Source organism: Ursus americanus, chromosome 22 (assembly GCF_024610735.1).
Source record: "Ursus americanus isolate L20-20 chromosome 22, mUrsAme1.1.p, whole genome shotgun sequence".
In the NCBI taxonomy this organism is placed as follows: Eukaryota; Metazoa; Chordata; class Mammalia; order Carnivora; family Ursidae; genus Ursus; species Ursus americanus.
Window position 1 is genome coordinate 8,426,362 of NC_142148.1, and position 144,179 is coordinate 8,570,540.

Below are 144,179 nucleotides of genomic sequence, written 5' to 3' on the forward strand. Positions count from 1 at the left end.
ATACATGTGTGTATGTGTATATATACACATATATGTATATTTTGTGATCCTCTATACATGGAACTGTATCTAGTTTGCAGCTGCTGCAAGTGCGTGTCCCCAAATCAAAATCATTCAGTTCTGTTCAAATGCATCGGGACTAAGAGTTCCATACTTAAGAATCAGCACAACCCTCTTCAAGCAGAACATGGTTTTCTAGCATTCAGCACATCCAGGTCAGTTTCTGTGGCTGCAATAAGTCCCAGAGCGTGTCTAATGGATCCATTAAAAAGGGTTTTTTTCCCTTTGGCTTTAATAATCATACTTTGTTGATCTTGAAAAGCTTTATTATTCTCTTTTTGTGCTGCTTCCTCTAACCATTCACAGACCTGCTCCCGTCGGTATAAATGGACAGATTTGAGGGTATTTCATGTAATATGTATTCATAATCACACTCCGCATATTCAAGACAGAGGCAGCAAAAACACTCGGGGCTGATGTCCTTCTAGAGTCTTTCTTTTCCCACAGGGCCTTCACCCTACAGCCAATCAGCTACTAAAGCCTATTGATTTTTTTTTCTACGATGCCCTGGGGATCTTTCTGCCAGTCCTACTGTCACTGCCTTGGCGTCTTCATGACCTCTTACCTAGATAATTGAATATCTTCCCTTCTTCCCACCTCTCCTGTGTTAAAAACATTATGAGTCAGTCTTGACAACTTCTTCCTCCTCACCCTCCCTTGTCCAAACCATCAAGTCCTACCAATTTTGCTGCCCAGAAATATCTCAAGACTGTCCATCCGTCTTCCTTTCCCTGCTGGCCTGCATTCAATCTAGTTTCTTAGAGTGGACAAATGCAGGAGCCCCCAAACTGGTCTTCTGCTTCCACCCTGGCCCTTGTCCAATCCACTCTCCCTACTCCACTGCCTGAGTCAACTTCTAAAATTGAAAATCTGAGCATGCTGCTTCTCTGCTAGAACCCTTCTCCTTGGCCTGAGAATAAAGCCCAGTCTCCTTAACTTGACCTATGAGATGCTGTGGGATCTAGCCCCTTCTTCCGGACTGTAGCTTCAAGTATCTTTTCAGCCCTCTGCATCCTTCAGGCTTCCTCCTTTCATGAGACATTTGCGTTTGCTTCATTCTGCTGCCAGAACTTTTCTTCCCCTGCCAGCAGTGCCAAGTGGATGCGAGGTCCTCTTCAAATCCCAGCTTCACCATCATTTCCCAGCAGAGCCATCACTGGCCCCTCAGACACAACATCAGGGCTTCTCCATGGTGTAGCCTTGTAAGTCCATGCAGCTCTCTCCCACCACACCTGGCACAGCGGCAAGGCCACAGCAATTGGTGTGATATGTAATGGACATCTTTTGCCCCCACTAGGCTGTCAGTTCCCTGAGGACAGTGACTGTATTAGTTACCCATTGCTGAATAACAAGTTATCCCCAAACACAGTAGCTTCAAAAATGGTTATGATTGCGGTCGGTATTGCAGTGAGTCAGAAATCTGGATGTGGTTTAAGTGGACGCATCTAACTCAAGGTGCAAAATGTCGGCTTGGATGCAGCCTTGTGTGAAGGCTCGACTGGGGAAGGACCCATTTCCAGCCCATTTATACGGTTGTTCACAGGACTCATTCCTCATAGGCTATTGAACTGAGGGACACAGTTCTTCTCTGGCTGTTGGCTGGAGACCTTGCTCAGGTGCTGCCAAGTGTGGGCCTCTCCATAGAGCAACTCCCAATATGGCAGCTGGATTCCCTCAGAGCAAGCACGCACATGAGAAGGAGCAACAGAGGGCAAGCAAGATGGAAGTCACAGTCTTTGTGTGACCCAACCTTTGGAATGACATCCCCTCACCTTGTCATATTCTATTTATTTAAACTGAGTCACTGGGTTCAGCCCACACCCAAGGGTGCAAATACCAGGAGTTGGGGGTCACTGGAGTCATCTTAGAGGCTGCCTACCAAAGACAACAGTCTGTCTTGACTCATCATTATTTTCCCAAATTATTTTACTATGTGGCTGGCACACAGTAAATATGTAAACAGTCAACAGCAAATCCCTAAGTGATTCTCCCTAAAACACCAGTTGAATCATGCTACCTTCAGTGGATTCCTGCTTCCCAAACCTTGTTTCTATTTAAGACCTTTTGTAACCTATTTATAAACTACTTCTTAATTTCAGAAACCGCCTGCCATTAACTAAAGACACTCACACAAGCTCACTTGAATGACTTTCCTCAACACTTTTTTCTTCCTTATCTCATTCTGAATTTCATCTTCCAATTACTTCTTGAAAGTTCATTTCTTTTTTCAATTTCAACAAGGATAAAATTTTAGAAGCCAGAAATCTAGGACTTCAAAAAAAAAAATCTTTTATGTAAAAAAATAATAATCATAAAAGAAAATAAAGGCAAACACCAGACGTGGTGTGGAGGGAGAGGAGGCAGAGCACAGAGGATTTGCAGGGCAGTGAAAATAGCCCGCACGATACTATAATGGTGAATGCATATCATTACACGTCTGTGCAAACCCAGAGCATGTACAGCACCAAGAGCGAGCCCCAGTGTAAACTATGGACATTGGATGACAATGGTGTGTCCACGTAGGTTTGTCAGTTGTAACAAATGTAACCAATCTGGTGTGGGATATTGACCGTGGGCAAGACTGCACAGTCCAGAGGTATCCGGGAGATCTCCCAACCTTCCACTCAATTTTGCTGCGAACCTAAAACTGCTCTAAAAAAATAAAGTCTTGGGGCGCCTGGGTGGCGCAGTCGTTAAGCGTCTGCCTTCGGTTCAGGGCGTGATCCCGGGTGTTCCGGGATCAAGTCCCACATCAGGCTCCTCCACTGGGAGCCTGCTTCTTCCTCTCCCACTCCCCCTGCTTGTGTTCCCTCTCTCACTGGCTGTCTCTCTCTGTCAAATAAATAAATAAAATCTTTAAAAATAAAAAAATAAAATAAAAAAATTAAGTCTTTTAAAAAATAAAAATTAAAAGTTAAATTGATTTTCTAATTATTAAATTTGTCAACTTTTAAAAAGAATTGTAATCATCAAGCCGAGCACATGAGCTTAATAAGGCAGCCACCCGTGGGATTGATCTGGCTTTATAACCAGCACCCCCACTTAATAGCTGTGTGACCTCAGACAAGGTATTTAACCTCTCTGGGTTTTTCTCATGGATAATACAAGGATGATACTATCATCCCCTTGGGTGGTGGGGAGGATTAAATAAAATAATCCATTTATTAAAGTTCTTAAACAGGGATCGCCTGGCTCACTCAGTCCCCAGAGCATTCGACTCTTGATCTCTGGGTCGTGAGTTGAAACCCCATTTTGGGGGGCGCCTGGGTGGCACAGCGGTTAAGCATCTGCCTTCGGCTCAGGGCGTGATCCCGGCGATCTGGGATCAAGCCCCACATCAGGCTCTTCTGATATGAGCCTGCTTCTTTCTCTCCTACTCCCCCTGCTTGTGTTCCCTCTCTCGCTGGCTGTCTCTATCTCTGTCGAATAAATAAATAAAATCTTTAAAAAAAAAAAAAAAAAGAAACCCCATTTTGGGCATAGAGTTGTTGTTTTTTTTTAATTTTTTTTAAATAATAAAATTTTTAGCACAGGACCTCAATAAATGTTAAGAATGAAGGAATCATTTTATCAACCCGAGTTTTCATTGGCTCAATGTTCACAGTGCCAGTCACAGAACCTAGCACTTGGGTGTTTAAAAACACACTTGGGAATTCATTTCAATTTCCAGTCTGCAAGTTATATTTAATGCAATCAAACTCAATTGTAATATATATATATATATACACATTTTTTTAAGTAAGCTCTGGGCCCAACACGAAGCTTAAACACACGACCCCTGATATCAAGAGTCACACGCTCTAATAGCCTGAGCCAGCCAGGCGCCCCTAAGAGATATATTTTTAAATGCAGTGTATTATTATTATTAATGAGTTACTCATGAGAGGAAGCCAGCTCCTGCCCAAAATTATGGAGTACACTCATAACACACAAAAATGAGAAGCTAGTTGCATTTATTTTAAAAGAGAGAAAGAGAGAGGGAGGGAGAGAGGGAGAAAAGAAGGAAGAAGCAAGGGCAGGCCGCAGGGTTTTCCCACGGAAAGGAAAAAAACCTCACCAACCAGTAAAATGAGAAAGGTCAAAAGCACCATTGGCCATATAGCAGGGAATGACAAGTTTCATTTTAATTCTAATAATACAATAATATAGTTTCACAAAACTTCTTTCCTTCTTAATCAAATAGCTATGGGAACAGTCTGCCATTTGGCACAGAGAAAGGTAAGAAGGATTTTATTAGAGAAGACTAATTAGAAAATGAGGTATTTTCGCATTTAACGGCACCAGATTTTTTTTTTTTTTTTAGTACAAAAATAGAAAACTTTCGGTTCTCTTTTGAGTTCGCAATCCATTTTGTTTTTAAATCCTCGCAATTCTGCAACGCACAGATACCCGGCAGTGAACTGGCTTGGGTCGAATAGCTTTGAAGGTGAAATCTGAATTTCTGACTTGGGGCCTGCTGGGCCAGCTTCCTCACAGAACTTGCCATGAGTAAGAAGCACTCCCCAAGCACAGCTCGCTGCCCCAATGACAGCGTCCTCACCCACAGGCCACCTGCTTCCAGCTGTGAGAAACCACAGGCCACCCCCTCCTCCCTGCCCCCACCAGGCACACCACAGCCATCTTGAGGAGGGCTGGAGAACTCCCTGCAGACCCAGGCGAGCTCCATCTGGGGGATTCGAGTCACATCCATTACTACTGGGAGCTGGATTCTGACGCGATCAGTAGCAGAACCAAGATCAAAACGCCTCCTGAATGAGCACTAGAACATTCGAGACAACAGCTCTGTGTTTTCAGAAAGAAAATATCTGTACAGCTGGGCCAGGTCCCCAGAGAGTCAACTTTTTTGTGTGTTTAAAATAGATGGGGAATTTATACAAATAGGCAAAATTCTAGACTCATTACTCACTAATGAGGCTCCCTAATCACTCAACGCTGGCCATTTCAAGGACTGAGTGCATTTGCAAAATGCTTCCTTACCTATGAAGTGGCGGTAAAACTAGAACTTATCACACTTGCGTCCCTGTGACAGTGAAATGAACTAGAATCTGCCCAGTAATCATTTATTTTCAAATGTTTGGGCCTCTGGACGGGTCTCTTGTGGGTGCCACAATGTCTAATAAGGGCCAGCTGCATCATTCACAGGGACTGGTGTGAAATGAAAATGTGAGGCCCCTTGTTCAGAAATTATTAAGAATCTCAACAGCAGAGCATCGGATGTGGGGCCCTTCCAAGGACTCGGGCCCGGGCACCTGCCCAGGACACACGCCCTTGACGCCAGCCCTGTGTCTAATCCCTCCATACACTAGAGAGAGAATGCAGAGCGGCAATGTTCACTCGGATAGTAAAAGACACTAAACCACACCTCAGCTAAGTCTCATGCATGAATCACAGCACTCTGGGAGCCCACAGGGGCAAAACTTGGGCATTATTTTACAAGATCCAGGGTCCCGCACTTGGAAGGCTAGGAGACTCGTAAGTAAATTTGGGGGATAGCTGTGAAAGCCCTGAAATTGTGCCCCGAATGGCGTATGTGTGCATGTGTGTCTTTCCCTGGGGAAACAGTCCATAGGGAAAATCCCTGACCACAAGAACAGGGAGCTGGGACTCCGCCGGGGTTTACATCCCTGAGAGCTTTGCGCTCGCCAGCGCTCAGCACGGTGTCCGGCATCTAATGAACAATCAGTCAATGCCAGCTAGAACAGGTAAGCAGAGGCATGGGTGGTGGGTAGGGGAACGTGTAGCTTGATTACAAAGGTTGCTCTGTTCAAATCCCACCTCGACTGTCACTAGAGGTATGACCTTGCACAAGTAATTTGCCTTGCTAAGCCTTGCACACCGAGCTGCTGTGGCAAATAAATTGAGATCTTCGCAGACTGTCGCTGTGCACGGCAGCCGGTACGGCGTGAGTCTCAGTCCACGCCAGGGTTCGTTTTCTCTTTCCCAGGCCTTCACATATTGCTTCTGCTTCATTGGTTATAACTTCAAGGCAATCTAGAAAAGAAGCATAAAGGGACGCCTGGGTGGCTCAGTCAGCGAAGTGTCTACCTTTGGCTCAGGTCATGATCCCAGGGTCTTGGGATGGAGCCCCCAGTTGCTCAGGGGGGAGCCTGCTTCTCCCTCTTCCTGCCACTCCCCCTGCCTGTGCTCTCTCTCTCTCTCTCTCTTTCTCTGCCAAATGAATAAAATCGAAAAAGAAAACTTCACAGCTCTTAAACTGTATGGTATGGCCTTTATCCCATCGGTTTATAAAGAAATAGCAACTTTTAAAAAATTAACTTCTTTCCTGAATTCTCCTCGAAGGGTAGAAATGAACTACTGACCGTGACTACCTAGTAGGAAACTATAGATGGCCACTTTCTACTCTATACCTTCCGCGGTGTATGCTTTTTATTTTAAAGCAAGCAAATACTGTTGTGGCCAAGAAAGCAAAGTAAAGATACACATTTTATAGGTCTTGGATCTCCAAGCGTGGATCCCAGACCGGCACTACCAGCATCACCCCAGAACTTGAGAGAGATGCAAAATCTCAGTCCCACCCCAGACTTACTGATTCTGAAACTCTGGGGGTGGGGACCAGCGACCTGCACTTTAATGAGCCCTCCAGGGGATTCTGATACATAACTGCAGTTTGAAAAACTCTGTTCCTTGTCCTGCTAAAGAATCCTCAGCACCCCCTAAAATGTGTTCCTAGTGATGCCGAAAATTCTACCACTGATACCCTCTGCGGGTTTTTTTTTTTTTTTAAGTTTTTTTTTTTTTTTAATCCCAGTTAGTTAACATACAGTGTTATATTAGTTTCAGGTGTACAATATAATGATTCAACACTTCCCTACCTCAACCTGTGCTCCCGACAAGTGCCCTCCTTCGTCCCCAGCACCTGTTTCCCCCATCCCCCCACCCACCTCCCCTCTGATGACCATCAGTGTGCTTTCAATAGTTAAAGGTCTGTTTCTTGGTTTGCCTCTCTTCCCCCCGCCCTTTGCTCATTTGTTTTGTTTCCTAAATTCCACAGATGAGTGAAATCATATGGTACTTGTCTTTCGCGGACTGACTTATTTCACTTCACATGATTCTCTCTAGCTCCATCCATGTCGTTGCAAGTGGCAAGATTGCATTCTTTCTGATGGTTGAATCATACAGTTTCATCTGAGTTAACATCAATCACCTTCAATGCAAGTGTTATAGAGAGAAGTTCATTCAAGAGTCTGAAACTCAAACGCCAAAAGAATTGAGAAAGATCCTGAGGGATACTGGATCTTAGCAAAGATCATGCCGACCAAAAAGTCAAGTCTTCGTTACTCCGCGATCATTGCCAGGTGGGGGAATGTGAACCCAAAGTTGCCTGCTTTTTCTAGTTTTCCAGCGAATGTCTGAATGTGTATGTGAACCCGCCTCGTTCCAAAAACGTTTAAAAACTCATCGAAGCAAACACAGGTCTGCAAATGCAGTAAGGCCTCCTGAGTCACCATTTGCAGCCTTGAATTCTACCGGGAATGGTGACATCCTGCCTTCTCCACCCAATGCATTCTCCAAAACTATTAAATAACCCATAAGAAGAGAAATAGTGGCGGTCCTTTCTCGAGCGTGTTGTGCATTCATTTTCTTATTTAATTCTTCTGTCATCTTCCCGGCAGATGCCATTATCACCCCATTTTACAGATCAGAAAACTAAGGCTTCCCAACCCTAACTAGCTGGCTCAAGGTCCCTGGGCTTGTAAACGATGGTCATTGGGACTCTTTTCGTAGGGCGGGTGGATCTAAAGGTCACGCTCCTAACAGCGACACTGCTGATAATATCATTAGTTAGTTCTCCTGACACTTTTGACCTTTTCAGTCTTTCGCAATCAGCCCTATGCCTGCTGAACAGCCCCTCCGAGGCCTTATCTGTCGCTCTCAGAGCCTGCCTTTCCATATCATCTGATACTCCAATTGCTTCAAGTATAGTTGACGGCTCCCACAGAGATGTGCACAGTGCAGAAAGGGACATGGTGATACTCCTGTCCTCAAATGACACCAAAGTGCATTAGCAAGTAGATAAGTAGATGTTCAGGAAACGTGTCCGCTGCTTCCGACCAACAGCCAAAAACCTTGACACTTCTGGGCTGAGGGCTGTGGAGACCTGTCCCTGCCCTACTTTATGCTGGTGGTCGTAGACCCTTCCTGGTTTTCTTCTCTGAACAGCTAACCCCTTTCTAGTCAAAAGAAAGAAGACAAAAGGTAACAGCTAAAATTATATTTGTAATGCTCGTTTCCCCCTTCTCGGTGCCCCCAGAATCTAGATTGTGAAAAATTAGCTGAAGCTATGAGACTTACAGAAGAACCTGGAGGACTCACGCCTCACGGCGGAAGGTTCCGGAAGCTGGGCTCCACGACACCCACACGGGCTGCTGTTACTGCATTACTATTAAGTGTCTATTTGTGGACATCTTCCTCCCCCCCCAACTTTTTTTTGTCAGTAAGCTCTGCACCCATGGTGGGTCTTGAACTCACGACCCCAAGATCAAGAGTCACAGGCTTAAACGACTGAGCCAGCCAGGAGCCTCCTCCCCCTTCTTCTTACATGCAAACCAATAGTTGCTCACTATTACCAATAGAGCTTTATTCCTCCAAGCCCAAGTTAATTATGCTTTTCATAAAATCTTTTCCCACCAGGAAAGAACATAACCTCCATGTAATTACAAAGGTAATTCTCTTGGTGAGAATTAAGTCCAACTTCCAAACACTGTATTTTCTAAAGCATACGAACATTTTCCAGGTACATGGATTTACATGCAAGCCATGCTATTTTAAGTTATTACCAAACACACAAAAGCCAACTCATCAAAATGGAAGCTCTAGAAATAATGTTAAGCATAATCGTGACCATCTACCAGACAACTTCTGGTACCTGCCTTGAGCCAGGGGCCAGATGAATGCTCTGTGCACATTTCTCCTTGAATCCTTGCAGCCACCGCAGCTAACCCTTGAATAACATAGGTTTGAACTGTGTGGGTCCACTTATACACGGATTTATATATATATATAATATATAATATATATATATATTATATATATAATATATATAATATATATAATATATATAATATATATATTATATATATAAAATATATATTATATATAATATATAATATATATACACAGATTTATATATATTATATATAATATAAATATATATAATATATATTATATATAACATACATAATATATTATATATATTATATATAACATATATTATATATGATTATATAATATATAATATATTATATTATATATATATACAGTCTAATAAATGTATTTTCTCTTCCTTACGATTTTCTTAATAACGTTTTTTCTCTAGCTTACTTTACTGTAAAAATATAGTAAATAATCCATATAGCATACAAAACATGTGTTACCAGTTAGGCTTCTGGTCAACAGGAGCCTGTTAGTGGTTAAGTTGTATGGAAGTCAAAGGTTATGCATGGGGAGCCTAGTTCGCTCAGTCCGGAGAGCACACGACCCTTGATCTCAGGGTTGTGAGTTCGAGCCCCACATTGAACAGTGTAGAGCTTACTTAAGGGGGAAAAAAAAGGTATTCATGGACTTTTCGCTGTGGGGGGCATCAGCACCCACACACTGTTGTTCACGGGTCAACTGTAGATGGGATGAGTTACTATGAAACCAGTCTTATGGCTGAGGGAATGGAGGGGCAAAGCAAGTGCTTAATTAATTTGCCCAGGGTCTTAACCAGGAGAGCAGGTCAGCCCACCAATTGAAGAGTTCACTTTCTCTTCCAAAATCATTATCTTGTGTGAAACCACAGGAGCTCCAGAGTCGGGGACAATTCCTGGATATGTGGTGACAAGCAAAAGTTAGCTCTCTGCCCACATTCCCAAAACTTTTTTGTCCCTTCTTTAGTGTATTTTTGTTTGTGTGTTTAAGAATAACATTCTCTTACATAATCACGGGATAATCGTCCAAATCCTGAAATCAGCATCGATACAGTACCCTTATTGAATTTGAAAGTCTTACTCAAATGTTGCCTATTGTCCAGTTAATGTCCCTTATAGGAAACATTTTTTTTAAGATTATATTTATTTATCTGACAGAGAGAGCACAAGCAGAGGGAGAGGGAGCAGCAGGCTCCCCGGTGAGCAGGGGCGGGGGGGGGGGGGGGGGGGGGGGCTCAATCCCCGGACTCCGGGATCATGACCTGAGCTGAAGGCAGATGCTTAACTGACTGAGCCACCCAGGCGTCCTTAGGAAACATTTTAAAATCTGATCCAGGACCCTATTCGTGGTTTACACCTGATTTTTTTTTTTTAAGCATAATCTATTCTCTGTTTTTGACACATGAAACAAGAAAGCGGTCCTTGGCCTGTGTGTTGATTCTCATGCCTTTTCTTTCCTCCCTCAAGAGGAGCTGTTTTTGTCTATTCACCTCATCCAGTCGCCCAGACCCTGAGTGATAGGTGATCTATGCAGAAAAATTCCCCACACATTCCCTAAATAATCTCTTCCGTTTTTTAGCACTTTGGAGTCAGCTCGGCGATAGTTATTTCTTTTTATGATTAAGTCCTTTATGATTATGATTAAATCGATCCTCCATCTCTTTTTCTTATTCTGCATTATCACCTGCTAAATAGATTCCAGGGCGTTATTTGTTTTCGTTTCTGGTGCCACGAGCTTCATCTATCACTTGGCTCCCACCTCAGGAATTTCCCAAATAAATCACAAAATGGAGGGCAAATGGCGCCAAGAGCCAAGCTAGCATCCAGAAAGAAGTGAGGCAGCCTAGGTAAACCTTTGCTTGTATGTCCCCTCATTGCCCTTCCCATCCTAATCCCAGAATTTCTCCTTATAAAAAACACACAGCCCCAAACAGAAGCACTTCAGAAAGCCCTGATTTCTTTTTGTCTCTGGAAGAGTTAGTTATCAGATGTTTTCTGGATGGTGTGTCTTTGGCCCTCCAATCCAGCTCCACCTGTCCTTCCCTCAAAGATCCTTCTTCCACCTCTTTGAAACCCAAATTTTATTTTGGGAAGCCTTCAGTCCAAAAGACCCGGAGTCAAACCCTCCCCTCCCCAGGATTACTTCGGATCCCGTACCCAGGCTGCGTGTTTAAGAATTTCAAGGTAAACGATTCTTTGAAAACCAGTCTTTAAATTGGCCTTCGGGGAGCAAGTTAGACTGACGACACATTTTTGAGCTCGCAGATGAGTTTTCCCTCTTCCAAATGAACGCTGACATCTGCCATTGTGTTGTAAGCACTGTAATTAGCATTATTTGAACAATGTAGCTATAACTAAACTAGATTATCTATCTGGACTTAATCTAGTCCGAACAAAGAAATCCATTCAGTTTGCCCTGAAATCCGATTGAATACATAAAACATGAATGGGGAAAGTCAACGTTCTGCGTAACTTTAACGCAATCATATGATTTTTAAAGCACGGTATGCCAGAGAAAGGCAAACGTCTAAGAAAAGAAAAAGGCCGCAAACTCACACCTGCCCTTACTATTTCTCACTGGAGGGTCTTCCTAAATCAGGAGGAAGCTGTTCCAGCCCTTTGGAGCTGCGACGATGAAAGGTATTCAGCGAAAATTGTCCTGTGTATCACAGCTGTCTGCGTGTTCCAACCCCCGCCCACCTCCCAGCAGCGAAGCTCTCTACACTGGTTTCTCTCTAATCAACATATAAACATAAATCGGTGTGCAATAAAAAAAAAAAACAGGCCAGCACTCGAAATGCCAAACTTCTAATAGCAGATCATGTTAGAAGCAAAATCAGAGCTCGTGATGAGAACATGCGTGTTCCCAGCTCGTAAGGCTATCAGCAACAGGACTCACGAAAAGCGAGTCTGTGAAAGAGACACGGACTTCTGTCTTTTCCCTCCCCTTTATGTCATTTTACTTTGATAAGGCCAGGCGCGTATCTTTCTTTCTGGATGTTGTTGTGTGTTTTTTTTTTTAACATGGCAATCCAAGGTTTAGATTTATTATTTTTTTTAAATATCCAATATGTTCGAGCTTTCTTATGCAACCTTTGCTTTCTGCTTGATGCTATTAATTATATTCTTGTTCAGTCGGCTATAAGCTCCCCTATCGGCAGAGATTCAAGGGAGATTTGAAAGAGCAAGCATATTTATCAAAGGAGAGAAAAATGAAGAAAATAAAGACAGCACTAGAGCGTATTGGATATATAAACTGTTCCTTCTGAAAAGATAAATGATTTGGTAATGAATAGATCCTTTAGGCCATAAAAAATCCATTTATTTTCTTTTGAATTTGAATAGAAGAGATTTGCATTTTTTCTGAGCAGTTACACTTAAATTAAAATGCAGAGCATGAGGCTAGCATACAATCAAACTAAATAATAACCGGGGCATACTGTATTATTCATAAAAACAAAATTAATAGTTTGGGGACAGGAAGCATTTTGGGAGAAAAAATATACATTGACACCAAACACCTCCTGTTGGAGGAAAAAATAAAGTCGATTTAGACTATCTACAAATTGGTAATAGAAGTTGGGCATTTTTTCTTGGGCTATTTAGGGGAGGTGGGGGATGGGCAATGTGTTTATCTTGTATGTCATCTGCGATGTCTAAAATGTCTGCTTTTCTGATAGCAAAATATTAAGAACGTGTCTCTGGATTTTGAGGTCTAATTATATAATAGAGAGTCAACAGTTTTGTTTTGTTTTTTTTTCTGCTCAAAGCAGAGTAGAATCAAGATTTCCACCTCCCCCCCACCCCCAAAATAAATATTTCAAGTAAATGTCTTGCTGGGGTTAGTCTGACAACCAGGATTGGCCGAGAGCAGGAACATTGAGCAGTAACCCTCCCTAATCTTGTGTCTTTTCGGTGCTCAGACTCTCCCCTCCCCCACTCCACGTGCCCGGGAGAAAGTATTCCAATGTCTTTGATTGTCACCAACCTACAGTAGAGAGTTTGCTAAGAGACGGTCTCTCCGGAGAGTTGTCCCCCTAGTCTGGTGAAGACAAAGACAAAATACAAGCCATCGAAGAAAGCTCAGAAGCAGCACGATCTTTTAAAAATCAGGGGGAGAGAAAGCAAGTAAATTTCTTTGAATGGGGGTAATAATCTAAGATAAGAAGATCTCCAAGGAACACATTCCAACTTAAAGAAAAAAAAAAGGTGTGGCAAAATCAAGCTGCATCTAGAAACCAGGCTGGTAGAGAGGTGAGCCGGGCAGCCGGGTGGGGACTGCGGCAGTCTGGAGGAGGGGCCGCCGTCCCTCACCCCTGGCCCCCTATCGCCGTGGGGCTGCGTGTTCAGACTTGGTGTGGCCTGCGCTCGCGTTTTGTTGAGAAAACCCAGAAACCCAGACTTTTATGTAAAGGTGACTTGAGAAATGTTGGCAACTATTTCGAAATGTTTAAATGCCACCCGAACGGAAAACACACACACACACACACACACACACACACACACACACACGCCCCACAAAAAAACAATAAAACCTTGGCCACCGGTTTGCTGTCGCTACTTCTGGAAAACAGGAGAATCCAGGAAGGATTGCTCAGAGCTTCGGTTACCTATTAATAGCTCCTGAATAACTCTGACTGATTAGATAGATTCTGACTGATAGGGCGGATACTTGATTTCTTAACTTTGCCATATGCCCTGTACCCATTCAACTAGTTTTATTGAATATTTACTAGATGTCAGGAACGAGGCATTGTATGGAGTGTTCTTGTCCGAAGGGAAACCCAGCCTCAGAAACCCGTTCTTTTGGACATACCCAGTCGATAATTCCAGAAAGGTTATGTAAAGCAGGCTTAGAAGATGGTATCCACTCTTGCATTAGAAAGTTGCTCATTGTCGGTGAAATAAATCAATCTTTGACTTAATAGATTCGTACCTATTTAAAGACACTCATTTAGGATTTCCCAAGCCTTGGAAATCTTGGAGAAGAGGCAACTTTGCCTCATTTGTGTTTGTGGTACAGTACTGAGTGCAGATTTGATCTCTGTGCTACTTGAAACACTAGTAATTCCCTGAAAGGGACGTTCACGCTTATCTTTTGGCATTAGATGGACAAAATGGAAAATTAACTGGTTTCTGTGTCGTAGGCATTTTTTTCCCCCTTGGAAGTGATCCACTTTACAACAGAACTAATCTTTTTCCCTAGAGATAGTCATACATTAAAGCGGAGATCGAGAGTGATCTTATAAATGGTTTAAAAATTGCAGGTATCAAAAGAAGCAATTTCTTGCACATTTGGAATGGGGGTCATTTGGTGAAACCTTTCTGGAAGGCAATTTGGCAATATGGAGGCAAATATAAGATACAGGTATGCTTCCATACAGATATCTTGCCTTTAGAGGTTTACCTTAAGGAAAACATCTCTCAAGTGTGCAAAGCTTGTGTTTGAACAAGGCTCAATTTGGAATAATTACAAGTTGCAAACAACCAGAAGGTCCCTCAAAAGCAGCCAGAGGGTAACATAAACTACAACAAAGCCACACAGTGGAATATTTTGGGCCACTAACAAAAGTAATGTCTACCTATGTTTATTATTGCAAAAAAAAAAAAAAAAAGGGTCTAGGACATACAGCACAGAATTCATGTAAAATTACTGTGCGTGCCAGAAAAGTCAAGAATGATGTTCCTAAGATGTTGAGAGTGCCCTTTTCTGTGTGGTGGAATCTTCATGATTTTTACTCTGGTTGTACTTTTCTTTAAAGCAGCACACGCGTTGTAGGGGCTCCTGGGGGGCTCAGTCAGTTAAGCGCCTGCCTTTGGCTGAGGTCAGGATCCCAGGGTGCTGGGATCAAGCCCCAGACCTGATGGATCAGGCTCCCTGCTCAGTAGGGAGGCTGCTTCTCCCTCTCCCTCTGCCTGCTGCTCCCCCTGCTTGTGTGGTCTCTCTCTCTCTCTGACAAAGAAATAAAATCTTAAAAAAAAAAAAAAAGCTGTGCACAGGTGGTTTAAACAACAATAGAAATCTTTTTTCCAAAGAATTTGGCATGCATTAAGTGGAGAGACAACTTAGTACAGAGTGAGAATGAGAAAAAGCAAAGTATAAATATGAAAGCTGAATAAACAACTTTCTCAATTAAATAATAGTGTTGACCCCAAATTGAGTGATCACCCTGGTTGCGATTTCCTGAGGTTAGAACAGTTCACACTTACTATACAAACAGGCACCACAGGGTCCCACAGACAGTCACCACCGGCACCTCCCCCTGGTGCAACACAGCGTTACCCTGGGGGGGGGGGCACTACAAGGACGAGAGCCTTTGGGGCTTCTTGTCATCCTGCAAACAGCACCTTTTTTTTCCCCTAGCAATAGTTGCTATTCACCAGGTCCTCTGCCGTTCTGTCAGCCTTTAAAGCCAACTCTGCACCCAACCACAAGAATCGGTTGAAAATTAGTGAGACGGTCATTCGCCAGCCTTGCCTCCCTCCTGGCATGCAACCCCCAACTTGCAGGAAGGTATCTTCGGGTTCCGATGCCCATAGTTCGCGTGAATGCCTGCAGGCGGGGCAGTACGCTAGATTTCCAGACCATGTTCCACAATGTTCGTGAGGATAGAAGACACGACAACACCACCAATTTCTGTGGTCAAACTGGCGTAGGAAATGCGCTGTGGATTTTCCGAGGAAGGAGATTGGGTCTCCTGAATGCCTTGACCATGGAACTAGTCCCTCTCCAAAGAACAAGTAAGTTCTTCAAAAGGATAATCATGTGTGAGTCACGGGTGCCTGGGTGCCTCAGTTGGTTAAGCGTCTACCTTGGGCTCAAGTCATGATCCCAGGGTTTTGGGATCAAATCCCACGCCAGGCTCTCTGCTCAGTGGAGAGCATGCTTCTCCCTCTCCCTCTGCCGGCCTCTCTCTCTCTCTGTCAAACAAATGAATAAAATCTTTAAAAAAAAAAAAAAAAAAGCGTGAGTCATCCTTGCTTAAAAAAAAACATCCTTACTTTGTATATTCTACCACTATTTCCTACTGGTCCACCACCATTTTATTTCTCCATCCCACTATACCCCAGACCAGGGACGTACACAGACTTTTGCATAAGGGTCAATCCAGAAAAAGGGAAAATGTTTGTAAAAGTATATACATACACACATACATCATTAAAACTGAAATTGCTTTATTGCATTGGGTGGGATATATTTTTATGACGTAATTTACCTACCTCGATGGATTTTGGGGGCGATGGTGAGGGACGAGATTGTGCCCGACATTTGACAAATACCAATAAATATTATGCAAACACGAGCATTCTTATAATTCTTATAATTACAGTAACTCAGGGAGATGGGCCCTGTTGGCTCCCTCAAGTTACAGATGAGAAGACAAAGGTCCGGAACAGTTAAACCAAGTCACACAAACTGACTCAGGAGTCAAGAGTGAGGGAAACATTAGAACCCAGATCAGCGGATCCAAGACGTAACCAGAAAAATTGGAATGAACAGAGCCCTGAGCCCCGCGGAGGAGCTCCAGCTCACCGGCTAGCTGTCGTGATGCTTGTGTTTTGTGCTAGAGGCTTTATTGAAGGGAGTGGTTCTCCCGGCTCGATGGGACTTCAGTCTCACAGACGAAGGACACGGAGGAAACAACTCCGAATGGAGCTCAGGTTTATAACGACCTGTCATAGTGAAGTAAGCCCCCAAACATAGACAGGATCTTCTCCAACATAACGCAGCCATGAATTCATTAATTCACTCATTCATTCATTTTATCCTTTGATCAACAACTGTATCTTTTTTTTTAAGTGCTCTCTCTGCCCAGTGGGGGGCTCGAACGCACAACCTGAGATCAAGAGTCCATGCTCCACCGACAGAGCCCAGAAGTGCCCCTATATCTTGAGTATCTCTTAGAACCTAGGTGCTGTGTCCCAGATCGTTAGTACTATCTTCGGCCCACAAAGGCAAGGTTCCACGATCCTCACTCAAACACGGCGACTGTCCTCAAAACATCGTGTTTAAAAGAGCCTGGAATTTAAAATTAAGGAAGGTGTTTGATTTTCGACCATAAATATGAAAATAATTTTAATGTATCCTTTTTAAGTCTGAAAATGGATTTACAGTCTCCAGCCGCAAAGAAGCAAGTGCTTCCTAGGCATAACTGGTAATGTGTGAGTAGCATATTGGAATTTAAAATAATGTGTTTGGGCGCCTGGGTGGCACAGCGGTTAAGCATCTTCCTTCGGCTCAGGGCGTGATCCCAGCGTTATGGGATCGAGCCCCACATCAGGCTCCTCCGCTATGAGCCTGCTTCTTCCTCTCCCACTCCCCCTGCTTGTGTTCCCTCTCTCGCTGGCTGTCTCTATCTCTGTCGAATAAATAAATAAAATCTTTAAAAATAATAATAATAAAATAAAATAATGTGTTTGCTCACACAGTATTCGTGTAGCTCGTAAGTCGTAGAGGAAGGTAGGATGTGAAAACCAAGGCTCCAGGGGCCTAAGTGACAGGCACCAGGTCACACAGTCAGTGACCTCCACTCAGGTATCAGTATGACGTTATTGCTATTATTATTGTCATGCCAATCCCCAACACCTCCAGGGAGCTGGGACATACCCCTTTATACAAATTTAAAACGTCTAATATATTTTCCCAAGACTGGGGTGTGTATGCAGAATTGTATATGCATGAAAATGCTCCAGGATCTCCATTTTATTTTATTTTACTTTTTTTTTTTAAGATTTTGTTTTTAAGTAATCTCCACACCCAACGTGGGGCTTGAACTCACAATCAAGATTCACAGCCTCTACTGTCCCGAGCCAGCCAGGCACCCCGAGGATCTCCACTGTAATGCTAAACTGAAGGGCAGGTGAAGTCCTACAGTTTTGAGAACACCAATTTCGGGCACTTTTGGCAGCATGAGATATTAAAAAAAAAAAAAAGTGCGCGTGTGTGTGTGTGTGGAGTTTGAAAATAATTTTAAGATTCCTTTTTTAAAAAACTGTTTAGTAAAACAGAGGATCATAGGGGAAGAGAGGAAAAAATAAAATGAGACGAAATCAGAGAGGGAGACAAACCATAAGAGACTCTTAATCATAGGAAACAAAGTGAAGATTGCTGGGGGTGGGGGATGGGGTAACTAGGTGATGGGCATTAAGGAGGGCACGTGATATAATGAGCACTGGGTGTTATATAAGACTGATGAATCGCTGACCTCTACCACTGAAATCAATAATACATTATATGTTAAGTAACTGAATTTAAATTTTAAAAAACGGAAAAAAATAAAATAAAAAAAACTGTTTAGTTATAACAGTTTTTTCGTAGTAGGATTTGACCAACTATGATTGCCAATAACAATGAGATCAATAATAATAATAAATAAATAACATGTACCTAGAGCCCACCACATGTCTGACACTCCAAGCGTCTTGCATGTCCTCTACTTGTGACCCTCACATGGCTTGTGAGGTGGGTACTATCATTGGCCTTATTTCACAGATGAGGAAACTGAGAAACAGAACATTTACTCACGGTCCTATGGTCTATAAGAAGCTCACAATTAACCCTGGGGACACAAAACCTAGTAAGAAGTGATTCTTACCCCTATAAGCTCAGAGTATGGGGTGTCTCCAAAATGGAGAGGGTGGTCGGTGCCAGGTGAGCCACTGGGTGGCAAAGGAAAATACTCAAACTTCCATTTCTATTTGCTTCTTATATGAAAATAATAAGACCTTGCGCTTTCATCTAAATTTGCCTTGCAGATAAAGAACAAATCATGTTTTAGTGTAAGTATGGTCCAACAATTGTATGCTGATCAACAAATTATGTTTTAGTGTAAGTATGGCCCAACTATTGTATGCTGATCAACAAATCATGTTTTGGTGTAAGTATGGCCCAACTATTGTATGCTAATTGCGCTTGGCTAGATCTCTTGATCCTATCCTCTCTCCTGTGTTTACCTTCGGTGACTGATGTCTGCCAGATTCGGTTGATTTACTGATTCTGTTATTTTAGTTTTGCCTAAACCAGTTTTCCCCGGTGGCAAAGCTTTGTTAGCAGTATCTCCAAGCCCTGCTGATAGGCACAGGCCCTGAGTCCAGGCCTCAGGGCACTTTGCACATTGCACTCTTACTGCCCTTTGGGACTTTGAGATCATCAGGTGAGGAACTTTGGGCTACAGTACTGGAGGGACCATGTGGAACAGAGACAAGCCATCCCCGATGAGGACTGCTAGACTATCCATCTGGACAGCCAGCAGTCACGTGAGGAAGGCCATCCTTCATCATCCAGCGGCTGGCGCAGATACACGAGAGAGTCCAACAGCGATTAGCCTGTCTGGCTTAATCTAGAAAATATGATCTAGAGAATAAATGGTTGGGGAAAGGCTGTGTATAGGTTGGGGGAACATATACAGGGTGTAAGCAGGCAATACACAGAATAGCTCTAGACCTTCCTTTCAATTTTGCTCTGAACTCAAAACTGCCCTAAAAAAAATTTTTTTTTAATCATTAAAAATTAAAATAAATTTTTTTGAACAGTTGGTTGCTTTAAGTTACCACATCTTGGTGCAGTTCATTACACAGAAAAAGCTAACCAATATATTGAGTAAAGATATTTAGATGGCCAGACCTTGCATTGGCCTATGGGCCTTAATTTTTTTTTTTTTTTTGCCAAGGCCTAGATACTCTCTCAGAGGCTTTGTGCTCTAAGGGGGGGAAATTATCTAATTGCACGAATTTTTGCATTAATTTTTTTCTGTTGTTAAAAAAAATTTTTTTTTCTGTTGTTTTTCACTCCTGGGATTTTTTTTTTTTTTTTTAATGTTCACCTCTCTCCCATAGGTATATGTATTTCCTTGTTGTTTCTTCTATTACAGAAAACCCAGTGTATTTTACACACATGCTAATTACAGGGGTAATATGTACACAAGCAAAACTGTGGTTGGAAACTTTTAATTGGGCATACAAGTGGCCACCTAGACGTTCAAATTAAATGGTTAGCCATTCAACCACTACTTTGCAAAGGCAGGGGAAATTTCTTCTACTGCTGTTCCTGATCTCACATGGTGCCTGGAGTTCAACCTATACAACAGTCGCTGAGATAGACTGTTCCTTTAGTCACTTATGCATTCATTCATCAACACAGCTGTTGTTGTTGTTGTTGTTGTTAAGACTTTATTTTTTTTTTTAAGATTGGGTTAAATTATTTGAGACTCCCCACTAAGCAGAGAGCCCGATGCAGGGCTTGATCCCAGGACCCTGAGATCATGATCTGAGCTGAAGGCAGACGCTTAACCTACTGAGCCACCCAGGTGCCCCTTTAAGATTTTATTTTTAGGTAATCGTTACGTCCAGTGCGGGGCTCAAACTCACAATCCCACAAGATCAAGAGTCTCGGGCTTCAGCGACTGAGCCAGCCCGGCGCCCCCATCAATCCAGGTCTTGATGGCCTACTGTGTGCCGGGCACTCTGCCAGGGCGTGTGGGATGCAGCAGAGAAAACAACCTACCTGGCTCTTGGCCTTGTGGAGCATGAGTTGTACACACTGAAGGCTCTGACTTTTTGACCTTTCTTGGCTAAGGTTAAGTCTAGAAAATTCTAAGCATCAACACTTTGAAGACTGTGGGACAAAACGAGAGCAAAAGAAGATTTTTTTTTTTAAAGATTTTATTTATTTATTTATTTGACAGAGATAGAGACAGCCAGCGAGAGAGGGAACACAAGCAGGGGGAGTGGGAGAGGAAGAAGCAGGCTCATAGCGGAGGAGCCTGATGTGGGGCTCGATCCCATAACGCTGGGATCACGCCCTGAGCTGAAGGCAGACGCCTAACTGCTCTGCCACCCAGGTGCCCCCAAAAGAAGAATTTTTAAATGTGGTCTTGGCGATACTTTAGGATACCAAATAACTCATTTTCCTGATAGTTTTTTTTTTTTCTTCAGGCAATTACCTGGGTTTTGGGGGTTTTTTTTAAGATTTTTTTAAGTAATCTCTCCACTCAACGTGGGGCTCGAACCCACAACTTCGAGATCAAGAGTCGTACACTTGATGGACTGAGCCAGCCAGGCGCCCCTAATTTTTTGAATAAACAAAGAATATATTGTTTTGAGCACTGAAGAGGCATCAGCCCCGTGAAGTACTACGGGGTACCCTGAAGCCAAACTCACACTCAGTGCCACTGGCGACTTGTAACCGCCACCCACATACCTGCGGCCCCTTGAAAGCGAACTCAAAAGAAAGTAAGCTTTTTAAAAAAGAATTGCGATATAATTGGCCTATTACATGATATTAACTTCAGATATACAATATCATGATTCGGTATTTGTACATATTGTGAACCGATCACAATTAAGTCTAGTTAACATCTGTCACCACACAGGGTTATAAATTTTTCTTTCTTGTGTCGCAGACTTCTTGAATCTACTTGGACCTACTACTCTTAGCAACTTTCAAATATGCACTATGGTATTATTAGCTCGAGTCACCGCATCCCCAGGACTGACTTAGTAATCTCTGGTTTGAATTACTTGATGACTATCTCCGTTCCCCCATCATCATTCCCGGAAGTGGGCAAAATGATGTCGACATTGCTTCCTTCGTTCATCAAATAATTTTGGAGCGACGGCCACGTCTCAGGTGTTGTTCCAAATGCTGGGGATAGAGCAGTGAAGAAGACGAAACAAAAACTCCTGCCCTCATGGAGCAGACATTTTAAGCTAAAAAGGTGGATTAATACAGTAAATGAGAAAAATACTTATCATTGGATCATAGTAAGTGCTGTCGAGGGGCGTCTGTGTATTATATTTGTGGTATCTGACACGTGGTATTTACTGTGTGACTGCCAAATACTCCCGATATAATCCTAATCATCTTTTCCTTACTAGCAAAGTGAATGCTGACCCCAATTCTATCTTTGTCCCTTTCAGATCGATAGGTATGTGTTGAGTTCCAATAAGCACAGGGAGGAGAGAAAAACAAAAGACAAGGACCCTGGCACTTGGGTGGCTCAGTTGTTGAGTGTCCAACTCTTGATTTTGGCTCAGATCATGATCTCGGGGTCATAGGATCAAGTCCCGCGTTGGGCTCAGCACTCAGCATGGGGTCTGCTTGTCCCTCTCCCTCTCCTCCTCCTCCTCCCCCCCCAAATAAATAAATTAATAAAATATTTTTTTTTAAAAAAGGTGAAGAGCATGTATCCTGCCCCTAAGGAGTAGCAGGTCCACAAGTAAACACGTAATTTCAACATAACATGGTCGGTCCTTGGTAGAGGGAGCTAAAATACAGATGTTTTCTGGAAACTGCCGGGTTTTCTCTTGAGGTATAGGAAGGAGTATCCAGCAGAGACAGGGAAAGGACATTCCAGGTGGCTGGAACAGCATGAGCAAAGGCCAGCAGGCCAGCATCGGCTCCATAGCAAAGACAGGAGTGGAGATGGGTGGGTAGTTTCCTGATATTCCCAGATCACAAAATGTGAAGGGGGTATTTTCCATAATATGTCTACCAGCTAAGATTGCAAAAGCCTTTCTATAGTAAATCCAAAGTTCAGCATGCCATAGTATTTACTTTTTCTTTAAAAAAATTTTTTTTTAATGTAATCTCTACCCCCACTGTGGGGCTCGAACTCACCACCCTGAGATCAAGAGTCACATGCTCTGACTGAGCCGGCCAGGAGCTCCTAGTATTTACTTTCATCCAACTCTCTGACAGATAAATATAATGCAGCCATAAAACCATCTTTTCTTCCCTCCCGTGGAAATCTTTTCCCTTTTCAAACATCTTTTAAATAAAATTCCTCTTTACCATGGAATCCATTCTATTGATTTAAAAAAAGATCTCTCCTGAAGAAAGGAAAGCCATCTTTGATCTCACTTGACAAAAAGAACTAATCAAACAATAAAATCTATGAGGGGAAGGGGAAAAAAAAGCAGCGAGCTTCTTTGAGCCACATCAAATATATGACAGAGAAAATGCTTTATTTAAATGCCGAAAACTAACACAAAACAGCTTGAAATGTAATCACCTCTGCTCAATAAGTGAAACCACATGTTGATCTGACATGAGTTTCTAAGACACAATTAAAGGTCACTTTGTGTGCACACATCTCATTCCGCACTGAGAGGCTTGACTTGGTTGTCAGCGTGTTGGGCCACTGTGGGGCAGGTGCTCGCCAGCCCCGTCCACGGAGCTGCTCCAACCCCGGCTGAAGGTAGTAAAACTCGCAGCCCCGGAGCCTGAAATCGAACCATCCCAGGAAACAGACAAGCCCGGATTTCAGCGTCCCTGCCCTCGAGTCTTGGGAGACAAGAACTAAATGCATTTGGCAATCCTTGCTAATTCAGAGCCAAGAGCCCTCCCACGGAAGTGGCTTTGCTCAAAAATGAAAACACAGCTTCCTTTCGGCTCTGCACACCTTTACCTTCACCAGGCTCCTGGGTCCAAAGAGACAAGTTTGGATGCTCCCCTCGGGGGCAGGGGTGTTCCAGCCCCTGGGGGGGGGTGCATTTGGCATTGTCTCCTTGGCAGCTAGCAGGTTTCAGTTCAGGAGTCTTTAATGGAAAGACAGGGTATTCGGAAAGTGACTTCTTTAAAACAAGCTCCCCTCAGGCCCGTCTTCTCTTTCCATATCCCTTTAAGAAAGGATGTGCCCGAGGAAGACTTCAAAGTCGCTCTTTCAAAAGGGAAATCACATCTAGAAAGCTTTTCTCAGAATGAGAAACAAATTATTTGATTTGAAAGGGGAGTAAATCTTCAGAGCAAGGAGGGAGGATCAAAGAATAAGTTCGTGTGAACCGAAGAAGTGACCCTTTCCAGTGGAACGTGACTTTACTCTTTCCGAGCACCCAACGCATTTTGGAGACAGTGAGTTTGCTAGAGAATCAAAATAAAGAAGCTACTCTGCGTTCCAGAAAATCACGTGATTATCTCTCTCTCTCTCTCTCTCTCTCTCTCCCTTCCCCCCCAACTTCTCCCTCCCTCCCTATCTCTTTCTCTCCTCCCTCCCTCCTGCCAGGCTGTGCACCCCAACCTTTACACCGTCATCGCAGCCCCTGCAGCGTGTTGCGAGGTGCAAGTCCTTGCACACCTGGGTGAAATTCGTGCGTGGCGGAGACAAAACGGCAGAGAACCAGGCGACCGGAGACAGAGCCGCAGAGTCGCCCTGGTCCCGCCCACCGCCCTCTCTGCACTCCCGCTCAGCCCCCTCCCTGCTTCCTGTCCTCTGGACCCGGCAGGTGAGCCCACGCCACCGCGGATGCTTAGGGAATCTTGGAGTGTTTTCTTTGTATTTTTCATTCTTCAAGCTATACCTGAATACATTCTTCTTGTAAAAAAAAGTAAAATCTTAAAGCCAAACAACCCGCTCCCCCCCCCCACCAAAAAAAACCCCTCATTTCTGTTAAGGGGTGAAATCATCTGAGAAGTGTATTTTTCTTTCTTAAGTTTTAGCTCCCTGGTTTCCACCTCACACCAAGTGGGATTCTCAGTATACCTTCCAGCGATATAAATGTGGCTATTATCTACCAATATAAATGGAAGAAGGAATTTAGCAAACTGAAAAGCAGAAAATTTTGACATAAATCAAAAACAACCAAAAACAACTCTATCAAATCCTTGTTCTTTGCAAAGTCCAATAAAATTAAGACAAATCTTTGGCTAGAATGGGTGAGAAAAACAGAGGGAACCCACAAACAAGTGCAGAAACTAATGTAATTACATGTAGAGAGCAGACTTTTTACATTTGTAGACACTATTATGTACCATTTGGCTTGAAAATCTACCTTTGTCTGGGGGAAAAAATGAACTACCCAAATTAGCCCAGTCAGGCGTTCCGTTTACACCTGAAATTAGTACTTGTCCTTACCTGGTTGTTTGATATACTGTATGTTGAACGCTCACTGTGGGAGATGGGGGAGGGGGCAGGGGAAACACTTGTTACTTTTCTCATGGAATACTAAGGATATTCTGAGGAGACAAGATGGGTCCAAGAGTTTCGAATTTCATATGTAAAAATAACATCAAGCTTTTAGAAGTTCCTGTAGTGGGTAAGTCATGATATTGGTGAGATAAATTTTCCGAAGAATCACTGATTTTTCATATATTTCTAGACACATATTAAGTAATCCAGTTCCAGGCTGAAGCACTATTGGCAGTTTCTTAACAGATAACCTGAAAACGAGCACAAAAACAATGGCCAGCCTTTATTTATTATACGTATTGTATCTGGTTCTCACAATGACGCTTAGGGCTGGATATCCTCATTACACCCATTTCATAGATGGTGAAACTGAGGTGTGGAGGGTTGCCCAAGGTCACACAGCTGTGAGTGGCTGAATGGGGATCCCGGTTAAGGAAGGCTATGACTGTTGAGGGTACGAAAGCCCGTGTATTATACCATAGAGGGATCCAGAGCTTTCTTCCCTAACCCTGTTTTAACTGGGGACCTTGCAATCTCACCCTGGGTGCTGTACCTGTCTGACACAGATGGCCCTTAGCAGGAGTGGGTGTTTAAGGTAGGAAAAACATCCAATGCCCTCGGGAGACATGACTAAAGGATTTTAGGAAACTGAGGGAGTGTCAGCTAAGGGAGGCTTACCTAACCGGAAGTTTAGGGAATAAGAATAGAAAGCCCTTACTTCGCCCGGACCTGGCACTTCAGAAACATCCCTACGAGTCATCATGTCCATTATGGTTATGATTACTCTATCTCTCCCTCCTCTTAACTCAAAGAAGATTCCTTTTCCTCTTTCTCTTCCTTTTCTCTTCCCCCAACCAAAAAAAATGACCTTCTAAACGTTAATCAACTCAGAAGACCTGATTGGCTGTGAATGCTACATTTGCATTCCAAAAGAGAGGAATTCTTCTTGCCCCAGCTATTCGGGGAAGGTGTGGAGCAATGTTCCTGAGGCTCTGTGTCCTTCTGCACTCATCCCCTCCCCGTCGCTCTTCACTCTCCCACCTCATGAAGCTGTTTGCACTCTCTCACCCCTGTCGTCCTATCCCTATCCAGAGACACCAGGCAGAAGAAGTCTGTGGGGTCCTGGGCCCAGGATCACTGAGGTCTACTTCAGTGAATATCCTGGAAGGGCAGGATTATAGTTCTCCAAGCCTTCTGTGTGGTTGTGAACCCCTCCAAGGCTGGAATCCAGGCCTTTTTCTTTTTTGTAAAGACATTCATTGAATACCTATTCCTCCATGAGAAATTTTTCAATATCCTAGTAACAGAAAACAGAAAAGACCCTGAGAATGTCAGTTGAGGTTTAATTTATGGGGTGATTAAATTAACTATTTCTTTTCTCTCTCTCTCTCTCTCTCCTGAAAGGTCCTAGGTGTGTGTATTAACCTGGTTCAGAACCAACTGCCATTAGCTACAGGGAGCCTCTCTCTGTCTTTGAACAACTCCTAATTGCTTTCTGTTAAAGGGCGTGTACGTCCCCTTTGATGTGATAAGAAAAACACGAACCATTTTCCTTTCTTGAAACTCTGACTCCAGTGCCTTTTTAAATAAACTTTTCTGTGAGCAGGAAAAATAAGAATAATTCACCTGCTTTTATTTCAGAAGTTCTGTTGAGTTTGAGAGCCAGACATGTTATAATAACTCAGAAAAAGTTGTCTCTTTATTTTGTTGTGTTTAGTTAATTTGGTGCTTTCAGCTCCTTCAGAAATCCTTCTACGGGTGGCAAGATGCTTCCAGCTGACCTTTCCAAATCCTTTATAATAATGTGAGCCTTGTTGTAAATGTGAAATCAAGAAGCAGCAATACATTAGCGGACTGCCTGTGTTTTATAGTTTCCCCTTCTCAGGCTTGTTATTTTCAGCGGACACACATTGAGCAACTTGTTTCTGAATTAAAGTATTGCTCAATCTGCTTGCTTTCTTAAGAATTACATTAAACCACGAAACTAGGTACGGATGGGATCCTGGTTTTGAACAAGGCAGTAGTGAACTTTTGAAGTGTAGTCTGCCAAGATGAGTCAAGATGATTGATTTATTAATTAGTAAAAGCCATCCTCTGAAATTACCTAGCATTAATCACAATTCATGAAAAATATATTCAATTAGTTTGAAGATAGAGCTTTGACAAACTATCCCTTCTTCGGAGACCACAGTCAGTTTTATTAACTCTTGCTGGCTAAATCATTCATGTTGAGCCTGAAAAGATGAGTGGTTGAGGGAATTCCCAAAAGTACAACAGGCCCGTTCTGGCAAAGCAGAGAGCAGGCAAGACAGAGACAGGGAGGCTGGGTGAAGCAGGAAACAGGATTCTGACAATTCTGGATATTCCAGTATCTGCTGCCACTTGCACTAAAAGAATCGACTTGAATTGGATTTTTCTGAGTCAAAGGCTGGCGAAAATACACAAACCCAAACAGGCAGGAAACTCCAGCTGCCAGAACCTGACCTTTTAGGGGGGCTAATGCCTGTCCAGGGCCAAAATTAGCTGATCCACTGGTGAAAAGGTGGACTGACTCGTCACGGGGAGTCCTGGATGACCTCTTCTGTGTGATCCAAATCCTAGGCTTGCAGAATCATACACATTATATAGCTTAAGATCATGTTTCCCAATGCACCCATTTTACAGATGAGGAAAACAAAAGTCCGTGGGGGATCAGTGCGAAATGAAATTCAGGACCAGAATCTGAAGACCCTAAGGCAGGTGAAATAGCTTTCCTCAGCCTAAATTTCCCTTTGTGCAACTAAAGAGCTGGGATAAACAAAATCGTATGATTTCCAGTTCTCAAGTACTGTGGTTTTATTATTATTTTTTTAAGATTTTATTTATTCATTTGACACAGAGAAAGAGAGTACAAGCAGGGTGATGGTAGGCAGAGGCAGAGGGAGAAGCAGGCAGAGGGAGAGGGAGAAGCAGGCTCCCTCCTCAGGGAGCCTGATGTGGGGCTCAATCCCAGGCCTCTGGGATCATGACCTGAGCTGACGGCAGACGCTTCACTGGCTGAGCCACCCAGGCGCCCAAGTGCTCTGGTTTTAGTATTTTGATTTCGGGTCAGCTTTCTCAATAACTTCCTCGAGCCCAGGTATTTATATGTGTATGAACATATATAAATATACATTATATATACATGAAAAAAATGACAGTTCAATGAAAAGTTCTACAGGAACAAAGTTGAAATGATTTGCATATGACAGAATTGTTAAAATGTATTTCTAATGTATCCACTTCCTATTACTCCACGTGGGGTTTCTGACCTACTGACTATATAAGAAGAAAAGGGAAGCCAGATGTTTCTGGAGAGTTTTAATTCTCCATTTTTGAGATAAAATGAAAACAATTAGAGAAATAGGGGAAAATAGTGAGTCTTTTAAAAACCCACCTCAGGACACCTGGGTGGCTCAGTGGGTTAAGCATCTGCCTTCAGGTCAGGTCATGATCCCAGGGTCCTCGGATCGAGTCCCGCGTGGGGCTCCTTGCTCAGTGGGGAGCCTGCTTCTCCCTCTGCCTGCCTCTCCCCTGCTTGTGTACTTGCTCCCTCTCTCTCTCTCTCTGGCAAATAAATAAATAAAATCTTTAAAAATAAAAAAATTAAAACCCACCTCATTCCTATAGTGCAAAGATGGAAACATCTAGCTTTTTATTAGAAGAGAAAATGCTGCGGTGGGGGCCAACCCGGGTAGCCAAACAGTGAATTTTAGTGAATTCATCTCCTAAAGATAGTTCACTGCCAGGGGAGTGTGGTTCCCGAGTAAACTTGTGAGCCCAGAGATTAATCAGACATGTAGTCAGGAGTAGTTCAGGGAGGTTTTTAAAAAGAGGCAGAAAATGTCCATAGATAATGTTATTGGAGGAACTCTTTCCCTTCTTGACATGCTAGACATTTTATAAAGTACAAAACCCTCTTGAGTATTAATGGGCTCTCAAGTACTCGGGATTATTTAGAGACGGGAAGAGAGAGAGAGGGAGCAGGCTGTCACAGACTGGGAAAATGGTGTGTGCACAAGCACCGCGAAACAAAGGAAGCTTCTATATTTAGAAGCACGAGTCCTTTGGGAAGACGACCCTTGGAAACGAATTGACTGTTTTCCTTAATTTTGGCACTCTGAGCTCTGGATCTCTCTGGATCGCCTGGAGCGGCCTTCAGTTCTGCACCTGAGGAAGTTAAGCCGGCGGTGGAAAGTTCCCTGGGCCCAGCTTGCTCACCAACCGCCCGAACCTCCCTCACCCGCATCCGAAGGGAAAGTGTGTTTGCTGCCCTGTGAACCAAGTATGCAGCGAGGAATGCTACCTTTTTTTTTTTTTTTTAAAGATTTATTTATTTATTTATTTATTTATTTATTTATATTTATTCGACAGAGATAGAGACAGCCAGCGAGAGAAGGAACACAAGCAGGGGGAGTGGGAGAGGAAGAAGCAGGCTCATAGCGGAGGAGCCTGACGTGGGGCTCGATCCCGTAACGCCGGGATCACGCCCTGAGCCGAAGGCAGACGCCCAGCCGCTGTGCCACCCAGGCGCCCGGAGGAATGCTACCTTTTAGGATGAATTCACAGAGCAACTGAACTGAGCTGAACTTTTTTTTTTTTTCTTTCGTTCTGAAGGCCTCTGGGGAAGTTGATAAAGTTATGATTTATCGTTTTGCAAGGGACATTCCAAAACAGCAGTTTGTTTAATTTTAATTTTTTTTTTTTTTAAAGACAAGTAAAGGTCACAGAGACCAACTCAACTTTTAATCTCATTTCAGGAGGGTTGTTTTGAAAAGAGGGGTATTTAGGGGCTCCTGGCTGGCTCCCTCGGTAGCGCCTGTGACTCTTGATTTTGGGGGTGCTGAGTTCAAGCCCCACCTTGGGCACAGAGGTTATTAAAAAAAAAACGATATTTAAAGAAATTGGGAGCCTTTTATTTGTCAAGAATAGTTTCAAAAAATAACTGAAACTATATAATAATATCTCAATACATTCTGAGTGTTAAAAAAATCACTATGTAGTAAAAGGTTTATGGAAAAAAATGGATTTCAGAAGGGACATCCAAAATAATCAGTGGGCATCGTCATCAAACATAATTAAAGGCCGGTTAAGGAAACAGGGTGATAAGTTTTAGAAACATCAGAATCCTAAAACCAAATTCTCAGTTCTGGTCCACAGCTTCCTATATGCCTGAGCTCGTTTTTGTTTTTTTTTTTTTTTTAATTGAATTTTTAGCAACCAGCTGAGGCCTCTGCTTCCTTCAAGTATGGGACAATCCTAGTTACTTCCTCCTACTCCTTCCCTCCCGTGGGCCCAGAGGGCAAAAAATTTCCCCCTTTTAAACGCTGATACCGTGTGAGAGCCACTGCTTTTTCCCCAAGCTGGGGGTAGGCCTTTTCTCAATTTTCATATGTATCAGTTCCCCCTATCCCCCACGGCTGCAAAAGCAAGTCTTCGTTCCTAACCATGGCTTTGCAAACCTTCGCTTGGTTAGAAAGGTCTACCTTCTGCAAAACAGAAATGGCATTTTAAGAATTTTAGTTGGTAGATAAACACATCTAAAGGTTGTGATAGCTCTTGAGATCCTCATTCCCAACTTCATCTTTAATTGAGAGGTCCAATCTTAACTAGAACTTAAATGAAAACTCGAAATAAAAAATTAAAAAAAAGAAGAAAGTTCCAGAAGTACGGTAAAGCTGAAATGCTCTTAAAAAAAAAATTAAAAGGTTTAAGGATCCGTGTCCAAATTACCCTATAAACAATCCTTTAAAAGTAAAACAAACAAAACACCACATTCAGAGATTCATTACAGGGGACCTACTGAGGACTATATAAGGTTGGCATGCGTGATCACGACAACAAAAGTGAATTTGCCTCAGTTTGAGATCTCAGAGTTAAAGGAACAAACGGAAAAAAAAAAATCTATGTGAAAAGTGTTTAAACATCGGCTGCTCTGAAAAGAGGTATAAAAATAAAACCGAAGAGATAGAAGAACTGTTTTCTGTGTGCAGTGGGAAAGTTTACCCAAATGACAAGCTGTCATGTGGGACGTCCCAACAGCATTCTAAAAAGTCTATTTCCTTAGATCAAAAAGGACAGACAGAAGCCCAACACTTATATCTGTGCTGGCTGGTCATGCTCCCTTTCCCTAGAGTAATTATATGCTCCATCCATGAAGCAATGCGGCTAATACCTTAACGCTCTGAGTACAAAGACGAGTGGGGTCATATGACACTGCTAAATTTAGAAAAGGGCTCTGTTTTCTGTTTTGCTCAACGCTTACAATTTTCTGCTCTGAAGGAAGAGGAGTTTCAAATGCACATTGATCTTTCTCATATCGTGAATGAACCAAACGAGCACCTGTGTTCAACTGCCAAAATACAGTTTTTTAAAAAGGGAAAGAGAAGCCTGTGTACTCTTAATTCAACATAGGAGGGATAATTTTTTCCCCCTGCTTTCTTCAAAAGAACATAACCAGAAAGGTACAGTAATAGTATTTACAAAAGGTTATAAGTGCAAAGGCGTGTATTTAACTAAACAAAACAACAGAGTGGAATGGTGATAATATTCCAAGGCAATTCAGATGAAAATCTTCCCCCAAAAAACACACAAAAAACTGGTAAATCTTGGGAAAAACTAGCTCGTGGAACTAAGCAAAGTGACTGTAAAAAAATTAACTGTAAGTGGGAAAATAATTTATTAGTTACAGAAATGTGTGTGATTCCTTTTTCAGAAAATGTCTGGAAATACTAGACTTCAAAATGGACAGTTTTTCTTTTAAATTAAATGTCAAAAACCTCCATGTAGTACAATAAAGCCCAATTTCTTTGAAAGGATGCTTGTCGACTATGAATATTCTCTCTGTGGGTGTAATCCAAATATTCTCCTGGAGTTGAAAATTGGACTGATGACATTTGTGGACTGTATCACGTTTGGTGTGAGAATTAGGTTCAGGCTCCCATATGCACAGAATTCATGCATTTATTTATTCGATACTTATTAGGCCCCGCCTCCTAAAAATGGTGACGACCAATTTACATATCCAAGATAGAGACAGAACAGGTGCTTGCGTGTAAGTGGATTTTAACATAGAGTCATTGTGTCAAAATGATGTAGAACTCTAAAAACAGTCCAGGTTAAAAAAAAAATAAGAAGAAGAATAAGACTCCTGGTTAACCACGGCAGTTTTATTACATCAACATGGCTATTTTAATTAAGAAAATGTCTATGCAAGGCTCCCTTATTTTTGTATCATTATAATTTTCTCTCTAGCTCTCTTAGGGCATTTGTTGTTGTTTTATAGAATTTCTTTTTTATTTTATTTTATTTATTTATTTGACAGAGATAGAGACAGCCAGTGAGAGAGGGAACACAAGCAGGGGGAGTGGGAGAGGAAGAAGCAGGCTCATAGCGGAGGAGCCTGATGTGGGGCTCCATCCCATAACGCCGGGATCACGCCCTGAGCTGAAGGCAGACGCTTAACCGCTGTGCCACCCAGGCGCCCCTGTTTTATAGAATTTCTACTGCTGTTGAGCAGAGACTCTTTTTAATTGTAGCTCTAATTCTTTCGTCTTCCATTCATTCATTTCTTACTCAACAATCATTACTCAACAAGACTGGTCTAGATGCTCAGGGACCCTAGAATTTCGATTATATGAACTGGCCAAAATTTCCCAAAAAAAAAATATCTCAAGGTTTTGGAAATAGATCATCTTTAAGGCACATGTTTCTGCTTCCCTCAATTCACTGGAATTGGGGTGCCCAGTGCCGTAGTTGATCAATTCTAAAGATCACTTTAGTTTTTACATTTTTAACGTAACTGAAATGAGTGTGCGTTTTGCAGCTGATGGCATCGTGCAATTATAATTGGAAGCATTTCTTTCTTTCTTAATAGTTCACAAAATAATGGAGCATCTTACAAGGTGATGTTTTAGGTTTGACAAAATACAGTAACTAGCCCCTGGGGTGTTCTGAAGTATTTTGACGTATTGCTTAAGTACTTCTTCCACGATGCACTTCCACAGGACCAACAGCATTGATGGGAATAGTCTGGCTTAGACCCTGGAGCTATGATGGGACACCTAGTTGCCTTTGCCCCATGTATTACAATTAGCAGAAATGAACTAGTTAGCTCTCTTGATCACTGTCAGCCTCTCCCTGGTAAATAAGCGCCAGCAGCGCAGGGAAAGCATCTCTCTTGCTCACCACTGTATCACCATGGGTTCAAACGACACCAGTTATACTCTTTCTTAGCAGAGAGCCCCGAATGCTGACTACCTGTCAGGTGTTCTCTTAGATGCTGGCAATACAGCTGTGAGCCGGGTTCTGTCTTCATGGGTTACAGTCTTTGCATAAACAACTAAAAAATTAAATAAAGCAAGGCCATCTTGGTTGAATGAGCACTGTTGAACAGTTTCTTGCCCTAATTGAAGAAAAAGTGGCTAAGGCAACACGGGCTAGTTCCCAAGCTACTTTTATGTTTGGCTCTAAAAGTACTTTGTTTGGGCTAAGAGTCTTGGTTTTCTTTGATTCTTTTTGTCTTCTATCAATAGCAAAAATAAGTAGAAAGACCCACTGACTGGCAGCAAGACAGGGCAGCCCACAACTCTTGTGTAGCCTGCCATCCCAAATGGATTAGTCGAGAAGCCACACAGCTGATAATTCTCCAGGGAATCCTGGAGTGTGGCCTCTGGTTAAGTTCTGCTTAGCAGTTAACATTCCTCCCTTAAAAACAAAATGCCCTGGCGCCTGGGTGGCTCAGTTGGTTAAGCGTCGTCCGCCTTCGGCTCAGGTTGTGATCTTGGGGTCCTGGGATCGCGTCCTGCGTCAGGCTCCCAGCCAGGCGGGGAGTCTGCTTCTCTCTCTGCCCCTCACCATGCTCGTGCTCTCGCTTTTTCTCTCAAATAAATATATAAAATATCTTTTAAAAAATGCCCACTGAGTATATTTAGATGTGCCCCTACTGGGTAGTTATGGGTAGTGGTGGGGGACTGAGTCCTACTGATTGGCAGCTGGAGTGGTAACCTAAGGACACCTGCTCCCATTCTTCCTACTCTCTCTCCACCCTGTCATCGCTGCATCGACCAGGATCCAGTACCCTATTCTGCTTCGTGTCTGCTCTAAAAGCTAGCTTTAGTAGAGGTTGAAGCCATTAAAACACACTATTCAAAGTTAGCAGAATATATTTACATTTCATCTTAGCAGCATTATAGCTCAAAAAATAATAAAAATGGCAAAATTGGTCTCCTACATCAACCAACCCTCGAAAAATAATAAAAATGGCAAAATTGGTCTCCTACATCAACCAACCTCCTCCATGTAAGTGTCAGCCAGCTGAGTGACATCCCAAAGTGATATGGGTTACTCGAGAAAAAGTAAATTGCAGTCATTTTAAGTTAGAAATGTGCCTGAAGTCTGAACGCTGCGTCGTAACTATTACGTTTTATTATCACTAATAATGCTAATTATATTTTATAATGCACCTAATATATGTAAAGCCTTTGCTGGACCCAGGGAAAGAATGATAAAGAGGACCTGATGTCTGCTCTTGACTTTACATTAAATAGAAGTATCAGGTAATTCCCGGGAGCAAAAGACTGCAGCTCAAGAGTCAGAAAACCTATTCTTTTTTTTAAATATATATATATGTATATATTTTAAGATTTATTCATTTATTTGAGAGAGAGAGGGGAAGAGTGAGCCCATGCAATTGTGAGCAGGGGAGGGGCAGAGGGAGAGGGAAAGGGAGAGAAATCTTCAAGCGGACTCTCCACTGAGCCCAGGGCCAGAGGCCAAGGTGGGGCTCAATTTCAGGACCCTGAAATCATGCCCTGAGCCAAAATCAGGAGTCCAAGACTTAACAAGCTGAGCCACCCAGGCGCCCCAGCAAACCTATTCTTAAAGGTCGGATGGCACATGTTTTAGTCTTTTTTTTTTTTTTAAGATTTTGTTTATTTACTTGAGAGAGAGAGAGAGAGAACAAGCAGGAAGAGCAGCAGAGGGAGAGGGAGAAGCCTGACGTGGGCCTTGATCCTGGGACCCTGAGATCAGACCCCAGCCAAAGGCAGATGTTTAACGGACTGAGCCACCCAGGCGCCCCCACGTTTTAGTCTTTGAGAGCCATATAGTCTGTCTCAACCACCGACAGCAAGTCCATAAATGAATTGGGCACAACTGTGTTCCAATAAAACTTTATTTATAAAAACAGGCACCTGCCCGTATCCGCCTCTGGCGGGAGATTGCTGAGACCCGCTCTAGGTGTATTAAGCCCCTCAGCGGTCACAGCCTCCCCCGGAGGCCAGCACGAGTGTCGTTAGCATCGTCCCCTTATAGAAGGGGAAACGAGCTGGAGGGACGGTAAGTACGGAGCCACTGACCACCGGAAACCAGCTCGCGAACGCCCCTTTTCCCTGTTACGGAAACAAGCATAACCTGTGAACTCGCACATCAGTGGTGCAGACTCCGGACTTCAGATCTGACGCCTTCAGTTACAACCTGTGAGAGCTGAGCTGCGGCCCTAAACCCCCCTGCCTCACCTCTTCGTCTGCACGACGGGGTCACAATTGTGTCTAACCCTAGTGAGGCATCAGGGAGCCCCTGGAGAGGAGCCCCGGACAAAGTCATGGAGCAACAAATGGTCCCTATTGTGATGACAGGGCACAGATGGAGGCGTTATGGAATGTGGGTGTGCGTAAGGGAAGGGTCCACAGAGAAGCATCCTGTGCAGAGGCAAGTCAGAAGAGAACTGAGAAACATCAGCGGGGAGGAGAACATCAGCCAGAGGCGGGAGATGCTTCCTCATCCCAGATGTTTCCTTCCACGCAGGAGGAGTGCCACCAGCGTGACACCCTGGCCTCTTGGTCTCTTACGTCTCCTCCCCAGGCGGGTCGGTGATTTGATCTGACACTGAGTCTGGATGGAGAACTGGGTTGGGTTAGCTCGGCCCCCTCTGCTCACTTGCTCTCTTGGGAGCCAGCAAAGAGCATGTGCTGTCAAAGCCTTTGACCCACAAGCTTCGCATCAATGACCTGCCCTTGCGTTGACTTCCTCTGGTGGTCTTGGGTTGCCTGTCTCCGTGGGATGAGCCTGGTCCGCCTGGGGTTCAGGGCCAAGAACCTCACCTCTTCACTGGTGCTAGCTTCCTTGGTCTCCACTTGTATCACCTTTTTTCCCCCTCTTGTCTGGCATTTGGGTCAACACATAGGCAAAGGGTACTGTCAAGTTCTTTCGCACTTTGGGGCTCTCTTGGATCCAAACAGACACCACATCCCCTGCCTCTGTGACCCCCCCATCCCCTTGGCTTGACATCTCATCTACCTACTAAAGATTCACGCAATTACCCCTCAAGCCCAGTTCTTGAGCCCAAACTTTGGTCTTGTTTATCCATCTGCCTACTTAGGGAAAACCAGCCCCTCACCAGGCTATTTCTGCAGAGCGGTATTCCCACCTGAAGCGTGTGGAAAGTAGTCATTTGATTGTTATTTGCTCGCCTTCATGAGAACCTAAGTTACGCGAAGGAGAGACTTATTTCTATTCGCTGTGTCCTGAACAGTGCCTGGAACAGGTAAAGCCCTAAAAAAATACTGTTGAATGAATGAATGAATGAGTGAATGAATGAATGAATGAAGGAAGGAATGAAAAGAAGAGAGCAAGCAGGTCAGATGGGGTGGTTCTGAACTAAAGAGTCCACACTCCATCCAAAGGGCACCTCGTACTATGCTCCCCTGACTAAGCCCAAAGGCAATCTAGGAGCGTCTCGTAATTTTTCAAGATAAGCCCCAAATCTGGATGTCATGAAGTCTCCAGGTTATATTATTTTTTTTAATAAAAATAACTTTTTGTTACTCCAAGTATAGTCCACATGCATTTTGTAGAAAGTTAGAAAATAGAGCTAAACAATAATGTTAACATAAAAACCATAGACTCCAACCTCTGTGGACGCTTTATGCTTCCAGATCTTTCTCTGTACACATACATAAACATCCATGTATTTTTGACCACAGGAGCTCATCCCTGATTTATTGAGTTAATCGCCTCCACCTTTCCATTTCAATACATTTTTTTTCTTATCTGGTATCGCTCCAGGTTCAGATTTCCCTACTGACCCAAAAAAAATGTCTTTTGCAGCTGGTTTACCCAAACCAAGATACACTCCAGTCCAGGCCCAGAACTGGGTTATTATGTCATTGCCCATCTTTTCCAATCAAGCTCAGTCCCTTCTTCCATCCTCTGTGCCTTTTTAAATAGGCCGGGCTAGTCGTCCTGTAGAATGTCTTTTTGGGGGGATTTGTGTGTCCTCCTTCTTCACGATTTTATTTATTTATTTTTTATTTATTTATTTATTTTAGAGAGACAGAGTGAGTGAGAGAGAGAATGAAGGAGCAGGAGGAGGGACAGACGGAGAGGGCGAAGCCGACTCCCTGCTAAGCAGGAAGCCTGACGTGGGGCTCGATCCTGGGATCCCGGGAACTTGATCTGAGCCGAAGGCAGACGCTTAACCAACTGAGCCACCCAGGCAGCCAAAAAATAGTAATATATTTAAAGTGTACAAAGTGGTGTTTTCCTGTTGTCTACACTGTCATGTGATTACCATCATCAAGTGGAAACATTCATTGCTTCACAGTTACCTTTTACGCGTGTGTAAGAGCCCTTAAGATCTACTCTCTTAGCAAACTCCAAGTGCGTACAAGAATACCGTCTCATTAACTACAGTCACCGTGCCGGACGTTCGATCCTCAGAACTTCTCCATCTTCTAACTGAAAGTTTGCACCCTTTGACCTGCCTCCCCTCATTCTGCTCCCACCCTCAAAGACCACACCCCCAGCCCCTGGAAACCGACATTCTACTCTCTGTTTCTATGAATTCAACTTAAAAAAAAAATTCTCCATCTAAGTGATACCGTACAGTATTTGTCTTTCTCTGGCTTATTTGGCTTCGCGTGATGCCTTCTACCTTCCCCCATGTTGCTGCACATGGCAGGGTCTCCTTCTTCTTTATGACTGAATAGTATTTCAGAGCATGAAGATCCCAGAATATCCTATTATAATATATAATAGAAATACATGTATTCCGTTATATATATCCCAATATAGTACTTCTGGTATATATTGTATACTTTCTCTTTACCCTGATGGTCCCTCAGGTCGTTTGCGTGTCTTGTCTTCTTGAGAATAATGCTGCAACGAGCATGGGGGTGCAGATATCTCTTCGAGATAGCGATTCCGTTTCCCTTGGGTGCTGTTGTTATTGTGACAGATGAACGACTTTCTCAGGTTCGGATGCCTTACAAACTGTTCTGGAAGCCAGATTTTTCTGACTCCCATCAGGGCTATCTACGGAAACTAAGATCACCCAAAGCAAAAAAAAATAAAGAACCTAAATAGCTGTATCAGCTTAACTCAGTTTCAGCTGTAATCTGGGAAGATTTTGTCAGATGTATTCAGGTTTCATAGACCCAGTCACTCGTTTTTAAATTTCATCTATCAACTTTAGAAAACAACGGCATCGTAGAAAAATTAAAAAAAAAAAAAAAGACATCTCACAAACTATGTTGTTGCCAGATTTATGCCTAAATTTAACTGAAATATTTTTGGTTTTTTTCTGATAATAAAAGTAAGACATGATCATTACAGATAATGTTTAAAATATGAAACAATGCAAAAACAGAAAACAAACATCACTCACAACTCTACTCTTCCCCAGCTAAGGACTTGAACAATTGGGTGCAAACCCTTCCAGTACTTTACATACATATGAAAATGGTCTTTGTTTTATATTGTTCTCTATTTTGTGTTTGTGGCAGACGTTGCTGGCTGCTTACACAACGCAGCAAGTATTCTGTTCTATTCTTTCTTGTTCACAGAACCCTGACTCTTTTCAGGTATTTTACCTCATGTGAAGGCAGGACCCAGCCTTGTCCCAGAAGGGAAAATTTGATTTATCTAACACACAAATCTGGATGTTCCATTATCCTTCCCGGTGATCAGTTTAGAACAACATTTCTCAACCTCAGAACTTTGGACATTTGGGCTGGATCATTCTGTTGTGGGGCTGTCCTGCTGTTGTAGGATGTCTGACAGTGTCCCTGGCCTCTCCTCTCTAGATGTCAGTGGCACACCCTCGCTTCCACCCCAGTTGTGACAACCAAACCAGAATGTCTCCAGACATTGTCAAATGTCCCCTGGAGAGCAAAAATGCACCTGACTGAGAACCACTAACTTCGGAATAAGCAGGTTCTAGAATCCTGGCCAATGAGCCATGTAGGACATACCTATGTTCCTCCTCTTAATGACTATACAGTATTCCAGGTAAAAATAGACCATCATTTATATAACCGGTCCACTAATGACGGGTACTAATTTCGTTTTCGGTTCTCCGCTGTCCTGGTTAGTCATATATATGACTTTATGTATTTGCACACTTGTGGAAATGGATTTATAGAATAAATGCCTAAAAGTGGAATTTGTGAATTGAAGTTTACATTTCAATAGGTATCACCAATACACCTTCCAAAATGTTCCAAAAAGTCAATGCTGGTTTACCTACTAAATGAATGAGTGTTTATTTCCATAGACCTTCACTAACTTCAGCGAGAAAATCCATTTAATTTGTTGTTGTTGTTGTTGTTGTTGTTGTTTTTGCATTTCAAGTACATTAGAAAATGATTGTCTATTGAAAACTGATTTTCTTAGTGATGGAATAATGTTCCGTTGCAGTACCATGATTTATTTATATTCCCCCAGTATGAACACTCGGTTGGTTTTTATTTTCTATTGAAGGACTTTTCTTTCTTTTTTTAAATGAATACAAATATTTGTCATAATTGTGACAATTCATTGACGGGCTCTTTTTAAATATTCAAAAAAACCTGTCTTCTGTCATTGGCTTTATGATTATTAATATATGTTTCTATAAAATGACCTTCCTCCAGGGCAGACTTCTCCATTAGATGCAGCAGGCCCACAAAACAACTTTAATGTCTTTTTTTTTTTTTTTTTTTTAGTAATCTCTACACCCAATATGGGGCTTGAACTCACAACCCTGAGATCAAAAGTCACATGCTTGGGGCACCTGGGTGGCTCAGTCTGTTAAGCAGCTGCCTTCAGCTCAGGTCATGATCTCAGGGTTCTGGGATCAAGCCCTGAGTCAGGTTCCCTGCTCAGCGGGGAGCCTGCTTCTCCCTCTCCAGCTCCCCCTCCTTGTGTTTCCTCTCTTGCTCTCTCTGTCAAATAAATAAATAAAATTTAAAAAAAAAAAAGAAAAGTCTCATGCTCTAACAACTGAGCCCAGCCAGGTGCCCTAGTTCTAGTATTTTTTAAAATCAGAAGAAAAAATATAATAATAATAATAATAATAAATAAAAATAATAAAATAAAATCAGAAGAAAAACATGACCTTTTAGGTTGAAGAAAATGTTTTAATATTTAACATTAACACATTCGATTTATTTTATACCGATGCAGTTATAAAATATAATTTATTTTATTTTTTTTATAAAGGAAGGAACCCACGGAAGTCATTTTAGAGCCCTGTCTATTTTTAGCATGTTTGCTCAAAACACATGGATCAAATCAAATACATGGTCGCTTCCACTTGGAATAAGTAGAATAAAGTAATAACTTGAATCTCAACGTGTAAAATATTCAGATAATTTTCCATCAATAGTGATCAATTTTCAATTTTGAAATGTAACTAAACAAGGAAAGATGAGAAATTGTTCACATCACTTTTCATAAAGAATGACGAACCTCTGGGTGTGTCTGTGATCTGCCTTCACCAGCACAGTGAGAGGGAAATAAAATACACATTTTTCATTTTCATCTTCCCCCTGTTTTGATTTTATTGTCTGACATCTTTTTTTTTATCAGAAATAGGTGTATTCAGTGTTCATCTCTCCCACGAATTACTTTAGTGCATTTTTTTGTTTAAATAAAAATGTATTTCATTTTTTTTTATTTTTTATTATTTATTTATTTTTTTTTTAAAGATTTTATTTATTTATTCGACAGAGATAGAGATAGCCAGCGAGAGAGGGAACACAAGCAGGGGGAGTGGGAGAGGAAGAGGCAGGCTCATAGCGGAGGAGCCTGATGTGGGGCTCGATCCCAGAACGCTGGGATCACGCCCTGAGCCGAAGGCAGACGCTTAACCGCTGTGCCACCCAGGTGCCCCTCATTTTTTTTTATTTTTTAAAAGATCTATTTTACTTTTACAACTCTGGATTTATTCTGGACATTTTTTTGTTTCATTCATTTATTCATCTAACAAATTCAAGTACAACAATTAGAAAAGAATAGCCCGAGGAGGACCTTTGGAAGCAGGTGAATGGATGAGGACAATCAAACATCGCAAAGTTGTAGGTTTCTTGTAAAAATTAAAAATGGAGCATGAGTTCCCAGCATCAATGATTAGTATTTGGACGGAGGAACCAGAGAAGGGGGCAGAGCTGATGGGAGCAGGCTAAGCCAGGCTCAGGGTCCCTCTGAGGGCAAAGGCTAAGCTAAGACTCTGAAGTCCCCATAGCCGCTTTGTGTAGGTGACACGGTTAATGACCTACCTTCTTCCCTGGTGTTAGAACACTTTCGGTTACAGTATTGTGGTGAATCATTTCCTTCCAAGGCTTAGGGTGATCTATCACACGGGTGCCTTGTCTAGATTTTAACAATATGAGCAAAAAAGGTTCCTCATTCCAGAAATGCAAAACAGATTACATAAGAAACGTGTTCTTTAAAAAAATCCGCATAAAGGTGTGATAACTGGGAAGGAAAATTAATGCATGGGAAAACAAATCTCTAAAAAAAAAAAAAGTAATAAAAATACTTGTTAGCGAAACGAGGAGGTTTCTGTTCCCTTGGCTAGTTTGTAAGGGTGAAATTCCTTTCTGAAGGCAGGAACTGGGCTGGGAGGGTGGGGGTCTGGGTGTATTTGCCTTTTCTGAGCCTCGCAGGATTTCACCAGGGACCGAGCGAATAAGGAACAGGGACGGTGTGGAAACACTGGCTCTGGTATATTACTGCTTGCACTACAGGAGTTTTTTTGATGCCAAATCAATACCTTGGTTGTCCTTGAAAAACCCTATAGGTCTGTTTTTAATAGCTGGCTACATGAGTGAAATTACACTGATGACTTAGCAAAGCCTCACCTTTGATCTACTGATCTAGTTAGGGATGTGTGACAGAGGGAGCCTGTGGCGGAGAGATCATTAACAAATTAAAAGAAGGGAGGGAAAACTGCAAGTTACAGAAATACAGGAAGTCTGAGGTTTGTCAGTTGTTGAAACATTTTGATACTGTCTTTTAAGAGTCACAGCCCTCTGCGGGCTTTCTTTGGATGACAAAATACTGAGAACAACAATAACAAAAGCAAAGCCATGCACAGTTTAAACTCAGGATCGGTGGGTCAATTCCAAATGAATGAATGGTGGCCGGCATTGTTTCCCCCTCCCATTTTTAAGGCCTTGATGTTTACATTTCCCATCTGTGTGATAGTGAAACCAAGGGGTATCTTTACAAGTTTTGCTCTCATTAAAAAGTGTACCCTTTAAACTTTTATTTGTGTTAATTAGTAGACTTCACTTTTTTAGAGTGGTTGTAGGTATACAGAAGGTCGCCATATACACCCCGCCCCTGTCCCGTACAATTTCCCTATTATTTACCACTTGCAATCGTGCGGTACATTTGATACAGCTGATGACCCAATACTGATGCCTGATTATTAACTAACGTCCACAGATGACATTAAGGTCCATCCTTTATACTGTAAAGTTCTATGGATTTTGAAAAATGCGTAATGATATGTATCCCATCATTACAGTATCATACTGAACAGTTTCAGTGCCCTTAAAATTTCCCCTTTTTGTTCCAGCAAACAGCTATTCTAAATTCTTTTTTTTTTTCAAACAGAAGATCTCACATATTTATTACTGAACCAACCTACTAGTCCAGAAGCATAGTAACAGAGAGACATCATTTCCCTGATAAAACATGTCTATTGTTCAGGCAGTAGTGATGTGTACAGAGTGATAGGGTAGGAGCACGTGACCTTCATGCAGCATCAACACGTGGGCCATCTCATGGGCAATCCCTTATAGACCCGGCTTGGACCTTCTTCAATGCCTCCTCTTGGAGTTGTACCTGATTTTATGGCTAGTTTTCATCCAAATCCACTGGGGAATGGGACGATTTGACTTTTGTTTCCTGGCCGGGAATCGCTTGATCCTGAAAGTCTTGTGAGAAGACGTGGTGAGGAACAGTCGACCGCACGCACCGTGATGGTAGAGAAAAGGCGAAATTCTGTACTTTCAACATAATTGCTGTCCCCCCCCCTTTTCCCTTCTCCAAGGGACTTTTATTTTAGGAATAGATGACAGCTGATTCTCCTTTCTGGCAGAGACCCAGAGAGCCACTTCGTCTGACTGCAACTCACATATCCCTGGAAGATGTCCTCTCCTGCTGTATTTTTGCCCATGCAGGAAAACACCGAAACTTGCTTTGCCAAACACCCAAGAGGAAGTCCCTTTCCCCAAAATGATAGAGTGAACAAGCTAGAAACTGGAAGAGGTGTGTCCAACGAGTGCCTGCCCTTCACCTCGTTCTATTGCTGCACATCCTGATTATCTTTTTTTAGGTGTATTTATTTATTTTTAATAATCTCTACACCAGCGTGGGGTTCGACGTTACGACCCCGAGACCAAGCATCGCATGCTCTCCTGACTGAGCCAGCTGGGTGCCACCCTGATTATCTTATTAAGCTGCCCAGACACAGAATTGTTTCTTGTCAGCTCTCGAAGATGTGATGTCTTGCTCACAATCCCCTTCATTATTGCACGCGTGTCTAGTGTTGAACTCCTAAGCCTACAGTTGCAAACAGACTTCTAAACCCAGTGTGTAGGTGGTCGAGGGGATAGACAATTTGGGGGTAGAGAATGTAGGATGTAAAAAGTAGAAAATTACCATACCTTATCTATTCCTTTATTATTATGCAACAAATATTTGAGTCTCTACCCTGTGTCAGACTCTGCTGGAGAATAAGACCGTTTCTGACCTTACAGAGCTCACCGTCTCCCAGAAGAAGACAAATACTGAAGATCGGAATGTACAGGCAGAGAGAGAATAAAGCACGGTTGTAAGATGGGCGGGTGGCTAGCTGGCTGGGTGAGTCAGGAAAGGTTCCTGCAGAGCTGGTATTTGAACAGAGCCGTGAATGAAGTGGGCCAGCAATCCCTGCAGGAGTTTATAGATGGAATGTTCCAGGCAGAGGGGGGAGCGGACACAGGGCCTAGGACTGGGTGAGCTGGATCTGTTGGAGGAAAGGGGAGCACAGTGGGTTTACAGCTGATAGGAGGAGCAGACAGGTGGTAACCCCAGAGGTCAGACAGCGTGGGCATGATAGGAAGTTTGGATTTTACTATGAAAGAGAGCCCACTGGGGAAGTTGTCTGTGGGATGCATGGGGATGGGGAGCAACCAATGAGCTCTATCTCATGCTTTCTGTCTTTACCCACCCCTTAGAGGTCTAAAACCATCTCAGAGGAGTATAACCCAAACTGAGCACCTCATCTTTCCCTGCCCAACCGATTTCTTCCACATTCTTCCCCAGCTCTGCTAAGGAAAATTCCAGTTTTACGTTGGCTCAGGCCAAGAACCTTGGAGTCGCCCTTGACCGCTACTTTCACTCAGATACTGTTTCTAACCCAGAGCAAATGCTGTCAACACTACCTTCAAAATTTATCAAGAATTCCATTAGATAGATTGGGGCACCCGGGTGGCACAGCAGTTAAGCGTCTGCCTTTGGCTCAGGGCGTGATCCTGGCGTTATGGGATCGAGCCCCACATCAGGCTCCTCCGCTATGAACCTGCTTCTTCCTCTCCCACTCCCCCTGCTTGTGTTCCCTCTCTCGCTGGCTGTCTCTCTCTCTCTGTCAAGTAAATAAATAAAATCTTTAAAAAACAAAAAAAAAGAATTCCATTAGATAGGGGCGCTTGGCTGGCTCAGTCAGTGTAGCAGGCAACTCTCTATCTCGGGGTTCTGAGTTCAAGCCCAAGTTGGATGTAGAGATTACTTTAAAAAAAAAATCTAAAAAAAAAAAAGAAAGAAAGAAAGAATTCCACTGGATAAATCTCAGAAATTCTATCACTTTCCTAGCTCAACCCCTCATCATCCCTCACATAGATTATTAGGGTGCCCTCACAGCTGGTTTCACTGTTTCCACTCTCCCCTACCGCCTTTCAGTCTGTTTTTAAAGTAGGGAGATCTGTGCAAATAAGCCCAACCACATCACCCCTCACTACAGAACTGCCATGGCCCCCATCTTGCTCAGGCTAGGACCCCAAGTTCTTATGAAGGACTGCACATGATCTGGTCCCCTGTGTTCTCTGACCTTATCCACTCTGCTCCAAACACCATGCGTTCCTTGTCGTGCCAAGAATACACCAGGCGTGGTCCAATCTCAGGCCTTCGAATGTATTGTGACATCTGCTTGGGTGTTCAGAGTAAACATTTTAGGCGTCGTGGGCCACATGGTGTCTTTGGCAATACTTAACCCTGCCATCGTCATGCAAAAGCAACCAATAGACAAGAGGCAGCAAGCAGGGCTGTTTTAATAAAACTTTATTTATGGACACTGAAATGGAATTTCCTGTAATTTTCATATGTTACAAAATGTTGTTTTAAAAATTTTTTTATTTCAACAAGTTAAAAATGGAAAAACCATTCTTAGGCAGTGGGCTGGATTTGGCTGCCCTTGGTCACTTTACAGAGTACTTCCCTGGCCATCCTCCCCAAAATGATAGGTACACACACCCACACACTTTCCCCATTTTTCATATCCTTTCTGAATAGGGTCTCATGATCTGGCTTTCTCTATATTTATTCTTTTTCTTTTTCTTTAAGTAGGCTCCTCGCTGGCGTGGAGCCCAACAGAGGGTTTGAACTCAAGACCCTGAGATCGAGACCTGAACAGAGATCAAGAAGAGTGGGTCGCTTAACTGACTGAGCCACCCAGGCTCCCCTTTCTCTATGTTTAACTTACTATCTTCGTTTTTATCTCTCCTCCCAAACCTCCAACAGTAAGCTCCATGAGAGCAGCAACTTTTGTCTGTGTTGGGGCGTGAATGTGTCCTGATGTCCCTACTGTACCTGCCATATAGGGGAAAACTCCACACAAGCTGTTGCATGAGAAAAGAGTGCCGACGGTGTGGGGTGGTATCCACTCCCAAGCACTGTCTCCGAGGAGCAGGGGAAGAGGGGAAGGTACATTTGCTGAGCACATGCTCTGTGCAGGCATCAGGCTTTACGCGCCGTACGTGCCAGATGTAGAATATTTTTGAGCTGAGAGCAGGGGTTAGCATGGGGAGACAACATGTTTGTGGACGATGATGCAGCGTGGTTGGCAGGGATGCACTTTGGTTCCCAGACCTGGGTCCTGCCTCAGAAGAACCTGACAGAACTTTCCAGAAATGAAGTCTCCCAGGCTTCGCCCCACACTTACCGACATCAAAATCCCTTGAGAGTCAGGCAGCTACGAGATTACATCCAGATTCCACCAAATACTGACTGTGTGACCTTGGACAAGTTACTTAATCTTCCTGAGTGTTTGCTGCAAAATGGAGATCGTAATTACCTCATAGAATTGTCACGAGGATTCCATGAGCTCATGTGAGGGAATCGCTCCGCACAGCGCTTGGCACATTGTGTGCAATAAATACTAGCTAATGTTTACTTTTCGTTAGAAAGGCATGCTCGCTGTGGAAGAAATAATGAAATACAGATCAGCAGAAATAAGGCAAAAAACAAGGTCATTCAAGTTCCCCAAAATAACTACTGATCATGTTCCTATGTACATCCTTCCAGATTGTAATCTCTCTGTGTGCTTTTTTTTCCCCCTCTGTGTGCTTTTTAACACACTACCGGGATTGGGTTGCTTGCCATCATAAACCGCCCCAAGGAATCGACCCTGAATTGGATCAAGGCAGCAGGTCCACCTGCTGGGGTATGGAGAATACAGAGAACAGAGAAACCCATTTACTGACGTGGGAGGGTTGCCATCCGCAGAGTTTCAGACGTGTGGATCTCGACAGGACAAACTCCCTCAGTTTCCTCAACAAACAAACTGCAAGGGAAAAAGGGGTCGCACATCCCCCGGGGCCGTGCCGTCCGATAGAACTTTCTGCAATGGTGGAAGTTTTCTCTATCTGCATGGTCCAGTGTGGAAGGTGCTATTCCACAGCATCTGTGGCCACCGAACGCTTGAATTGTGGCTTGCGTGGCTGACTGAGTATTTTTGCTGTATTGAAATTCATTGATTTAAAGAGCCCCATGTGGCCAGTGGCTGCTGTGCCGCGCTGTGCAGTAGGTTAAAAGGGGCTTAGACACACGTCATCCAACCACACTGTAAAGACCTTGTTTGGTTTCTCAAACAAATAAACAAAGCAAAACACAACACAACACAACACAACACAACACAACACAACACAACACAACAAAAAAACCCATGAGACACATGAGGGCAATTTCTTTTATTTTGTTAATTCATTTCTGAGGCAATGAGGGAAATTTAAACCCTGGCAAAAATCTTTGATGATATTAAAAACTTTTCGCTAATTTTGTAAGGTGTGAAAATGATATTGTGACGATGCTTTTTTAGAAAGTCCTTATCTTGGCGTGGCTGGGGCGCCCAGTCAATGAAGTGTGCGACTCTTGATTTTGGCTCAGGTCATGATCTCAGGGTCATGAGATCGAGCCCCAGGAAGGGCTCTGTGCTCAGCAAGGAGGCTCTCTCTCTTTCTCCCTCTGCCCCTCCCCTCCCCACCCACTCCCGTGTGCACGCGCAGGCATGCATTCTCTCTCTCTCTCTCTCTCTCTCGTTCTCTCTCTCTCAAAAATAAAATAAAATAAAATAAAGACACATTTTAAAAGGTCCTTATCTTTTAGAGATCCTCAAATATCAATGGATGAAATTATACAGTATCTAGGATTTGCATCAAAATAACAGAGCAGAAGAAGTAGGGTGTAGATGACAGAAGAGGTTCATGAGTTGATAGTTCTTGAAGGTGCATCATGAGTAGATAGAGGTCCATTAAACCCTTCTCTTTATTTTGCTTGAAATTGTCCATATACAAGAAAAATTTTGTAATAATCTGGCTTTATGTTTTTGTCTTTCTTCCTTAGGGAGTTCCATCGTAAGTGAACAGTTCTAAATGGAATAGCATCAATTCTGAAAGTATTATTAGAGTTTTAAGAGGAAGATAAGACAGTGCTTCTACAAGAGTCACAGCCAGGCCTCGTGTGACCAGCTTCCTTTCAGAGGTCTGAGAGCATTCCCATTCTCCGTGGTATTCACATTCCAAACTCAAACTTCCAGGACGGAGGGAGCTAGTTGCCCCAATATCTGTCTCCCCTTCTCCATCGGCAGTAAAATCCCAACTTTTAGCTGGCACGTGGCCACCCAGATAAAAAAGTATTTCCTGGGGTTCCTTTGCTCTTGGAGGGTAGCTGTATGACTGTATTATAGCTAATGGTCCGTAAGGGGAGTGGTATAGATGGCCTCCTGGAATTGTCTTTCAGGAGGATGTTCCCTTTTCTGACCTTCCCACATTCTTTCTGTTTACTGGAATGTGGTCTGATGGCTGGAGCTTGAGCAGCAAGGTTGGATCCTGAGGCTAAAGCCACATGAAAGGCGGGCTAAGGAGTAAAATGGAAAGAGCCCAGTTGCTGACATGTTGGAGTGCCACACAGCCTTAGACAGACGCAAATCTATGTTTCATGAAGGAGAAATGAACTCTTACCCGACGTTTTTCTATTATCCACAATTGATCCTGATCCTAATTAATATGGTCGCTAAATTTTATTTTTATCAATTCCCTAATATGTATTGAACATTTACTCTGTAGGTTGTATCATGCTAATTGCTTTGAGAGAGGCAAGATAAAAGGCATAGAATCGACACATAAAGGATTTTTCATTCGCACTGAAAGATACACAAAATATAGGATAATTAAGATGTGATGAAATAATAAACCTAGCCAGTATGTATTGAGTACCTATTATGTGCCAGACATTGTTCTAAGTACTTTACACATATTAATTAATTTAATCCTCACAGCAAGACTGAAAGTTATTTACAGGTGAGTAAACAGAAGCACAGAGAGGTTAAGTAACTTGTCCAAGGTCACACAGCTTATAAACTGTGAAGATAGGACAGTCAAATGGTATTGATCAGGAGAGTTTCAGAAGGAGAGAAAGAGCTAGGACCCCAGGTATTTTAGCCCTGGTGAGTCCCTTCGTCCAAAAAAGGATATTAAAAATTATGTTTTGCTATTGCATTGGCATAAAGATGAGTATAATCCCGGCTGGACTATTATTCTATATTCATTATTGTTACATTCATTTTTCTTCTAGCTTTGGGAGAAATTAAGAGAAAAACATTTTTGGGGGCCCTGAAAAGTATCATGGGGCCCAAGTACCAACCCATATTCTTCAGGGAGAAGCTGGCTCTCACAGTCCTGTGTCACTTTTCTACTGAACACTTACTCCAAGGGTGTTAAATACTTCCTGCACCCCGAGGCTGAGAACGCCTGAATCTAAGTCCCCTGGGGTAACACTCAGAGTGTGAGTGACCTCTAGTCTCCCAGGGAAGGCCTGGCCAATCCGCATTTTTCACCAGGCTGTTAGTACCTCTAATGATTACAAATGGTTGAGTTCCATTAGAATTAGCTGATTAATGTCTCTTTACCTGGCTACAGCTTTGCCTCAGGCTAGGACTGGTTTTGTGCGTGCAAGTCCACATTTCCACACCAACACCGAGGCTGGCACATAGTAGGTCCTCAATAATTTTTCAATGACTAAGAAGAAGAAAAGGAAGGTGCCAGGGCCTGTTTTGCAAGACTGCCATCATGTCATGGCTGTAGTATAAAGTAATTATATTTTCAAGGACCTGTGAGCCTTAAGGGAGTCCATGGAACCCCGCCCCCCAAAATATTGCCAGGTAGCGTAGGTCTGCAACAGAAATATGTCGTTGGATGACTGTCCGCGGGTGGAAGATTTTCATACATGCATCCTATCGTGATCTTATTCGGATTATAGATTCATCGGCTCGTGAATATTTTTAGATTTATCTCAATTCAAGATCTGTCATGTCAAAGCCGTAAGAAATCCATGGATTTGACACAGATCATTTGGCAGCATTTCCTTACTACATTTTCCTGGAGTTAAGGTCTGGGCGACGGGAAAACAACTTCCTTCTCTGCAAAGGGACTGGCACAGCATTTTGCATTCATGGTGTTTGGCCTATGGGCATAAATCCATTTTGCTCAATAAGAATTAAAAAGTTCACTGAACTCTTTCATTCAATGAAATCATTTCCACTTTTTCTTGGGGGATTTACACTGAATTTAGGATGAGAGCCTTCAGGTCTTTTCATCAAACACAGAATGGGAAGCTTAATTGAATGATACTTGTCATGGCATCTGCATGCGTCCCTTAGTGTTTAGCAACTTGATAATGAAGACAAGTTCTAATGACCCATATAAGTTCTGCGTACTTTGTGTTCCAGAGAGAGCTTTGCTTTCTCTTATTAAAACGGCACTGCAGTATGTTCATAGAGTGTGTGCTGCATTCAAAAATGGGGAGGGGGAGGGGCGCCTGGGTGGCTCAGTGGGTTGAGCATCTGCCTTCCGCTCAGGTCATGATCCCAGAGTCCTGGGATCCAGCCCCGCCTTGGGCTCCCTGCTCAGTGGGGGGTCAGCTTCTCCCTCTCCCTCTGCCTCTCCCCCTGCTCATGCTCTCTCTCTCAAATACATAAAAATGTGTGTGTGTGTTTTGAAGTTGAGTCCTTTTCTTTTCTCACTTTCTCTTTAGAAGGAGGAAGAGATAGATCATGAGAACAGAACTGATATTAGGAATTTGCCCAAGAAAAGAAGTTTCCAGGGACAGTCATGACATCATGTAGGTACAATTTGACTTAATGTTCTTTCTATTTCATTGTGGATGGTCATTCAGTACAGAATGAGGGCACTGAAAAATCGTAAATTATCCAAGAAAAATGATATTTTTTTTCTGCTTGCAGTTTCATTTACTGACATCCAAACCTGCTTTATAAAAGATGACATATTTACCACATTACACGTTTAAAGATTAAAGAGTATTTCTGGGGCGCCTGGCTGGCTCAGTCAGTGGAGCATGTTACTCTTGATCTCAGGGTTGTGGGTTCGAGCCCCGCGTTGGGTGGAGAGAGTACCTAAAAGCAAAATCTTATAAATAAATAAATAAATAAATAAATAAATAAATAAATAAATAAATAGTATTTTTTGTATATTTAAAAATGTGCCAGAAAGATTCATGTATACATATAAATATATCTTAAAATACATAATTATACTATATAAAAGATGAAACAGAACTTTTATTTGTGGACATCTGAGTAACTAGAAAATATAATTCAGCAAAATATATATTCTCTTAAGCATTATGGCTAGATCTAATTTGTTTGTTTACCTGGTTGTGCAGTCCCCCCCCCCTTTTTTTGTTTCTTTTTAGTTTGCTTATTGATTGCTGTTTTTGCCATAGTAACGGTGAGTCCTTCGGCTAGTGCATAAAATCCACCAAGTTTTAACATTTTACAATTTAAGCTTCACAAGTATTTAAAATGAATTGAAATGAATCTGCCTGTCCGAAGCTAAACCATCAAGGACTTACTCTTAGACTCAAACCATGTTTACCTAACTGGGGAAGCCGTAGGTGTTGGTGTTGCCACAACCGACTTGGCTCGGAGATTTAAAGGCAATATTAGTGGGTAGACAGAAACCTTCTCGTCCTCAGTGGGTTCTGGCTCACCATTCAGTACAAGTCTCTGCCGTGAGACACCCCGATTTTCACCCACACTCCGGTGATAGTAGAAAAAAAAGTTCGGCCTCTGAAACAGAGGTCAGTGAGCTAACTCACTTCATAGAAGGTTTGCAGGCTGCATTAATGCCTGGAGGCAGCAAAGAATAATGGATTGGAGCCTGGCGCTTAGCTGTGTGATCTTGGGTGGGTTGCTCAACATTTCTGTGCTTCGGTTTCTCCTCTGTAGAACAGCATCTGCCCCGTATAGCTTGTAGGAAGGATTCCCGGAGCTCATCCATAGAAAAAGCACACAACAGCGCCGGAGAGGCGGTGAACAGCATGTAAAAAAGGCTTGCCATCATCGCAAGGTGAGTTGGTGACAACTCCCTGTCACCCGATGGCTACTGCTCCGCAAATAAGAGGGGGGTGGTCTCTTCCCGCTGGGGGGAGATCATTTACTGAAAGAACAGTTTTCCTTTACGTGTTTTGAAAATGGAATCGTTCGCAGGAAGGGAGAGAAAATGCTGACTTCTCCCAGCCAGCCCGCAGCAGCGCCAGGAGGAGGGGCTTTTAGAGCCAAAGGGACTTTTAGCTGAGTAATAAAGCAATATTCCTGGTGAACACCACCTTCCGTCCTTCTCTCCGTGATTGTAAAACTGTAACAGAATGTTCAAGGTCTCCTAGGTATTTTACAAAAATCACTTGAGAAAGCCTGCCCTGGAATCATCAATTTTTAACCAGTGCTTACAGGGCATATTGTAAATAAGTGAGGCCTATGGAGGTGTCTAATGGTTTGTCGTGAAACTGCAATGTTTTTTCTCCGGGTGTTAGTAATAACCACCCATGGTGTGAATTACACCATGTGAGTTACGCAAAAAGCGATGATAATTTTTTTTTAAACACTTTTCCTCCTAAAGGGCCAGAAAAAGAAAATCATTGTGAAAAAAAAAGTGAAAAAGAAACACACACAAGATTTTAAAATCACTGGTGACTATTAGTAACATCTTAGTGCATGAGAAAGAGTTTTTTAAAAAGTCCCTCGTATGTGGTACAGAATCTGGGATTTTTTTAGGTGTCGGGATAAAATTGATACCACAATAAACACAAGGAGAAAAAGAGGAAGTCATTCGACACTAATACCAGAATCTAGACCGCTTCCTTTTCAAATAGGTTCATCCCCCATTGTGAAAAAGGACCAGAATCTTTAAGGTAGGGTGTAGAAACAAGAATTGAATATTCCTTGGGAATCACAAGAATTGAATATTCCTTAGGAATCCTAAGAATTCAAAAGTATAGGTTGAATATAAAAGCAGCAGGCATAGGAATATAGAGTCTGGATACAGAATTCAGACCCTGGTTATAAGGGACAGGCCACGTAGGGGGAGGACCGGTACTCTGCCAGCAGTCCTGGACTGAAGTTTGGGCTCTGCAATTAAGTTTGTGACCTTGGAAAGGTCACGGTCTCTCTGAGCCACAGCTTCTTAATCTGTAAAATGGGCAACTGTGCTTGCCCGGCCTCCTTGCAGAGCCGTCTAAAGTTAACGTATCTGTAAAATCCCTTTAAGAGTACAAGGCAAACATAAAGTGTCGTGTTAAGAAGGCACAATTCCAAGCTTTTCCTGTATTGTTTGGACCAAAACATTGTTTCCTTGTCTACATTATTTATCTACAAGGCCTTATAGCTGTTTGTAAAGGTGAAACAGGCTGCTACCACCGTTCCTGTTCAGAAAGTTCGGTGGTTCAACTCATAGTTAAAGGACTCTTCTCTAAAAGTCATGTTTTTAAAAAGGAGGACCTGGAACCCCTCTTCCACAGCCGGAAAGAGAGGGGATGACCTGTCCTGGGGTTAGAACCGCCTCACGCACAGTTTTATTCTTGTCCCCACCCCACCCCCGATTGTGTTGACTGTCTCTGGACACAATTTAATGGCTTCAACATAAACACGCTTGGCAAACGGATCAAGACGTCGGTCTTTCCTCGCCGAGCACATTCTCCTCCGGATCCCGGCTCGGGCCACAGTCTGCAGGTCTCTGGTCGTAAATTGTGTGCCTCCTTGGAACAGGGGCCTCCCTATCTGCGGGCCCACGCCCACTTGTTGTTGCACCGGAAACTTGGAGGCAGGCCAGGGGTATGGGCGCAGAGCTGCTGTGCTTGAACCGGTTAATCACAGCCCCCCCACCCCCCCACCCCCCCACCCCCCACCCCCCACTCCAGGCGGGGCGGGGGACGGAGGCTCCCTCCGCTGCTCCGGACTCGGGCAGGCACTTTGTCGCCTGCCTTTCTGGTGAGACAGTCACCCTCTGGGGCATCGGGAGTCTTTGTTAAATTGCTCCCTTCTTCAGCTCATTTGGCCGGCTCCCTGGATTTAGGCCACGGTTACTGGTTGGCTTTTCCGAGCCTGCTTTTGGCACAGGTAGGCAAGGAGGAGAAAAAAAAAATGGTGTAAGCAAGTTTCGAAATCTTAGATCATTTCATGAATGACTCAGTGTTTCCTTTTGGAAAAGTACAATAATTGGCTTTCATTAATAACTTAGCTTTGAAAAAAAAAAGGTTCTAAATATCGAGAAGCCTTTTGTGCTGCCTGAACACAGCCGTCTTCCAATTTTCATGTTTATAGCTTCCAGAGGGATTTCATTCACTTGATAATGTGGGCTCGTTGAAAAATAAACTGTCACATACTTCCTCCTTCAGGTTTCCTGTTCTTTCTGAGAAAAGCATTGGGGTTGTCTCTCTGTCTTTCCTTTTTTTTTTTTTTTCCATTTGAGAACTATTTCAAAATATAATGTATCAAGTCAACAAGCTGTACACCTTCAGATTACACAATGTTGTGAGTCGATTATGTCTCAGGAGAGTGGGGGGGGGATATTTAAAGTATAAAGCCATTCCTCTTCTTGGAGAGGCTAGAAGAGCCGTCTGCCATTTCCCTCTTCATAGAATGAGATTCTCATTCGTACAGAATAGCTCTGAACGTAGGACGGATGTACCTAATATATTTCTAATATTATCTTTAATTCATTCGAGCACATTTCAGTCTTTGAATTAAGCAAACGAAGGAGCAAAAAACAAAAACAAAACCCAAACCAAACAGAACCTCTCTTCCTTTCCGTCTCTCTCTACACGTAAACAATCCTGGGGTTTTAACCCAGAAGACATCCATTCTTCCGGCGTTCGTGCCGTTGAATCCAACTTCGGGGCTATAAACCCAGAAGATGTCTCAAATGACTCATTACTGGAATAAATGTTTCTAATGTTAAAGGTATGCAAATAGAGCATAATGGGTGAAGGAAGACTCTGTGATATGATAAATAAAGCTGAGAATAGGACTGTGGTCACTGTGGACTCTATTTGCATACAGGCTTATCTTGTTTTTAAGGCAGGAGGGGAAAAAAAAAAAAGAGGAGGAAGAGAAAAATCCCGACTTTCCCCACAAGGCTCTCAAAATACAACTTCAGAGTAAGGCACAACACTCCAAGCCATGTTAACGAGCAAAAAGTGCTTAGTGTGGAAGAATCCCAAACCCATTAAAAACGTTTTCTAGAACGTAGAAAGCAAACACAGGACTAGCCTCAGGTCATCTTACTGAGAAGATTGCACAAACTTTTTGTCGCTGGAGTCGGCTGTGTTAGGTCAGGACTGATTCTGTTACTACTCAGGTTTCAGGAGTCTGCCCCGCTTGGGTTGTTGGGCTCATCCCTACCTGGGTCCCTGGCTAGTTCTCCAAGCCAGACAGACAGTCTGATGAGAAGAGAGAAAGACCAAAAACAGAGACGCCCCACAGTGGATTCTCTCACTATATATCAAATTACAAATCTTGCAACGTTACTACAAGCCAGGAGCACCTGTCATCATTTTGGAAAGGAAGCTCAAATTATCCTTTTTTTTTTTTTTTTTTCACGTCTCTGTAAACACATACTATCTTCATCCACGGTGTGCTCTGGAGGAAATAGAGCTCCTGTGCCATTGCTCACCCTTGTAAGGTGGAAATATTTCAAGGAAATAGGGTGAGCAAAGTCCATACTGACTCAGGAGGAGAATGGGTTTAAATAAATACTTCAGAACACGTCTAAATTAATCCCATGAGGTGAAGTGGGAAGGAAAGGAGGAAGGACATCAGCAGGCAGGTGCCCTGAAGAAGACCAGAGCATCTCACTCTGCATTGCAGCAAATAGGACGTCGTGTCCACGTCCAGTAGCCCATTCATCGTGTTTGGGGTTGGGCGTGTGGGGAGAAAGCTGAACCAGGCTGGGAATAGACAGACAAAGCACGAATGCTGTGAACATTGAGCTCATGAATAGCTTTAGGTGTCTCTATGTTATATGGTTCAATAATCAACTTTGGGGGCGCTGTCAAGGTTTCTCTGACAATTTACTCCTGGGCAAAATGGAGCAGGTGTCCTATTTTGAGTGAAGTTGGATTCTGGATGGAAAGCGAGAGGAGGAGGTCAGGAAACTCAGGAACTGGGAGACAGGGGGAATGTTTCTTATTTAATGAGCTTGGTCCCTTAAGACTGCAATTCAGATATCCGTGCTCCTTTACTGACAACATCTACGTGTGTGTGTGTAAGATTTTATTTATTTATTTGACGGAGAGAGACAGCCAGCGAGAGAGGGAACACAGCAGGGGGAGTGGGAGAGGAAGAAGCAGGCTCACAGCGGAGGAGCCTGATGTGGGGCTCGATCCCATAACGCCAGGATCATGCCCTGAGCCGAAGGCAGACGCTTAACCGCTGTACCACCCAGGCGCCCCTACATGTGTGTTTTTTAAAGAAGTGAGTACCCTCTTCTGATATCAGATTCAGGAAGCAGAAAGGATACACAGAGAAACAGCAGTCTCCCTCCCACTGCGGTTATCCAGCCCTCCCTCAAAGTCACCACGACAGGAGCAGAGCTAAGATTTTTTTTTTGGAAGGAGATAAGTGCCCTCTCAATTTGGTTTTCCTTTACAAAGTGAATATCCTTTTTGTGGTCTTTATTCCTGGTTAATATGCTCTGAAATATCTTAAGATACAGAGGAAATAAAGAGTTTCCTGGTATGAAAGTCTTTACCTGTTAGGGTTTGAATTCAACTGTCAGTGAAACTTTTTTTTTTTTTTTTTTCTGTTTCACTTTTCAGAGATATTCTGCACCACCCTGCCTGACCAGAAGGAGTTGGGGTGGGGGGAATGAGTGGGTGAGCAGGCTGGGGGTCTGTACAACATTTGTATTTTGTAGATTTTAAAAGAAAATAAGACATGATTTAAGAATCTGACATTATTTTTTACACCTGAGAAAAATCACTGTGAATGATCCAATGAAGAAAAGCAGGATACTACCAAGTAATTGAGCCATTATTTAAAAACTGCGGGGAAACACACCAACATAGGAACCATGGCTGTTATGTCGTACCTGTCATGTGAGTGTTACGTGTTAACTTTAGCGGGGTTTTCTGTGGTTTTTAAATTTTTCTACAAAGAACAGGGGTGGCTCAGTTAGTTGGGCTTCCAACTCTTGATTTTGGCTCAGGTCATGATCTTAGGGTCATGAGATTGAGCCCCAAGTTAAGCTCCACGCATAGCTCAGAGTTCAAGATTCTTTCTCTCTCTCGGGGTGCCTGGGTGGCACAGCGGTTAAGCGTCTGCCTTCGGCTCAGAGCGTGATCCCGGCCATCTGGGATCGAGCCCCACATCAGGCTCTTCCCCTATGAGCCTGCTTCTTCCTCTCCCACTCCCCCTGCTTGTGTTCCCTCTCTCGCTGGCTGTCTCTATCTCTGTCGAATAAATAAATAAAATCTTTAAAAAAAAATTATAAAAAAAATTCTTTCTAAGAAAAAAACCCCCAAAACAAACAAACAAAACTACAGTGAACAGTAAGTCTTTTAATCATAAAAATAAATATTTTTAAAGAATTGTCCTCTGCATACTCAAGTGTACCCTGTAATCTTTCCTGAGCCATATTGTAAAGTTTGAGTGTGCTTGTATTTCAAATAATGCAGGTACATAGACCTAATGATATTCTTTTAGCTTCTTGTGGAGTTATCCCGAATAACTCTGACTCATTCACTGTGGCTTCTACTATATTCTATTTTCATGTGTTCAACACTCATTTATATATAGTTTAATCATAGATCTCATTTTCGCGTCTATCCCCACAGTTTGGAAGATGGTATTTTTAATTCTATGAGGACATTCTGTATCAGGTCAATAAATATAAATTTGACTATTGAGGAGCTGATCAGTTTTTCTTAAAGCGCTGACCCCTCCAATGAGCCTAGATGATAGACATTCTTCCTAATATTCTATAAAGACCCCTAGCAGTAGCTTCTTGGCTTCATCAGCTTAATGTTTCGTTTATACTTGTAATGTGATTTTTCAGTTGTATGCCTCTGTGTGCTTAAAGTAAAAAGGACAAAAATAAGTCTGAGGGGAAAAAAACATTTTAATTGCTTTCAAATGTTCCAATAAACTCAAACCCATATATTCTTGCTCAAGAATTTCCTTGCCAGATTATTACACACTCGCTTGCCAACTCTCTAGCTTTCTCTTATTTTCCTAATCTTTGGAACTATAAAGATATGAAGTGTTGCTAGCTGGTTGGAAAATGTAAATATTTTCAAAAGACTTAAACATTCAAATGTCATAGGAAAGATTAAAAAAAAATCAGATCTCTGCTCTTAAAAAGAACTAAAAGTTAAAGAATCAGAAAATAACAGAACAATCTGAAGCCCCCAAGAAGAAAGAGGTGTTGATGTTTTGTTTTTTGCATTCATGTTTAAATAACCATTCTGTTATCTTCAACTGTAGTTTGTACTGAGAACGTCCCAACAAACGGCCAGTCTCTATGACTAAGGAAATACTCCAACTAATGATCTACTGATAGGCCAAGAAATATCAACAAGGCCAGGAGGCCTTGAAGGTCACTATCTAACAGACGGTGGCACCAGCCTTGGGCCCAGCTGGGTGATGAGGTAGCAGTGACTATACCCAAACCATCCCAGTTTGCTAAGATTACTCCGGTCCCAGTAGCATGTTCACCTGGGTTCTCTGTAAACCAAATACAACGGGATATCCTGTGAGTGGTGGGTCCTGTATTCAAAGTAGAAGCTTTGAATTATTACCGGTTAAAATTCCAGCATTTCTCTGATGTATTTTCAGTGTTTTGCGGTGTACTTGGAAACTAAGAAAGACATAAAATCTTTAATAACTTGGAAAAGTAAAGAGGAGGGCGGAAATGGTTTTCTAACGTACAGAAATGGAAGGAGACAAAATGTTTTAGAGTGAGTTCAGACGTCTTTTTTTTCCACAAGCAAAATTCTTACTTAGATATGAATGCCATCCTCCAACTATTAATAACAATTTTATTTCAATCTTGATTTCTTTGGAAGTGAAAGAAGACTCAACTTCCTGGGTTCATGACCATGTTTTACAATGTACTGTTTTCATAAACTTTCTTTTCTCTTCTTTTTTAAAGATTTTATTTTTAAGTAATCTCCACCCAATATGGGGCTCAAACTCACAACCCTGAGATCGAGTCAATTTCTCCTTTGACTTTTTTCTTTCTTTTTAAAATGTCTTAGAAAGACTTTATTTTAGAGAGAGAGTGAGTGCGCAAGGGAGGGAGATGTCATGTTCCCCTGACCCGGATATCACGACCCGGAGCCAAAATCGAGAGTAGGGTGCTCAACTGACTGAGCTATCCAGGCCCCCCTATAAACTTCATTTTCTAGAAAAAATATAGATGACATCTTCAGGTCTCCAAAAAGACAATATCATCGTCATGGGACACTTTTTATGTCCTCATAGTATCTTGTAATATAAGGAGGAAGTAGAGAAACTGAGTCAGGGATAAGGTCAAACCAAGCTTTTAACATGACCTAAGAACACCAAAAAGCCATAAGTCGATTTAATTTAAGCCAGTGCCCTTGGCTCTGGATTCAACTTGACATATTTGTTAAAGTACATTAATTTTAAAATATATTTTTCATCGTAATCATCATGCAAGTGTTACAAGCAATTCATTACTCTCTGGGGCCAGAAGGAAAGGCTTTTGTGCTTAAACGAACCCGTCAGTGGTTGGTCTACCCCACTAAACAACATCAGATGTTCTCAAAATGCCAGAAGATGTCTTCAGAAGAAATAGAATTCCTAAGTGGGCCTTCTTTGCTCCCTCTTAGACCCCTGAGTAGGCAGGTTTGCCACTGAGGAGAACATGTGCTTTCTTTTGGGATGTAAGATTATGGGCTTTTCTTCTCTATTCCCTTACTTACAGTTAAGGAACTTAATTAAAAAGCAAATATAAATCTCTCAACCTGGTGGTCAAAGAGGAGAAGCATTCTTTGAAAAGACATAGTTTAAGGAAGAGAATACTGAAGGGAAAAAATGGAATAATGCCTCATTGAACAGATTTTAGGATCCTCAAAGGGCAAAAACCATGTTTTCCAAATAGCATTTTTAAAGTATCTGTCAAATCTGTCATTCACCTGCTTAGGATTATTTTACGTTTCTTCAAAACCTCTGAAGTTCCAAGTCAATAATTGTGACAACAGTTAAATCCAATGTTTACAAGGAGAACGTTTCCCGAGAAGTTGACATTTCAATTAAGATTGCAATAGTGTTGTCCCTGCCTTTTCAAAGGTGATCAAATATATCACATTGGAAAACCGTGTAATCTCGTTTGGAGATCTTCCTCCTGCCCTTGCATCCCGTGTGAGTTCTGCCAGAGAACTTGAGTACAAATCAGAAACTGAATTTAAGCCATTGGTCCTAAAAAAGAAACTTCTGGCCCAGTACTTTGAATCTTTTGACTTAATAACCAAGAGAATTGTATTTTCAAGTTGGTGAAGTGTCATTTTCTGCTCCCAACTGTGATCTCCGTAGACACAGGGTGTCCGTGAAGTCTGGAGACAAAGAAGGGTATGCTTCCAGTCATCATGGACATCTTCAATCTGCAAAAATTAGGATACAATAGAATGGAGGATGATAGAATAAAATAGAGTGACACAGAGCAAAGGAAATGGTTAAAAGTACATTAAATAAATAACATTGTGTCTGTTTCCAGACTCTATGGAACAGCTCTGGGAGAACCTGCGGGGGAGTGCGGAGCCAATGAGTAGCTGGATGAAATGGGAAGCGCCACTGGAGGAAGAGCTGCTTTTCTGAGCTGCTAATTAAGGAATGTGGAACCCTTCCTTCTGAGTCAGCCTGGAGGTATGTGGAACTCTGGGCTGCTTGCTGCTTCCATGATTATTGCATGAAACTTTGGAAGTAAAACCAGAGTGTCTTGCCGCTTAACATTTAAGAGGCAAGAGGTGATGTGTGTGTGTGTGCGTGTGTGTGTGTGTGTGCGTGTGTGTGTATGTGTGTGTTTAAATGGTTCCTAATCTTTAAAATGGTCCCTGGCAGCTGGGCTTTTTATCAGCCGATCATATTTACTGCATAGTCTCAGATGGCAGGGTGCTATCCCAGGAGAGGATTTGGACCATTTATGAGCTCACGTTAAGGTTCACAGGCTTATCACAGCATTCTGGGGATTCACTACTATTACACAGCAATAAAAACATCTCTGTGGACTGTCAACTCTTCTTATTTTTAATGTCTTTTTTGGGGGTAAAATAAATGTTAATTTGTTTTAATTCAAGCATATTATAGAAAATAATCCGAGAAAAATAGGAGGTATAAAAAGGTCATACATACCCCATTACCAAAAAACGATTTTAATTTGATATATATTTTTTTAAGATTATTTATTTATTTATTCGACAGAGATAGAGACAGCCAGTGAGAGAGGGAACACAAGCAGGGGGAGTGGGAGAGGAAGAAGCAGGCTCATAGCAGAGGAGCCTGATGTGGGGCTCGATCCCATAACGCCGGGATCACGCCCTGAGCCGAAGGCAGCCGCCTAACCGCTGTGCCACCCAGGCGCCCCTAATTTGATATTTTTTAATAAACACTTCGCAGGGTACATAAAGGTAGGGAGAATAGTAAAATCCCCCCCCCCCACCCAACACCCAGTTTTGCAATTTCAAGTTAACTACATTGCTTCAGTTCTTTTGTTTTTAAAATTTGCTTAAGTATTATAAATTCGGACGTGTCATTCTCCTCCTATGTGTTTCAGGATCTATCTCTAATAAAGATATACATTTTTTTTCAAATACCCCACATTGCCTTTATCACAGCTAGGGAATTAACAGTAAGTTCCTGGTATCCCATAATACTCAGCCCATACTAAAATGTTCCTTGATAAGAAAAACAACTTAAACAATTTTACATATACCTGTATCTTCCCTTTTTGCTCACTAATAAAAAGATTTCCAGTTTATTGAAAATGTGATTTTGTATCTTGATTTTCCCATTTGCTATTATAACTATTTCCCAATGACATATTTTCAAAACTTTTAAATTTCGAAACGGGGCGTGTGTGCAAGGGCAGGAGATCTCTTGGAAGATTAACCATTTCTTTATTTGTGCGTTTCCCCATAGACACGGAGCCAGTATGCGTGGGTTTTCCTTCCCCTTTATAGTAAATCCCTTTGCCATGAGTATCTTTGTTCACAATACCTTTTCCTTTATTAGGGCTATTTCCTTAGGATCGATTCCAGGAGCGTTACTACTGCACCCAAATGTATGAACATTTGTAAGGCCCTTGACTTGTCTCCCTGAGTTGTTTACAAAAGGACTGTACCAATTTACACTTCCACTTACAAAGGATGAGAGAGCCTCTATTAAAATGCTTAAAGGCAGCGCTTTTCGGAGCTCTTATAAATCACTGGCTGAGGCTGGCTTGTGTTTGTCATATGGTCACAGCCGTCACAAAATAAATAAATACACATTTTCTATAGCTGTAAAAACATGGCATGCGCAGACTGCCAAACAACCACAGACTAACTTTGATTAAACGAGGAAACCGGTCTACTTGTTGAAAATGTGGTAATGAGATAGTTTCCACCCAGACGGGAAGCCCAGTGCTGGCGGGGGAGGGGCGCCTGCATTTCTTTTGGTCTCTGTCTGCCCACCAGCAAGGTAGAAATGATCAGGTCAGCACGCTCTTTGTTTATTTTACCTTCTTTTTCTTCTTCTTCTTCTTCATTTTTTTTTTTTTTTTTTTAAAGCCGAGTATCTTATTTGTTTCTCTACGGCTGGGTTGATGATGCAGAAATACTGTTGAAAACTAGCAGAAACTTCTGGTAGCAGGCGCTTCCTGTCAAGCACTGGGGAACCGGGGATTAGGGGCAGAGCCATTTTAGCTTGGTCCAAATTCTACTTTGTTTCCTTGGGGACACGCTGTTCTTATTTGTTGATTTCCAATAAAACTGCTGCAGAAAGGGTTCATTTCTGTTCACAGCATTCTTACTTTCTTGAAAGAATAGAGCATGTCAGTTACAAATCCTTGTAGAAAATGCAATTGTATTGGTTTGGAGAAATTTATGTGACAGATTTTGTTTTTTGGAGGCACGGAGAAAGAAAAACTATCTTGTTACTGTCGTGTTTATGGGGGTGAGGGGAGGAGAAAAAAACAAGAAGGAAAGTTGATAAGAAAATACTTCGCAAGATGGTCCTTAAAAGCCCAGGATCTGAATCGTCAAGTCTTTTTCTTTTCTTTTTTTTGAAAAAGTTCAGGAAAAAAGTTCTATTATCCTCATTTGCTTCTCACTGTTTTCATCCCACTCAGTGACGCTGAAGTGGTTCCTCCAAGCGAGTGGGAACAAAATATAATCTCTTAAAATATTTTTAAGAGGACATGCAGGCTTGGTATTTGTAAAAATATGTCAACAAAATGTGCTAACCACTATTTTTTTTTTTTTTAATTGTCAAAGAAGCTAAAGGGATTAGTTAAGCTGAAGGGCTGTTTTAGAACAGGGGGACGTTTGGAGAGAATGACTCAGGTCATTTCGGCTGGTGTTTACGGAGTGATCGCCGTGTGCCAGGCACTGTTTTGAGGTTTGCTTGTGATTAGCTCATGTCACTCTCCAAAGCGCCCGGTGCGGTGGGTGGCACTGTTATTCCCATGGTACAGGTGAGGCAGGCAGGTCAAGTCAGGAGGCTGGGGTTTCCCAGCAGCTGAGCCGTGGAGCTGGGGTTTGGGTCCACGCAGGCTCTAAAGACCATGTTTGATTCAGGTCTGGTTTCTGAGAAAACGTGCACGTTCGTTTTGGGAGCTGCTGAGCCGCAGCCCATCGGCTGAAAGTAACGGGGTGACACCGGTAGCTGGTTTGGGGTCCACTGTACCACCGAGCACCAGGGCACTACGCTGACCTTCGGTCTACACTTAGGGTTTCCTGGTCACGCTACACTTCTCAGGAGTGCGACCTTAAATCTTCTCTCCAGCATTTTCCCCAAATGCCAGCATCCTGTGGGAGGGTGTGGCTGGAGAGGGTACACCCACAGTCAGGAAGACAGGAGCTCGTCTCCCCCAGGTCCTTCCCTGTGGCCACTCACCTCTGACTTTCTCCTCCAGGCACCTCTCCGGGCTCGCTTGACCTCCAGTTTGGAGAAGATGCCCAAGGAACCCCAAAAGGCAGGTATCTCCCAGCTTCCGTGAGGATCGCTCTGATCCAGCTGTCTTTCTTCAAAGAGTTCCTTTTGCTTTGTCCACGTTGGGTGGTCTTGCTGATGACCGAGAGCTCCTCGGGTTCTAGGTGGACAGACCTAGGCCCAGCTCTAATGGGCTCTCTCACTTCATATACACACTCTCGCTCTCTTCTCCAACCCAGAATACGGACCCTGGCAAGGGCCCTGCTGGCGTTGAGAACAGACTGATTCTGAGCGCCAGCGAGCTTCTGTGGTCTTTACGAGACTAGTGTGTCCTGATTGAATGCTTACTATGTGCTTGGAGATACAGCTTCTGATCTGGGCGACAGGGGTGGGGTACCGACTCTGCCTGGTATGAGAAAGGGTGCAAACAATGTACTCGGCCCGTCATAAATACTTGACCAATGATCACTATTACTGTTTTCTATTCTCCTGAGGCCAAAGTCAACCACTTAGTACAAAAAAAAAAGAATGGCATGAGTTAGCATGGTCTTTGGAATTCGTTCGGGCTAATTCCACTTCTTTCTTGCGGTAGACTCTCAAGTAAGTTAAAGAAGTTAGTAAATCAGAAAGTGAGTTAGCCTCTGATGGCTATGGAGTCCTCATCTGCCAGATGAATTTAAGTGTACAGGTTATCAGGACGATGAGATAACACTATGATTCGATAAGTCAGGTGTGGAGTTAAGACTATGGCATATCACGGGGGCTCAGTAAATTGTTTTCTTTTTCCCTTTTTGTTACTCTTTTTCTTATCGTCTTACTGTTACTATTATCGTTGTGGTCATTGTGTTGTGCGGAAAATATGGACACACTTAAATATCTGAGTGATTTCAGCAAGGGAGACTATCTGGGCTATTATTTTAGGGGGACTCCTGGTTTTATCAATTTATCAAGACTCTTAATACCTCAGTCAGGTCATTATTCCTTTGCTCATACTATTCACCAGCTCTCAGGTTCATTCAGAGTAATATCCAGTCTTTACTATGCCCAAAATGGTATGTACCTCCTCCATCCTCATTTTCTGACTTGTATCCTCTTATTACACTCCGTGCCAGCCACAATACTGTGCTGGCTTCCTTGCTGTTCCTTGAACCATGGGGCACACGGTTTCAAGGTCTGTGCGTGACAGTCCCTCAGCTGGGAATGCTCTCTTCCCTAGACCTCCACATGGCTCCCACTGTCACCCCTTCAGATCTTGACCCAGATGTCTCCACCTGGGAAGTCTTCCCGGACTAGCCTGTTGAACATCATCCCCTGCAAATCCCTCTAATCCCCGGCCCCTTTGCCCCACCCCCCATGTTTTCTCCATAGCACTTAACATCTAATTTTTTTTAAAAAAGATTTTATTTATTCATTTGAGAGAGAGACAGAAAGAGCACAAGCAGGGGGAGAGGCAGAGGGAAAGGGAGAAGCAGACTCCCCACCGAGCAGGGAGTCCGACGTGGGGCTGGGTCCCAGGACCCTAAGATCATAACGTGAGCTGAAGGCAGACGTTTAACCATCTGAGCCACCCAGGTGCCCCAACATTTAATTTCTTTTTAAAAAGATTTTATTTTTAAGTAATCTCTACACCCAATGTGGGGCTCGAACCTACAACCCTGAGATCAAGAGTCACATGCTCCACCAGCTGAGCCAACCGGGCGCCCCGTAGCACTTATCATTTAATACACTACAATATTAAGTGTTAACTCCACAAGGATAGGCATTTGGATGGTTTGCTTTCCTGTGGTATTCCCAGCACCTAGGACAGTGCTTGGTATACAGTAGGTGCTTAATAAATATTTGTTGCGTGAGAGAGTAGATGAGTGAATGGCGGAACCCAGGGAGCATATTTACTTAATTCAATAGAACAGCTAAATATTGGGATACTTTCCTGGGTGCCAGCCACTGTGCCGTGACATGGAGGCTACTGGCCTTACCTTTCCTTGAGGAGCCTGCTGGCCATTATGGCAAACACACACAGCCGGGGCTAGGCATAACCCAGCAAATGTCATAAAGGAGGCGTTGAACAAAGAGAGTGACTGAACAAAGAGCATGGTGGCATTTGAGTGGACCATGGGGGATGGGTAGGTGGCTACGGATTGGTTTTTGGACATGTGTGGCACATGGGTTTGGGGAGGTTCAAAATGAAGGTGGGTCAGGCCGTGGGCATAGAGCAAGGAGATGGGTAAGTAGAGAATAGTTCATTAAAGAGCAGTATATGAAAATACTAGGTATTTTAGTCCCCGTTTTTTTATTTCTCAGGGTATTGAATGTAGTTTGGAATTCTATGTTAATAGGCAGCTAATTTTTAGTTTTATAGGTCAAATATGCTTATGTTTTACATGTTAAAAGATTAAAATATTTAGCTACCAGTAAAGGGTCCTGGATCCTTGTCCATATTTGAGAATTAACCAACTTTTATTCATGCATTTGCGTACATATTTCTTATTTATTTATTGAGATACAATTGGCCTATAACATATTGGTTTCAGTTGTACAATATAATCATTCAGTAATTTGTATATATTGTGAAATGAACAGCCTATATCTTTCTTATGGTCTGTGTGTAGTTTAAACATACGTGTGTGTATATTACATAGACATATATACACATACATATATATTATGTCCATATACATATATTTCTTTTAGAAAGTACAGTATTGTGTATGTGTGTTTAAACAAAGGTGGCATACTTCTTGTGGCTTTATTTATTAACTTACTCCACAATGTCTTGGTGATCTAGCTACGTGAACACGTGACATTACTTCATTCTTTCCAAGTGCCGTCTGTATTCTGACATTTCGATATCATAGTTTATGTGGCCATTTTCCTCTTGATGAACATGTAGGTTGTGGCTTATTTTTAGCACTCTTATAAAGAATGCTACGATGAATAGCCTTGTGTATGCTTCTTTGAGCCCCTGAGTGATTATTTCTTTAGGGTGGTTACTATAATTATATGCTTATCTGTTTTTTTCTTATGTCTTAATTTGTTTAATGTCTGTTTCTCCGATGAAAATGTAAACTCCACGAGGGCAGGAATCCAATTTGTTTTGTACCTCACTCTTTAATTACTACCTAGCCAGTGCCTGAGAGGAAGGAGTGGTCAATAAATATTTATGGAATGAAGCTGGCTGAAAGGTTGGCTGGGGCCAAGGTATAGTTTTGCATCCCCAGAGAGGGAACTATGATTTATTTTGGTAAATTGGAGATTTTTGTACAAGGCAGTAGTAGCAGGACAATTACTTGTCGGGTTTAGGAAGAAGTATTTTAGGCTAGGAAGAAGACAGGTACTGGGGCCCGGTTATGAGATTATTATGCAGGTCCGAAGGAAACAGGATGGTAGGAATCGAAAGGAGAGGGTGCATTTGAGAGCTACTGGGTGATAGGATCTGTAAGATTAACTGATTAGCTCTGAGGGGCTGTGTAAAGAAAAGCATGGAAAGTGGAGACCCAGTCTAGGACATATTCTTTTCACAAACGTTTATTAGCTCCCAGCTCTGTGCAAAAAGCACTCTCTGTTAATTGCTGTTGGCATGTAAATTTGCAGGACCTTTCTTCCCGACCTTCAAAGGAGATTTGGAGTCCACTGGAGACTATGGAGGACGAGTAAGCAGGTACACCAAGAATGCCAGGGAGTGACTGAGGTGGGAGGGACTAGCCCCAGGGCAACCAAGTGAAATATTGTTGTTCCAGAATGGGGTGGGAGGGGGGGAAGGAGAATGCTGGGTGAGGATGTTTCAACCCTGCCCCAGAGACACACAGGGCTGACTGGTAGACATTCAGGAAATAGGATGTCGAGAAATGTGCATCAGTGTAGCTTTTTACAAGTGAGGAAATTTAGATTGGTGACAGAGCTGGGCTTTGACAAAGGCTTCAAATGGCCCACCGGCCTCAATGTAGTCTGGAAGGTGGGGAAACAGACTGTTAGCTGTGTGACCTCAGGCAGGCTACTTAACCATCCTGAACCTCAGTTTCCTTTTTTTTTTTTTTTAAAGATTTTATTTATTTATTTGCCAGATAGAGAGAGAGAGAGAGAGCACAAGCAGGGGGAGCAGCAGAGGCAGAGGAAGGAGCAGGCTCCCCGCTGAGCAAGGAGCCCGATGTGGGGCTCAATCTCAGGACCCCGAGATCATGACTTAGACTGTAACCGACTAAGCCAGCCAGGTGTCCCTCAGTTTCCTCTTTTTAAAGAAAAAGCAGTAATAAGTAAAAGGGTGAAGACGGGTAAGGTTATGGCTAGTTCCGTGCCAGACGGGTTTATCAGTGACAACGCTGCCTCTCTGATCGTGCCCTCCACACGGGAGAGGAAGTAGAGGACGCCAGTGGCCTCCGATTTGCCCTGTCTCCTTTGTTCAGCCAGGATGCGATCTTGCAGGAGATAATCTCTCGAGGAAGAAACACTTACTTGAAGTTCAGTGGGTTGGTTTCGCTTGCATTTCTTTCCAGCGGCATCCCAGTGTTCCGTGGGATAAAAAATCCAAAGTCGTCACGGGTCACACCCCAACCCCCCCAAATCCTGCCAGCCACATTATCAGGGATTTTTGTTTTTATTCTAAGAGACATGGGGAGTTGTAGGCAGGGCCCTGATGTAATCAGATTTGACTTTTGAAAAGATCAATGTGACTTTTGAGAAGATCGATGTGACAGAGATGGGATTGTCTGCATTTCTGCTGGAATGGTAGCTCTGTGAGGCACCTTTCCTTTCCAGTTGGGTCCCAGGCCTGTGGCAAACAATGCCGGGCCCACGGGCCCACGCTATTGGTTGGATGCATATTTGGCCTTTCTGCATTTAAAACAAGACTAAAAATAGCCATTGTGTTACTAGAAGGATATAATGAGATAATGGATGTAAAGTGCCTGGCACACAGTATCTATTTACTCATTTCTCATCCAGTCTTTAATGAGCATCTACTATATGCCAGGCATGGTTCAAGGTCCTGGGGATGCACCCGTGAGATGTAGATGTGAGGCTTGGCCAGGTCTGCACAGGAAAGGAGGCTGCTGTTTACTGCCTGTGGGCCTTGGGAGAGCAACTCCATCCCTCTCTGCCCAGGTTCTTCCTCTAACAAATGGAAAGATATAATCCCTACCTCACAGGGTCGTTAGGCGGATTAAATGAGCTATAAAGTGAAAAGCACACATTGAGAACTCAATAAATGTTAGCGCTTATCAGCTAGCCTCTCGGCATGCTGGCTGTGCTTTGGGCCTGGGATCTTTCTGAGCTCTCGGTGCTCTAGTCCACATGACCCATCCCGAGGCAGAGAAATGCGGGAGGCATTGCTGGGTGTGGGTTTGGACAAGTCCCTGATCTTCATGGAATGAACAGTCTGATTCAGACCAAAAAAGAAAAGAAAATGACATTTTTAACCAACTACACAGACAACTCATGGGACCATTTCTCTCATCCAGGAAGGAGAGCTGGAAGGAAAAGGAGGGAAGTGAGGACAAAGACTCTTGTGCTCTTCCCAGCAAAATGCGGAACCTCGGGTTTCAGGACTCGTATAAATGGCGTCAGGGTTGCTGAGGCTAGAGTTACCAGGTGGACTCAGAGGCAGTCCTTCGTAAAAGCGGAGACGTTTGTGGAGCTGCTACTCTGTATCCACGAGAAGAGTCATCATAAAAGCCACCCTTTGCTAGTGAACAACGGAGAGCTCCCCTGTGGTTGGCCATGGGGAACCTGATCATTTCATGAGGCAGGCCAAGCAGAGGTTATAATCCTTACCTTACAGATGAGGAAACTGAGTCAAGAGCCCAGTGACTGGCCTCAAGACCCAAATCTCAGTTCCCTTCCCGCCGGACCTCTCTGCCGCCGAGCTCCGGGTTTCGCTATTCACTTCTATATGCATTTGCTGTGAGCACCTCTACCGATCACGGCTGTGGGCGGCCATCTAAGAGGAGATGGTGTAGGCAGTTGGACGTATGTTTTAAGAGTTGAGGGGAGAGGTCTGGGTGGAAGATAAATGTTTAGGAGCCCTAAACATCTAGATGGCATTTTGAGCCACTGGACTGGATGAAATCATCTAGGGAATGAACAGGAAAGAGAAGACAAGGCGCCATTACTGGGCCTTGGGCGCTTCAAAATCTGGAGGTCAGGGAGAGGAGGAAGACCCACAAAGGGGACTGAGAAGGAGTGTCCAGTGAGGATGGGGGTGGGGAGGTGGAAATCAGTAGCACAAGGGAAACAGTGTTTCAAGAATGAGGAAGAGGGGGGTCAGCTCTATGAAGCATTGCAGATGCTGTGAATAACATGGGGACATGGACTTGGCCATTTGACATATTGTCACAACTGGAGTCAATGCCAACTCTTGCTACTGCCCTGCCTTATTTCCTTACTCCCCTGTCTTCACTCGCTGGACCCCAGACACACCTTTCCCAAAGCCAGCCTTTTTCCTGCTCTGAGCCTCCCCCCCCCCCCCCCCGCCGTATTAGCATGCTTTGCCACCTAACGTCCTGGGCGTCTCTGCTCCTTAGGGAGACCTGATCTACAACCGCATGCCTCCTCCCCTCTCCAGGGACCCTTATGTTGCAGATACACTATCTGTGTGCTGTCTGTCTTCCTCTAAAGGGGCAAAGACTTCATTTGTTTTGCTTACTGCGAGGTCTGTCTCCTATGCCTAGGACTGTGCCAGGCCTCACCTCGCCCGCCTGCAAAACTCTGGGTTTACAGCTCCGCAGTGTGTCTCATTTAATTCTCCAGAGTCTTTACAGAAAAAATATTATTTACATAAATAGTAATTATAGATACTTCTTTTTCCAGTTTTATTGAGATATAGTGGACACATTACATCGCATAAGCGTAAGGTGTACGACATAATGATTTGATCTATGTTTATATTGCAAAATGATTATGAGAAGTTTAGTTGACATCCATCACCCTGTATAGCTATGATTTTTTTCCTTGTGATGAGAGCTTTTAAGGTCTTCCTCTTCCTCCTCTTCATCATCATCATCACCCCATTTTGTGGATGAGAAAACTGAAACCCAGAGAGATCAAATAATATTCTAAGGCTAATGCCCCTCTCAGAAGGTGGAACTAGATGGAGTACTTGGGCCAAGGCAATTGGAGAGAAGACATGACAGCACATTTTCAGAGGGCACCCGCCCTCTCTCCCCTTAGAGGCACAGAGTTTAAATGAATTTCAGGAGGAACAGAAGCTGACATCTTGAAAGAATGGGAAGGGGGAGCCAGGCAGAGGGAGCCACAGGTCTGAAGGCTCTAGGTCAGAGGGAAGGCCTCATGGCTGAAGCTTAGAATCCCGGGGAAGGGCTTGCCAAAACTTGAGGCAGCAGAGTTAGGCAGGGGCCAGCTCTACAGAGCTAGGAAGGCAAGCTCTGGAGTTTGTTCTTTTTTTCCCCTGGGGCCATAGGAAGCCATTAAGCTGGGCGGCGACAGGATCTGATTTACTCTGTAAAAAGATCTCCTGGACGTCGGGTGGAGCTTGTACCAGGAGCTTGTATTAAGGCAAACCTAGAAAGGAAGAAGCTGGGAGAAAACTTACACACTCCATTTATTTGGAGGGGAGAGTGAGAGGTCATGATGCTGTGTTAGAGATGGAGGTAAGTGGACAAAGTTGAGATATATTAAGCTAGAAATTATAGGACTTGATGGATTAAAGGTGCAGGTGGGGGGGTGGAGATGAAATATAGTTTGACTTCTGGGTTTTGGCTTGAGTTAGTGGGCGGATGGTAGATGGATCCATTTATTGAGATGAGAACAGGAGTCAGATTTCAATAAACGTTAGTTACCTTCCCCTTCCGCCACCTCCCCTTCTCCCAAAGCTCCCCATCTGGAATATCAGATGAGTGCAAAAAGCTTTCCAGAGGTGCTCGGAAAGTTATGTGACACATGTGATTTTTAAAGAAACTTTACATTTGCAATGCAAGTGAAGTCAACCTTGGAAAACCAGCCAGAATGCTGGTGGAAGACAAAAGTTGTGCTTGCAGATGGGGGGAGGACGCCCGTCAAACTTGCCGATAGGACGTATACAGTTAAAAATAAACTACACTCTTTGCACATTATCAAGGTCGATTAATTTAATCAAGTCGTGATTGTATCTAAACCTCGATTAAATTGAGCCTTATACTTGGCCCCTCCCTTTTCAGTTTGCTTGTAAAAACCAGCAATCTCATCTCTTACAGTATTGTTCTGAGCCAGGTGGACTGGCAAACTCCGAGGGAGAGTCTCCAGGCTCCAGACCCTGCCTCCACTTCTGAAAGGTGACTTCTGCAATTTATTTTTATCATACAGCGTGATGATGTTTTACAGAGGGCTTAAAATTTCGAGATGACTCGAGTGGGATCAAGAAACTTAATAGAAAGGAGAGGAGTGTAGCGTTCCCTGGAGTTGTTGGTGACCCCTACTTAATTTAGTGCATTCGGTCGTGTTAAAAGGGCTGTCCCGGTTTCCTTCTCAAATGTCCTTTGTAGTTAGCAAGGGCTGGCAGGTTTGCCTAACTTTCTCATTTTCTTTTCCTGCTGACTCCTCACTGCAGTTTTTCGAGTTTTCCTGCTCTGAACACTGAATTCTTTTTAAGTCGAGTATCTATGTTGGCTCCATTTCAGCTCCAGGGATTTACGTGCAGTTTCCAAATTGTTTTTCTGTAATAGTTCCCCAGTAAAATAAATACTTGTGAAACAGGAAGATCATATCGCATTGTCCTTCTAATTAAGGCTAGGTCTCCAAAGATGATTCCAATAAATGTTAAGTGTAGCAAATTAGAAGGTTTTTTTTTGTTTTGTTATTAGATCTGAGAAGGCTGCGGTGGGCAGCATCTGGAGAGAAAACCAGAAGTTAGCAAACGAAGGGGTCTCGTATCACGAGGATTAAATCAGAGATAATGGTGCGATTTTCTAAGCGTACACTGGGAAATATATCTTAAGGAGGGCTGGTCTGTTTGGATAATTGTGAAAAACGAGGTGTAGCTGATGTTTGTCGCATTAAGGAGAGGTGAAGTGGGGCTTTTTCTGCCCTTTCTCCGAGTAACATGTGCAGAGCAGAGCATCAGCTTCCATTTGAAGGGACGGTTCTGGTTCTATTCTTTGTTTGTTGCCCGAGTCTCTGCAGCACCTGACTCCTTTGGAGATAGTCTAGCTGGGGGGTGATGGCAAAACAGGATTATTCGTGGGTGGAGCTAAGTATATGTCGACTGCACTGCTTTGTTTTCAATTTTCATTTCATAGAATAATAATGAGTTCTGAGCTTTTACTACAAAACTACATGTTCCTAGTGTTCTCCTTTACTTTTGGAGTTTCCATTTTTTATTAATTGTTTTAACTGTGCATGCTTCCCGAATAAATCTTAAGTGTGAGTCTTCACATTCTAAGGGGAGAGTGTGTGTCTCAGGGATGCCCTTTGCAGCAAATTCAGATCACTGTATGTCCATTTAAAAACATAGTATGTGTTTGCAACCCAGCACTCAGTCACTGGCAGAATTTTTGCAACGATTTCCCAGTTTTATTGGCACGTCTCCAGGAATAAGGTTCTTTGTAATTCTTTGCTCAAACATAAGGATCACATATAAAACTCTCAGCAGATAGATCAGTTAATACAATTATCTTTCAGTTTTAAAAGCTACAACATAATAAGGTTTTGGGGGACATGGTGGGGGGAAGAGAGAGAAACAGTAACTAACCATAGGATGCTATTATGCTAACAAAGTGGTAGCCTTGTAAGAGCAGAGAGAAAAGCACAACCATTTTTGCTCAGAAAATAATTCAGTAGCAACAAGGTCTGAGAGCCAGAAGCCTCATTGTTCTTAGTGAAACAATTATTTGTCAAAACATTTGATTGTTCCCCTATCTCTACTGAAAAGTTTGGACTTTTCTTTTTGCCCAATTTTGACACTAGAATTTTTAACTATCAGTGCTATTGTGTTTACAACATTCAAGGTTTCAGAGTTCAAAGGTTATCCATTAACATGTAGAGCAAGGCTACACTTAATGTTGCGACTCAGCCTGGTTCCACTCGCTCAGAGTTTGTTTCGGAGCAGTGCTCCAAGTCGTTTGTTTTGATAAAAGTTAAATCAAGTTTCTTATTTATGAAGAGTGTCTTTAGATTGCGTTTTAGGATGTGACTATTTATAAGGGTTTAAAAAATATTTTAAAGACTTGATATTATCTTCCCTGAGAAAAGGAACGCTAATACTAGAAATAGAAATGATCAACATCAGTGTATTTGAGTGAAAAAAACAAAAAAGAGTTCTGGCCAAAGAATTTACTTCTGGCATTGCTAATTAATTGTAAGTAATTGGTTCACTTCCTTTTTAAAAAAGACTAACCGGACCATATGTGGGGTTAGTAGTTATATATAAAATGACAGCAAAACATCACACTTGGCAAATTCTTCCCCTCTGCTAAGAAGCTGTCTCTCAAATTCCATTTTCTATTAAGAACTGCACTGTTCACCAGCAGAGCATTTTATATAGCCCCCCCTTTATTAAATACATACTTTAAGTGGCTTTCTTGATATGTTTTAAGTTTTTCCATTTTGGATACACCCATATCCCATAAAAAAAATCCACTTGGCTGTTTTGTTTGTGGTGAGTTGCGTAGCTCTGTTTACATTTGCATTCGTTTGCATTTTGGGGCAGAAAACTTGGTGGTTGTGATTGTTGCTACTATGGTCCCTCCTGGGGCGTACCTAAAATGAGGGAACACAGGCCTTCGGTATCAACCCCACCTCTTTCTTTTTGTGAGCAAGCAAGAGTGGGAAAGGCTCCAAATACGTTGGTTGTGGGAAGGGGAGGGGGCAAGGCCAGTTTGGTGCCCCCCCACCCCCCAGTTTTTAGCTTGGTTTCATCCACGTGGATTTCTATCAAAGCCAAGTGGATTCTTGGAACCTAGGCCACGTTTAGAAATCTCAAGTTATAATATAGCCGCAAATCGGGCCCTTTTAGAAAAACAACAATTACAGGATAGCTTTATGAAGATACCAATTAAACCATTTTAATCATGTCATCTCCTCGACCTTGCTCACAGTTGACGAAAATCTTGAAAAACTGTTTGTGCAGGGCTGCCTCCTAACCTACTCAAATGGGTGTAGAGGCTTTTTGCTAGTAATTCGGGATGACCCGGGAGTTCGGCTACCGGCCCCTCCCTCGCCTGGGCACACCTTGCAAGGGAGGGGGAGGCGGCGAGGCCGAGGCGTGCATCTGCGCCTGCGCGCTGCCCCCGTGGCCCCCCCCCCTCCCCCGCCCTCTCCGCGTACCTGTCACTGGAACCGCCGGAGCGCGCGCGGGCCACGTTTAGCCGGATGGCGGGAGGCGGGGGGTGTGGGGGCGGTGAAAGGCGCGCGCGTGCGCGGGAATCGCAGGCGAGAACGGGAGGGCGCGCGCTCGTCCGCTCGCTCGCGTCCCGGAGGCGGAGTCCGCGGCGGTGGGCGGGGCAGGGGCGCGCCTGCGCGGACCACGTGGCCTGGGGGCGGGGCCTGGGGCGGGGCCGCGCGGCCGGTGAAGGCAGGAGGCGGGGCGTTTCCGAGCGGCGGGGCCGAGGGAGGGCGCAACAGCTGCTCCCTGAGCACTTTCTGACCCAACAGTCCCCCAGCGCCGGACGCGCCGCGCCCCGGCGGCTCTAGGGACCCCCCGCGCCTGCACTGTCCCCGCGCGGACGAGTAGGGGGCGCCCGCGCCTTTGCCCCCCGTGCGCACCCCCCGCCCCGCTCACCTTAGCCCCGCGCCCGAGGTGAGCCCGGCCCCCAAATCCCCCGGGTGGGGGTGGGGTGGGGGCGGGGGGGCGCTCCCTTTGGGGGGGTCTTCAAGGCGCGGGGTCCCGAGGCGCCCTGGGAGATGGCTTCGCCTCGCGCCCAGTGGTCCCCCGTCTCTTTTGGGGGGCCGGTACGGGCGCGGAAGCCGGGAGGTGTCCGCACAAAAGGCCGAGAGAAACTCCCTGTCGCCTCCCCTCCCTCCTGCCTTCCCCGCCCCCTCCCCTCCTCGCCTGCTCCCTCCTCATTCAAACCTCGGCTCGCTCGTGTGGTGTCAGTTCAGTCCCGGCCGCCGCCGAGCGAGGAAATGGCCGAGGAGCCGGAGCCGCAGGTAAAGGGGGCGCGCCCCCCGCCCGCGCCGGGCCCAGGGGCGCCTCACCTCGCCCTCCGGAGTCCCCCCGAGCCGCCCTCGAGTCTCCCGTGCTCGTTAGCTGGCCCCCCTCCCCGGATGACCCCCGCCCCGCCCGGCCCCCGCTCCTGCTCTCTGTTCCGCTCCTCTAGGGCGCCCCCTCCCCACCCGGCTTCGGAGCGATTCCAGCAGCGAGGAGGTGCCGGGCGAGCCCCCGGTGTGTATAGTGTTTTACCATCACACTCACTCTTGGGGATAGTCAGGATGGCTTGGGGGCGGGGGAGTCCCCCTTCCCCGGCCGGGACCTAGGGGCCGGCCGGAGGGAGCCGGGGGCTGCGTGCGTGCGTGGGTGGGTGGGGGGCTGTTCCGGAAAAGTTGGGTGGCTCCGCCGGGCGGCTCTCCGGGTTTGCCGGCCGGGCCGTGGGGGGCGGGCGGAGGGGAGGGGGCCGGCGCGGGGTCCCCCGCGATGGCCCGGGAGGGGCCGGGGCAACTTGGGAACAGCCAAAACAATGCGTCCTAACAGGCGTCCCCCGCAAACAATGGCCGGGACCGTCCACACGGGCCGGGCGGAGGGCGCGTCTATAGGGGCCGAGGGAGGGGCTTGGCGTCGCCGCGGACCCCGACGCGCACTCCAGCAAGCCCCCCAGCGCCGCCAAATCCGTCCCCGGGAGTCCCGGTCTCCTGCCCATCCCTGAGCAGGCGGTGCACGGGCTGCGTTTCCTGGATGTGATAAGGTGTTTTTCTTTTCCCTTTAATTTTAAAGATTTTTTGAAACTTTTTAAATAGCCCTTAAACGCTTAAAGAATATCTTTATAACTCTCACTTCTAGTTGGAGTTCCAAAGCCAGCTGGAAGCTGAACTAGTAACTAAAGGGCAGGAAGGATTGAAATGTTCGCCTATAAGTGTTTCTTTCTTTCTTTTTTTTTTTAAAAGGGAAGTTTCTGCCAGGAGGCGCTGAGTGGCGAAACCGCGCAGTTTCAGATGTAGAGCCCTCTTCTCTCTTGCTTTGGCCCCAAAATGCGAGCGGCACGGGATGGGGAGGGGAGAGGAGGGCGCTGCTGGGGGCCCCTGGAGGCCGGATTTGGGGCGGCCTGGGCGGTCCTGCTCCGGTGGGGGCAAGACCTGGCCTGTGGGGGTGCGCAGGCCGGTACCTGCGCCCAGGATCGGGACAGACGTTAAGGTCCTGGGTTGGAACCCACATTTTTTGGGATTGGGGAAGGGCCACCGAGGACGGGAAGCCGCATTCTTGGGCGGGTGGGATGGGGGTGGGGTGGGGTGGGCAGGCGGGGACTTTTCCTAAAGGTTTAGTTACAGGAACAGGAAAGAGCCACCAGTGGCCACTTCTGGGACCCCAGTGGCCTGCTTACACTTGGAGTAGTAGAAACTATTTTCTCTCTCTCTTCCCCCCTCCCCCCCCAAGAAAAGAATAGTCACTTTTGAGTTTAAGGCTTTGGTGTGTACTCTTTGAAATTCCTTGAGCCTCAATTTATCTTTCTGAATCAGCCTATAGGGCTTGAAGCATTGGCATGAACATTCCTAAACGTGTATTAAGTGCAGGGCTTTTGCAGTGGTCCTTTGGCCAGTTTGGGGTCGTGTAGTATTACAGACCACTACATGCTACATACTAGCTGGTTTCCTAGCTTTCTAGATCGTTTGGAACCATTAAGCTGTATGTTTTAAGAAGCCTAGGTCTGATTTAGTTCAGGTTGATTCAATTATGTCTTCATCGCTTTTGAGTTGGTTGAATGAGTTGACATGAGATTAAGCTCAACAAAAGAAAAGGCAGGGTAACAACAGCTGCCGGCCAGGCCTGGCGACTAGGTAGGGGTCTTGGGAGGCCTTGCACCTTCTCTTTTGTATGTGTTAAGTACATTTAAAAATGTTCTTTTACTGTACTGTCCCCCCTCCCCCACGGATGGATGCCTTGCTTGATACCAAATAAGACCTAAAATGCTAAATTTTATAATACTTGGAGAAGGAATAATCCAGAGTTTCTAAAAAGCCTTCACTGTCTGCAGTGACAAGTGCAGAGTAATAATCTAATTGCTTTTTGTCTGAAAAATACAGCAGTCAAACCACTAGTTTGTGCTTGCTTAGTTAATGTGTGCTAAGAACTTTTAAGGTGTGTCCTTAATGGTAGATGACTTTTTCTGAGAAGTCATGTTTATTTTAGATACTGTTTTTGTTCAGTATCCCAAAGACTCTAGTAGTGTGTGTGTTTTTAATCCTGGCGATTTAGTGAAGTCAAACCCCTTCCACCCCAAATTGCCATTTTTTTTCATCAGTTATGTAAGTATTAAATTCAAAGAGGCATAGTGACTTATATTTAAAAATCCTTTGTCAGTAGCTACAACACAAATTTACAATTTATTGGGCTTGTTTGTTGGAATAGGGTTAATAATCTGAGTGTTTGGAATTTTAATTATTTGGTGTGAAGAGGAAGGCTGCTCCTTTAGACTCCGCCTTGGTTTGCAGGCTGGAGGAGGAAGTGGGGGAGGATTATGACTTTTCCAGGTGAAGGACACATACTTTTCTTTAGTGTCCAACTTCATTCAGTCCTTTTATCTTCACAGCACCTTCTAACACTTTGCAGTTTGACCTTTGCTGTTTTTAATAACTTGTAAGATCGAAGTTTAGCAGTTGTCTTGGGTTCATATTATTCCCTTTCACTTCCTAATCAAAAAAAGGAACTAATACACCACTTTGATAAAATTGGTAGAAAATATTTTCTGCCTTCACCCTGAAGAATCTATTTAGATAACAGCTTGATTTTTTTTTTTTTTTTCCAGGTAGTAGAGGGAAAGAGGAGGGAGGAGGGAGGAGAGAAGCGTTTGACTTTGCCTTTAGTTTTAAGGTGGAAGTAGATTTGCATTCTCTTTGTAAGCCTCCATTTTTGGCAGAGGAACTTCTGGGAGGAATAGCAGCCCCTGGTTCCCTTCCAGTGGACCTTTAAAGAGGAAATCAGAAAATAAGACTTAATCATCAAGTCACTTACAAACTGATGAAATCATTAAGGAATATAATGGCCTGGCAAGACGGAGTCCCTCTCTCCTCATTTCAGATAATCACTTTTCTCTCTTTTAACAACATTTATGATGAAATGGCATGTTTTTGCCACAGCAGGGCTGCCTTTTCCCAACCCTGGAGCACTCTTAATTCTGAGACGCTTGATTAGAGCCTCAGGGGTCCCAAAAGATGTGCTGTTTTCCCACTTTATAAAATTACATGCTTTTCTCACAGTTGTCACAAACATGATATTGGTGGATAAGAACTTTGGAGTAGTTTTAATGACTCTAGACTATCTACCATCTACTACTTGAAAAAAAAAAGATACTTTTATCTGACTCTGAGGACTGTAAATGATTGGACCTTTTTTATGTTTCACATGAAGCTTTGTTTCCATTTGCTCAAAGACAAGTTCAGTTGAGAATGTTCCATCTCAACGAATGCCAAGTATGGCCTGTATGTGAGGGTTTTTGAGGTTGCTGGGGATGACTTATTTTAAATGGTTCATTGCTAATTTCCTATTTGAGTTTAACCCCGTAGCAGTATGTTTAGTAAATGAATTGGAAAGTTGAAGCCAAAGTCCTGAACAATGGCTATATATTTTCAAGCTTCAGAATTATACAGTAGGAACGAGAAATCTGAGAGCGTTGTATATAAGCTGAGGAGTATTCCACTAGAATGAAATCAGTATAATGAAATTTTAATTGAAACGACTACATTTGGGATATACAGAACCGTTTTCAAGTTACTGAGGTGTCACAAATAAAAACCTGGAAGGTGTTTACAGAACAGCTAGTGAGCTGAAATTAAAGAAATCCCAGTCACATTAAATGCTCGAAATAGTGAAAGGTTTTGTTAACAGCATGTAAACTAAACTTGAGGCTGTGGAGGAGTCTCGATTTGTTTGTACACCCCATCTCCAGATTGGGCGGGGGAGGGGTGCTGACCAGTTTAAAATGCACGTGGAAGAAAGAAGGAATTACACAAAGACAGCAGGCAATTTCTGAAATTTGGGAGAGGGAAGCTTGATCATTATAACTGAACGGCCTCCTTTTGGGGGTATTGTAAAAACTTCTCAAGTGTTGGCTTTTACGAAAAAGGCGATCTGGATAATTTTTCTCCAACCGATAATATAGGCAAATTTATAGTGGTGTGTGGGGCGCAGGAGTTTGAATTGAGACCACGAGGGCAGATAGAAATCTCCTTTTGAGGAAGTGGGACAGGGACCATCCTTTCCCAAAATCTGCCGTTCACGATGAGCAAGTTCAATTCTTGTATAAAGCCCTCTTCCAAATAAATAGCGGGGCAGCCCCCGTCAGCCAGCTGCCACCACAAACTGCCCTTTTATGCTTAACATTGGAATGCTCATTAACGACTTTACATTTGAACATTTGTTGACTGTTCTTAACATCCCCATTACTTCCTGCCCAGGGTAACTACATAACTGAGTTACTGGAAATTAGGGGCCAGTGTGGTAATTTTATGATAAAGTTGAGAAATAAAATTACTAAACCTGAAAAGACAGCTGGGTAAGTTAAATTGAGGGAATTGGCTTAAATTCCTCAGCTTTTGTTCTTCAAGCTTTACCTTCAGTTGTTTTTGCCTTCCACTATTCCTTCACTTCCTAGAGAGGAGCTGCGACCCTGCAGTCAGATGCTGGTTTTGTAATGGCTTCGTTAGGGGGGTGTGTGGTGTTGCTTCGTTTCTGGCGTTGTCAGGAGACCTCTTGGATTTAAAATGCAGTTCTGTGCACTGGAGAGTGAGAGCCCAGCTCTCTTTAGTTCTCATATCAGCATGAGGAGAACTACATGTTTTTACTTTTCCTACCTGTGTCAAATCAGGGTAACCTCAAAACAGTTCAGTTACACCAGAAGAAGTGTTTGGGGGTTTTTTAAATCTGCGGATAAGCTTTGTTTTCAGTTCAGTATGTAAGTCTCCTCAACAGTGAGTATATGTATGAATCGAAAGGAGTGTTTTTCCCTTAATTTTGAAAGCAAACAGGTGACTTAAAAGAGCCAGACATACAACTTGAGTATTTACTCAACAGAGATAGGGCGGGGAATATTTAAATACTGCTAAAGAAAGAGCTCATGCCTTAAAAGGCAGTACCCACGTTTATATTTAATCTGGTTAGTTAAATGGGGTATAATTAAGGACACTCACCATTGGGCCGTGTGGAAAAAAGAGCTGTAGGTGTGTAGGGTAGTGGTGTTAGTAGGATGGTTATAGTTATTTATCTCTGTATACAGTTATCTGTGTGTGTGTGTGACAGACACACACAGGGTGTTTTCCTTGTGGAGAGCGAAAGAAGACAGGTAAAGATAGACGAGTTTACTGTTTTAGGTTGTTGAAACCCCTCTTTTTGGTGGTTAGCCCTGTCTGAAATCTTTTCAGAGTATTAAAGTTAGTACTGGTTAAGTTGCAGTAATGGAGCCTGACAGATAGCCAGGCTTAGTCTTGCTTAATGAAAGTTCTTTTTTTATTCATTTCCCATAGAGTTCTCTTTTTCCGGTCAGGATGGACTTTTTAAAAGCCAGTTTACAGACCACAGTATCTGTTAATATTGATAATACTGAAACTAAAACTAATATGTGGTGCTTCGAGTTCACATTAAGATCCTTTAACTGACCTTAATTGATTTGGAATGAATCAGGCAGAGTTTTTAATCATGACACTCAAATATACTAATACGACTATATTTTTTTGTAGGACTTTTGGTCTCTAATCATATCTAGGACTAAGTATTTTCTACAGTTTCAAGAAAATGAGACTGTGCTGTACGATCTCTCCCCAAGCTTTGCCTTTGAACAGTCATTTGCTATTTTGAATAGTTTAGAATGTGTTGTTGAATGTAAACTTCTGAATCTTTTAATCTTTTTCTTTCACTTAACTTTTCAACATCTTTCCACAGCTATATTAGGAAAGTTGGGTTGACCATTTAGCTCGTGGGTGTGACCTTGGCGATTTCCTTGAAATAGGGTTGAAGGATTTAAAGTTACAGGTTTGGGTTGCACTGTGGCTTTCTATGTGCAGTTCTCTTCACTGGTTGGATTAAGACAAAAAAACGGTATATGACCTACAGAAGGAGCATTTATAGAAAAACTGTTAGTTTCCTGGCCAGATCTTGGAGTTAATTTCGCTGTTTAGAGGGTACAAATGAATTGGCCAGAGACCAGCGGTTTGTTTGGTTAAATATTTTAATGATCATTGATTTGGACCCTTAAGTGACTTGGAGGGAAAAAGTAGATTTGTAGGAATATGGCAAATTACTTGGTTATAAATGGCATTTTTATGTGTTCTTGACAGTTTTTGAGGACTTTGAGTTCCCGTTGCTCCATGATAGGGTAATAAATATTCCACATCAAAAAATGGGAGATAACCTGTTCAGCTGAGTAGAGCCGGTGCAGCCTCTAAGGGTGACCAGTGTGAGTACGTTTGGACCTGCAGAACTGTCGCCCAGGCACAGCAGTTGTCGGCGAGGTGGCATTTACTTCTAATTTGTTGTGTTTAAGCACCAAATACTGTGTTTTCCATTAGGCACTGTATAATGTGTAAAATTTGGTAACTTCAAAATCTAGAGGTAGTGGCAGAATTCACAGGAGCTTTACTCACAAACGAGTATCTGCTTTAGGGAAAAAAAAAAAAAAACAAAACCCCACCAGGGGACATGGCCTAAAGAGCATTAGACTTCTGTTTCAGGCAGTGACAGCAATATGCTTGCTACTTTTTTCCAAAGATTATGTTGTTGTAAATTTTTTTTTTTTTAAAGTCTCTACTTCAGTGATCACAGTATCAAGGAAGCCCTAGTGTTCTTTCAGAATATGACTTTACCCTTTATATTGCCTCAGGTGCCTTGGGGCGAATGGCTGAAAGTTCAGTGCTGTCCTTTACCTGAGTAAAGGTGTAAGAGCTTTTTTTTTTAAACATTGGAAAACATTTTTGCCAGCTGCCTTTTAGTTAAGCCTCGTGTGTTCGGAACGCTCACTTTTCTGCAGACTAAAAGCATTTAGATTGTAGGGTTTGGATTATGATCTCCCCCTCCCTCCTCCTCCAGTTCTTGGTGAGGACAGACCGCTTCCTCCGTCCGCCTGCAGAGCCTTGCTCTGCTCTTGGCTTGTGCGTGCCCCCCCTGGAGAACCCCAAAGGTGCAGGGAAGGCTGTGTGGGTGCTCGTTCGCTGGCTGGCCTGGAATGGTTGTTATTAACAGTAATTAGATTAGAATGTCTGTTTTTTGGTAAGTTTTGTTAGTATTAAAGTCTTTGTTATTGCAATCACTCTGAAGATTTTAGATTTTGTTAGCAGATTGGTTGTAAGTGATGTAGATAATTGGTTTATAGGTTAAGGAAGTGTTTAGTCTGCATTCAGTTTCTGAGTCAAGAGTTGAAGGCCTTTGCTGTCAGAGATTTCCCCAGCTTGTCCTGCATTTCTGTTCCGGTGGGTCAGTAAGGAGAACAGTTTTAAATCCAAGTGATACAGTTTTGCTTGTGTTGGCCAACTTCGTGGTGTGATTAAACATGATTCGTTATTTTTTATTATACCCTGGAAAGTGCAGAGAGTGGGATATTAGACGGCAGCCATAGAGAGCCGTGTAGAAGGTCTGATGGACCTTCGAGGTAATTTTCATATCAGATGAGTTATGGTTGGTGGCTGTGGCCAGAGATGTGCAGTATTGACTCTGCCCCTGTGCTGACCACGTCGTGTTGGTTTGTTTAGTCACTAGGTGTTTATCGAGGGCCTAACCCTGTGCCAGAGACCCCTTCTCGGCATGCGGGGATAGCAGCGAACAGAGTCGACAGGGTCTCTCCCCCTAGGCTCTTCAGAGGAATGGCCCAGGGTTTTCCTATCTTGGTTGAGTAAGGATGGCTATGACCCAATGCCGTCTAGTGCTCACGACAATTGGGCACAGTTGCTGACTGTCAGAATCTGTGCCAGAAGCTTCCCTTGAGGAAGAAGTGCTTAGTTTTGCCTGGAAGGGTCTTCTTCCCCATGTGACCATCCTAGGAGACTCGCTGGCCCAGGACCCCCTTCCGCTCATCTCCAGGCTGCCATCCTTCACCCACCCCAAGCAAAACTGAGGCTCTTCCTATGATTTTTTTTTTTTTTTTTTGGTTTTTTCACTGTGCTTCCTTTACTAATCCTTCAGGTCTTGGGTTAGAAGCTTGACGATGACTTCCTTAACCCAGATATTTGAACATTTCAGAGATAAAAATTGAAACAACTATTTCTTGAAGTCAGGCATTTCCAGTTATATGCCATTACCCTGGGTGGGAAATAAACAATAGTGATGGACCCACATGTCCTGTTTCTCATCCAGAGATTGAGTTTAGGATTGGTGTCTTTTTGGGAAAGATGATCTGTAGAAAATTGGAGTTCCCCCAAATTTAAGATACCACAGAGTAGTAAAATTTCTTAAAAAAAAGAAAGAAGAAGAAGATAATGTTGAGGTCTGACATGGAGGACTAACTTTGATTTTGGCAAATTAGGGCATTAAAAAAAAAAAAGAAAACTTTACTACTCCTTATTGCCAGTGTTTCATTTTTTTAAAAAGCGACTTTGCAACCAAAAAAATAGAAAGGTCCTCAAATACAGGACAGCCTTTATTCAAATTGAAATTTATCTGTGTACTTGGTGTAGAACTCGTTGAGCTGTTTCTGTTTTTCACATAGCTGTCAGCTGGTGAAAACGATGTCTGAGTTTGAGAGCTGCTTTTCTAGAATATGTACTGTTAACTTCTTCAGTGAAAATATTACCCGGTACATTATTTGTTCAATGAGTAAATGCATAGAACCCTAAATTAGCAGTTACATTTTCAAATGTCGTTTAATCTCTTGATTTAGGATAGCATTAAATATTCTTTTGCGTAGGTCTATCCATAAATGTAGATCTACCCCCCCCAACCAAAGAAATTTGGAACTCTTGAGGATGATCCTATCATTTAACCATCAAGTAGAAAAAGATGGGGTATGTGGTGGTGACAGCTTGAAGGTTGTGACTTAGGCAGAACTAGAACTCAGGTCTCTGGAGTGTTCTGTTATTGCCCACCAAGCTGGTCGCCAGCCCCAGCATTTTATCCTCCATTGTGATTACAACAAAAGACTCAGAAATTAAGATAAAACACTTCAGTACGTTCTTTCTTTTCCCTAATCTTTGATCTGCAGTCTTATTTAGAAAAGCTTAATGTTAAAGATCTGGTTTATTCAAAACTAAAGATAGCAAGGGGCATGAGAATTTTCTTTTATTATGAGTGTAAAGAAGGGGAAGAAATGTTTCCTTGTCTTCTCTGAGCCTGGAGGCCCTTGGTCTTTGAGGAAGTGGAGAGAAGAAAGTAAAGCTGAAGGTGGTGGGAGCAGTTTGCAAGTCTTTGTTTTGTTGGGCAGAATTAACCGACCTCAGTTAAAGTAGTTGTGACGCTTTAAAACCAATTCTGTCTTGCCAGAAAGGTGGGGGATATTGGATTTTTTGGAGGTTAATTCTTCTTCAAGAATGAAAATCCGCGTCTAAACCTGAGCCTGCGTGGCTAAATAAAATAATAGTCCATTTTTGACCTGGCCAATGCATGATGTGAAAGGCGGGTTAAAAATGGGAGGACCCATTTTCTGATTGAAGACTGAGCCACGTTGAACTGGCGGTATGGAGGATTTTATTTTAACGTGTATATTCACAAAGTAGCTTTGTGTATGTATTTCCTTATTAATCGTGTGGACAGGGAAGCCCAACCCTGAGGCTTGTTGAAGGCAGAAAGTTGTTACAAGCAAACTGGGGTTTGGGCAGTGGGTGGGGGCGAGAATATCCTGTGAGCCAAAACGATGAACGTTTCTCTTGGCCAAGATGAGCATCATTCCGAGGTGTCTGTAGTTTCTGAATGTGGATTTTAGGAAAGGTTCCTGGTTGTGTGTGTGTGTGTGTGTGTGTGTGTGTGTGTGTGTGTTGTTGGCCAATGCATGTGTGAGCTTCAAGGCTGCATTTAAGGTATTTGTGTTTCTCGACTGTGTATAAGACCGTTTGAAGTTCCGGCTTTTCAATTTTTACTTAAAGTGCTGTAATTGTCAGTTTTCACAGTTGGTAGAGTCTCTGGATTTATGGAGGCTGTTTATAAGGGTACACATGTGCATTGTAGTGCTGGCATTTAAAATGTGTTCCGCTGCGTTTAACAGTTTCTGCCCAGAATCTTACATTTTAGATTTAAATCATTAAGGGACCACGTGTTAAGTTTCTTAACTGCATGAAAACCTAGCGATTTGCTAAGTGTACTGATTGGATAAAATGCTAATGATTGAATTAACGAGCCCGTCGAACAGGATGCACTGTTAACAGGGGAGCGGATGACCTAGGCGCCTTCTCTGCCGCGAGCGGACCAGCTGTGAACCGTCCACACCAGGCTTCTCTTCTTCCCCGGCTGCAGCTAACCATTTCTGTGTTTTTTTTTCCCCCCTCTAGGTTTTGGAAATCCCTTGTCTCCAGGTTGCTGGGATTGACTTCTTGCTCAATTGAATCACTCACTCAATGGAGACAAAGAGAATTAATGCTTTGTGCTGACTCATATTTGAATCAAAGCGTTGGGGAGTCTGTCTGCCTTGTTTGTGGAAAGAACCAGTGAGAGGCTCTGTCACCGAGCTTCCTACGACTTCTGAAGATAAGAAGCTACAGGAATATATACTTTCTTTTGAACTTTTATAACAAATATTTGTTCTAGTTTTAAGTCCAGGGCTGCTGGGGGTGTGAGTGACAAGTCTTACCAAGTGGCCTTATCCCAATTCCAGAAATTCCTCCACCAGATTCTTATTTTATATACAATCCTAAAGTGCCAGGAAACATGCCAACTCAATCCCTGTTGGTGTATATGGATGGACCAGAAGTTATTGGCAATTCCCTTGGCACCCAGATGGAGCTAGATGATGCCGTGTCCATAAAAGGGACCACCGCTGTCCCTTTTAGAGCGACGCAAGAGAAGAACATAATCCAAATAGAAGGATATATGCCCTTGGACTGCATGTTTTGCAATCAGACCTTCACACATTCAGAAGACCTTAATAAACATGTCTTAATGCAACATCGGCCGATCCTCTGTGAGCCCGCAGTTTTGCGTGTTGAAGCGGAGTATCTTAGTCCTCTTGATAAAAGTCAAGTGAGAACAGAACCTCCAAAGGACAAGAATTGCAAAGAAAATGAAGAATTTAGCTGTGAAGTATGTGGGCAGACATTCAGAGTGGCTTTCGACGTCGAGATGCACATGAAGAAACATAAGGACTCTTTCACTTACGGCTGTAACGTGTGCGGGAGAAGATTCAAGGAGCCCTGGTTTCTTAAAAATCACATGCGGACGCACACTGGCAAATCAGGGGCCAAGAGCAAACTGCAGCAAGGCTCCGAGAGCCCGGCCACCATCAATGAGGTGGTACAGGAGCCGGCGGCTGAGAGCATCTCCTCTCCTTACAAAATCTGCATGGTCTGTGGCTTCCTCTTTCCAAATAAGGAGAGTCTCATCGATCACAGGAAGATGCACACCAAAGAAGCGGCTTCCGGTGCCAGCAGTACACAAACAGACTCTCCGCAGGGGGGAATGCCATCTCCGGGGGAAGAGTTCCTGCAGTTTTTAAACTTGAGACCCACCTCTCACCCCGAAACCGGCAAGAAGCCCACAAAATGGATACCTCAGCTCGATCCATTCACCACCTACCAGGCTTGGCAGCTGGCTACCAAAGGAAAGGTCGCCGTGTGCCGAGAAGTGAAGGAGCAGCCCGGCCAAGAAGGAAGTACCGACAATGATGACTCGTGTTCGGAAAAAGAGGAGCTGGTCGAGATTTGGAACGCGAGTAAGAGCCATTCCGAAGGTTCCGGAAAGTCCAAGGCAAGCAAAAGCGGTTGTGCAGGCCTCGCACAAGATAAAGAGAAGCCCCGACCCTCCAGTGGTGAAGTGCCTTCCGGGGAAGCGGACCCGAAGTTGTCCGGCAACAAGGAGAAGCCGACGCATTGCTCGGAATGTGGCAAAGCCTTCCGAACCTACCACCAGCTGGTCTTGCACTCGCGAGTGCACAAGAAGGACCGGAGGGCCGATGCCGAGTCGCCCACCATGTCGGTTGATGGAAGGCAGCCTAGGACGTGTTCTCCAGACCTCACCGCCACCCTGGATGAGAATGGAGCCGTGGATCGAGAAGGTGGTTCTGAAGATGGATCTGAGGACGGACTTCCGGAAGGGCTCCATTTGGGTAAGCCCCTGCCCCAGGGCCCGCTGCCCTGCCTCTGTTCCCGCCCCAGAAAACGCTGGCCCATCCAGGGGTGGGAGAGCTGGGGTGGAGTCCAGGCCCTTGTGGTGCCAGCCTGTTGTAGGTCACGTAACCTCTGGGGCCTTGATTCTTCTCGAGGTTTCTTCCGGTTCTGAAAGTTCTGTCGTCTTACCTCTTGTCTTGGAGGACACACATCATCTCACTTGTGCATCAGCCTGACGCGGTGCTTCTGACCCGGGGCGGTTTGGCCCCCCCCGTGGAACCTGGTAGTGTCTAGAGATATTTTTGGGTGTCACAGCCGTGTTAGTGTGTGCATGGCTGGCACCCAGTGGGGGGAGGCCAGGGATGCTACGAAACATCTTCCCGTGCGCAGGGCACCCCGCGGCAGGTGATTGCGTGGCCCCAGTGTTAGCGGTGTCGGGGTTCAGAGACCCCTGGGCTTTGCTTCAGATTTTCTTTCTTTTTTTTTTTTTTTTTAAAGATTTTATTTATTTATTTGACAGAGATAGAGACAGCCAGCGAGAGAGGGAACACAAGCAGGGGGAGTGGGAGAGGAAGAAGCAGGCTCCCCAGTGGAGGAGCCTGATGTGGGGCTCGATCCCATAACGCTGGGATCACGCCCTGAGCTGAAGGCAGACGCTTAACCACTGTGCCACCCAGGCGCCCTGCTTCAGATTTTCTGGCGTATCTGATCTTCTCTATAAAAGCAGGGTGTTCTTACATGCAGCCGACCTCCCTGTCCTCGGGACCCCGCTCTGGCTCTCACACACTTAGCTCCAGATGCTGGTCTAGTGGTCACAGAAGGTACTGGAGTGATTATCAGCCAGAGCAAGGGTCTCTTTAGAGGTGGGCTGGCGCTCCCCGGTACCCTGTCCTCTGTCTGGTGGGGTAGTGTTTGCGAATAGCTCACGAACGGAGACCGTGTGTAAAATAAAGGGAATGTGAACACACCAAAGATGGTTTAAAGGAATGTCAAGTGCTCAGGCAGGTTTCTCTTGTACTAGTGGCTTTTAGAGGAAACAGCCATTGCCGGAGGCTCAGGGACATGATCCAAGGCACAGGATCCCACCTGTGGTTCGAGTGTCGCCCATCTGCACTTCAACCAGAGCTGCTTCTGTCTGTTTAATAGAACTTTGTTTGAATAAAGGATTTGGCTGCTTGAAGGCAGTTAAAGGAACCCCTGCATCTTCAACAACTGAATGGTGGGAACACGAATTAGTCTTAGAGGGATGTTATCATTCACAAAAGTGGTCTTTGGTTTAAGCCGATGCTGCCTCCTTTGTAACTTGATGGTATGTGGCTGGCTCGTGCGAACTCGGGTGTGAGACCCCAGATGGACGGGACCGGACGACACACGGACGCTTCCTGCTCCAAACCAGTGTCAGGTTCTTTTGCCATCACACGATGGGCGTGAGAACAGTAGTATTCATACGGAGGATTTAGGATGTTTCAAGATTCAGGGGCCACAGGAAACCTAGCGCTTAGGATACTACAGTCTTCAGAAATCTAGAAAACACCATTATGGTGTCTTCATGACATCATAAAAAAGGCCTTCAGCACAGACCTGTTGTCGTCTCAGTGGTTCCTAGTAGTGGCATTCCTGCTTGGGGGCATACAGGAATCCGGAGATGCTTGGGTCCTCGTTGTCCTGAGAGAAATGAAATGGCCAGTTGCGTTCTGCCGGTAGGTGGTGTGGGCAGAAGGATCTGCTGGAAGTCTTGGTCATCAGGCGGATAGAATGCCCAGCAGTAGCTGGGAGGGCCACGACTTGCCTGCAGTCTGGTTCTGCCACTGCATTGTTCTGTGGCTGATGACACGTTGCTTAACCTTTCTTTGCCCTGATTTCTGTTTGCAAAATTGGTTGGTCGACCCTTGTCTTCCACCTCCCAAGGATAATTTCCACAGCCTCTTGATAAAAAAGTTTGCAGTCCTTTCAGAAACTGTACAATCAGAGGTGATGCCAGAGGCGCAGGAACCAAGAATATGTGGACATTTCACGTCCTTTGTGTTAAAACAGACCCATTTCATAACTTTTTGGCTCTGATGCAACGTACCATACATCCTACACATACGTGGAGTAGGAAATTGCAGTGAGGTTCAAACTCAGCTCGTTGGGTGTGATTGTAAGACAAAGCTGGGCCTTCTGTATTTAGAGAATTGATTTTCCTAAGTTTATATTATGATGTGGTTGTCTGGGTTTACCTTCCTGTTATTTACTATCAACCTGGCTTTCTTGAGATTGACTTTTAAGATCAAAAGGCAAAGTAAATATTTTGTTTTTATGTTTGTTCAACTGTATAGTAGGTCTAATGGTGGTTGTTGATGGGATTGTTTTTGAAGTCCTCGTGATCAGTGGTTGTCTCTGCTGGTTTAGAGTGTTTCGAGGTGCTCAGAGGTGGGCACCTTTTCGTCAGGGGAGTCGAGGGGCGAGGGGATCATGCCGTCCTGTCTGTTGTACTGGAGGCTGCCCACGGTTGGCTCATAAGTAAGCTGCTGCCTAAAATCTGCAAACTAGGTCTATATAATCTAAAATGCAAAACCAGGAAGGAGGACTTTTTAGTTGGAGTTAGCAGTTTTCAAGGCAAAAGAGCCGGTTTAGTTAGGCTCAGTTTTAAGAGAGGACTCCACTTCCTTGTCCTCATTGCAGTGCACATAATACAGTCTTTGGTAAGAGGAGGTGATTATCTAGAACTTTTAACACTCATTTTTATGGGAGCGGGTGTCTTAACTGTAGCAAATGCCATGGTCTTTTGGAGGGCTGGTATTTGGGTATAATCATCCTTTCATTAGTGTCCCCAGTGGACCTTTACTCTGTTGCAGCCCAGATACACTGTCCTGGTCGTTGCAGAGATCGAAGTATAAAGTTTAGCGCATTGTCATTTGGGGACAGATTTTGATTGATTCCCCGATATTTTTTTGTCCACGTGTGCTTGTGAATGATATAGTCTGCTTTCCAAAACGTGCTAAATTTTGACAAACTTTCTTTTGTAGCTGTTTGACCCAGTGCCAAAACCTTTTCTTTCCTTTAAAGATTAAGTTGTGCTTGCTACCCTCTAGTGGTAGCTGGCCCAATCTTAAGATGCACTTCTTGGGCCTGGTGACTGGGGAAGCTGGCAATTCTATATTGGCTCAGTTTTCTAAATCAGTTATTCTGAAGAAGCCAGTGTGTGTAGGTCCAGCTTCAGTCTGCCAGATCCTGCCTGTTGCAGACTTGTTGGGAGAACAGAAAGTTGCCCATGCATGTCACTCTTTTGTTAAGTGAGCTCTCCTGCGATTGAGGCAAAGGAAGAACCAAATCTGTGACACCAAATTCTGCTGTACTCAGAAAACAAAAACAAAACCAAGAAATAGGGCACGCGTGTTGTAAAAAGCTTCCAAAACTTCAGGCAGTCTCAAAATAGCATTTGGTGTGTTCCTATCCTTTCTGGGGTACCCCAACACTTAATATAAAAACTATTTTATGCTTTCCAAAAAAAAAAAAAAGTTTCCCTTAAGAATACTTAAAGTCAGTCTGTCTTACTTGTGTCCTTGAGCTGTCTTCTTACAGAAATATTTTTTGTTTCTGCTTTAAGATAAAAATGATGATGGAGGAAAAATAAAGCATCTTACATCCTCAAGAGAATGTAGTTATTGTGGGAAGTTTTTCCGTTCAAATTATTACCTCAATATTCATCTCAGAACGCATACAGGTAAGGAACTTCCTGGGTTTTCTTAATTCTTATTAGCTCAAAGAACTACGATACAGTTTTGTGTCTTGACTTTTTTATATTGTTCAAATATTCTTAGTCCCTTGCAATAGTTTAAGAGTAAGTGTGAAGTGTGTTGATGGCAGCTGTCATTTTAAGCCTGTTAGTGTTCTTGTAACTTGAACTGTTCCTGTTTCAAAGTTAGTTTCTTGTTTAGTTTCTGACTACTGTATCCTCTCATCTTATTAAAACCTCTTCAGTATTTAATGCCACAGCTTTTTTGGGTGTTAACTGTTAGGATTGGCAACGAGGATATATTTAGTATTTTCTTTAGATTGTAGAAGCAGCTGTAACATGATAATGGTTCAGGAGGCTGGGTGGGCATCTCTTCCACTCACTAGCTGTGCAGCCTTGGGCAAGTCGCTTAACCTTTCTGTGCCCCAGTGTTCCTAACTGTAAAATCAGGGTAATCATGATATTCTGTTCCATAGGGCTATTCTGAAGGTTAAGTAAGTTTAAAGTGTGCTATTTTTTTTAAGTTAAAGACACATGTTCACATTTTCAAATACTCAGTATAGTAAGGGTGAGAAAGCGAGCTTTCTTGTGAAAAATCCTGGAGATGCAGATTCGTAGAGAGAAAAGGGAAAAGGAAAGACGGTATATTATATTCTCTCTTGGCACATAATTTTAGTTTCCAGAGATCTATTTTGATGTTTTTTGTGAACTTGTGTGACAGTGACGCTTCTTGTTTTAGGTGAAAAACCATACAAATGTGAATTCTGTGACTATGCTGCGGCGCAGAAGACGTCTCTGCGGTACCACCTGGAGAGACATCACAAGGACAAGCAGATCGATCTTGCCGCCGAAGTCAAGACCGATGGGAAAAACCAGGAGACCGAAGATGCACTACTAGCCGCCGACGGTGCGCAAACCAAAAATTTGAAAAGATTTTTTGATGGTGCCAAAGATGTTAAAGGCAGCCCACCTTCAAAGCAACTTAAGGGGATGGCCGCCACCTTTCAGAATGTTCTGGGCAGCACTGTCCTCTCACCAGGACACAGAGATACTCAGGATTTCCATAAAAATGCAACCGATGACAGTACTGATAAAATGGGCAAAGCTCCTGCCCCCGCGTATTTGGACGTGTTACAGAAGAGACCGCCGGGTGACCCTCAGCCCCCCGAGCCCGCCTGTAGGGCGGAGGCGGGGGTCCCTGCGCGCGCGGACGGCAGTGCGGCCCGCGGTGCTGACGGCGGCCCCAGGGAGAAGCCGGCCGGGGCGGCGGCCGACGGCAAGCACAGGCCCGGCGTGGACTGCCAGGAGAAGCCTCTGAACCTGTCCCTCGGGGCGCTTCACGGCTGCCCGGCCATTTCTCTGAGCAAGAGTTTAATCCCAGGGATCACCTGCCCGTTTTGTACCTTCAAGACCTTTTATCCCGAGGTCTTGATGATGCACCAGCGGCTGGAGCATAAGTACAACCCCGACATCCACAAGAACTGCAGGAGCAAGTCCCTGCTGCGCAGCCGGCGCACCGGCTGCCCGCCCGCGCTGCTGGGGAAGGACGTGCCCCCGCTGGCGCACTTCCCCAAGCCCCGGGCCAGGCCCGCGCCCGCGCCGCCCGCCAAGGCCGCGCCCGCCGACCGTGACCGCGATCGCGGGAAGCCGGGCCCCGCCGCGCCCGCCAGGCCCCCGGCGCCCCCGGGGCTCGACTCCAGCACTTTAGCGCCCAGCAACCTGAAAGCGCCTCGGCCGCCGCACCAGCACCAGCACCAGCAGCCGGGCGGGGCGCAGGGGGTTGCCCGGCTGCCGCCGCAGGCCGAGCCCACCCACCCCACCCACCCGGAGAGGGGCAGGAGGCCCGAGGCCAAGCCCCGGGCGCCCTCCGCTGCCCCCGCCCCGCCCGGCCCCGGCGCCGCCAACGGCTGTGCGGAGCGCCCCTGGGCGCCGCGGGGCCGCGACCCCCCGAGCAGCCGTCCCGCCGAGCCCGGAGAGCCGCTGCCCAAGCGGCCGCGGCCCGATGCCGAGCCGCCGGCGCCCGCCTTCCGCCGCGCCTTCGAGCTGCCCAAGTACCACGTGGTGCGCGGCCTGCCGTCTCTGCTGCCCGCCGAGTGCGTGTGCCCGCCGCCCGCCGCGCTGCCGCCCAAGCCCCGCGCCGCGCCGCTCTTCGCCTGCGGGCCCGCCGCGGAAGGTGAGGCCTGGGGGCGGGGGGGGGGGGGGGGCGGCAGACCCTGGGGGCTGGCTTTCCCGTGTCCCCTGAGCCCTGCGCCTCGCTTACCGTCCGAGGCTGGCGTCCGGTGCACGTCCAGTCGGGGGGTGGTCCGGTCGGTCCGGTCTGGGGTCGGGGCTGGCGCTAGGTCCCCGCTCCCCACGTTGAAGTCCTTCGGAGCCAGGCCTCTGCTTTTGTCCCTTTGCCGTGTACGTGGCTGGCAGTGTCCCCACTAGGAGGTGGCATCGCACAGTGAACACCCCCCCCCCCCCCCAGCACGGGCCCTCCACCCACCAGGAACAGAAAGTAGAAGAACCCCAGTGAACGGTCTTCTGAACAGTTTTGATGCTAGGATTCTGGAGTCATGCTGCATTATTTTTAGCCTTTGTTAAACATTAAGTGCATTTGAAAAGGGACGCCCTTTCCCCCAAACAGATAAATTGTTAAAGTCAGTAGATTTACTTTGGAGTTCTCCCCATGGAAATATTTTCAAAACTCCTGCTTCCTCCTGGCCACGTTCCCTTAGAGGTGTGTGATGCCTACCTGTGCGTGTGAAGAGGTAGATTGGAGTGTCCTGGGGACCTGCCCCACTTGGCAAACTTGATTAAACCACTTCCTTTGTCAGATATAAGTCCTGCTGGTTTGTGCAGCTCCAAAGAGAAATCCATTTTAAACCTCTCAGTTTGTATTAATTTCAAATTAAGGGTTCTGTGTGGTGACAATACTCTTATCAAGGATAGCTTGATGCCATTTGATCTGGTAGGGATAGCAAATTAAAAAACAATTGCTTTCACACACTCCAGTGAATTTCATAAAAATTGTGATGAAATATTAATTTTTGCAGCCTTTTGATTAAAACTGTCTATTTTTCTCCCTATGAGCTCTTAAAATGGACAGGAGTCAAAACTTTGCCTTAACTTGAAGAGTCCTGGCTCTGTGTTGCCAGCAAAATTCTTCTTTATTTTTTTTATTTTTAGTTTTTTAAAGATTTCATTTTTAAATAATCTCTACAACCAACATGGGGCTTGGACTCTGCAGCCCTGAGATTGAGAGTTGCACACTCCACTGACTGAGCCAACCAGGCGCTCCATAAAATCCTTTTGTAAAATCAGTATTTTTTCTCCTCCTCCCCACAGTTTTGGTTTATGATGCATATAAGTTTAAAATATTTTATGCTACCATTTTTTTGCCTTTTTTTCCCCCTGTGCCTAAACCCTGGATCTTGACTTTTTATTTAGTTCTTACTAATGACAGCATAGTACTGAGTGACTTGAAATTCTGTGCTAGCAAATATCCTCAGGGCATTTAAAAACGTATCAGTTGTAACTTGGCAACACGCATGCAACTGGTGTATTCTGATCCCATTACCAGTCAGGAACTGGGAAGATTGACCTCTGACAACCCACATACACCTGCCCCGTTGTTGAACATAATTCTAAACACCTTTTCACATTTTTTTCCGAACAGGAAAAAGGCCTGTGTCATACCAACACTTGTCTAGCAGCATGCTACAAAAGAGAAACTATGAGAATTTTATTGGGAATGCACATTATCGACCAAATGACAAAAAAACTTGATTTCCTATTTTGGGTAAGAAAGGTGAGCATGTATGATGTACTGATTTTACCTAATTGAAGATAAACCATCTGTCTTATCCAGTAGACTATAAAGTAAAATTACTTTAAATTAAGTTTATTTATTTACAAGATTTATTTATTTTAGAGCATGAGAGCGCAGCGGGGAGGGGCGGAGGGAAAGGGTGAGAGAATCTCAGCAGAGCCCCGCTTAGGGGCTCGATCGCAAGACTCAGATCACAACCTGATCTGAAACCAAGAGTCAGGATGCTTAACGGACCATGCCACTCAGGCGCCCCTAATTTTAATTTTAAGTGTTTTAAACTCGGAGTGCTCAGGTTCTGTGGATATCAGTGATGATGATAATAGTAATAATAATAGCAACTGGAATTTACTAAGCATTTTTTTGTGTGTGTGTTCAGCCTTGAAGTGTTTTATAATCATGACCTCACTTAATCCTTCCCACAGCAGGGGGCATCAGGCCAGGGATTAGCAAACTGCCCTCCACCTGTTTTTGTCTATAAAGTTTTACTGGCACACAGCCATGGCCATTCCTTTATGTGTTGTTGATGGCTTCTTCTCTGCCACATTAGCAGAGCTGGGTAGTTGTGACAGGGAGCGCAGGGCCTGCAAAGCTGAAAATATTTACACTCTGGCCGTTTACAGAAAGTGTTTGCTGACCCCTGGGTTAGGAGGCTCTGGGCACGCTTTACAGATGAGGGTACTTGCCCAGTGCCTACTCTGTTTGGTTCTGTCCTAGGTCTACATGAACCAAAGCCCGTGCCCCCCTTCCCCCCAACCCTCCTGTTTAAGAGCTTGTTCAAAGCCTCCGTGCATCCTGTCTGCGGGGAGGGGAGTGGGCCAGGAGCAAGTCGTTGCATTCTGACTCGGTGGTTCCCACGACAATGTATCTAACTGTAGACACTCCAGTAGTAGAGCTGTGTGCGTAGTAGTTTAGAGTTACGTACAAGTTACTCTAGGCCTCATTTACCAGTACATTGAATGAAAAGATTGGGGCTTAATGGACAGATTTGAGTTCTCTCTTGCAGAAACCCTGGTCCTTCCAGGGCAGGATTTCTCCCTCCTGTTTTCGGGGGACACGCGTGGGGCCCGTCAGCCTCAATGTGTGTCTGCACTCCTCTTTCCGCTCAGATAGTGAAAGTAGAATGAGAGTAAAGTGTTGTCACAGGAATGGGGTTAAGCCCACTCTCCATTAAAGCAAAAACGAATAATGTATGGATTACAAGGAACAGATCCTTTGTCACCGCGTTCCTGCACTCCCGGTGGCACGGTCCGTCAGTAACAGCAAACACGGACTGTCCTGTTGGTCAGGCCTGGCCTCCTTCTGTAACTTACCTCTGAGCTCCCCTGCTTGCACTTCCCCTCTGCCCAGAACACCCTTCCTGCGTCTTCTATGCCCGATCGCCTCTCTCTGATACACCAGGACCAGCTCACACATCATTTCTGTACAATGTTTGCTGGGAACTAGGGACTTCCCCATTGTGTTCCCTCTGCAAGTGTGATTCATTGCCATCACTCTCCGTGCCCCCCTTACCCGCACGTCCAGCTTCATGGGTAGCTGAGCTTGAGAGGAGACCCCTGTGTTCGTTGCCTAGCCTACTGCTGGGAATACGTGAGACGTTGGCTGATCAAATAATGTTAGAAACTTTCAGTTTCTCGTCAGTGACAGTTGCCTTTGCCAGACTTTGCCTAACTGATATGCATTCTGATTCTTGGCAAAATCATCTTCATTAAGTCACTGTTCAGTACATGGGAGCGTCTCTGAAGTGCCACAGCCTTATGTAGAGTCCTGATATTTTCATTGTAACATTTTTTTTTAATGGAGATTTTATTTGTAAGTCATCTCTACCCCCAGTGGGGCTTGAACTCACGAGCTGGAATTAGGAGTCACACGCTCCACCCACGGAGCCAGCCAGGCGCCCCTTTGTTGCAACATTCGAGCTTACATAGAATCATTGCATTTCCGGATCCCCTTAGTTCTGTTGATTGCACTTGTTTACTGCACATTTTCTGAGCGGTTGTCAGTTTTCTCTGACTTGGTCTTTGAACCTTTGTTTCCATAGGTCCTGATGGCCGTGTGTACTGTCCCTGAGTTGAGTTCGTCCATCCTTTGGGAAAGCAGGTGGTGGAAGCCCGTGAAATAAGCTGTGACCATGCCACGCATGTAACATACTAGGAACACTACGGTTTTGTAAAGTTGTTCTGTTAACTTTTGTACCAAATAGCAATAAAAACTATAGTTGGAACAGTTGGGTTCTACACAAATGGAGACTGGAAATCTCTATTTTGTCCCTGAATCCTATTTTTTTTTAGAATCGACCAAATACGAAGAGGAGTCTTTTGCCTACGTGAGCGCTGCTGGAAGGAAACCGTCTGGGTTGGGGGGTGGGGCGGGGAGAAGGTCTATGATGCTTGCACCTCAGGTATCTCTGTACATAATGTAAGTTCTCCGCCTGCTTGTTCGGATACTGCGCGTGACCCTTTTCCTCTCACGTAGCTCATTACTTTGAGCGGTTCCTGCTACTTGTGCTCTTTTGTTTAAAAATGTATGTTTTTTTAAAAAAATTTCTTAATGATTTGTATTATGTTAAATCTTCCTCAGTCCATTGTCTTAACAAAATTGTTAACGGAAGTATTGACCCTCTATGACTATGTGCTGCGTATACGGATCAGCCATTCTGAATCCGGTGCCCTTTTATTGCAAATTTCATTTTGTCAACCCAGGGAGAGTCCAGATCCGCGATCCTTCCCTGAAAATGGTGCGGTTTGTGGGGTTTTAAGTGTGTGTGTTTACAGAGAAGCGTGTCCTCTGGAGAGCGGCCACGTATGCCGTAAACATACCAAATTGTACGTGGAGTTCCTGACATGAGTCTTCTAAGTCTTCTATCAAATTAATCATTTTTGTTGGGAAATTCAGGTTGTTGGGCTTTCACTTAAATTCGTATGTAAAAAAAACATAAACGCAAAATTATATATGTGAATGACACATATTGGAAGCAATTTTAGAGGACATGAGTGTTTTGGGGTAAATTTTAGGTTTGTAATCTGGAAGTCTTGGTGTGCCTGGCATTTGGGTTAACTGTGGACATATTTGAGTTAATTACAGACTCGTTGATTCTGAATAAGGAACTGCCGGCTGAGCCTTCTGGTAATGGGGAAGATGTGCTCTTTTCTCGACCTCAGTTGTCTTCCCATTTTTGGTTGTTTTGAGCAGCAAAGTTTTTCTCAGTGCATATGCAGTTTGGGTTTTAAAGAGAGGATAGCCACCAGCTGGCTTACTAGGTGTTTTAAACTTTCGTTCCCTTAACATGCTGTCCGTGGCTGAGTCGATTCAGCAGTCTATTGGGTTAGCAACCACAAAATATTTTATTAAGAAAACTGTTTCAGAGATAAATTTGCACTGTTAAGTTTTTTGCCCTGCCCTTCTGCGTTGGAGCAAGAGGAAAGTCCTAAAAGAACCCTGATTTTTTTGTTTTTGTTTTTGTTTTTATTATGCAACATGAAGCGTACTTGACAGAGAAGTCTTAACTCCCGTGTGGAAGGGAGACCTGATCAGACCAGTCTGCTGGCATTGCAATGAAGTGCTTTGTATCAGGAAAGCGTACACTATTGACCTTTCTTCCTGTTCACAAGCTGAGCCATATGTACATAATCTAGATTTTTGTTTTCATAGTTTTGCACTTTTATAGCCTATTTTTGAAGATTTAACACATTTGCAAGATGATTGACTTGATCTTTGCCTAATCCAATGAGTGTTGCAGAAAGCTTGCTGTGACTATAAATGTAAATCTTAAAAGGGGATACGAGATAATAGAGGGCTGAAATTTAAACCTGTATTTAAAAAAAAAATCACCAAATCTATTTGAAAACAAGTCAATTCATGTCATGCTGAAATTTTGGGGGCTTTCGGATTTCTCCTTTCTTAACCACATTTCTGAATTTCTGAATGCATAAAAATGTCCTTTTTTTCACAGCCCTTGTACTCAAGAATTGTTTTTGTTTTTGTTTTTGGTCCATCAGTATTAACTATTGGGATACTACTGGTTTTGTATGTTTTTTTTTTTTTTCCTTTGAGACAACAGTACATATAATAGAGGTACAATCCGTTGGATTTTTGTTTATGTATTTATTTCATTCCAGTTTGATTTATTTTAATTGTTGATACTTGTCAAACAGTAGACATTACTTGTTTTATTTATGATATATTTCAGCTTAAAGTTATGTTATTATATGTGGATGTAAATATAGATTTGGTGTTTTGCAGTCTTGCGTTTTGGTCTTTATTGTGTCCCTGGTTTCTGGTTTTGTTTCATTTAACTTTTTATAAGTACAATTTTAAGCCTATAGGGTAGTAGAGCGGTTAGTGTCATGAATCCTCGATGCTTGCCAGCAGTATTTTGCCCCTCCTGCCTCTTCTCCCCTGAGTATTTTAAAGCAAAGCTCAGACGTGATTTAGTTTTATCCCTAAAACACCTCAGTATGTACCCCTAACCGATAAGGGCTTTCGTGATCACCTGCAGCTAAATGGACAGTGGTTCTTCATAACCAGCCTCCATGACCACATTGCCTTGTCTTAATAGTGGCTTCTCATAGTTGGTAAGTTGCGATCAGGACCCAAACAACATTCACTTAATTGGTTTAGAAGATTTTTTTTTTATTTTTGCTTTTTGTTTTTTTAACATTTATTTATTTGAGAGAGAGAGAGAGCAGTGGGGGCAGGGGCAGAAGGAGAGAGAATTTTTTTTTTTTAAAAGATTTTATTTATTTATTTGACAGATAGCCAGTGAGAGAGGGAACACAGCAGGGGAGTGGTAGAGGAAGAAGCAGGCTCCCAGCGGAGGAGCCTGATGTGGGACTCGATCCCGGAACGCCGGGATCACGCCCTGAGCCGAAGGCAGACGCTTAACGACTGCGCCACCCAGGCGCCCCAGAAGGAGAGAGAATTTTAAGCAGACTCCACATAAGCCCAGAACCCGATGCGGGGCTTGATCCCATGACCCTGAGATCAGGACCTGAGCCGAAACCAAGAGTCAGACACTTAGCTGACTTGGTCACCCAGGCCTCCTAGAAAATCAGTTTTTTAAGTCTGTTGTAATTTACCTCCCCCTCCACACACGTTATAACATTTTATTTACTGAAGAGGCTGGGTCATTCGTCGTGCGGAAGGTAGCACATTCTTTGCATTTACTGCATATTTGGTTTCATCGAACTCATTTTCTCCAGTGTCTGTATGTTCTATGAACTGCTGAATTCAATCGAGAGGTTTAAAGTAGATTTGAGCTCAGTTTGGGGGAGGAGGGGTCTCTGCTCCCACTTGCATCATCTCTGGACACCTACAGTTGTTCTCCATCAGCCTCTCTCCTTTGGGTTTTAGCAGCCATTGATGAGCATTAGCAATATTGCAAAAGGTGATTTTTTAAAGTCCTGTATCATTTCCTCTGCATTTATTATCGGACAGAAGACCTCACTTGTGATTATTTGATTGCCCTGAAATACAGCTTGAACAAGAAAGAATAAATAGAACTTGATTCACCCCCTGGTTAACCAGCTTTGAGAATAAAATCTGGTGCCCAGTGTCCTGTCTGGCCCTAGACATGGCTGGTGAATGAACTTGGGAGTTAGGAACTCTCTGCATGTAATGAGTTGTAAGCAGTGGCAGGCATCATTTTGATGCTTAGGGTCTCCTGTCTTTGACCAACAGGGGCTCCTTCAAGTTGGCTCAGTGTGTTTTGGACAACAGTCTGAAGGCTTCTTAGCTTCTTGCCGTGGTAAGATGTTCTGCGCTCATCTTGACCATTTCCTGACCAAGACCTGGAGAGTTAACTTCTCCAAGGATCCTGAGTTCTTTTTACGGGGAAATGGTAATTAGAAGTGGTGGCTTTGGGGATAAGGGTGCTCATTACTCCTGGCTTGCTTCAACTCCCAGGGCTTCTTAACCTAGAGAACAAGGAGAGATATGGTTTTTTAAGGGGGGGGGGGAACCTTCAATGAATTACATTGCTTTTTTTTTTTTAAAAACATTTTAAGTAATCTCTATGCCCAACGTGGGGCTCAAACTCACAACCCTGAGATCAAGAGTCATATGCTCTACTGACTGAGCCAGCCAGGTGCCCCTATAGTGCTGTTTCTAACTCAAAATAAGGTTTTTATTTCTTTGGCTTAATATTTGATTCTCTGAAAACTTGGGTTCCTGATACCAACATAACTTGCTTTATCCTGCTGCGTGTAGCAATTAAGTCATGATGCCAATATTACCAACATTCTAAGTGGAGATTTCAAATTTTTTAATAGGTCCACTTGTTTATAACTGGTTTTCAGCTTGTGGTTCCAGACTAGCAAAATCGTCATTGGGAAATTGCTGGAAATGCGAACCTTAAAGCGGCTGAATCAGAAACTGTGGGAGTGGGGGTGGCCTAGCAGTCTGCTGGAGACCCCCTACTGAGTAAATTCCCCTCAGCATGGGTTAGGGAGCCTGAAATTCCTGATCTGTAGATTTGACAACAACTTCATGTATTGTTAGGTTCATTGTTTTCCATCTTTAGATACTGCTTTGCCTTTTTTTCCTTCTTAATGTAATTTCGTCATGTAAAACAGTTCCTTAGTCGGAACTATAAAACCAGGTATATTCAGAGAAGCTTAGCTTCTCATCCCTTTCACCCGATTTCCTTCTGTCTCTAAAGTAACCGTTTTAAAAAATCAGGTTTTCATCTTGCCTTTGTTTCTCTCTGCCAAGATAGGTGTACAAGCAGGTGTATTTGTTTGCCCTTATATAAAAAGGAGCACGTAATACACTCGAGCAGACTGACTTGAGTGGTTTTATTAACTTTCTCTTCAGAAAGAAGGCACACTTTCTCCCGAAAACCAAACGATTCAAAGAAGAAATCAAATTTGGAGAGGTGAAACTGGTGGCCTCTCTGCCTGTTTTTATTCATTCAGCACATCTTTGTTTATGGAGTACTGGGTGCTGGGTGCTGGGGATCTGTGTCCCATGAGCCAAAATTGCACGTATGTCTTCATGGAGCTAACGTTTTCTGCGCGGGTGTTGAAGATGGGCTGAAAACTGGTAAACAGACCCAATGATGACCACGTACAACAGTGGAAGGAAGCCAGGAGAGAGACGAAAGTGAACACAATGAGCTTGGTGGCGAGGATAAAGGATAAAGGCTGCCGGCCTTTCCTAATACGTGTAATAATGCAAATCACCTAATGCAAAATTTCCGCAGTAATGCACCTGGAGCCTTCAGTAGAGTGCCCTTTCCTAAGGCGTGGATGGCTCTGAGGTCAGGAAGAGCTCGTCATGTTAAAAGACTTGAATGCAGACCAGCGTGGCAACAGAGCAGGTCTTAACCTCAACGGTATCGACTTTTGGGGACCAGGTCATTCTTTGTTGTGGGGGCAATTCCGTGCAACAGGGGATGTTCAACAACTTCTCTGACCTCCACCCACTGGATGCCAGGAGCACTCCTCCTCCCCCACTTGGATTAGCCAAAAAACTTCTTCAGGCAATCCCAAATGTCCCTAGGGTACAAAATGTCCCCAGTGGAGAGCCATGGCTCCTGGGACAAATCTGGAGTTTGGGCAAGAGTCCGATGTATTAAATCTCCTCAAGGATTTGGGGTCTTCGTCTAAGTGCAGGGGGAGCCTTTGAAGGTGTTTGGGCAAATGGTGGTATCAGATTTATGTTGTAGGGTAACGATGGATAAAACAGACCAGAGCGGCAGGATGACAGGATTTCCAAGCTGTGAGTTTGTAAAAAGTCGTATCAAAGAAGAAAAAAAAAATCACTTTTTAAAAAATTGCCCTTTACCCTTACACTCCCAGTGAGATCTCATCATCACTTTTGCACACACATCAAATGCGTAAAATTCTATGGCTGCTGTAGACTGTACCCTCAGAATCACATTGCCAAGCCTGGACCGCCCCCGATTCTGGCCTGTGGGTCTGGAGAAGAGCTGAGAACCTGCGTGCCTAACGGGCACATCAAGAAATTCTTAGTTTCTCCAGAGGAAGAAATTGCCTTAAACCTCCCTAGATTTTCAATTTGGAATTCTAGGTGACCTAAAATAGCTTCAAACTGGCAACTGTAATCTCATTACAATGCTAATGAAAATGTCCTTGACCTAAGTGCCTGACAGGCATCCTCTCCCTTTGTCAACAGACTAATGGCCACCCTCAGCTCCTGGCATTTTTCTTTTAACCCCTCAGCAGTCCCTGGTAGGGATCTTAGGAACAGATGGATCCTTTCCTTCCATGCCTCTGACACGTCAGGGGCCTAGGGTTCAGAGGTCGGTGCACGTTTGTCCCACATCAGGACTGCCCCCCCCCCCCGCCCCCGAGCCCAGCTGTGTCCCATGCCCCCACACCCCTGCATGGAATAAAACCCCAAATCCTTGCCATGGCTTGCTTTCAAGGCCTGATCCCTGGCCTTGCGTATCCTTGTTCCCTCGTTTCTTTGTGGCAGCCACAGAGGCCTTGGTTCTTCTTCTGGAAACTTCTGGGCACCCCTTTATTTCTGCAGGGGTACCCTTGCTGTTTCGTGGCCTGGCAACACTTTTATCCCAGGTAGTCTGCCCCCCCCCCGACTTCACCTGAATGCTCATACATCACCTGTCCCGAGCCTTTCCAGCCTCCCTACATCCGTATCTGGCATCATTTTTCCTCATAAAACTCAGTATCACCTGTCATAGTGTGTACTTGTTTGCTGGTCTTGCCCACTTGAAGGTGGGCTCCCCAGGGGAAGAAATTTATTTTATCGATGTTTCCTGTGGGCATAGCCCAGAGTTTGGCTCTCCTTCAACATCTGTTGGTAGGATGGATGGATGGATAGATGGATGGATGGATGGATATACGTGATTTATTCCAGCCCAACAATTCTTTAATGACAGAGAGATGGTCTCCTAGAATTATCTCAATAAACTCCTACCCATGAGATTATCTACTGAGTCACTGCACGTAAGCGTTTCCATCTACCTGTGGCAATAAACGTAATACACACTCACCTCTTGTTAGTTTATTACCCCTTATATGTCCTTATACCAAGTGAAAGGAGTTTCACAGGATGCTGTGTGGGTGGGGCAGGTATTTGAGAAGAATAAAAGGTAATTAGGATCGAGAGAGTCTTGGTCTGCAGTATTTGGTTTTCCGGGCGTGTGTGGGTAGAGTGGTGAGGGTGGGCAGAGTAGATAATCGGATTATAGGAGATTGGAAGCCTGGAGACAAGTGTTAGTCACATTTGAGATGTTTACATGCTGACAGGTCACCGACGTGGAGAAAAACTGCCCGTGGTTCACACCAATGCAAGCACCATTCGTCAGAAAAGGTTAACATAATGGGGTCATTCTTAAAACTTTTGGCTTCAGAATTGTTTTACACTCTTAGAAATTATTCAGGGTCCTCAAAAGTTTTTGCTTCTGTGGCTCATGCTTATGGATATTTACCATGGTAGAGTTTAAAACAATGAAAACACTTATTAGTTCAAGAGGAAAAACAATAAACCCATACATGTTAATATGAAGAACATATATTTATCGGGGCACCTGGGTGGCTCAGTTGTTAAGCCTCTGCCTTTGGCTCAGGGCGTGATCCCAAAGTCCTGGGATCGAGCCCCACATCGGGCTCCCTGCTCCCCTGGGAGCTTGCTTCTTCCTCTCCCACTCCCCCTGCTTGTGTTCCCTCTCTTGCTGGCTGTCTCTCTCTCTGTCAAATAAATAAATAAAATCTTTAAAAAAAAATAAAAAGATTTTATTTATTTATCTATTGGAGAGAGCATGAGCATGAGTGCAAGCGGGGGGAGGGGCAGAGGAAGAGGGAGAGAGAGAATCTCGAGCAGACTCTGTGCTGAGCACGGAGCCCCACGTAGGGCTCGATCTCACAACCCTGAGATCATGACCTGAGCTGAAACCGAGAGTCAGATGCTTAGCCGACTGAGCCACGCAGGCGCCCCCGAATAACATATTTTTTCATCATAAATGACAAAATTCCCAAAGCAGAAGAAATTCTATGAGAAGACTGGCCATGTTTCCCCTTTTTGTAACTGTCTTCAGTGTCTTACTTCGTAAAAGAGAGTAAGATGCTCATCGCCGCCCTTCGTTCAGTCTTGTGTGACGTTACACATCGCGTCGCCCGTGGAAAGCAAGTGACTTCAGAGTATAGTAGGTCTTTTTGACCCTGTGGACTCCCTGAAGGGGCTTGGGACCCTCGGAGGTCCCTGGACTGTTCTGTTACAGCTTCTGGTAAAGTACAGTGATCGAGGGCTTGCCACAGGACACAGATGGTGCTCTAGCCCCTCTATTTGCCTCCATTACAAACCCAAATTTTGCACGAAAGGGTAGATAGTATATGATTCCATCGATGTGAGGTTTCCCAGAAGAGTCCAATCCACAGAGACAGAAAGCAGAATGGCTGTGGCCTGGGGTGAGGGGCGGGGGGACGGGGAGGTGGAGGGTTTCACAGGGACAGAATTTCAGTTTGGGAAGATAAAAAGCTCTGGAGGTAGATGGTGCTGACGGCTGAATAACAGTGTGGAGGTACTTATCACCACCGAACTGAACACTTAAAAATGGTTAGAGTGGTAAATTTTATGTGTCTTTTACCCCAATCCAAAAAACCTCTTAATTTTAAAACTATAAGCATAATACATCTTTATAAAAAAGCAAGCCTCAGGGGCGCCTGGGTGGCACAGCGGTTAAGCGTCTGCCTTCGGCTCAGGGCGTGATCCCGGCGTTCTGGGATCGAGCCCCACATCAGGCTCCTCCTCTAAGAGCCTGCTTCTTCCTCTCCCATTCCCCCTGCTTGTGTTCCCTCTCTCGCTGGCTGTCTCTATCTCTGTCAAATAAATAAATAAAATCTTTAAAAAAAAAAAAAAAAAAAAAGCAAGCCTCAGGTAAATCTATAATAAAGAAAGTAGAAACTCCCTCCTTTAAAGAGGAACACCTTTAATAATTCAGAATCTATGTCTTCTGATTTTTCTCTATGGCCATGCTGTTGCTTATTGCTGTTGCCAGAAATGGGATTATTCTACAGCCTTTTTGAAAATTGCTCCTCCCCTCCTCCCTCGATTTAATATATAAGTATTGAACATTTACTATGTGCCCGAGGCAGGGTTAAGAGATTTTACATGCATTATCTAGGGTGGTGATTTATCCTCACCATTTGACAGATCAGGAAACTGAGGCCCAAGCAAGTTAAGTTGCACATGGCTGATAAAGAGGTTCAGCTATGTCTGTGCTTTTAACATGTAGATAAGTAGCTGGCTAGTTTATACACGAGTTTTGTAAAAGGTGGCTATTTCTGTGATTAGCTGAAGCAGTAACTTGGATTTGATTATACTTGGAACCAAACCGGTCTCCAGTTAGGATGAAGGCGGTGAGCACGATATCCTTCTGCCAAATTGCCTGTGAGAAGTGCGTCCTTAAAGACAGTCAACAATGGAACACTTTGAGTGATTCAAGACTCTTTTCCCCATAGATCTAACTGACCGAAGGACCCCAGACGTTTTATTTCACAGGTGAACGTATTCAACAAGCCACACCACCAGGTGGCGCTGTTGTGAACAAACGTCATTTACTGGTCCCACCAGCTTTGACGTTCAACTATTTGGGACAATTTTTCAAAGACAGTATTTGTGTTATTTTATATCCTGCTGGAAAGATGAGATCCTATTAATGTGGTTTTACTGAAATATCTAAAATTTTTATAGTTCAACATTCCATGAGCTAGCCTTTACGTTCATTACTCGGTGATTGTTAACACTGAAGAAAACACTCTTACTTTGGTATTCATTTCCAGGAATGTTCAAAACTCAGTTTAATTTTTTTTTTTTTAAAGAAAAGAACTCTGGTTTTCATTGTCTTCTCCACTGTGTCCTCAGATGCTGGCTTCTCAGGGAGAGCCCAGAACGGAGGTGTTTCTGGCTTCTGCCTTGGAGAGACGATAGAGGCAGATAGATACAGGTTAAATCAATTATCCCGACAAGGGGTGAAGTCCTAAAAGAGAAGGAAATCTAGTCCTGGGGAAGGGAGGGCAGCTTGAGCTTGTGATCTTCCTGTCTCTTCCTCTTTCTCTACTGCCCCCTCACGTTCCTTACCCATCTCCCCACTTCTTGTCCCTCCGGTCCCTATTCTAAGGTGACATCATCAAGAACTTCTGGAAGTGGATCAGGCTTTGTGTGGCTCGTGGACCTCAGGAAAACTAGGGTGGATAAATGTGTAATCTCACCGGTCACCCCCAAATGGGAATTAAAGCCACAGATCACAGTGATCACAAGACTTCTTGAATTTCTGTTCAGATACATGTTTAATGCAAGAAATATCCCCATGGCTGTGCCTCATGATGTAAATAATTCTGATTTCAGATTTTTTAAAGTACAGAGATGACGGTATTGCATGAGCAATAATACTGATGATTTGCTACTTTAAAAGAGCATACAGGTGCAAATGCCTACAAAGAATAGAGTGCATGAGTAAATCGTAGTGTATTCTTACAGCTGAATATTATACAGTGGTGAAAATAAATGCTCTACGATGACACAGAGTAACATAGAGAAACCTCACAAACTTACTTCTGAGGGAAAGATGCCAGGCACGAAAGAGGACATCCTGTACGATTCCACTTATGTAAAGGACAAAACCCAGCAACACTAACCTATGTTATTAGAAATCAGGATGGTGGGTAGTGTGGTCCTGGTGGGGGGACAGCAAACAGGTACACAGGGGCTTCTGGGATGCTGGAAATACTTCTTTTCTTTATCCGTGTGCCGGTTATTATGTGAAAATTCATTGAGGTCTATATGCGTGATTTGGGCACCTTTGGATATATGTTACACTTCCAATAAAAAAATGAAAAAAATAACACGGGAAAGCATTTGGGAATGCCAGAATATAAAACCCAGGACAATATGAAGGCTTCGACTCACAGTGTACCTTTTATGGTCAGCAGCGTCTAATGTCATTCTCTAAACAAGTAAGCTGAGGTTCGGACAGTTAGGCACTGGGCCTCTGGGGGCAGGAAGGATTGAGCAGGGCAGGGATTCGGACCCAGATGTGGCTGCCTGCAAAGCCTTGGATGCATCCAGGGGAACCCTCCCCTCCTCCCGGTTGTATGATGATTGCTACACCGTTACAAATTGAGCTAGCCATTTATGAAGTCGACCACAGGCCGACTCTCTCCTGCAAGACTGTGAGGTCAGGGAGGCAGGTCAGGCTCCTTCATGCACCCATCATTTACTTATTGAGCGTCTATCATGTGAAAAGACAAAACTCCTTGCCTCATGGAGTAATAAGTATATTATATGGTATGTCAGAGCTTACGGGGACTAGTAGAAAATAACTGGTAAGGAGGGGGTCAGGACTCGGGTTGGGGGTCGGGGGTTCAACTTCAAATACGATCGTGGGAAAGTCCTCACCCAGGAGATGGGATTTGGACAAAGATTCGAAGGAGGACAGGGTATGAGCCATGTGGTTATTGGGAGAGAAACATTGCAGGCAAAGGAGACAGCATGTGCAAAGGCCCTGCATTACTCAAGGGCAATGAAAAGGTGCAGGTGGCCGGCTGGCCCGGGGGCCGAGGAGAGGAAAGGAGATGGAGTCTTGTTGGCCTGTTGGGAGGATTTGGGTTCTTGCTCTGAGCATAATGGCAGCCACTCCATGGAAGCGGGTTTGAGCAGATGATTTACATGACTGGACTTAGTCACAGCTGTATCCCCAGCAACTAGCCCAGGGTCTGACCATGCTGGGACACAGTCATTGAATCACCGATGTTATCTCCAAATGGGGTTGAACATTCATGCAGCCGAGACACTTGACAGGCTGCTCAACACACCACATTGAACCTCATTTCCATTTCTGGAACACCCCATCTGTTGGTGCGTCTGACCCCCATGGGAGAGTCTGGAGGACTTCCTGGCAGAAGTGCCATCTAATCCGAGGCTTGCATAAGGAGCTGGGAAGGTTCGCACTAGCTTTTCCCTCTGAACTTCCCCTCTGGGAGGCTGAAGGCAGCCAGGCCCCCTGCAGGGACCACGTGGGAACCATCTGAGCAGACAGTTTTCTGCCAGGGAAGGATTTGAAGAGGCCGAAGAGGTGCTGGTTAACTGGCTGGGGGCCGGGGGGCGGGGGGGGGGGGGTGGTTCACGTCATCTTGTGGCCAGCGGAAAGACAGCACAGGCCGCAACACTGCAGAACAACGAGATCTCCAGTTTTATCCAGCAGCGGCGGAAAGGCGACGTCAGGAATCAACGGCACGACGTGCGTGAACTTTTGGTTGAACTTGTATTAAGTCTCCCTTATTATTATCGATTAGATTTTGAAGGTGAGCAGGCAAGTGTAGCGAATTGGAAAATGGAATCCGTTAATGACTCCCTTTATTGCTTTTTGTTGATCCTGAATATAAACAAACAATCATAGATCACAGCCAGCTCCGTGGCCCACTTTCATCCGCAAGTACAAATGACACGTACAGTTAAGAAGCTCAAGGATCTTCAAGAAGTAACATCAGCCTGACGGGACACGCGCTGGTGCCTCGAGGTCCTGTTTTACGCAGCTTTGAATCCTGCAAACGCCAAATGGTGAATTAGATGCAGTTGGAACTCCATCGCTGGCAGCAAACGTGCAGGAGTGTGAACCCCACGAAAATTAGAAATTCCCCGGGAGCCTGACGTCAGCAGGTGTGAGCCGAAGACGGCCGAGACGTCTTCGCCACATGGTGGCGCCCGTCATCAGGTCCAGGGAATTTCGGGCAACCCTTTGCTGGGATTAGGCTGGAATCAGGAGGCATCAGAGGATGTCAGGGTTTGGGGTTTTCTCTCCTTGAAGAACATGCAGCTGGTCTGTGGTCCCAAGCTGGATACCTTTGAAACCAAAGCCCATTTGGCAAAAGAAACCGTTTCAAAAAAAAAAAAAAAAAATCAAATGAAAGATCGTAGCTGATCCCTCCATTGAATAGAGATCGTGTTCTTTTACGTCAGGGTCCTTTCCGTGCAGTTGAAATTGCCCTTTAAACAAAAAGGAATGAAATCATGTATGCGAGTGGTTGAAACAATCAGGACAGGACTTATAATGGAGAACAGGAGTCTTGCCCACGCCCCTCTCGGCCCTGGTCCTGCTCTGCGGAGGCAACACGTCCATTCGGTTGAGCTTCTAGCGGGTTCCACCAGTGTATTGCTGCTCTGGCCTTTGGAATCCGCGTTTGGGGCAGGACAACTCTTAGTGGTCGGGAATGTCCATCCTTGGCCAGTGGAGCCTAGCGTTCCTGCCGCCGCCCCCACCCCCAAAGTGGAGGATCTGCGGGTTAAGCGAGGAAGATGCTCCCCACAAGCCCTCCGGGTGGGTGGGAGCTCCCTGGAGTTGGCAGCGACTGCCCTGCTGACCTCGTGGCTCTAGGTAGTGGTGACTCTATTTCCTGCCTCCCTGCCTGGTCCGAGGAGGGTCATGGTCCTCATCTTGCCGCATCTCTACTTTCACTTCTCAGTTTCTGTCATCGCTACTTCTTCTGTTTCAAGATTTGCGACATTCGATTTGGGTTCTGGAACCGTCATAATGTTACCTACCTAGGTTCATGTTACTTACCTAGACTGATTCTGAGTAGTCTACTGAGTTGTAACGATGTAAATGCTGTTTATTGAACCATCAGTGGTAGCCCAAGATCGCTGCTGCTTTCTTGTAGTGTACAACTCCCAGATTTTAGCATTCGGGTGTTTCCTTGTGCAGGTTGCCCACAAGACTGAGCTGTGCGGGAGCTGAGCCTGCCCTGCTTATCCTGGTATCTCCAGGTCCCGTGCCTGGCCTGACATTCAGAAGATATCGGACGGAAGGTGGAACTAGGCTTGGTTGGAGGTAAGGAGGCTCAGAGCACATGATGACTTTTGGGGGCCCCTCCTCTGTGAGGGAGGCATACCGAGATGTGTAGGAGAAGAGAGGAAAGGAGGTAGGAATGAAGGAGAAATATTTTGCCCCTGCATTGGTATAAAGAAATTGAAATGGTTTGTCTCCCTCTCTGACTCTTAACTCTAGGAAACAAACTGAGGGCTGCTGGAGGGGAGGTGGGGGGCGGGGATGGGGTAACTGGGGGATGGGCATTGAGTTGGGCACGTGATGGAATGAGCACTGGGTGTTATATGCAACTGATGAATCACTGACCTCTACCTCCGAAACTAATAATACAGTCTATGTTAATTAATTGAATTTAAATAAAAATTAAAAAATTAAAAAAAAAGAAAGAAATTGAAATGAAAACATTCTCATGGGTCCAAAAATTCACAGACCTGGCATGGCACCTTCTGTGCCTAAGGGAGGGGTGGGCACCCACCAAGAAGGATGAAACCGGATTTCCCCGGGGTGGGGGTGGGGGTGGTGCTTGTCCTTCCACAGAAACCTCGCCTCACCAGGCCCAACATCTCCCACCCAATATGTCCCTCCTCCAGGGTGAAATGCAGCCCCCTTAGAATGTGGGGAGGGAAGGCTGAGTGGCCAGCCCTGCTCACCAACCCAGTCTCGCCTCTTCCCGGGGCCTCTCTGACCTCTGAGGCTCTGCTAGTATCCCCTTATGCTTCTGAGATGTTTCCCAAGACTCCCCCCTTCTTCTGCAACACTTCCCTTCATTGCCAGTCCGGCAGGGGACCCCTTCTGAGCTACCCGCTGCCTGGAGCACCCATACGTCCCTGTATGGCTCTGACCTTCAAATCATCCGTTTGCTTCTTCGAAGCCCCCAGCAGACCAGGAGCTCCTGGAGGGCAAGGAGGGAGTTTGCTCGGTTCAATCAGTAACTCTGAGCCCAGTGCGTGGCATCCTGCCCCGCGCGTAGTAGGGGCTGCAGAAAAAGTACAACGGATTAAATTATGTAAATCATACTTTAATTAAAAAATGTCCATTGTTGGAAAAATAAGACTGACATGCTATTGGTGAAATTGGCAAAAGAGAACTTAACTTTGCACAATAAAAGAAGTAGAAGATACCATTCGATAGAATGTGACAGAACAGGTGAGCCCAAGAAGGCCTATTGTGCGGAGAACGCTGGGACTTTGGCTGAAAACAGTAACTCTTCGGAAGGAAATGTTTTAGTTTGTACAGATTTCAATCGCACCAACGTTACTCCATTTTTAGGGTTCTTCCAGCAGTTTCTCGGATGGTGTCTCAAGCTTTGGTTAGTTAATATTCAATTACATTTCATAACCAGTCACAAAATTGTGCTTTGCTGTTTAAGCTGTTGAAATACCCGTTTTTTTTTTTTTTAAAGATTTTATTTTTTTATTTGACAGAGAGAGAGAGAGCGAGCACAGGCAGGGAGAGCAGGAGAGGAAGAGGCAGACTCCCCGCTGAGCAGGGAGCCCGATGCGGGGCTCCATCCGGGGACCCTGGGACCATGACCCCAGCCGAAGGCAGAAGCTTCACCGACTGAGCCACCCAGGCGCCCTGAAATATCCCTTTTAAAAAAGCAATTGAAGGTGTTCAAAACACGGTAAATTCGGCAAAATGATCATTTGGTGGCTTGATTTCTCAGCGAATTGGTTTTGGTTCTTTTAAAGCTGGAAGGGTGGGCCCTTCCCCAGCTCCTACGGCAAACAGCAGGTTTTCACACGCACATAGACATACATGTGCCCACACACGCTCATATATGTTTGCTATGGACTGAATGATGTTCCCCCCCGCCCCCCAGATTCCTATGTTGAAGCCTTAGACCCCCGTGTGCTGGTGTTAGGAGGTGGGGCCTTTGGGAGGTGATGGGGTCATGAGAATGGAGCCCTCGTGATGGGATCAATGCCCCTAGAAGAAGAGGCATGAGCTCTCTCTCTCTCTCTCCCTCTCTCTCCCTGCCACCACGTAGGACACAGTGGGAAGACAGCCATGGGCAAGCCAGGAAGAGAGTTCTCACCAGGAACCAGAGGGGTCAGCCCCCAGATCGGGGGACCTCCCGGCCTCCAGGATCACGTGGTCATATGTTATAGTGGCCTGAGCAGACTCTGTTTTTTTAACGATTGAACTTTTTATTTGGCAATAATTTTATACTCAGAGCAACATTGTATTCTCTCACTGATGTCCTTCCTTCTGTCCAAGATCCAGTCCAGGTGCCACTTTGCCCTTAGCTGCCCTGTCTCCCCAGTCTCCCCAGGTCTGTGACAGCTCCTGATTGCCCTTAATTTTTTTTTAAAGATTTATTTATTTATTTATTCGACAGAGATAGAGACAGCCAGCGAGAGAGGGAACACAAGCAGGGGGAGTGGGAGAGGAAGAAGCAGGCTCATAGCGGAGGAGCCTGATGTGGGGCTTGATCTCATAACGCCGGGATCACGCCCTGAGCCGAAGGCAGACACTTAACCGCTGTGCCACCCAGGCGCCCCTGATTGCCCTTAATTTTTTTGTGACTTTGACAATGATTGTTTTTTTAAAAGATTTTATTTATTTATTTGAGAGAGAGAGAGAGCGCTCATGAGTAGGGTGGGGGGAGGGAGAAGGAGGCTCCTTGCAGAGCAGGGAGCCTGACGTGGGGCTCGATCCCAGGACTGTGGGATCACGCCCTGAGCTGAAGGCTGACGCTTAACCGACTGAGCCACCCAGGCGCCCCTCGAGTTTGACAGTGTTAGGAAGTACTGGAAGTATTGTGGAATGTCCCCCAATCTGGGCTTGTCTGCTGTTTTCTGCTGCTTAGTCTGAGGTTATGGGTTTGGGGGACATACACGACAGAGGTAAAGGGCCCCCCCATCGTGTCATTATCAGGTGTATAATGACATCCACAGGCAGACACCACCCTGTTCAAGCGATCAGGGTTCCATGTGTATTTTTATGTGGTTACATGTATTCGATTGCTACAAGCTGTGAGATACATAGAGAAGCTTTGAGTCCAGGCATCGCTCCAGCCAAAGTGTTTCTGGTTTCATAAGGAAGGTCAGGTGTGGGCCTGTCTTTAAGGAATGGGAAACTGAAAATCCCAGGGTCTCCGTACCTTTGCCACCGTGATCCAGGGTGTGGGCAGCAGAGCCAAGATTCGAACGTGACTCTAACTCCATATCCTTGTTCTGTGTTTTTTAAATTCTCTATTTTTTTTATTTTTTAAGTAGGCTCCACGGCCAGCACAGAGCCCAAGGCAGGACTTGAACTCACGACTCTGCGATCAAGGCCTGAGCAGAGATCAAGTGTCGGACGTGTAACCCACGGAGCCAGCCAGGCGCCCCCTTGTTTTGTGTTTCTTGTTTTTTCTTTTGGTGCCAGTGATTCCAAGTAACAAAACTAATAACAGAAACAGTAACTAGAAACAAACAAAGATTTTTGCTAAGACTTATTAAGACCTGGCTGTGAGCCTGGCACTGTGTCGTGATATAGGCATTACTTTGTGTAATCTTTGGGACTGACTCACGACAAAGAAACCGTATAGTCTTTTGTCAGATGAAGAAACAGGCGTAGGGAGGTTCTGAAGCTGGCACATTGCTGAGCTGGCCCGGGAACAAACCCTCCATCACACACGTGGAGAACTGTTTTGAAAAATATCTGTCTATCGTCTATCTATTTATTATATGGATTTAAAATTCACAAAACATAAAATTAACCATTTTAAAGCGTACACTTCAGTAGCTTTTAGTAGCTTCTCATTGTCACACAACCACCTCTAACAGGTTTCGAAACATTTCCATCACCCCAAAAAGATGCCCATACCCATTCGACTCTCACTCCCCATTCTCCCCCTTCCTGAAACGCCTGGCAATCACGAGTCTGCTTTTTCTTTTTACTGATTTACCAATTTGGGATATTTCATAAAAACAGTCATAAAGGGGCTCCTGGGTGGCTCAGTCGGTGAAGTGTCTGCCTTCGGCTCAGGTCATGATCTCAGAGTCCTGGGATCCAGTCCCGCGTCGGGCTCCCTGCTCAGTGGGGAGCCTGTTTCTTCTCCTGTATCCTTTGTCCCTCCCCTCACTCATTCTCTCTCTCTCTCTGACAAGTAAATAAATAAAATCTTTAAAAATAAAAAAACAAAACAAAACAAAAAACCAGAATCATATAATATGTGGCCTTTTGTGTCCAGCTTCTTTTACTTACCACGACCTTTTCAAGGTCTGCCCATGTCCAGCCATGTAGCAATACTTCATGTCTTTCGATGGCTGGACCCTTTACCTTGTATGCATGGCCCGCCCTTTGCTTCTCCTTCATAGATAAACATTTGGGTTGTTTCTACCTTTTGGCTCTTGTGACTGGTGCTGCTATGACACTGATGTACCCGTCTTTGTTCGAACACCTGTTTTCAGTTCTTTTGGGTGTGGAATATTTGGTCTTACGGACCACCATATGACACACATTTGTTTTTCCTTTGTTTTAAAATATGAGAACCAGAGGCCCCTGGGTGGCTCCATCAGTTAAGTGTCTGACTCTTGATCTCAGCTCAGGTCTTGATCTCAAGGTTGTGAGTTCAAGCCCTGTGTTGGGCTCCATGCACAGCGTGGAGCCTACTTAAAAAAATAATAAAATAAAAAATAAAATATGAAAACCTATTTTTGGTGTGATACTTCCCCCCAGATTTTTAATCTAAATGATACTAATTGCTCGCTCTTTCTTTCTTTCCTTCCTTCCTTCCTTTCTTCCTTCCTACCTTCCTTCCTTCCAAGATTTTATTTATTTATTTGCCAGAGAGAAAAAGCATGGGAGAGAGAGGTGAGAGGACAAGCAGGGGGAGCAGCAGGCAGAGGGAGAAGCAAGCTCCCTGCTGAGCAAGGGGCCCAGTGTGGGACTCGATCCCAGGACCCTGGGATCATGACCTGAGTGGAAGGCAGACACTTAACCAACTGAGCCACCCAGGCGCCCTAATTGCACTTTCTTAGTATTGAGTCACTAATATTTGGAACGGTGACTGGTGACCGACAAACAGGAGACCCTAAATAAGTGTGTTGTCAACCCTTAATGGCAAAGACCACCAAAACTTCTTTTGTGCCAGTCAATGAATTTGTACATTATTAATGATGATATTTGAAAAATTGTAACATATGTAGCATACATTTTGGGCATATGATCGAGTCTGTATGTGAAAGGCATTATAATGAGTGCTTATGGAGCTCTTATTCATGCCAAGGAACAGAGGTCATATTTTGTTTTTAATCTGTCTATCTCGATCTCACAAATTAGATGGGGAGCCCACTGTTCCATTTTATTGATTAGGAAACTGAGCCCGCAGGAATGTCCTCTCAGAAGTAAAGTCTGGATTCACGCCCACGTCCTGGAGTATTCTCTATTTCATTGGGTTACGTTCTCTGTCTGTAAGACTCTGGAACACTCAGAACCCACCCTCAAGTAGAGACCCTACTTTAGTTTTATTTTTAAAAAGCCCATTAGAACGACCTCATAAATCATCGAGCCTTACATCAGAAACAGGGGATGTACTGTATGGTGACTAATATAATATAATAAAAAATCGTTAAAAAAAAAAAAAAAGAACGACCTCCTTAAACTGGGGGCCGGAGGAAAGGTTTTCCCCCAGGCCGTGGTAATGCAGCTTCTGGCCACACGGGGGCAGTCTTAGCTAAGAATAACAATTGTTGTGTCTTGGAAACAAAGGCCGGACTCCCCAACAAGGAAGCTAGTTGCTGCATTTCTAGGCCAACTTTAGGAAATTAATCAGCAACTGTAGAACTCTGGGTAAACAAATATAAGACAGATCAGGCATCAGCTCAGAAAATCGCAGCAAGCATTCGCACCTGTTTAAAGGGAATGACAGGTCTCCAAACCCGCAGGACAGTTGCACCCAGTCCAGATGTGAGGGGGGTTTACTCCCCCAAGGATTCTGTTGTCACAGACAGATGATGACCCCAAGGAAAGGGCACCACTTAGCTGCCGAAGAACATTTTCAGCCTTCTTTCCTGAGAGGGCAGGCAATTGCATGACACACTTACTTCGAAAGCAGATAAAAGCGAGTGTCCAGGGCGACCTTTAGTTTTGGTGGGGGACAGAGGTCCTCAGATTTTTGGAATTCATTAGCCAATAACATTGAAAAAACTGGTGTCATCATAGGGATGAATATCAGGTTTTGATCTTGCCAGGGAAGGGTATTAAAAAAATACGGTTGGGATTTACTATTACCGTCATTTTATAGGCAAGGCAGTTGGAAAAATACAACTGAAGACCTAAACGGGGACAGTCCTTGAAATGGACACCCCCCCCACCAAAAAAAAAGGTTCACGAAAAACAAATCAGTAAAAATTTTAAGACTGGAGCAAAGACCCACCTTGGGAGGATTATTCTAAACGTGTTAATTCTTTTGGTTGGTGAGAAATTTCTTAAGGAAATCAAGATAGCAAAGGACAAGGAACTCAATTAAATTTCCCTAAAGGCATTGTGCATTTCCACCAGACAGGGATGGATTCACCTTTCCGCCATGAATACAATGGGCCGGGTTCCCCTCACCCCCACTGTCTCATTTCATTCTTGGAGCTCCCTTTTGAGATGGAAACTTTGTATCCTTCCCATTGGGAAACCGGCCCTTCTACAGTCTCTGTGGCTCTGTGGGGGGGCTTTGAGATTTGAAGGCAGGCAAGGCAACAACAGAGCCTCCTACCCAACCCTTGGGCAGCATGGCTTTGCTCTCTGGCTGATCCAGGTTGCTTTAGAAAAAAAAGCTGGGGGTTTCCTGCCTAGCCGGCCATCAACGAAGGAAATCGCTCATCATCTTTCAGTTTCGAGGCAGCTAAGGTGTGAGCGCGGTTCTTTTCGTTATTAAAAAACGGGGGGAAGATTGAAGGTTGAACTCTGTAACCAAATGTGCACCCTCTTTGGCTCACTTAATAGGATATGATAACGCCTTTTCCCCAGTTACTAATATTCTCCGCAGCCATACTTGGGAAGGTTGTAACATCTTCCATTGATGAATGAAACATATATATATATATAATATATATATATTATATATATATAATTTCATTTTATATGTATTTCATTTTATATATATACATAAATATTTTAAGATTTTATTTATTTATTTGACAGAGAGAGAGACAGCCAGCGAGAGAGGGAACACAAGCAGGGGGAGTGGGAGAGGAAGAAGCAGGCTCCCAGTAGAGGAGCCTGATGTGGGGCTCGATCCCAGAACGCTGGGATCACGTCCTGAGCCGAAGGCAGATGCTTAACAACTGAGCCACCCAGGCGCCCCTGAAACATGTATTTGGACCTACTACTCTGTATACTTGGTTGTCTTAGTCCGTAACACAGGGCCACAGACTGGGTGGCTTATAAACAGAAGAAATGGGATTCTCACGGTTCTGGAGACTGGAAGTCTGAGACCAGGCAGGGTCAGCATGTAGGATGGTCTCCCTTCTTCTAGGCGACAGATTTCTTGCTGTGTCGTCACATGATAGAAGTGGGGCGGGGGGGGGGGGTGTTTCTGTGGAGTGTCTTTTAGGAGGCATTGTCCTTTTTTTTTTTTTTTTTAATTATGTTAGTCACCATACAGTACATCCCCGGTTTCCGATGTAAGGCTCGATGATTCATTAGTTGTGTATAACACCCAGTGCACCATGCAATACGTGCCCTCCTTACTACCCATCACCGGTCTATCCCATTCCCCCACCCCCCTCCCCTCTGAAGTCCTCAGTTTGTTTCTCATAGTCCATAGTCTCTCATGTTTCATTCCCCCTTCTGATTACCCCCCCTTTCTTTATCCCTTTCTTCCCCTACTGATCATTCTAGTTCTTATGTCCCATAGATGAGAGAAATCATATGATAGTTGTCTTTCTCTGAGGAGGCATTGTCCTATTCAGAAAGGCTTCACCCTCCTGACCTAGTCAACTCCCAAAGGTCCACCTTCTCCCACCATCACACTGGGCACGGGAATTTGGGGAGCACACACACCTAAGGGAATTTGAGGAGACTGCAGCACTTACCTTACGTTTCCATGAGTTCATTGTTTCTGGAAAATACTGTGTTGGACATCTTCGTGCATTTGTTTTTTTTCACATTTTGGATTTCTTTACGATTAGAGTTTTCAGAAATGGGCTTAATGGGTCCAAGGCTAGAATATTTAACAACTTCCCAGTGAACACACGTTTTGATTGACCAGAGGCCGAGTAGAAATAGCCATCCTTGTTTCATTGATTACGGTGCGGGCGAGGTACCAGTTGTTTTTAGGTAGTGCCCCACGACTGGCTTGGCTGAAATCCACTTAAAAGCTCGCTTTTACAGTTTCCACTAAAAAAGCTGCTCACGTTCTTCTAGACTCCAGAGCAGTGGTTCTCGAATGTGGGCAGGTAAGTCTGGGGACTCTGGGTGGCCCCCGCTGAGGGGAAGTGTGCGATTCCTAGCGAGTGGGTGGAGGCCACGTTACATACATACATAGGACAGCCCACAACAAAGAAGTTTCTGGACCAAAGGATCAATGGTACCACAGTCGATAAACCCCACACTAGAACCCAGAGTTGTAGTTCTGCATGGTGTTCCGTGGCACTGTTTGGGCTGCTTTTGTGTTCCAACAGCAGAGTGAGATGGTGTTGATGTGGGTCCTATAACCCACTGAGCCCGAAGTATTTACTATCTGGCCCTTCGCAGAAAAGGTTTGCTGACCCCTGTTCTAACATCTCTTTAGAATATCTGTATGTTCCCCTGAAAATATAATTCTCAAAGAAACTCTTTGAATAGTATAATAACAAAGCAGTCTCAGTTAGTCATTTCCATAAAATATGTCCAAATTTCTGTTTTAAGTCCTTTGTGAAATGAAGCAGAACATAAATTTTAAAATGTCATAATAAAAGGCCCTATGATTTAATCTAATATATACAGAAATATCATTTGTAAATTTTCTTAGGAGAGAAGAAAAGTATCTCTTTCGGTCTGGTCATTTCTGGAGCCTGTCTAATCATAACATCTTTAAAAATTACATTTTATTTTTGGGGTAAAGAATCTGAATATAGAGAGAAGGGGGCTTATTTCTCGAAGTCCCACCATTCCAGGACAGGGAATGTCTTAGTCAGCTCCGGCTGCTGTAACAAATATACCCCAGATGGTGGGGTCCAGGGACTCAAACCACAGATGGATTTCTCACAGTGCCGGAGGCTGGGAGTCCAAGATCAAGGTGCTGGCAGATTCAGCATCTGCTGAGAACCAGCTTCCCGATGGCCTTTCTCTTGCTGTGCCCTCACCTGGCAGAGAACAGAGAGGACACAAGCTCCCGTGTCTCTTCTTAAACTAGTTGCATCATGTAGGTTTCACTCTCCTGACTTAGTTCCCTCCCTCCAAAAATCCTGCTGGGGAGGAGGGTTTCCACATATGAACTTTAGGGGGCCATACACGCCCCTAATGGATTCTTGCCCTTGTCTTCTAGATGGTTATTATTATTTTTTAACGACCATCCTTTTACAGAATCCAGATCATTCTGGATAGACAATGCCAAGTCTTCCCTTTGTTTCCTACCTTGTTGACATCAGAAATATTTTTGTGATGAGTTCTCCCAGTGGGCTGAGCAGAGCTGGGAGTTTGCGGACATAGGGGCAAAGGGTAAGAGGAGGATGAGAGCGTGGATAAAGGTGGGGAGGTGGGGGCAGGTAAAGGGTTCAGGAGGGAGCAGGAGGGGAGGCAACAGGCTTGCCTAACTCCCCGGAGCCAAGCCAGTGGTCTTTCCCCCTCCCTCTACTTAACCTCCTTTACTCATTTTCCAGCTTGAGATGTAATTGACATACAACATTGTGTGCGCATGACCCGGTTGATGGATACAATTACATATTGCAAACGGATGACCACCCTAGCCTTGGCTAACACCTCCATCATGTCACATAATTACCATTTCTTTTTTGGGTGAGAACATGTAAGATCTTCTCTCTTGGCAACTTTGAAGCACATAATAGGGTATTAGTAACCGTAGCCACCACGGTGAACATTAGATCTGCCCAACTTACTTGTCTTCAAGCCTGTGGTCTTGACCCAGACCCTTTCTCTGTTCCTCACAATCGACAATTCACGTGACTGTGGGTTTACTCCTCACCCTGCCTCCACCTCCAGCCTGGGCGCTGGGCGATGGCAGCGGTCACGGTCCAGCGTCCTAGGTGTCTGGACATGTTGGGCACCCGTCTTTGTGGAAGGAGCAAAGAAACATTTCTAAGCTTTACTTTCTTGCTGACACTCAAATGATGTGTGGTCTCTTATGGTGGCTTCTTACCCATAACTGGGGCATGGAGGACCTCCCTGCCCCCCACAGCCTCCTGGGGAGTCCCCTGGGTGGTTTTTGGTGGGGCTCAGGGGCAAAACTGGCATGAGCTGCTCATTGTGGCATCTGACCCCTGCCTGTGCCTGTGAAGACACCACTGTCTGCGGCAGATTCTGCCTCTCTAGGTTCCTATGGTTGCCATGTTGAGGGGCCAGAGCGATGCAGCTTCCCTGTAGAAGCTTCAGGAAAGTTTCTCTCCCCAGCCCTTTTATACGTGTTGTCTCTGGGCTTCTGATCCTATCTTTATTCAAAATATTGGCATTTTGTTCATGATGGCTTTTTTGGGGGGGGAGCATTAATTTTGATTTTTTAAAATATGCGTTAAAATATCATTCACCTTGATCACTGAGTTTTTGGTGATCGTTCACATTTTGTTCTCAACGTGGATGCTTCACCAATTTCTTTCTAGCCTCAGCTCTGCCCAAGCAGCACTGCTTCTGCTTGGATTCTCTTAGAAGGTTCTCATGAGTCAAATCCTTTGGTTTGTGTCACCTCTCTCGAAGCTGGTCCCCAGGGTGAGAGCTATGCCACCCTTCTAGACTGCTCTCCTCCCTTCCAGCTTATGTCCCGGGGCATCCTTCCACCAAAGCAAATGCATTAAACATACACCCACACGCATACACACAAACAGAGCCCACCAACAAAATGCCTCGGTGTCCTTCATCCAAATCAAAGGCTTTCAGACCCACCAACATGGGGCGAGAGACTTCTGGAGTCACCGGACTACCAGTTAGCTCCGCAAACAGCTGAGCTCGGAATCAGTTTGGGCTGGCCAAGCTCTCCCTGCTGAAGAGGGTTGATTTGTCTTCCTTAAAGAAAAGGCAGTTCAACTTTGAAATGTCTCTACACTCCAAAGAGAGAACGGGAATCTCTGGAAGACAGCTAACATCCTTACCCCAAACACTCATTTCCGCAGAGGTTTTAACATCTGATAACCATGTAAGGCATCCCAAAGATGAGCTAGCAGAAGTGGAAATGTTAAGCTAAAGAAAAGAATGATATGGATGGTATCTTAGGCATCTGACTAGTGTCGGGTTTTGCTCAACTTTGTGGCCCTGAGGCCTCAATATTAGGTTGTTGAAGGAGCAAAGAGGAAGCACCTGGGTGGCTCAGTCAGTTAAGCATCTGCCTTCAGCTCAGGTCATGATCCCGGGGTCCTGGGATCGAGCCCCGCATTGGCCTCCTTGCTCCACCGGCAGTCTGCTTCTCCCTCTGCCCGCCGCTCCCCCCTGTTCGTGCTCTCTTTCTGTCTCTTTCAAATGAATAAATAAAATCTTAAAGAAAAAGCAAAGAGGAAATGTGAGATTTTCGGTGACGGCTTACACAAACCTCTGACACCCTACTTGACCCCAGCTGTAGGCAAAGTTTCATTAGCGTGAAGGGACAGTAGGAGCTGTTTTCAAAATCCAGCACCCCGCTTTTCCTGGCTGTGTCACCTGGCTGGTGTCAGCTCACCTCTCTGAGCCTTGGTCTCCTCATCTGTGAGATTTTTTTTTTCTGCCTAAAGCTTTATTGTTTCCATCTGGTCCAAGGCTTGGGCAAGGGCTCCAGGCGGCTGAGTGGCTGCCTAGGGGCTGCAGGAAGAGGCTTGTGCACAAGCCCTGGCACCAGGGCCGGGGGGGGGGGGTTGTCAGAGGGGCACCTGAAAGGCTGCTGGGCTCCAGCTGTGCTCGAAGGTGAGCCCTGCCTGGGGGCGGCAGCCAGTGGAGGTGAGTCAGGTGGTCACCCATCTTCTTCTGGAAGCTTCCCCTGCCCACCTGGGAAATGGTTCTCCAGGAGAAATGGGGGTATTGACAGTACCAGTTCCCCACCGTTGGGAGGATTTCGTGGGTTAATTAATCCCAGTTGAAAGAGGCCTGGCACACAGTAAGTACTCAATAAATGCACACTCTTATTATGTACATTATTTTGTTATTCGTGGAGGTGGAAAAGCATTAGAGATTGACTCTCACTTTTCCAGATGGTCCTTCTAGATTTTCTAAAAAAATTTTATTTATTTATTTGAGAGAGAGAGTGAGCAAGTACAAGCAGGGAGAGCAGCAGAGGGAGAGGGAGAAGCAGGCTCGCCACTGAGCAGGGAGCCTGATGTGTGGCTTGATCTCAGGACCCTGAGATCATGACCTGAGCCGAAGGCAGATGCTTAACTGACTGAGCCATCCAGGCACCCCTGTCCTTCTAGGTTCTGATCAGGTATTCCTTTCTGAATTAATGATAGTTGGTCCTTGAACAACGTGATTGAACTGCACAGATCCACGTACACGCAGATCTTTCTCCATAAACACAGTACAGCACTGTAAACGTATTTTCTCTCCCTTATGATTTTCTTGATGACGTTTTCTTTTCTCTAGCTTCCTCTATTGCAAGAATAGAGGATAGAATCCGTAGAACGTACACGATATGTTTTAGTCGACTGTTTATGTTCTCAGCGAGGCTTCCAGCCACCAGTAGAGTGTTTGTAGTTGTTTTGGGGAATTGAAAAGTTATATGTGGATCTCTGACTGTGTGGGGTGTCAGCACCCAACCCCCGCCTTGTTCAAGGGTCAGCTGTATATCCTGCCTGGGAGTGTTGGGGAAGGTGTATTGCTTTTCTCAGCTCATGTTTCCTCTTCTCCTTTCTTGCTATTTGCTCTCAGCTTCTGCCACTTGACGAGGGGACAGAGCATCACAAATTTGCAGACATGTTTTAAACTCAAGGCAACTCCCCTCTGTGTATTGCTCGCCGGACCTCAGCCGTTCATCACGAGAACCCTCATCTCCTCGGTCTCCTGCGGGGCTTCTCGGTCTGGGCGTTGCAGGGAGAGACGTTAGCAGCTCTGAGAACTCGCACAGGAAAAGGTTACAAACTTCTACTTTCGCCAAGTTTGCTTCTCATATAGCAATTTCTTGATTATGAAAGTTGGCGACAAACCATGTAGTAGGGGCGTCACCCATAACTCTGCCACCAATAAGGGCCACGGACGTGTTCCTCTTGCATTACAGTGATTGTGCTGATCTGGAAATATTATCTGCTCATCCTTACGTTGGAGTTCGGGGAGTTATTAAACTCTGCTCTGGCTCTTGTTCCTTAATGTGTTCATCAAGAAACACCTGTGTTATAACATCTCAAATTGGTTTTTGTAAAAGTTTCAGAGACTTTATTTCAAAATGAGTGATTTTGCTGGTGGTCCTACGGATTTTATTTTATGTGCTTTTCAATGTTCTTCTGAGCACGGTTTTGCGGGCTTCCCCAGACTCCCCAGATGTCTTGGGCACAAAAAAGTTCAAGAATCCCTCTTTCGGACCAGCTTCCATCTTTTGGAAACAGCCAGCCTGAAAGTGAGTCAGGAAGAGAAAGCTACAACTTTCTCTTCTATTTCAATGATCTGAAAGCCTTGAGCAGGGTCATCTCGCATTTACAAATATCTTAATGACAATAAGGCAGTGGGGGCCGGGAGGCCTGGGGTCCAGTTCCAGTCCCATGGCAGCAACTCGCTGGGTGGCCGTGGGTTTGCCACAGAAGCTGTGTGGGGACCAGCTTCCCCTGGGGAAAGCCGGGATGGGGCTGGAGCAGGGTGGCGAACGCCAATGCTATCAGGGCCTGGGGGCCACAGGGAGGCTCAGGAGTGTGAGTGGATAATGTGCACCTGTGTGCTGGGGACGGGGCCTGGGGACATCCACCCATTTCAAGGGAGCCATGGCAACTTAACTCTAGCCAATGGGCGCCAGGTGGGAGTGTAAGTCCAATGTTGCCACATCTTCAGAATTTTTTTTAGAAAAGCCAGAAGTCTGGATTTTTATGTGAACTCTCCTTTATAAAAATATTGGTTCAAGGGGCACCTGGGTAGCTTAGTCAGTTAAGCATCTGCTTTCAGCTCAGGTCATGATCCTGGCGTTCTGGGATCAAATCCTGCATCAGGTTCCTTGCTCAGTGGGGAGCCTGCTTCTCCCTCTGCCTGCTGTTCCCCCTGCTTGTGCTCTCTCTCTTAGATAAATAAAATCTTTAAAAAATATTGGTTCAAAATTTAAAAGAGACATGTGGGCTAAATGAAACACCTTTGTAAGCTTCCAACTGATGTGCTCTGGTCTATGCAGCTCCGATAATGATGATGATGGTGATGGTGGTGATGGTGATGATGGTGATGGTGATGATGATGGTGATGATGGTGATGGTGATGATGGTGATGATGGTGATGATGATGGTGATGATGATGGTGATGATGGTGATGGTGGTGATGGTGATGATGGTGATGGTGATGATGATGGTGATGATGGTGATGATGATGGTGATGGTGATGATGGTGATGATGGTGATGATGATGGTGATGATGATGGTGATGATGATGATGATGATGGTGATGGTGGTGATGATGGTGATGATGATGGTGATGGTGATGATGATGGTGATGATGGTGATGGTGATGATGGTGATGATGATGGTGATGATGATGGTGATGATGATGGTGATGATGGTGATGGTGATGATGATGGTGATGATGGTGATGGTGGTGATGATGATGGTGATGGTGATGATTATGGTGATGGTGATGGTGATGATGATGGTGATGATGGTGATGGTGATGATGGTGATGATGGTGATGATGATGATGGTGATGATGATGGTGATGATGATGATGGTGATGATGATGGTGATGATGGTGATGGTGATGATGATGGTGATGATGGTGATGATGATGATGGTGATGGTGATGATGATGGTGATGATGGTGATGATGATGGTGATGATGATGGTGATGGTGATGATGGTGATGATGATGATGGTGATGATGGTGGTGATGGTGATGGTGATGATGATGATGATGTGATGATGGTGATGATGATGATGATGGTGATGATGATGGTGATAATGGTGATGATGATGATGGTGATGATGGTGATGACAGACATATGCATGGAGCACCTGCTCTGGGCCAGGCATATATCAGCTTATGAAAATTTGATGCAGTAAGTACTACTATTATTCCTGTTTTTTAGGTGAGGAAACTGTGCAGAGAGGTTAAGCAAGTAACCAAAGTGGCACAGCTAGGAAGTGCATGAGTGGGGACTTGAACCTAAGTTACCTGCCCTCAGATGCAGCCCTGAAAGCTGGTGTCCCTAAACGCAGTCCAGGGAGCATGGCCCCCTCTGGCACGGTGACTCTGGGGGCCCTGTACAGACCGGGGCCATTTTCTGGGTTGACTGAGGGCCGAGGACCAGGTGCTCCACTGTCACTCCATGCCTGAGCCTCAGCCCCAGACTGTGGGAGCTCTGAGAGGAGCTGGAGACCCAGGAGGGCTGAGGTGACATATTCCATGGGACCAGTGGCTTGTAGGATCGAGGTCTGAGGTTAGAGGAGGTATGGGTTGAATTGTATCCCTCAAAAGATTTGTCCATCTGGAACCCCAGCATGAGAACTTTTTTGGAATAAGAGAGTCTTTGCAGATGTGGGGCGCCTGGGTGGCGCAGTCATTAAGGGTCTGCCTTCGGCTCGGGGCGTGATCCCGGTGTTATGGGATCGAGCCCCACATCAGGCTCCTCCGCTGTGAGCCTGCTTCTTCCTCTCCCACTCCCCCTGCTTGTGTTCCCTCTCTCGCTGGCTGTCTCTGTCAAATAAATAAATAAAATCTTAAAAAAAAAGTATTTGCAGATGTGATTCAGGTAAGGAGCCCAGGGTGAGGTCATCTGGGACCAGGGTGGGCCCCGAGGCCAGTGAGAAGGAAAGAGGACCACAGCGGACACAGGGCGAAGGCCATGTGCGCACATAGGCAAAGATTGGAGGGACAAGGGCGTGAGCCCAGGGGCACCGAGAGGCTGGGAGCTGGGAGAGGCAGCCAGAATCCTTCCCTGCAGCCCCAGGAGGGAGCTCGGCCCTGCGGGCACCTGCCTTTCCGACTTCCAGCCTCCAAAGCTGGGGGAGGAGGGGTTTGCTCTTTTAAGCCACTTAGTTTGTGGTAATTTGTTGCCAAAGCCCTAGGAAGCTCATACAGAGGGAGTTTCAAACAAATAAATAAATAAGTAAAAATAAAGAGAAAGAAAAACAAAGCTGCTATTTCTTCCGTTAGTCTTCCGACCAAGAGCAGGGCTGCTGGGTCTGTGGGAGGAGCGCACAGGGCCTCACCTGCACGTGCATGTGGCTCCGAATTGCAAGCATCTTTAATGCAGGCATGCTCGCACACGCATATGCACACGCACGTGCACACACAAACACACATGCACGCACACACGCACGCACACACACACATGCAGATACACAAGTGCGCACAAACACATACACACGAACACACACGCAGACACACACACACACACACACGAACACACACGCAGACACACACACACGAACACACACACTAACACACACGCCTGCGCTATGCGGACTTGTCCCCTGGTCGTGACCATGGCCTTGCGCTCGCCCTTCCCTGCACGTGGCGGGGGCGAGCAGGCCTCCACGCTGGCCTCCACGCTGACAAGGGCGACATGCGTGGCCTCTGTCTGCCCGAGTGCAGGGCGAGGGCTGTGCTTTTCCATCGAAGAAGGAGTTTTCGGGCTTTGATAAATGACTGCTTAATGCTGGCAGCAGAGCCGGCTAATCACTGGGCGACACCAATCATCATAATTAGTGCTGGGCGAGCAGGGGGAGGTCCCAGCCCGGCCATCCTTCTCGGCCTGCAGGGCCTGGTTCCTCCCGCCAACCCTTCCCGGGCCCTGGGGGGAGCAAAGGGAATCATCAGAAAGAGGAATGTTCTCTGCAAAGCTGGACAAGACCTTCTGAGGAGCTACAAAGCCGAGTTGGGGTGTGGGGCCTGGAGGACTTGCCAAATCTTCCAACTTTTCTTTCTCTTTTTCCTTTTTTAAAAAATATTTATTTATTTTGAGAGAGAGAGAGCGAGCAGGGGGAGAGGCAGAGGGAGAGGGAGAGAGAATCTCGAGTGGACTCGGAGCTGAGCACGGAGCTCAACATGGGGTTTGATCTCACGACCCCGAGATCATGACCTGAGCTGAAATCAAGAGTCTGACGCTTAACTGGCCGAGCCACCCAGGCGCCCCTCCAACTTTTCAAGAGAATCCCAAACTCCAGGTTATTTTGTTTTTATTGTAATTAAATATCCATAATGTAAAATTGACCTTTTTGGCCATTTAAATTCTGCGACATGAAGTCTGTTCGCACTGTTCTGCCACCCTCGCCACCCTCCCTCTCTAGAACGTCTGTTTTTCCAAACTGAAACTCCCTAGTCATTACACCAGCTCCCCACGGCTCCTCCCCCCAGGTCCTGGAAACCACTGTTTTACTTTCTGTCTCTACGAATTTGAGCAGGATATTTTTAAAGAGTGAAATCCCATCCTTTGAACAAATGGGCTCCTTCCCCACAAGCCACCAGAACGTAGCCAGGTATTTCCCACGTTCCAAATGAACACAACCCAAACCGAACCCCTGTTTTTCCCACCAGTTCTTCCTCATATTTGACCTCTATCCTCTCTGACCCCAAATGCAACCGTCAGCCAGTCCTGTCCGGTTGACTTCCTCATCCATCTCGAACCCGGTCGCTTCTTTATATCTCTGCCATTTCCGTCCTAGTGCAACACACCTTGATCTGGACCTGAGTGGTCCCCACAATCTGGTCTTCATCCAACATCTCTGGTGGCTTTGGAACCAGACAGCTTGGGTTCAAATTCGTACTCTCTTGCTTCTGAGTCACATGATTTGGGAAGCATCTCACAACGTCTGTGTGTTTTAGTTTCTTCATTCGAAGAATGGAAGTAACAGTGAGACCCACTGCAGGGGATGAAATGAGTTCATCCATATAAAGTCAATTAATGCAAAGGATTTTGTTATTATCATCATAAAACAATCATGGTTGCTATATCTAGGATTCACAATATGATTTTTTATTTACCTGTCTGTCCATCTCATACTGGGAATCCCTGGAGAATGGGCATCATGGCTAACCAATCTGTGTGTCCCCAGAGTCGGGACCATGATTTGTACTTATTCAGTCGGTGCTCAATTAATGTTTGGGAAAGGAAGGACAAAAGGAAGGAAAGAAGGAGGGAGGGAGGGAAGGAGGGAGGAGAGAGAATGGAAAGAGGGAGGGAAAGAGGGAAGGGAGGGAAAGAGGGAAGGAAGGAAGGAAGGAAGGAAGGAAGGAAGGAAGGAAGGAAGGAAGGAAGGAAGGAAGGAAAGTAGTTTTTCCAATGAAAGGTTAGGACACGCCTAATGTATCTGTCTGAGAGAGAACCTCTTCCGGTATCTCTGGATGGGTGGGATCCCCACTTTCACCCCAGAGCACAGGAGTGCATCCCCTCCTTGTTCCAATTATTGCCAAGTAACAAACTACCCCAAAACTTAGTGGCCTAAACCACAACCAGTAGATTATATCTCTTGATTTTGTGGGTCAGGAGTGTAGGCAGAGCTCACCTGGGCGGTTTTTCTGCTCCCCAAGGTGTTGACTGAGATCCGTTGAAGGCTGGTGGGTGGGCTGGTCTGGAAGGTACAATGTGGCTTCACTCAAGGTCTGGTTCCTGGGCAAGGATGGCTGCCCGGCTGGGCTCAGCTGGGACTGTCTCCTACCTGTGGCCTCCGCTGTAGGTTGACGTCAGGGACTGAGTCCTTATGTGGAGGAGGCTGGATTCCCCTGGAGGAGGGTCCCGAGGGGCTGGGGTAGAGCTGCAGGCAGGGCCTCTTATGGTAGCCCAGGAAGTCCCAGAACACCCCTTGCATTGCATTCTACTGGCCAAGCAAATCACTAAGGCCACTCAGACTCAAGGGGAGTGAGATCAGAGCCTACATGTCCGTGGGAGGAACAGCAAAGAATTTGTGGCACTGTTAAACTACTCCTCTTCCTCTCTCCCTTGCAAGTTTTTATTTATTTTTTTAAGATTTATTTATTTTGAGAGAGAGAGTGAGTGCTGGGTGGGACAGAGGGAGGGAATCACAAGCAGACTCCCTGCTGAGCGAGGAGCTGGACATGGGGCTCGATCCCACAGCCCATGAGATCATGACCTGAGCCAAAACCAAGAGTTAGGCGCTCAGTCGACTGAGCCATCCAGGCTCCTCTCCTTTGCAAGAGTTTTAAACCAGAGGTCGCTGGGTCTCACGGATGGTTTTCAGTGACTCTGGGAATGCCCTGAATGTAGTTTTGTGCAGATGTGCAAAATGTGCATTTTTTCCAGGGAGATGGGCTGTCAGGAAGATTATGAATGACCCATGCATGGTGGTCTTTCTTTTTACGGAGCCTCATCTCAGCTCATGGCTTATGAAATTTTCCCAAGAAAACATGAACAGGGTCATGGAAGCTATTCAAATAATGCAGAAAAGTAGGCGGCACTTTAATCCCCTGCCCTCCTCCTTCCACTCCCCTCCTCAGAGAGAATCCCTTCCACCGGTTTGGTGTGAATTTTTCGTGACGTTTTCCCATGCATTACATAGATGTGGAAAGTTTTTGAAAATGTAGATAGCCTCATTCTCTACATATGTTTTTTAAATTTTGTGTATTTTCACTTTTTTGGGAAGATTTTAATTATTCGTTTGAGAGCAAATGAGTGAGAGAGTGCACAGAGGGAGAGCGAGAGGGAGAAGTAGACTCCCCGCTGAGCAGGGAGCCCGATGTGGGGCTTGATCCCAGGACCTTGAGATCATGACCTGAGCTGAAGGCAGGTGCTTAACTGACTGAGCCACCCAGGCACCCCATGTACTTTCACTTTTTAAAAAAAATTTTTTAATTTTTAATTTTATTTTTATTTTTTTAAAGATTTTATTTATTTATTTGACAGAGAGACAGGCAGCGAGAGAGGGAACACAAGCAGGGGGAGCAGCAGAGGGAGAGGGAGAAGCAGGCTTCCCACTGAGCAGGGAGCCTGATGTGGGGCTTGATCCCAGGACCCTGAGATCATGACCTGAGCTGAAGGCAGGTGCTTAACTGACTGAGCCACCCAGGCACCCCCATGTACTTTCACTTTTTAAAAAATTTTTTTAATTTTTTATTTTATTTTTATTTTTTTAAAGATTTTATTTATTTATTTGACAGAGAGGCAGTGAGAGAGGGAACACAAGCAGGCGGAGCAGCAGAGGGAGAGGGAGAAGCAGGCTTCCCGCTGAGCAGGGAGCCCGATGTGGGGCTTGATCCCAGAATGCTGGGATCATGACCTGAGCCGAAGGCAGACACTTAACCACTGAGCCACCCAGGTGCCCCCGTATTTTCGCTTTTAACATTATTATAGGAGACTGGCTCGTGTCAGTACCCCTAGACTTATCCCATGTTTGAAAACAGCCTCCTTGAACTCAGCCCGTGGGTGTGCCCATAATACAGGCATCCATAATACTGATGTACCTGGAAGTTGCTTACAGTTTCCCCCTCTTTTTTTTTTTTTAAAGATTTTGTTTATTTATTTGAGAGAGAGAGAGAGCAAGAGAGAGAGAGAGCACGAGTGGGGGGAGGGGCAGAGGGAGAAGAAAACTCCCCATTGACCATGGAGCCAGACGAGGGGCTCGATCCCAACACCCTGGGACCATGACCTGAGCCGAAGGCAGACACTTAACCGACTGAGCCAGCCAATGACCTCAGTTGCCTTCTCTTTAAATGGGCACTGTAATGGCATCCCCTTAAAGCTATAATGGTGTTTCCACGAGATTGCAAGGAGGGTACTCTTAGCCGTGTCTGGAATATACCAAGTTCCCAATCATTGGCAACAATTTGTATTATTATTATCTCCAAGGTGCTTCCAGTGCAGCAGCTGTAGGGACAGATGCTGAGTACGTCAGTCTTGCCGATCCGAGCTGCTGCTCCATCCTGCAGACCCCTCCCGTAGAGGCTCAAACATCTAAGGTTTAATCTTCCCCTTCAGTAGAATAATCTTAAAAGGACCACAGCCATAGTAACTAACCTCACGGAATCTGCCAAGGGACCAATACCCCATTTTATCCTCCCAGCCCTATGAGGGAGGCCCGATGGTTTCACCCATTTGGCAGATGGGGACACTGAGGCAGTGAGTAGTCGAGAAACTGTCCTGAGATCCCACCTCCGGTCATCTGGTGGAACTGGGCACTGAATCTGTCAGTTAGGCCCACGATTCATGTTCCTCCCCACAGTTCATACAATTTTCCGATTGAAGTTGATATAGCAAGTGTGGGTGATTGGACTGTGATGCGGAAGGTGGGTTCTGCAGAGACCTGCCGAAGGCTCCACCTTACGGTGAGGCTGGGCACCTGCTGGTGTTCATTCTGCAAGCGAATGGACCATGAAGACAGAGGCTACCCCCGTGTCTGCCCTGGTCCCTATCCCTTCGTGGCTTCTCCTCCACATGGAGCCCAGGAGAGTGGGGTGGGGGAGGGGAGAGAAGGAAATCGCATCCCGCTCAGCAGTGGTCACAGGCTTGGTGGCACCGTCTCGGGGGGTGTCCTTCCTACAGATGTGACTTCAAGGGGGTCACTTCACTTTTCCCACCTCAGTGTTCTGTGATGTGAAGATAAAATTATTCACCTTGCATGACATGGGGACACCTGGTAATAATGTATGTGGTAACGCGGGGGGCCTGGCACAGAGTAGGTTCTCAGGAAAATCTAGCTGCTCAGCGGGGTCTCTCCGTTCCTCGCCAAGAAGGAAGAGTTGTACATTAGAAGGCGTGTTTTGATTGTTGGGCTATCGTTTCTCCTTTTGGGAATAATCTCTCATTTCCTTCTGAATGCTTCCCTTCGTCTACCTCCATGGGCTTTGGCTGGAATTCACTACTCCTGAATCTGGGGATGGGCCTGGAACTCTGGACTTGGCAGTTGAAACCTCTAACCCTCTGGCCTTCTGGTTTGGGGAGAAGCGCATGACACAGTGGGAAGAATGGTCTGGAAAATGTCATGCATTGGACAGCTGGGATTAACACCAAGTCCTCCCTGGGTCAGCTAGGCCATGAAGGAGAGGAATGAACACGGAAACAAAGTTGTTTCTGGGAAAGAAAAGAGCTTGGGTGCTATTACCCATGGTGCCCAGCACAATAATTCTCTCACTTTCAGAGCCGAGGGAGCAGAGAGATGCAGAAACTTGCCCGAGAATAGCCATGTGATTCCAGACCCCATACTCTTAATCCGAACCCAATAAATTGCATTTTGGCTTGAACTGGTTTAGGTTTTTTGTATGACCTTCAACAGATAGTAATCTCCTTGAGGGCATGAGCCATACATGGCCCCTTCTCCAGTTTATCCTCACGACCCAGCCTGGTGCTTGGCAGAGTGGGGGGATCAACAAAGCTTTGGTGAATGAATGAGAGTGAACGAGAATGCCATGAGGGGGGATCGTGCATCTTTGGGTCTCCAAGGATTACCAGACCCACTTTTTAGACTCGGATATGCATACACATTACCTGGGACCTCCTTAAAATGCAGATTTGGATTCAGCAGCTCCAGGAGAGGGCCTGAGATTCTGGATTCCTAAGTTTCTAGCAATGTTGATGCTGTTGTTTCAAAACCACACTTCGAGAAATAAAGTCTGGGTGGCTATGTGCCCCTCTGACAATCACTAGCCACGTAAGGCTATCGAGCATTTGGAATGTGGCTAAACCAAAAGGAGATGAACTGTAGGCACAAAATACACACTGGATTTGGAAGATTTATTTGAAAAAAAAGGTCCTGTACAATATATTTTATAATGCTTATATTATACGTTGAAGTTATATTTTGGATATATTGAATAAAACTATATATATATATATTTAAAACCTGGTTCTTCTTGTTTCTTCCAGTGTGGCTACTAGAAATTTGAATGTACATATGTGGCTCACATTATATTTCTTTTGCACGATGCTGGTTGGAGTGTTGGCTGGCCACGAGTAAGAAAAAGTGTCTTCAATTGCTGAGTTTTTATCCCTACTGGACCCTGGGACAACAGGGTCAAACACTGCAGAGAAATCAAGAGAGAGGAAGACTGAGGAAAAATACAGATGCCAGAAATTTCTAGAAAGAGCAGCATGTCAGGGGTGCCAGGAAGGGGATACCATTACTGACTGGGGGAGAGGATGGGGAGACCGTGGGGAATAGGCTTCTCTGCTCAAAAATTTGATGAGATTTTTGTTCCGTGGCTGAAACAAAACTCAGACAAAAACTTTAATTTTGGGAGGAGACTTGTTAAGAGCAGGGGCAAAGGGGGTTTTCAGCGACACGCCCCACGACTGCAATTTTCCTGCCAGGCGGATACCTAGAAAAACTTAACACACATGGATAAGGAGTCAACTGCAAGACTGTGTTGCCAACAGTGTAACAAACAAAAGGTCCGACATCGGGAGGACTGAATAAATCAATCTGTTGTGCTGGTAGGACATGCTGCCCCTGGAAGCTGGGGCCAGGCTTCGCAGCATAGACACAGCTCAAAAATTAATGTCGAGTGAAAAGCAAGTTGCAGAGAGATAAGTGCAGAGTGATACTGTTGGTATGAAGTTTAAAAAACATGTAAAACAACACTATATATCATATAGAGATAAAAACATAAAAAACATAAAGATATACATAGGACTGAACAATATCAAATTCAGGATAGTGGTTATCTTAGGAAAGAAGGAGCAAACAGGGTCTACTGTAAGAACATTTGGGATGCATTCTTTTACTCATTAAAGAAAAACAGCTGCTCAAAGCCGGAGTCCGTTATGAGCACATAAGATATTGCCACTGTAATTTTATTGTTAAAATTCCTTCTATTGCTCTGTTTCCAGTTAGTTTTATTTTCTAATCCCTTGCTTTCATTTTTTTGTGTTTATCACAGCCATGCATACCCATGGTTAAAAGACCGAAATCTCTCTTCAAGATTTTTTAAGTAAATAAAGTGTTTCCCTTTTTTTTTTTTTTTAAAACTGAGTGGTAGGAACACAGGTGTTGTCTTTATTGCTCCCCAGTACCTTTTTGTAAATCTGAAACATTTCATTAACAAAAAAAAATCTGAAACATTTAAAAAAAAAGACATGGGGCTGCTGGGTGGCTCAGTCCGTTAAGCGCCTGACTCTTGATTTCAGCTCAGGTCACGATCTCAGGGTCGTGGGATCGAGCCCCATGATGGGCTCCACACTCATCTCTTACTCTGCTTGTCCCTCTCCCTCTACTCCTCCCCCCCTTGTGCGTGCATGCTCTCTCTCAAATAAATAAATAAAATCTTTAAAAAGACATTCAGAAAATTGTTATAATCCTTCAGAATAACTCTCTACAAATTTAGAGGTCTTAAGCTTCTCTAAGATTGGGGTTCATCCACCTTCCATTCCACTAGCTTCTTTGCTTTCTTGGAGTCAACGCTCACTCTCGACGTCTTTCCCATGTCACACTTACCACATCCAAGTTTGGAAGTTTGGCAGGGGCTTCATAATTCAGGTGAATTTTCCTAAGCCGTGTTGAACATGGTGGTGGACATAGTTTAAAAAGTATGATCAATATTATAACTGCAACCTGGATGATGGCTAAGGACTTCTGATATCTAGGTAAAAATGCCTTGAAGTCCTCATTCCTGAAGCCTGTGCTGTTCCAAAGCCTTCCCAAAGATTTCCTCTAATTCCTGAGGGAATTTAGGGTATACTTTCTCTTGGGCTCTGTTTCTGAGTGTGCTGTCTCTTTCTCCTCCCTGCCTCCCTGCAACTGTCTCACCTTCATCTTAAACTATAGAAATCCACTCAGACCAATCATTTCATAGGTATCGAGGACCTTACTGACCATTTCTCAGGACAAACAAAGAGGAGTTTTACATACCAACATGCGAACATACTTTACAGGGATTGGTTGGCTTTGTTCTTCCTAAAATGTGTGTAGGGGCTGTTGTTGGTTTTGCTTGTCTAGTTTCCTTCCTCTTTATCCTGGTACCACAATGTGTATTTTCTTTGGGAAACCAACCTACCTTGCTTTCAGGCTTTTGGGTGGACCAAAGATCCCTGGGGACAAGACTAGGTAGTTATTATTCCCATTTTATAAAGAAAAAATAGTGGGATGTCAGGAGGTTTGTATGTGGTAATGAAGACCAAAGAGTTAGTGAGTGCATGCTTTGGGATTTGAACTCACGTCTGACTCTGAAGCTTATGCTCATCCCCACTATGGTATAAGAATATCACCATACAGGTAGTAATCATATAGCATCCACTCCCAGGCTCTATCTCCCTTCCAGACTCTCCACTGAGCTCCAAATTTGTATATTCAACTGATATGTAATAACTTCACTTGAACGTCTTATAGGCCTGTGTGAGGGTTTAAAAAAAGGTTCACAGATTCTTTGACACAACATTCTCCAAGGATTGAAGCTTAATTTCCCTCTCCTTGAGTGTGGATTGAATTAATGACTTGCTTCTAATAGAATATTATGGGAACGACAGTGTGTGATTTCCAAAACTAGGTCATAAACGGCATTGTGACTTCTGCCTTACTCTTTTGGACCTCTCACTGAGGGGAAAGTCAGCTGCCATGATGGGAGGACGCTCAGCGAGTCCTGTGGGGAGATCCATGTAGGGAGGAACTGAGGCCTCTGGCCAATGGCAGTGTGAGGGCGCCATCTTGGAAAGTGGGCCTTCCAGCCCCAGGAAAGCCTTCACATAAGACTGCAGCCCCAGCTGATATCTTGACTGCCACCTCATGAGAGACCCTGAGCCAGAACCATCCAGCTATGCTGCTCCCAAGTTCCTGACTCACAGAAACTGCAAGATAATAAATATTTGCTGTTTTAAGATATAAAGTTTTGGGGGAATTGATTATACAGCAACAGATTAATACAGCATCTCAAACATGACATGTCAAGAGCTGAACTCTTAATCTTCATTCTGCAAATGTAATTTTCCCTCTGTCTTCTCTATTTAGAATGCAACAGTGTCATGATTCTTGTCCCTCACGGTAAAACCTTGAAGACATCCTTAAAACCTGTCTTAATTTCACAACCCAAGTCAAATGTGAGAGCAATCTCATTGTCCTAACTTTAAAATGTATAAAAAAATCCAATCATGTCTTCCTACGTCCTCAGTTACTGCCCTGGTCCACCCCCATTACCTCTTACTCGGTTGGCTGCAATTGCCATTTACCTAATATCCCCTTTTCCCTGGAACTCCTTGCATCAATTCTGAATATAGTAGCCAGGAGGAGACTTTAAAAATATGAGACAAATGGTCATTTCTTCTGCTCTGAATGCCTCATGGTTATTCCTTCTCCAGATCTATGAGCTACTCCCTTCTTTCACTTCTTTCAGATCTTCGCCCAACTATCACCTTCTTAGTGATGACTTTTCTGACTACCGAGCATTCTCCATAGTGGATATTTTGCTTATTTATTTTCTCTCTCCCTTCTAGAATGACATCTTCTTAAAGAGAGGGACTTTGTTGTCTGTTGTGTCGCCAGAACCCAGAATGATTCTTGCACATAGTAGGTACCTTATAAATATTTGCTGAACAAACACATTGTTGTTTCCTAAGAGCTGTTGTCCTTGGAGAACTACTTGGAAAGCCAGTTACAAATAAGAATGCCCAAACACAATCTCAGGTACCCAGTGAGAGTCTGATGAAAACTGGAGGATCGTAAGATGTGTCCTTAGGAATCTTTACTGCATTTGTCTCCTAATCTTTCAGCAAAATTTGTTATTTCTGCTTTAACAGAGGCAAGGAAAATAGTAAAATATATTGAAATTGGTTTGTATTAAAAGAACTCTTTTGTAGTTAGGGCAGTAAATTATAGACATAGGATTCAATATAGGCCATAAATTGAATATTTTAGTGTGAGTAGAGTTGTATTGACTGTTCCTTTGGGGATTAGAGTTTATTTCCTAAGCTTTTGTTCACTACATCATGAGTCTTTTCAATAAAACGATCTCATTGCCTGACAGCCAGACAAGACTTTCAGTGATGCAAGGGGATTTTATCGGGTGTGGTTAACTCAGAAAATGGTTCTCTGAAGATACTTTATGACCAAATATTTACTAATGTCCCTTAGCAGGCCCGGTTAATTTCAGAATACCTAAGAAAGCCAATAAATGTGAACGAGGACAGACAGACAGACAGACAGACAGACACACACACACACGCTCTCACAAATACACATTCACTGTTTTTTGCTACTCACTTTAAGTAGAGAAAAACCAAGAAATATTGCTGAAATAGAAAGCTTGATGTTATCATGACCCTGCTATCAAAAGTCCTTGGGCAGGGGTGCCTGGGTGGCTCAGTCGTTGAGCGTCTGCCTTCGGCTCAGGGAGTGATCCCGGCATTCTGGGATCAAGCCCCGGATCAGGCTCCTCCTCTGGGAGCCTGCTTCTTCCTCTCCCACTCTCCCTGCTTGTGTTCCCTCTCTCACTGGCTGTCTTTCTCTCTGTCAAATAAATAAATAAAATCTTAAAAAAAAAAAGTCCTTGGGCAGTTGTAAGAGATTAGGTCTGGTGGGCATGTCACACAGAGATTTTAATCCATCTGTCCATCCATCCATTCACCCACCCACCCTCTTTTTGAGCAGGTGGGCATTTGCTCTATAATACTTGGAATCAAGCTTTATAATTTATTTATAAATATATATATTTATACATATATATATTTACAATTTATTACTTTTCTAACTAAGCACATTTGTCCTATCCTTTATCAGAGTTCAATGGAAAGCAAGAAACAAAATCGACTCTTCAATTTTGAAATAGAGAGGGTAGCTGACAAGTGACCAGCTGAAGGACTGGGCTGGGGGAGGACAGGAAACAGGTTGAGCTCTGGGATCTCAGGGAGTAGGAGTGAATTGAGTCTCACCTGGATGAGAAAGAGTGTGACAGGCCCGCGCCCCTGCTTGTCCCTTGGCAGTCTGGAAGGCTGTGGTCGGCAGCCTCTGAGAGGGCCCCATTGACCCCCATGTCTCAGTCTTCATGTCTTTGTGTGATCTCCTCCCCTTGAGTGTGGCTGGACCTGATGGCTTGCTTCCAATGAACAGAATGAGGCAAAAGCGAGGGGATATCCCGTCTGTATTTGTTATAGAACTCCAGCTCTGTCTCATCACAATCTCTTGTTTCCTTGTTTTCTTGGTGTGGTGAAGCAGTTGTCACGTGTGAGCCACCCTGAGGACAATCCCACGTGGCAATGGACTGACAGGGGCCTCCAGCCAATAACCAATCAGGAGCCGAGGCCCTCAGTGCCACAGCCCATGAGGAAGTAATCCTGCCCCCTCCACTGATTTGACCTGGAAGTGGATCCTGCCCCACTGGAACCTTGAGAGGAGACCCCAGATCTGGCTGACATCTTGGTGGCAGTCTGTGACAGACCCTGAGCCAGAGGACCCAGCTATGCCAGGCCTGGATTCCTGCCCCACTGAAACTGTGCGATCATACATGTTTGTTGTTTCAAGTTACTAAATTTTGGGACAATTTGTTATGTGGGATATTAGTTTCCTAGGGTGGCCATAGCAAAGTACTACAGCCTGGGTGGTTTTGAGCATCAGGAAGTTATTTTCTCCTGGTGCCAGAGGCCAGAAGTCCAAAATCAAGATGTCAGCACGTCCACGCTCCCTCTGAAGGCTCTCGGGAAATATCTGGTCCCGGCCTGTCTCCTAGCTTCTGGTCGCCTCAGGCATTTCTTGCCTTATAGATGGCCATCCCCCGTGTCTCTTCACATCATCTTTCCTTCGTGTGTCCACATCTGTGTCCAAATTGCCCTTTCTGTATAACAGTACAAGTCAGATTGGATTAGGGTCCCCCCCATCTTAAATTGATTACATCTGCAAAGACACTATTTCTAACTAAGTCTGCATTTGCAAGTACTAGGGGTTAGGACTTCAACATATCTTTTTTGGGGGACACAATTCAACCTAACAACCAGCAATAAGTAACTAATTTGGAGAGTTAGCCCTCCTCCCCAAACTTGGGGACAATTATTAGGGTAAGGGAAAATGGATGGTACACCGTAAAAAACAGAGACCGCAAGGTCTCTTACAAGTTCCTATCCAACAGAACTGAGCTGTCTGGTAGAGTAGTCACCAGCCACAGGTGGCTACTGAGCATTTGAAACGTGACTGGTCCAAGCTGAGATGTGCTGTGGGTGTACAATACTTACCGGATTTTGTAGACTAACAGTGAGAAAAAAAGAATGTAAAATACTTATCAATACATTTTGTATACTGATTCCATGTTGAGATAGTATTTTGGATATATTGGGTTATATGAAATATATTATTAAATTTAATTTCGCTTGCGTATTTGTGAAATGTGGCTATTAGAAAATTTAATCTCACACCTATGTGGCTTGCATGATATTTCTGTTGGGTGTTGTTTGCTCTAGAGTTTGGGATGTTTCTATGCTGTCCTATTTGGAGGGAATTTTTTCCCCTCCCTAGAGTCAAGCAAAGCTTTAGGCTCTAAAAAACCATGGAAGTGGGCTTAACTCTGGTCTTGACTGCATTGTGATCAAAACTGAGAGACTTGCTGTCCAAAGTATCTTTACTCTTTCAAAGCCAGGTGGCTCACCCATTCCAAGTTTGAACACAGGATTTCTTTGCTCGAGTTGTCAAGTCCTGACACCTTTCAGCCAGCTCTAGAAAAGTGCGAGTATCCATGTTGGCTTCTCTACTAGGTCAGCCCCCTCTGGGAGTGTTGGGGGAAAATGATGGATTGATGCAGTCCTCCATCGGCCTTCCAACCCTTGGTTCCAAGGACTGGGCCACCAGTGCCTTGCTTTCCTCCTCCAACCCTTGAAGATCCTCTCTTTGGACAATAAAGATCCTTCTAGAGTCTTGTATTTGGAAATAAGGGCCTATTTATTCTTCCCTGGGGAAAAGCAGACCCAAGCTTCTTTCAGAGGATGTGGGCAATGGCAATGTCTTCTACTATTTCTATATCTTGGGCTGGCAAATTAATATTTCAATAAATAATCCACAAATTCATTTGTTGAACAGATATATTTATTGCTATATTTCAAAGCTCTCTTCCCTAAATTATCTTCATTCATTCAATAAACGTAGGGAATGGTTACTCTGCCAGGCACTTTGGGGATTAATTGGTGGACAGGCAGACACAACTCTCTTATTGAATTTATAGTTGAGTGGGGGAGGCAGCATGGAGCAGACAATCAACAAAGAATTATCACCTTCTGGATCAGTGCAGCTAGGGAAAGTAGAAGTGCTGTCAGAGGTGCATCCAGGAGAACCTTTTCGAGTGCATGCATGCATATGTGTGTGCGTGCGTGTGTGTGTATGGGAGTCAATCAAAGAAGGCTCATAAAAGCTGAGATCTGAAGGATGGAGAGAAGCTGGAGGTGAGGAGGTGAGAGATGAGTAATTACTTTTCTGAGGTATCAGACTGAGCCACTGTTCATTTGTCCATCTATCCACCCACCCATCCTCCGCCTACCTACCTATGCATCCATCCAACTACCTATCTATCCATCCATCCATCCATCCAACCATCCATCCATCCATCCATCCATCCATCCATCCATCCATCCATCCATCTGTCCGTCCGTCCGTCTGTCCGTCCATCCAACCATCCATCCATCGATCCATCCGTCCATCCAACAATCCATCCATCCATCCAACCATCCATCCATCCATCCATCCATCCATCCATCCATCCATCCATCCATCCACCACCTACCCATCCATACAACAAATACTTCCTGAGCATCTACTATGTGGCAAGCACTGTACCCAACTACATGTAGATAATCAACATGTAAACGATGGTTATCAACCAAGCTCTATTGACATTCGAGACTGGGTCACTGTACTGCAGGATGTTAAGCAGAATCCCTGGCCTCTATGCATCAGATGCCAGTAGGAATACCCTCCCAGTCCTGACCATAAAGACATCTCACAATGTCTCCTGGCGGTCAGAATTGCCCAATTATAAACCATTGATGTAAACAAATAACTATATAATATATCAGATGTCCTGTGAAGAAAAATTTCAGATGGGTTAAGAGAATAGTGGGGGAAGGCATCACTGACAAGGTACCAGTTAAGCAGAGACATAAATGAAGTGTGGGAACAAGCCACACCCTGGGGAAAGAGCGCTCTGGGCAGAAGCAACAACCAGTGCAAAGGTCCTGTGGTGGGATGACGTGTGTGTGAGAAAGGAGGGGCAAGGAGCCTTGAGTGGTTAGAGAACAGAGGTGTGGGGTGGGTGGGAGGTGATGCAGACACTAGAGGGTGGTCTCAGAAGTCTGTGCTGAGGTCTTAGGATTTTACTTTGAGTGAGATGGAGCCACTGGGGGTTTTGAGTAGGGGTGACGTGATCCGATCTTTTGCTTTGAAAGGATCACCCTGGCTGCTTTGTCGTGACAGACTGGTAGGTGGTGAGAAGAGAAATGGAGTCCAAATGACAGAAGGAGGTGGCAGGAATGAGAGAGAAAGTAGAGGGACACACACAAAGCTTGAAATTGCCCCTCCTCTCTGCTCAGCAAGCTCTGCATACCTCGGTCCTAGAACTTAAAACATGGTAAGTGATGATACTGAAATGATCTACTTATATGTAGATGAAATCCTCAAGGGCAGAGATCAAGCCTCAGTTATCTTTGCGTCCCTAAAAGTTGTCACAGGACTGAGTATTTAGTAGGTGCTAAGGGGAGCCCCTCAGAGCCCAGACCAATTGGAATCATCTGCATTTGGACCTTCGTCTTGGGAGGTCCCTTGCATAGACCCCCCGTACGTGCAAACCCTGGGCTGTGAGTCGCTCACAGTGACTGTGGTTACGTTCCCCACCAACCCAGTCAGATGTAGGCTCCAACACGGACACAGCAACCTGCCAGTCTCGTGACTGTGGGCAGCTTTCTTGCCTCCCCGGACCTCAGATTTCTCATCTGTAAAATAGGAGAATGATCTCAACCGTGTAGGTTGTTGTGAAGATAAGTGAGGGAGTTAGGCAAAGTGATTGGCAGAGTCTCCAAAGAAACTCAGCTGTTGCTCCCAGTGGTCTCCAATGAGGGGTGAGCAAGAGCTCTGTGGCGGTGGGTAGAAACATACTGATATTATACGTAAGTGTACATATATATGTGTATATGTATATGTAAAATGCTTTAAGTGTTTTGGGGTGTTTTGTAAGGTACACAATAAATTAGTATAGTAGGATGTGTATATTGTTTCTACATAGCTAAACAAAGACCTATTGGGGTGATAGGTGTGTTCTATCACCCCA

General features: G+C 44.6%; 1 protein-coding gene, 2 long non-coding RNA genes and 1 pseudogene across 10 annotated transcripts; 2 read left to right on the forward strand and 2 right to left on the reverse strand.

Annotated features, from left to right (window-relative positions):
* Window positions 1-23,346: 23,346 nt before the first annotated feature.
* On the forward strand, window positions 23,347-29,516 carry LOC123799378 (uncharacterized). 2 transcript variants are annotated; one of them, XR_015720886.1, is made up of 4 exons: window positions 23,347-23,841; window positions 23,993-24,212; window positions 26,300-29,198; window positions 29,288-29,516. It is a non-coding gene; the product is annotated as an uncharacterized LOC123799378 (long non-coding RNA). The 2 variants fall into 2 exon arrangements; XR_006781599.2 differs by having other exon boundaries at window positions 27,560-29,198.
* Window positions 29,517-42,978: 13,462 nt separating this feature from the next.
* Window positions 42,979-43,361, reverse strand: LOC123799394 (large ribosomal subunit protein eL39-like; annotated as a pseudogene).
* Window positions 43,362-57,772: 14,411 nt separating this feature from the next.
* Window positions 57,773-75,541, reverse strand: LOC123799379 (uncharacterized). Its single transcript, XR_006781600.2, has 3 exons — window positions 75,411-75,541; window positions 69,927-70,092; window positions 57,773-60,634 (listed from the first exon to the last, which is right to left on the reverse strand). It is a non-coding gene; the product is annotated as an uncharacterized LOC123799379 (long non-coding RNA).
* On the forward strand, window positions 62,611-100,230 carry ZNF217 (zinc finger protein 217). Of its 7 annotated transcripts, XM_087853488.1 has the most exons (8): window positions 62,611-62,722; window positions 64,144-64,203; window positions 72,344-72,421; window positions 86,694-88,462; window positions 92,053-92,169; window positions 92,921-94,354; window positions 95,840-95,971; window positions 98,031-100,230. In XM_087853488.1, exons 4-7 carry the CDS (start codon window positions 87,070-87,072, stop codon window positions 95,947-95,949), a joined length of 3,054 nt encoding a protein of 1,017 aa, XP_087709614.1. In that variant the 5' UTR covers window positions 62,611-62,722; window positions 64,144-64,203; window positions 72,344-72,421; window positions 86,694-87,069; the 3' UTR covers window positions 95,950-95,971; window positions 98,031-100,230. The 7 variants fall into 7 exon arrangements, with proteins under 7 accessions (XP_087709614.1, XP_087709616.1, XP_087709615.1 ...); XM_087853490.1 differs by lacking the exons at window positions 62,611-62,722; window positions 64,144-64,203 and adding an exon at window positions 66,735-67,818; XM_087853489.1 differs by lacking the exons at window positions 62,611-62,722; window positions 64,144-64,203 and adding an exon at window positions 70,944-71,761.
* Window positions 100,231-144,179: the final 43,949 nt, after the last annotated feature.

Bases quoted from the DNA above. Each gene is read 5' to 3' on its own strand.
- ZNF217 (XM_087853488.1), top strand. From the start codon at position 87,070: ATGCCAACTCAATCCCTGTTGGTGTATATGGATGGACCAGAAGTTATT. The intron at 88,463-92,052 runs GTAAGCCCCTGC...TTCTGCTTTAAG, and splicing joins TCCGGAAGGGCTCCATTTGG to ATAAAAATGATGATGGAGGA. The intron at 94,355-95,839 runs GTGAGGCCTGGG...TTTTCCGAACAG, and splicing joins CTGCGGGCCCGCCGCGGAAG to GAAAAAGGCCTGTGTCATAC.